The 113,830-nt window shown below is 40.3% G+C and overlaps 3 protein-coding genes and 1 non-coding gene across 7 annotated transcripts; 2 read left to right on the forward strand and 2 right to left on the reverse strand.

Moving 5' to 3' along the window:
* Positions 1–23,034: 23,034 nt before the first annotated feature.
* Positions 23,035–55,909, reverse strand: LOC125111753 (torsin-1A-interacting protein 2-like). The gene is made up of 5 exons (XM_047753820.1): positions 55,831–55,909; positions 31,670–31,847; positions 28,963–29,490; positions 26,112–26,213; positions 23,035–25,125 (listed from the first exon to the last, which is right to left on the reverse strand). The coding sequence occupies exons 2-5, from the start codon at positions 31,701–31,703 to the stop codon at positions 24,365–24,367; spliced, it is 1,425 nt and encodes a 474-aa protein (XP_047609776.1). The 5' UTR covers positions 31,704–31,847; positions 55,831–55,909; the 3' UTR covers positions 23,035–24,364.
* On the reverse strand, positions 42,652–59,686 carry LOC125111754 (torsin-1A-interacting protein 2). Of its 3 annotated transcripts, none has more exons than XM_047753823.1 (2): positions 59,561–59,686; positions 42,652–45,461 (listed from the first exon to the last, which is right to left on the reverse strand). In XM_047753823.1, the coding sequence occupies exon 2, from the start codon at positions 44,788–44,790 to the stop codon at positions 44,395–44,397; it is 396 nt and encodes a 131-aa protein (XP_047609779.1). In that variant the 5' UTR covers positions 44,791–45,461; positions 59,561–59,686; the 3' UTR covers positions 42,652–44,394. The 3 variants fall into 3 exon arrangements, with proteins under 3 accessions (XP_047609779.1, XP_047609778.1, XP_047609777.1); XM_047753822.1 differs by lacking the exon at positions 59,561–59,686 and adding an exon at positions 55,827–55,963; XM_047753821.1 differs by lacking the exon at positions 59,561–59,686 and adding an exon at positions 55,831–55,953.
* TOR1AIP1 (torsin 1A interacting protein 1) lies at positions 58,939–110,239 on the forward strand. 2 transcript variants are annotated; one of them, XM_047753818.1, is made up of 11 exons: positions 58,942–59,732; positions 61,730–61,807; positions 67,360–67,419; positions 86,302–86,343; positions 87,406–87,492; positions 91,470–91,526; positions 93,850–93,891; positions 94,415–94,483; positions 102,423–102,467; positions 103,108–103,164; positions 107,813–110,239. In XM_047753818.1, the coding sequence occupies exons 1-11, from the start codon at positions 59,243–59,245 to the stop codon at positions 108,598–108,600; spliced, it is 1,815 nt and encodes a 604-aa protein (XP_047609774.1). In that variant the 5' UTR covers positions 58,942–59,242; the 3' UTR covers positions 108,601–110,239. The 2 variants fall into 2 exon arrangements, with proteins under 2 accessions (XP_047609775.1, XP_047609774.1); XM_047753819.1 differs by lacking the exon at positions 102,423–102,467 and having other exon boundaries at positions 58,939–59,732; positions 107,813–109,143.
* LOC125112233 (U6 spliceosomal RNA) lies at positions 68,167–68,268 on the forward strand. Its single transcript, XR_007131041.1, has one exon. It is a non-coding gene; the product is annotated as a U6 spliceosomal RNA (small nuclear RNA).
* Positions 110,240–113,830: the final 3,591 nt, after the last annotated feature.

Genomic DNA, 113,830 nt, shown 5'->3' on the forward strand with positions numbered 1-113,830 from the left:
TTTGACCCTCCCGCTGAGGGACCTCAGAGGGTCACCCTTCTCTTCCACCAGGAGGCAGCTCTAGGTGGGGTGATGAGCTCTGTCCCAGAGCCCAGAGGGACCATCTCAGGACCGCAACTTTAACACGCCCCCTCCCGCTGCCAGCTCTTCCTGGGCTAAGCCCACCCTCTTGACGTGGACCTGGCTGCTCTCACCGCTTGGATGCCCAGCCCCAGTGCCTTGCTGCCCTGGCATTCCACAGCCACACAACCACAGCAGGGGCTGCCCCTCCTCCCTGAATGATTATGGTACCTCCTGCCTTGGGAAAAATCAAGACCCAGTCAACTCTGACCCGCTCCTTGGCTCTCATCTTTTGGGGTCCCCGAGTGAAAAGCATTTCATGCAACCCCATCTTCTATAGCTTTCCCAGCCTAAATCAACCTACAAGTCAAAAATCTGGATTTGGGGCATTGGAGCAATGGTGACCACGGCTCTTTCCCGCCCCCCCCTGCGAGCCCCACTTTGCTCAGGGCACAGGCTCAAGGTTGCCTGCCCACCTTCCTGTAACTGCAAGAGCCTTGCCCGTGGACAAGGAAGCTCACCCCCACTCAACAGCACTGTACTTATGAGCCGCTATGCTCTGGGACACTTTTTGGACACTTTTCAAATTGCACCCTAAACAGGAAGAGGAGGGGCCGGGAACCCCAGGCTCTCTCTGCCTTTTCTCTCCACCTCCACTTCAGTGCTCCTGCTACAAATTTCTTGTCCTGCATCTTTGATAACTTGGAGTCACAACCAAGCGAATGTCAAAATAAAGAAGGAATTTGACATAGAAATCCCCCAGGGGCCTCTGTTCTTCACCTGGGGAAGGGGCAGCTGGGCATAGACTTAAGAGGGAATGCCCCTTCTCATCACCCAAAATGTGCATTTTCAAACCCAGCTCTACCTGCCTCCTCTCCCTTTCTGCTTCCCTCCGCCGTGTAGCTCCCCACCCCACCACCCCTTGCCTCAGTGAGAGCTCACTTCCAGGAAGGATGTGTTATGTTTTGGGAAAGGCGATTTGTGCAGCCACTGCTGCCCTCGGAGCTGGAAGGAGCCCAGCCGTGACAGGGAGCCTCCCTGGGGAGCAGCCTGCGCCCACCTCACCCTCACTGTCAGGTCCCGTGGTGTCCCCACCTGTAGTTGATAGTTCAGGTCCTCAGCTCAGACCCCGGCAGAGATGGGAGAGGTGGGGAATGAGGACCAGAGAACCAGGATGTAGGTTCTGGGTGAAAGGGAGGAGTTAGGAAGGAGGAGGGTGAAGGCAGGTGTGTGGTGCCCATGAGAGTATGTGAGAGAAAGTGATGCTCCCTCCCCACCTCAGGACAAGGCGAGCCCTGACCACGGCTGACTGGACAGCAGGCCAGCTGGCCTGAGCATCAACATCCAGGCTTCCCGAGCTCAGGGTGCTCTGTCCCAAGCAGGAGACAGCCGGCTGCAGCTCTGTCACTAGTTGTCCCCTGCGAACAAAAGCCCCGAGGCAAATTCTGTCATTGCTGGCAAGGACTCCAGTCTTAAGCCACCTCCTCCATCCCCCACAGAGCAGCCACACCCTCCCCAGCCTTAAGTCAGCCTCTTCAGTCTGTGGGGCCTCAGGCCACGTGGTGGGGGTCACAGCCCTGCCCTGCAGAGTCCCTTCCTGAGATAGCCCTGAGCACGCCCAGCCATTTTCTACGCTCAAGTTTAGAAGCGCCGGAGTTTCCCTGTGGCTCAGTGGGTTAAGGATCTGGCATTGTCACTGCTGTGGCTCTGGTTACAGCTGTGGCACAGGTTCCATCCCTGGCCTGGGAATTTCCACCTGCCACAGGTGTGGCCAGAAAAAATATTTTCAAGTGCTGCTCAGAGAATACTGATTACACCATCAATATCTGAGGCCAAGCTTCTTGACCAAAGCAGCAGCAAGAAGAGTCAGAACCAAGAGTTCCCCCACCTCCGGCTCTACCTGCTCAGGATGGAAAAGGCCCAATCATGGGCCCGACCTGGGCACGTCCTGGACGACAGTAACCTCTCTCTCCCTCCTCAGCCTGGTCCAGGCTGCTCCTCTCCCCTCCCTGGTGGCCATTCTGTCCACCTTAGTCCTTCATCCCTGAAGCCCATCCCTCCTCCACCGCCTGGCATCTCCCTCCGTGGAGAAGCGAGCAGCCCCTAAAGGGTGCTGGCTGCCCCTCAGGCCTCCAGGCGCCTCTACGATGATCCTCGGGGGCCTAGACCTTCGTGCCCAACAGCTGGTGCGGTGCTAGGCACCGCAGTAGTTGGGAACGAGCTGCTGGGCACAAAGCTGTCACCTCCTCGCTCCCTGTGACATCCCAGCAGACACAGTAATCTTTTTTTTTTAAATTATTCTACAGCATAGTGGATTTACAATGTTATGTTAGTTTTAGGTATACAGCACAGTAAATCCGTTCTTTTGTTTTGTTTTGTTTTGTCTTTTTGCCTTTTCTAGGGCCGCTCCCGAGGCATATGGAGGTTCCCAGGCTAGGGGTCCAATCAGAGCTGTAGCCGCCGGCCTACACCAGAGCCACAGCAACTCGGGATCCGAGCCGCGTCTGTGACCTACACCACAGCTCGCGGCAATGCCGGATCCTTAACCCACTGAGCAAGGCCAGGGATCGAACCTGCAACCTCATGGTTCCTAGTTGGATTCGTTAACCACTGAGCCACGACGGGAACTCCGTGAATGAGTTCTATTCATACATTCATTCATTCTTTCTCAGGCTCTTTTCCTGTATAGGTTATTACAGAATATTGAGTAGATTTCCCTGTGCTTGACAGGAGGTCCTTGTTCGTTCTCTATTTTATATCACCATATCACTTGTATGTGGAATCTAATAAAAAATGCTAACAAAGAACTCATTTATACAACAGAAACAGACTCAGAGATTTCCAAATCAGACTTCTGGTTACCACAGGGGAGAGGTGGAGGGGGCAGGATAAATTAGGAGTTGGGAATAACGGCGTTTTTGTCCTGGCGGTCAGAGGGAGTTTTGTATCAGATTTCAGTTTGAACTACTGGGTGTGGTTAGGCAACTTTTTGGACTGCTCTCTGTCTTTCTTGTTTTTTGTTTTTTTTAATACAATATTGTATAGTTCTATAGTACTCCCCAGGATTTTTTTTTTAAATCTTACAACCTCGTTTTATTTTATTGTTTTAAGTTGATAAAGATGTAAGTTCACATACGTTCTAAAACTCTGCCTTCTTACCTGCCCCCTGCTCCCACACACCCTGTTTTGATGTCACAGTGGGTGCTTTTAATACTGTACCTCTCTAGGTCACTTGCTAGGCTTCTCCAGTCCGGAAGGAAATGGCTCTGGTCTCAAGTTTTGCACTAATCACCTCGTGTCCTTACTTGGATGGTCACTTAGTCCCTCGGTTTCCCCTCCTGTGAAATGAGGGCTTTGGACTATACGTCATTTGAGCATTTCATGTTCCCCTTTAAAGAAGCTTCTCGGCAAAGAAACTCCAAGCCAAAGTGTAAGGAACCTATGTGTTATCGAAGTCCAGTCAAATGACGCCAGAAAGTTTCAGTAAAGATAAAACAACCTGATTGTCAAAAGTCTGACTCCTTTGTCACGTTCTGGGATCCGTGTGTCGCAGAAAGTTCTAAATGAAGCTGAGTGGCCAGACACCATCATTTCCTTAGTGAGCCACGTGGTTCCCGCTGCAGCCGTGTCCACAGCTTTGAGTCCTGTGATCCAGCGAGTATTCTAAGGGTGAACCAAGGTGCTCCCTCGCTGAGCTAGGTGGGAATGCCAAAAAGGCACCCACTGTGCAAAACAGCCATGACAGAGTAGGGCTAACAGGCAAAACTGTCCGTTCAACTAACATCTGCTGGAGATGCAACCGTAGGTGCTAAACATCGTGCCAGGAGTGAGAGAGAGAGATGAAAACTACCACCCTGCCCTCAAGAGGACTGTACTCTAGGTCAGAAAATTAACACGTATTTCACAGGTAAAATCCTAAACCCCCAGGTATTTACTTGCCCTGGACTAAAATGCAGAGTGGAGACTCAGAGGGCAGAAGATGCAGTCCCTTGTCCTCGACTGGCATGGACAAAGACTTCAAAGACGGGGTGGCAGTGGGGAGAGGGAGGATGCTGCCCAATGAGACTCAGCAGTAACAAACCTGATGAGCATCCATGAGGACCCGGGTTCAATCCCTGGCCTCGCTCAGTGGGTTAAGGATCTGGTGTTGCTGTGCACTGTGGTGTAGTTCACAGCCAAGGCTCAGTCCCCACATGGTTGTGGTAGTGGCGGTGGCTGGCAGCTGTAGCTCCAATTCAATCCCTAGCCTGGGAACCTCCATATGCTGCATGTGCAGCCCTGAAAAAAAAAAAAAAAAAAAAGGATGGGGCGGGGAGGGACGTCCCATCTGCTTGCCTCATTACTTTAGGAAGTTAATACCAACCTCAGCATGTCTTTCCTGCCAGATTTTGTCCTCATGTTTGCAAGAATGGAATCGCTAAGGACAGGGTCTTAGCTCAGGCTGACAATTACCATAGATAGGAAGCTTAAACAACAAACATTTGTTTCTCACAGTTCTGGGGGCTGGGAAGTATAAGGTCAAGGTGCTCTCAGCTTCGGTGTCTGGCTCTTTTCCATTCCCGGATGGCCGTCTTCTCACTGTGTCTTCACACGGAAGAAGGGATGGAGTTCCCGTCGTGGCGCAGCAGAAACGAATCCAACCAGGAACCACATGGAAGAAGGGACTCGAGAGCCCCCCCACCCCACCCCCGGGGCCTCTTTTATAAGGGTACTATCATACATATGAGGACTCCACCCCAGGACCTCTCACACCTAAAGACCTACCTCCTAATGCTACCCCGCTGTGGAGTAGGAGTCCAGTTATATACATTTCAGAGGGACACACGCATTCAATCCATAACAGACGGGTCCCAGGTCGCTGGGGCAGGAAACCATTGACCAAGGCAATTTGTAGCTGATGAGGGCCGACTGAAGTTCCACCAGAGATAGGCGCAGCTAGCAGATGAGCTAGGTGACAGGCTAGAGCCTAGAAGGTGGAGATACACAGTGACGTGAATTACAGAGACAAGAAAAGAAAGACGGCTCTAAGACGTGACCTCAGCTGTGGAGATCCAAGAGTCCTAGAGCTAGGGGACAGTCAGAGGTCACAGAGTCACCCTCACCTCGATGCACTGTCGCTGCAAATCATCAATCACCAGCCTATAATAAAAACAAAGGAGAGTTTAATGCAAGTTGGAGACGGACTCTGAGGAATTGCTCCAGAGAAGCATGGTTTTCAGCAGTTTTATATCTTATCAGAGCAAAGAACATCAAACACGACAGGGGTACATGCCCTCAGGATTTCCAAAAAAGACAGATTAGCACATCCACAGTGAGTCAGTCTGGCCTCAGCGCCTGGGGAGGGAGCCTTATCATCAAAGAGGTCCTGGCACTGACGTCCCAGGAAGGGAGGCATTTATCTCTATCTTCAAAACGGACATTCTTTACTTCTGGACACGGCGCCCTTGTCTTGTATGGTTAGAGCTGACGTCCAGAGGATGTGTGATGGGCCACAGACAGGCTGTCCCAGTCAGCATGAAGTTCAAGCCAGATCCTGTGAGACGGAGTTCCCGTCATGGCGCAGTGGTTAACGAATCCGACTAGGAACCATGAGGTTGCGGGTTCAGTCCCTGCCCTTGCTCAGTGGGTTAACGATCCGGCGTTGCCGTGAGCTGTGGTGTAGGTTGCAGATGCGGCTCGGATCCTGCTTTGCTGTGGCTCTGGCATGGGCCGGTGGCTACAGCTCTGATTCAACCCCTAGCCTGGGAACCTCCATATGCCGCGGGAGCGGCCCAAGAAATAGCAACAACAACAACAACAACAAAAAAGACAAAAGACAGATCCTGTGAGAGCCAGACTGACTGCCCCGTCCCTCCTATGTGAAAGTTTCCTCCATCAGCCATCAGCAACCATCTGACCGGGGGAATAAAAATGTCCAGTTTTGAGGGCTCACCAGACAGTTTGGGGGTCTAAGAGGATTATTCCAGAGCGAAGCCAGCCCTGGCAGATCCTGAGCCGATGGAGCTTGGCAACTACAACTGAGTCAGTCACACGCAAAGGTTCAAGGGCATGAGCTTGAACTTGCCTCCTGGTTCTCAGAAACTTTGAGCCCCTGCTGCTTCTCTGTCAAAGGGAAGCAAAGGACGGAGTCACAGAAACTATCTGGGGCAGGGGGAGACACTTAAAAATAAAAAAGGGGGTCATAACCCCCAGGTGAGTGTCAGTTTCTTAGACACAGCAGCCCTAAGACGTCAACAAGGACACCCAGGCGTGGCTACAGGAAGGGCCAGAAGCAAAGGGAGGCTGCAAAGCCTGCTCCGGCTTTGGATTCTACAAGAGAGTCTGTTTACAGCTTCTGGGCCAAATATAACAGACCTTGGTCATGCTTGCATTGGTGTCTGTACCCTACGGGGCTGACACAGCCACAGCCCTGTCACGTCCTCGACTCCCCGTAGCCATAACGCCAGGTCACCGCCAGGCTTCAGCAGTTCTGGGGAGGGAGGGGAGGGCAGGATGTGGCAGACCTTGGCAGGGCAGTCCAGATGGGGATAATCAGGTCAGGCCGCCCCGCTCAAGACTCTGCCTTCGCCCACAGGAGAGCCACAGGGTCGCCTGGTGAATGGAACCCATGCTCACTCCGCTTTCCAATATTTTAAGAATATTACATTGGAGCACATTTTCAATGACGATGCATAGTTGGGCTTTTCCCCCACAGGGGCATTTCTGCTCCTCGCATCTGCATCTGCTCTAAACATCAGATGCAACATATGATCCCAAGACCACTGGAAATTAAAAAAGAGGACAGAGTGAGACATGGTTAGTGAAAGACCATTTCCTAATTTTTTTCAAACCCATAGAACAGAGTGGTTTACTTTTGCTTTTTAATATAGTGTATTTTTTCTGTACGACTGAAAGTTTCTGTCAGCTGATGCTCCCAGGTGGGGTTGGTGCGTGGAGAGTTAATTTAAACACTAAACAACATAAATCTAGACATTCTCGTTCTTCCTCTGCTAAGACTCATCTATGGACCCAAACAAGACATCCCACTAGTCTTTTTTTTTTTTTTTTTTTAATGGCCGCACCCACAACATATGGAAGTTCCTAGGCCAGGGACTGAATCTGAGCCACAGCGGCAAACTACACTGCAGCTGCCGTAAGGCCAGGTCCTTTAACCCATGGCGCCAGGCGGGGGATGGAACCTGCACCTCCCCAGCAACCCAAGCCACTGCAGTCAGATTCTTAACCCACTGTGCCACAGTGGGAGCTCCCATCCCACTAGTCTTAAGTGTTTTCTGTCCCATAAACTTATGCTCAATGCCGCCCACCAGGATGTGGGAACCCAGGATGGAGGGAGGGGCAGATGATGGGGACTGATCATACCCACGCATGGGCTGCCCCCAGTTTGCTCTCCCCCTCTAGTCATATCTCTTCAAGACTTTTCTGCAGGGCAGCTGCCGCCTTGCCCCTGGGCCTGATAGGGTCACTCCCTCAGATTTATCAGAGGAACATTTGCATTTTCCTTCTGTATTTTGTATCTGGGTCCTGGGCATGAAAGCCTGTCGGGGAACAACCAGCCCCCAAACAGAGCTGGGAAGATCATCTACTGCAACAAGCCATCTATAGGCTCTGCTGGGCTCAGTCACTTCTTTCTTTTTCTTTTTTTTTGTCTTTTTGCCTTTTTTTCTAGGGCTGCACCCTTGGCATATGGAGGTTCCCAGGCTAGGGGTCAAATTGGAGCTGTAGCTGCTGGCATTGCCATGAGCTGTGGTGTAGGTTGCAGACGAGGCTCGGATCTTGCGTTGCTGTGGTTGTGGTGTAGACTGGCAGCTACAGCTCTGATTCGACCCCTAGCCTGGGAACCTCCATATGCCACGGGAGTGGCCCAAGAAATGGCAAAAAGACAAAAAAAAAAAAAAAAGATTACACCCTTCCTAGTAATGGAAGGAGCTCGCCCACGATTGCAGAGAGGAGAGAGGAATGGGGAGAAAAGAGAGAGAGAGAGAGAATCACTCCGACATTTGAGCATGAAAAAAAATTGATGCTTTTGTAACACAAGAGTTAGGACTTCACTGCATGCGGGCTCTTCAACTTGAGAGGCACATTTTCCAGCCTCTTCTGGCCACAGTGTAATCATAAAAACAAGGCTGCCCAAACACAGCAGTTTGTTTTAAGCTATGCAGACTACATGTCATGAAGATGCCAATTTGCCTCCAGATCATTAAAATTTTAACACCGTCCCTATGAAAAATACTAATATCTTTTAGATAAGGTGATTTTAAAATTCATTTGAGGAGTTCCCTGGTGGCCTGGCAGTTAAGAACTCGGTGTTGTCACTGCTGTGACCTGGGAACTTTTGTAGGCCTGGGGCACAGCCAAAAAAATAAAAATAAATACAAATAAATTTAACATAAAAAAGTAATATTGGTAGGACATTTCTGAAATAAGTAAGCCGCCCCCAGTATTAAAGCTCCAGTAATTACAACTGTGTGGTCCTTCTGCCTAATGACCAGCTCAATGGATGAGAATAGAAAATTCAGAAACAGGCACAAACACACAGGGGAACAGAGTATGTGACAGGGTGGCATTTCAAATCAGTGAGGAAAAGATAGATTCGTAGTAAATGATGCTTGAACAGCTACAAGAAATCAGTGAAGCAGGTCACTCAGACTTTTTGTTAAATCTGAACATTCACTTTCAAGTATGTAAACCAAGTCCATAATTTAACAGAGTGAAAATCACCTTATGTGATAGGTTTGAAAATCTATCATTTAATTCAGTATATAGTCATTGCAAGAGTAAAATATGATCATAATTTATGATTATGAAAGTTCTTACTTTTATATTAAAAAATATGAACTTGAAAACAGTTAATAGGGAAATAAATTGACAGCCAATATGAATATCAAGAAAGATATATTTAGGAGAGTAACATTATATTCTAAGATAAACACCACTTATTAGAATGTAAATAGGGGGAGTTCCTATCGTGGCTCAGCGGTTAATAAACCAGACTAGCATCCATGAGGACGTGGGTTCGATCCCTGGTCTTGCTCAGTGGTTTAAGGATCCAGTGTCGCCGTGAGCTGCGGTGTAGGTCGCACATGAGGCTCGGATCCCGTGTTGCTGTGGCTGTGGTGTAGACTGGCAGCAATAGCTCCAATTCGACCGCTAGCCTGGGAACCTCCATGTGCTTTGTGTGCGGCCCTAAAAAAAAAAAAAAAAAAAAAAAAAAAAAAAAAAAAAAAAAAAAAAAGGACAAAAATATTTAAATAGGGTGTTCCCTTGCGGTGCCACAGATTTAGTATTCAGCATTGTCACTGCTGCAAATCAGATCACTGCCCTGGCACAAGTTCAGTCCCTGGCCTGGGAACTTCCACATGCTGAGGGTGCAGCCAAAAAAAAAAAAAAAAAAAGTAAATAATAGCAGGGAGATGAAGGTCCAAAGGTACAAATATTCAGCTATGAGTTCTGGAAACCTAAGGTACGGCATGGTGACTGCACAGCTACTTGTGTAATTGTATCCTGGAAATCTGCTCAGAAAGTCAATCTTGTGTTCTTACCACAGACAAAAGATGACTATGTAAGGTGATGAATGTGTTAATTAGCTTGACTGTGGTGATCATTGCACAATATATGTCTAGAAAATCACCATGTTATATACCTGAAATATATATAATTTTATTTTTATTATTATGATTGTGATTATTTGTCTTTTTGCCTTTTCCAGGGCCGCTCCCACGGCACATGAAGATTCCCAGGCTAGGGGTCATATCGGAGCTGTAGCCACTGGCCTACACCACAGCCACAGCAATAAGGGATCCGAGCCTTGCCTGCAACCTACACCACAGCTCACGGCGATGCCGGATCCTTAACCCACTGAGCAAGGCCAGGGATCAAACCTGCAACCTCATGGTTCCTAGTCGGATTCATTAACTACTGCACCACTATGGGAACTCCATGAAATACATATAATTTTATTTGCCAATTATACCTCAGTAAACCTGCGGAAAGTATAAATAATTCAAAGCAACTAAGAGAGTATCATAATTCTAATCTTCCTATGATTATGTGAGGTGCTATTCGTTAACAAAAGAGTCTGAACAACTGCATATAGTGTTTCGGTTTGTAACAGAGACAAGCTAATCCCTAAAGGGATGTTACATATAAACTTCAATTATACGTAATGGTCCATCTCTGGGCACCTTGCCTCCCAGGTAATAAGCATTAAGCTAAACTACCTTTGCAGAGCTCGCGGGCATCTTCCAGAGCAGACGCACCTGTCAATGACTTCGGAACGACATTAACACCTCCTTCCCCAAAGGCTCATGGGAACCAGGAAATGCTTAACTTTACGGCCGCCCCTTTTAGTACAAAAGAAGTCCGCCTGCTCGCTCAGGTTTTACGATGGTTGTTTGCAATACGGAGTTTACCGTTTTCCCAGTCTGCTGGCTTTCTCAATAAGGAGGCTGGTCCGTGTCCCAACAACTCGTCTGTCTCGCTGGCCTGTTCTGCAGCGAGCAGGACAAACTTGGACTCGGTAACAGGTATTTATTTCCATTTATATCGTGAACAGAAGTCTTATTAGGAATTTTTCACAGCTTATGAGGATGCACTAAAAATAGGTTGTTGGAGTCTCTTAGGGCACTGTGGGTTAAGGATCTGGTGTTGTCACTGCAGCAGCTCGGGTCGCTGCACTAGCATGGGTTCAATCCCTGGGTTGGGATACTTGCACATGCCTTGGGCACAGCCAAAAAAAAAAATAATAGGATGTCAACTTTGCCACCTCAAGATATCATGGGGAAGAAATACTTCCCAAATGATGTATAATGACACCCATGGATCAGATATAATAAAGAGGTTCCCATTGTGGCTCAGCAGGTTGAAGACCCAGCATAGTCTCTGTGCGGGGGCGGGTTTGATCCTTGGCCTCCTTCAGTGGGTTAAGGATCTGGTGTTTCTGTGGCTATGGTGCAGGCCAGCCTTAGCTGCAGCTTTGATTCAACCCCCTAGCCTGGAAATTTCCATACACCACAGGTGTGGTCATAAAATGAAAAAAAAAAAAAAAAAAAAACAACCCATAGTGTATGAACAAAAGAAGTACAATATAAATACTACTCTTATTAAATACTATTCATTATATTAAACATGATTATTTAAATAATCATTATTAATCATTTAGTATTAATATTTATAACAGTGAATGAGAATAATGAATATTATTATTTAATATAGTATTATTAATCCAAAGGGACGTTTGGTCATGTGAAAAGAACCATGAATGGTTTTTGACAGCATGGTAGATTAATGATGAATTCATCTTTGCTTCTTCTTTTCCTGCTTTCTGAGAAATTTCTGAGAACTCTTCATCTCACTCAGGAAGCAATATGGTGAAAATCTGATTGAAGAAATATACACTTATCTATGCTGGTTTTTTTGTAATTGGAATAACTATTTGGTAATCCTGCCCCAGACTTTCATCACTAAATAAAACCCATTGAACTGATGGCTGTTATAAAAGGACTTCCTTCTTTGTTTAAATTTGCTAGTTCAGGCCTTAAGTTTAAAGACAACTCTATGGGAGGAAAGACTGTTACCTCGAGTTCACATGTAGTGATTATTGGGGGTGATATTTTTTAATTTAACAAGGGGGAGGAGTTCCCTTTGTGACTCAGGTTAATGAACGTGACTCGTATCTATGAGGGCATGGGTTTGATCCCTGGCATTGTGCAGTGGGTTAAGGATCCGGCGTCGCCATGAGCTGTGGTGTAGGTCACAGATGTGGCTCGGATCCCACGCTGCTGTGGCTGTGGTGTAGCCCGGCAGCTACAGCTGCAATTTGACCCCTAGCCTGGGAACTTCCATATGCCAAGGAACTTCCATATGTGGCCCTAAAAAGACAAAAGACAAAAAAAAAATGTGGGGGGGGAGGGATTGTTTTTCTTCCTGTACATAGCAAGAATAATGTCAAAAATGGCACCAGGTTGCCAAGGAGGAGGGGGAGGGAGTGGGTTGGATTTGGAGCTTGGGATTAATAGATAAAAACTATCGTATTTGGAATGGATTAGCAATGAGATCCTGCTGTGTAACCTGGGAACCATGTCTAGTCACTTAGGATGGAGCATGATAATGTGTGAAAATAGAGTGTGTATACATGTATGTGTAACTGGGTCACCATGCTGTACAGTAGAAAAAAAATTGTATTGGGAAATAACTATTAAAAAATAATAATAACAAAAATGAAAAAAAGAAAAAAATGGCACCAGCTCTTCTGTTGCAGCTGCGGCTCCTGTTTATTCTAATTGCTGCTTAGATTTTCAAATCAAATACAGTTGCTCAAGTTTTGTTTTGTTAGTTTTTCTTTAGTTTCGAGTAAGCTTACTACATTCTTCTAAAGCCATTCACTCTAGATTTTACCTGGGGCATAGCCTACACATGGCTTCCCTTCTCTGTGAAACTCATAAATATGAATTAAAAATTAACGCAATGTTATGCAATTATCATTGACAATGGACCAACCCGGTGATGTAGTAACCAGAAGCATGTGGTGCTTGTTCACACTATTCAGTAATGTCTCTAGTGAGTAATTATAGTTCCACATCATGTAATGAAATGATTGTTTAGGGAGTTCCCACTGTGGCTCAGCAGTAGCAAACCCAACTAGTATCTATGAGATGTGGGTTTGAGCCCTGGCCTCGCTCAGTGGGTTAAGGGTCCAGAGTTGCTGTGAGCTGTGATATAGGTCGCAGATGTGGCTTGGATTCTGCATTGCTGTGGCTGTGGTGTAGATCAGTGGCTACAGCTCTGATTCAGCCCCTAGCCTGGGAACCTCCATATGCCTCAGATGCAGCCCTAAAAAAACCAAAAAAAAAAAAAAAAAAAAAAAAAATCCCTGGCTATAAGCAGAAAGATAATAGGGCACAACCAAATTAACCTTTTTTCAGCCCAACTACATGGAATTTAAGAAATTATGAAACTGGGAGTTCCAGCTGTGCCACAGAGGGTTAAGGATCCCGCACTGGCAGCTTAGGTTCAATCCTTGGCCCACTGTGGTGGGTTAAAGCCTCAGATCTGATCCCTGGCCTGGGAACTTCATATTCCATGGGTGCAGCCAAAAATAGGAAGAAAAAAAAAAAGAGAGAGAGAGGGAGAAATTATGAAACTGACTTGTAGCACACTTACAGGAGGCATTCAAACAAGATTTTTTTTTTTAAGCTGCTCGAAACAAAAGAAGTATTGAGAATTTGCAGTTAACAGTACGGATCATATGGGTCCTGCCTGTCAGCCATCTAGGTTATATAACCAAACGGGTGAGCCCCATGGGGGAGTACTTAGTTCTAAGCACCCAGCAGCATCTGCCTGACTGGATGCAGGGCCCAGATGGCCTGGGGTTTTAGCCCCACTCAACACTTTGTTCTGATCCTCAAAGATACGTCTCTTGTTTTTGAACCTGGCTCTTTGTTTTTAAATTTCCCTTGAATTATATTGTTATTATTTCATGTTTGGGGTTGCAGAAGGATGCTAATGCAAAGTGAGAGCTTAAAATGGCATCTCAGGTAATATGATAATGAGGTGTTTACCAAGTTGATGGTTCGTCTAAAGTATTGATTTGTACGTGAAATTAGGGATCTTTGGAAATGTCAGGCTACGGTCAAAAAAGATGATTTGTGTCTCATTTTTAGTGTTTGTGTGTATGGGGACCTCCTGTGGGCCCTAAATTCATGTGTCATGTGGGTGGATTCCTCGGTAAAGACTGCCATGCACATATGCAACAGGATCTGCCTAAAATAGCTAAGATCCTTCCCTCATTTAGCTTGATGAAGCTACTTGGTTAAAGAAAAAAATATCCAGGTGTTCCCATTGCGGCTCAGCACAAACAAATCTGACTAGCATCCATGAGGACGCAGGTTCCATCCCTGGCCCCGCTCAGTGGGTTAAGGATCCAGTGTTGCGGTGAGCTGTGGTGTAGGTTGCAGATGCAGTTCGGATCTGGCGTTACCGTGGCTGTGGTGTAGGCCAGCGGCTACAGCTCCGATTTGACCCCTAGCCTGGGAACCTCCATATGCTGTGGATGCGGCCCTAAAAAGACAAAAAAAAGAAAAAATATCCAATGGCAAGTGTTAAAGATGGTAAGGGGGACGTGGTTCAGGCCCCTTGTCATAGATCCAGGGACCACTGCAGTGGGATATTCCAGTAGGGGAGAGAGATTGGATTCAACTCCAAATACATCTTGGGCAAGTAGGAGTTGAGAGCCAAGGGTCAGGGCGGGGGTAAGTGGATGGAAAGCAACTAAGAGGAAGCAGAGATAGTGGGGGTTCTGCCTAAGTTGACCTATCAGAATTCTTGCCAGGGTGATGAGACATGACCTAGGGGATGCTAAGGATGGGGAAGCAGCTTGCATATTCGGGGTAGGGGGTTCCAGTTAAACTGACTTAGCAGGATTCTTGCTAAAAATGTATTTTCCAAGAAAGTACACAGATAGGCCTCGGAAAATATTTAGGAGGCTGACTAAAGTTGGGTCAAGCAAAGACGCATTGTCAGCGTCTGTATCAAACATTCCATGACCCGGATTGCAATTTCAGGCTTGACATCACTTTTATTGTGTACTACTTAAAAGTACAATTCCTACAGTAACTCAATAATTCACAGCCCCTCTCTTCCTCATTGCAACAGTTTTTATGGTATTGAGGCCTCAGTCTGTTCCACTGTGTTTGGGCAATACACTTAATAGCCTCTAGTGGTGAGTTTATGTATTTTTAAAAAACTGTGTCGGGGCAAACTCACCGTGGATGTATTTCACCTTCAAGCTCATTTTATCTTTTGACTTTAGCCCATTCCACTGAAAGCTCTTAAAACATGCTGATTCCCGAGTTCCTGTTTTTCCAAACTGCAAGAATAAATCTTTCAGATTTTCTTGTTTTGGTAGTTAACACTGGTATTACCTTACATAATTACCATTTTATTTATTTATTTATTTATTCGGTCTTTTTGCCATTTTCTTGGGCCACTCCTGCGGCATATGGAGGTTCCCAGGCTAGGGGTCGAATCGGAGCTGTAGCCACGGGCCTACGCCAGAGCCACAGCAACGCGGGATCCGAGCCGCGTCTGCAACCTACACCACAGCTCACAGCAACGCCTGAGCAAGGCCAGGGATTGAACCGGCAACCTCATGGTTCCTAGTCGGATTCGTTAACCACTGAGCCACGACAGGAACTCCCATAATTACCATTTTGTGTGTGTGTGTGTGTGTATAATTATATGTATATATAAAACTTTCAAATTTTTTATTGAAGTATATTTGATTTATAATGTTTCATTAATCTCTGCTATACAGCAAAGTGATTCAGTTACACATGTATATTCTTTTTCATGTTGTTTTCCATTGTGGTTTATCACAGGATATTGAATATAGTTCCCTATGCTGTGCAGTAGGACCTCGTTTATCCATCCTATACATAATAATTTGTATCTGCTAATCCCAAACGCTCACTCCATCCCTCCCCCATCTTCCCTCTCCCCTGGAAACAAGTCTGTTCTCTATGTCTGTGAGTCTGTTTCTATTTGTAGATAAGTTCATTTGTGCCATATTTTAGATTCCACATATAAGTGACATCATATGGTATTTTTCTTTTTCTTTCTGACTTATTTCATTTAGTACAATAATTTCTGATTCTTTCCATGGCATTACTTCATTCTTTTTTATGGCTGAATTGTACATATGTACAATATTCCATTGTACATATGTACCACATCTTCTTTTTTTTTTTTACTGCATCCACGGCCTGCAGAAGTTCCTGAGGCAGGGATTGAACCCAAGCCACAGCAGTGACAATGCTGGGTCCTTTAACTGCTATGCAGTTAACTCCGTTAACTCCTCCATATGCAATCAGGGAACTCCTGTACATATGTACCGTGTTTTCTTTTTTCTTTTTTTCCTGTCTTTTTTTTTTAGGGCCACACCCACAGCATATGGAGGTTCCCAGGCTAGGGGTCCAGTCGGAGCTGTAGCCGCTGGCCTATGCCAGAGCCACAGCAGTGCCAGATCCGATCTGTGTCTGTGACCTACACCACAGCTCACGGCAATGCCAGATCCTTAACCCACTGAGCAAGGCCAGGGATCAAACCCACAACCTTATGTTTCCTAATCAGATTCGTTAACCACTGAGCCACGATGGGAACGCTACCACATTTTCTTTATCCATTCATCTGTCAATGGATATTTAAGCTGTTCCCATGTCTTGGCTATTGTGAACAGTGCTGCTGTTCACATGAACATAGGGGTGTATGTATCTTTTTGAATTTTAGTTTTGTCTCGATATATGCCCAGGGATGGGATTGCTGGGTTATATAGTAGTATTTTTAGTTTTCTGAGGAACTTCCATAGTGGTTGCACCAACTTACATTCCCACCAGTAGTTTGGGAGAGTTCTCTTTCTCCACACCCTCTCCAGCATTTGCTATTTGCAGACTTTTTAATGATGGCCACTCTGACTGGTGTGAGGTGGTACCTCATTGTAGTTTTGATTGACATTTCTCTAACAGTTAGTGATGTCGAGCATCTTTGCATGTGCCTATTGTCCATCTGTATGTCTTCTTTAGAGAAATGTCTTCTGCCCATTTTTCAATTGGGTTGTTTGGTTTTTTGTTAAGTTGTATGAGCTGTTTGTATATTTTGGAAATTAAGCATTGCATCATTTGCAAACATTTAATCCCAGTCCACAGGTTGTCCTTTCGTTTTGTTTATTGTTGCCTTTGCTGTGCAAAAGCTTGTAAGTTTGATTAGGTCCCATTTGTTTATTTCTGGTTTTATTCCCATTGCCTTGGGAGACTGATGTAAGAAAATGTTCATATGATTTGTCAGAGAAGGGGTTACCTATGATCTCTTCTAGTTTTATGGCGTCATGTCTCATGTTTAAGTCTTTAAGCCATTTTCAGTTTATTGTTTGTGCATGGTGTGAGGGTGTGTTCTAACTTCATTGATTTACATGCAGCTGTCCAATTTTCCCAACACCATTTGCTGAAGAGACTGTCTTTTCTCCATTATCTATTCTTGTCTCCTCTGTCAAAGATCTATTGACCGTAGGTATGCGGATTATTTCTGGGCTCTCTATTCTGTATGTCTGTTTTTGTGCCAATACCACAGTTTTGAGTGTGTCATATTGTCTTCATAGTATTGTCTGAAGTCTGGAAGAGTTCTGCCTCCTGCTTGGTGTTTTTTGGGGTTTTTTGTTTGTTTGTTTTTTGTTTTTTTTTTCCCTCGGGATTGCTTTGGTAATTCTGGGTCTCTTATGGTTTCATGTAAATTGTTAGATGATTTGTTCTAGTTCTGTGAAAAATGTCTTGGACAATTTGATAGGGATCTCTTTGAATTTGTAGCTTGCTTGGGATAGCATGGCCATTTTAACAATATTAATTCGTCCAATCCAAGAGCATGGGGTATCTTTCTATTTCTTTGAATTATTTTCAGTTTCCTTTATCAGTGTTTTATAGTTCTCAGCATGTAAGTCTTTTGCCTCCTTAGTGAGGTATATTTCTAAGTATTTTATCTTTTTTTGCTGCAATTTTAAAAGAAATTGGTTGTTTACATTCTCTTTCTGGTATTTCATTTGTTAGTGTAAAGAAATGCACCCCATTTCTGTATGTTAATCTCGTATCCTGCTACCTTGCTGAATTTATCAGCTCTAGTGGTTTTTGTATGGTCTTTAGGGTTTTCTATATGTAGTATCATGTCATCTGCATTTAATGACAATTTTACCTCTTCCTTCCCATTTGAATACCTTTTACTTTTTGTCCGATTGCTGTGGCTAGGACTCCAGTAGTACCATGTTGAATAGAAGTGGACATCCTTCAGATTTTCAAAATTAAATTCAGACTTACTAGGAAACTGCTCAATAAATGTCAATAAATTTGTTTTTAGTTTAGCGTAGATAGTGGGGGCAGAAAGCTGGGAGAAGGGTGGGTGAGGGCCTGAGACGGATATTCAGGTGTTAGTGCAAATTCTGGTTTGACAACATTTTAAGGTGGAAATTCTAAACACATTGTGGCCTCTCGCACTCCTGACACACAACTGAAAGATGTCTCCCTTTAAGATTAATACATTCTCAGAGTTCCCATCATGGCTCAGTGGTTAACGAATCCGACTAGGAACCATGAGGTTGCAGGTTCCATCCCTGGCCTCGCTCAGTGGGTTAGGAATCTGGCATTGCTGTGAGCTGTGGTGCAGGTCACAGACATGGCTTGGATTCTGTGTGGCTGTGGCTGTGGCCGTGGCCAGCGGCTGCAGCTCCAATTAGACCCCTAGCCTGGGAACCTCCATATGCCCCTTCTAGGGTGTGGCCCTAGAAGAGGCAGAAAGACAAAAAGACAAAAAAAAAAAATGAATACATTCTCAATCAGCACACCTAGGTTAGGAGCAATTCCTAGGGCTCTACTTATAAGCCCTCTCTCTCTCCTACTCAAGAAAGCCTCATTAGGTAGAAAAAGCACATGAAGAATGCTCAATGAGACAGATGGCTGCAGTAGATTTCAGGCATCGTCTCTGCGCTGTACATGTCACTAATGGCAGAACACACATCTCTGGTTCTTGAACTTACTGCCGTATGAGGGCGGTTTCCTTTTCCATCATTATTGACCCCATGCCCATTTCTATAAATTTACTATTTTAAGAATTATAATCAAGAATCAGTCAACTGAGAAAAATTAAGATTTATTTTTGGTAAAACCAGACGTCTGATTTGAATAAGGCACATCCTTCAACATCTATAAGAAACAAATGCGAAAGCAATCATGGTTACATAAGAAGGGGAAGGCCAAGAATTTTGACATGAATACCGGCAAAGCCCATTTATTTTTTAAGTAAAAAAAAAAAAGAGCAGATGCATTATTGGAGAGTCGGCGTCCTACTTCTTTCATGACAGGGATGGCAAAAAGACTTATATCTCTTGTAATCTGATCAACCTGTAGCAGCTGCCTAGAGCTCTGGGATGAGAATGCTGAGTTAGTGGGAGCACAGAGAGAGGGAGGCTGTTAATGGCTGTGGGCTGTTGTGGCAAGCATCATAGCTTCTTGCCAGCTCTATCCTACCTACTCAGCCTGCTGCTTCCCAAGTCCAAAATGTTCTTTTTGGTTCTGCTATTAACCAAGGGCAAATTTAGTTTATAAGCCTCAATGAGGAAAAATGGGAGATCATTCCCAGTACAGGAACCAAGCTATGGATTTTCAAAGACATGAAAACAAGCTGAAATAAACACAGCAGGTAGTACTGGAAGGAAAGGCACTGAAAACTAAAGTATTTATATGTTTAGAGATTATTTACAGACCTGGGGTATGCTGGCTGTGCTCTCAGGCTGCAAGGATAAGGTTAGTGTTCTTAACTAGTTGATACATATATATTTAAAAACAAGTTGAAAAGCACTGCCATATACAGAACTGATCAGGCAGTATAGTAGTTGGAAATGAATTTCAGTAGTCCAGTCTCAGTCTGAATGAGGCAAATTTAGGGCCCACATCATCAGCTCCTTCACAACCTAACACCTAAAACTTAACCCAGTAGGAATAAGGCATATTTTAAAGTCATCTGGAAAAACTTCTCTCTAGAATTGGTAACATCTTCTTTGCAAATATATTACTATTCATAATGAGTATTTCCCATGTGACTCGTAAGCCTAAGTATTTTATAATCTCATAAACACTCTCAGAAAATATTTTAAAGTAATCATTCCCTTATGTATCAACATTCCCATTAAATAAGTGATACATAGTGTTCAAGGTACTTTATAATTTTGAAAAAACAAAAACAACAAAAAAGAAAACCACTATGACTTTTCAACAAATACATTTCAAAGTGAAATATAGTAGGCTCGGATTGGTGAACCAAATATTAAAATGAAGATTAATACTTAACTAATTATAATTCGAAAAAGAGATTAAAAACTGCTTTTATAAAATGATACATTGAAGGCTTCACAATGAGGATTGGTTTATTTTTTATAAGGGTTATATTTTATTTTCAAATGATAAAAGAAAAAAGGTATATTCCTATCAGAAAGTACTTCTCTTACAAATAAACTGTGTATGGATATAAACTTGATTGCCATGAAATGATAACTTTAATCATCTAAAGTTATCATTTAAGTAATTTAAATAAAGTTATGATTCATTATATCTTCAATTTGTTTTTGAAGTACTTTACCCCTGACAATGCTGCATAAAAACTGTGGTCAGATATGTGGAAATAGAGCCCTGGTGAGGATCATCTTGTTGAATTGCTACCATTTAACACGCGGAGTTTGTTGGTTATATTTTAACATCACTGCACATTAAACAAAGTGCAAATCAAACAATAAAAAACTGAAAGGGTCGAAACCATCTCAGCGGCGAACACTGTTCAGCTGGGTCATTGGCTGCAAGATGGCAGGTCACAGGCCAGCCGAGCCTTACTCACCAGGAAGCTTGACTGTTTTCAAATGAAGTATATTGAAATTATCTCATAGGTTTAAAAAACAGAAATAGAATAAAAAGCATTGCTGCTTTTAGTTATATGACTCCCTGGAACTTCTCTGCCAACCCTTGGGAACTAACTGGGAAACCTAAAATTTACCCCACCGGGGGAAAAACTCGAGAGACAGTTTATAATTCTACCAGTTGCTTCTAGAATTCTGGTATCACTTAAAAAGTGATATTTACATTAATATATAATGTAACGAGAGTTGTTCTGGAGTTCCCATTGTGGCGCAGCAGAAACAAATCCAAGTAGTATCCATGAGGATGAAAGTTCGATCCCTGGCTTCACTCAGTGGGTTAAGGATCCGGCATGGCTGGGAGCTGCAGCTTAGGTTGCAGACACAGCTCAGATCCCACATCGCTGTAGCTGTGGTGTAGGCTGGAAGCAACAGCTCCGAATTGACCCCTAGCCTAGGTAACATTTGGGTATCCTATGTGGTATCATATGCCCGCAAGTCAGCAGGCCTTCTCAAACAAGCAAACTAATGAAAGATAAACTACCAGATACATGAAGGAAAATTTGGAAACTTGAAAATTGAAAAAAAATTTTAAAAAGAGAATTGAAAAGAAATTAAGAGTACATTAGATAATAGATTTTATTTGTACATTTAAAAATATAAAGTTCTATGCTTTTACAATAATCATTTCATTCATGATAATAAGATCTAGAGCTAATATGCTACTTCCTTTAAAAATGAGTTTTGAAATAGTGGACAGAAAGCTGACAACAGTTTCTGCAGATTGCACGTATACATGGAAGGAGAAGTGTTTTTTAACAACGGCCAAACAGGAAAAAAAAAAGGTGCGATTTTGAAAATGTTTTTCTAAATTATGCTGAATGGAACTGATGAAAAACTATATTCAACTAAATGAGGACATCTTTGTCTCAGCTGTGACCTAAGTCATTGACAGATGAGATGTGTACATTCCACGCTGGTTCTTTATAGATCTGAGGTAGCACAGGTCAGCAGGCCAACATAGCGTCCTACAAGGCACCACTGGTTTTGTGTGATGTAATGCCGGCATCTGAGATCTAGAAATGCCAAAAAAACAAAACAAAACCTAATAGGGTATATAGATTTTTCTTCAGTTGCCACTGATTTTATATTGGATTGACAGTGACGGGATACTCACTGGGCTTTAACTTTTTGTTCAGGAAGGGGGTCTCCTCAAATCTAATGGAAGAGTCACAAAGTCTCAAAAGTGTTTTTCCTGTGACATTTTCAAATAGATTCTTCCCCCATGCCTTTATGGTCTCTGTTTAGGTGTCAATAAGGACCCTATATTTTCTTACTGTTTCCGAAAATCCTTCCATACTTTAATCACTTGACTTAAGGGTGTGTGTCTGTACACACACACACACACACACACTGCTCTCCCAGCAGCAGAGAGGCCTGTCTGTACACACACACACACACACACACACACACACTGCTCTCCCAGCAGCAGAGAGGCCTGTCTGTACACACACACACACACACACACACACACTGCTCTCCCAGCAGCAGAGAGGCCTGTCTGTACACACACACACACACACACACACACACTGCTCTCCCAGCAGCAGAGAGGCCTGTCTGTACACACACACACACACACACACACACACTGCTCTCCCAGCAGCAGAGAGGCCTGTCTGTACACACACACACACACTGCTCTCCCAGCAGCAGAGAGGCCTGTCTGTACACACACACACACACACACACACACTGCTCTCCCAGCAGCAGAGAGGCCTGTCTGTACACACACACACACACTGCTCTCCCAGCAGCAGAGAGGCCTGTCTGTACACACACACACACACACACACACACACACACACACACACACACACAGCTCTCCCAGCAGCAGAGAGGCCAAAACCTAGTCGAAATATTCCAAGTTCATGGTGATGGTTCTGTGTAAGCAGTGTCATGGGGACAGATCCTTTATTAGGTCAAGATCATATTATTAAAGCTCTGCTTTCAGAGTTGAAATGCAAATCAACAATCACTGTCTCCATAAACACTGCTCTCAAGCTTTCTGACAATCACAGAACACAATCTAACAATTAAGATGGGCTGTTTAAATTTCAGATTCTTTCTTTCATTTCTAAGTATAACGTATCTTGCATTTTTCTAATTGTTAACCCAACGGTACTAGCTGGTAAAGAAATGAGCTGCACTATACAATGTTCCATCATTGCATAACAAGTAGACAGTACGGGAAAGTGATGCTGACATACCCATATAAAAATCCACTGTGCAATTGGTGATTTTTTTTTTTTTTTTTTGGTGCAGCGCCGTGGCTTGATGTGGGATCTCAGTTCCCAGACCAGGGACTGAACCCAGGCCACAGTTGTGAAAGCATAAAATCCTAACCCCTAGACCACCAAGGAACTCCCTCAATTGGTTATTAAAATCTGTTCTGCTTAAAAGGCACTGAAACTCCCATCTTACACAATTATAAAATTTCATTCGAGGGAAACAGAAACAAACTTTAAAAAGCATAGAAATATGCTAGTAAATATTATTTATTCATTCCCACTTTTCATCTGTAGGTCTTTATCTTTCAAAAACTGCACGTTTCTAAGATAAACCGGTTTCTAAGATAAACCTGTATTTCATTCTCTTCCTACTCACGAGTTCTAATATATTCATTTTTTTAACCATTTCCTATGTTCTAAGATGTTTTTTCACTTAATGATTTTCGAGCTTCATCGGTGGAACTCTTTTTTTTTTTTTAATTTTATTTTTTGTCTTTTTAGCTATTTCTTGGGCCGCTCCCACGGCATATGGAGGTTCCCAGGCTAGGGGTCGAATTGGAGCTGTAGCCACCGGCCTACGCCAGAGCCACAGCAACACGGGATCCGAGCCGCGTCTGCAACCTACAGCACAGCTCACAGCAATGCCGGATCGTTAACCCACTGAGCAAGGGCAGGGACTGAACCCGCAACCTCATGGTTCCTAGTCGGATTCGTTAACCACTGCGCCACGATGGGAACTCCGGTGGAACTCTTTATTCCAATTAAATCTTAGGGAGGGTCTCAATATAGAAAAGGGGCAAAAGCAGAACTGCTTTGATCCAGTAGGGAGGGGTGTCTGCAAACAGATGGAAAATCACTGCTCTCAATCATTCAAGAAAGCTGAAGCAAAGATACAGCCAACTGGAATTTCTTCATTTGCAGTGACTATTGTTTCCAATTTCTAAGAACGTTTCTCAAGTTCAGCTGCTTTTACCTCGGCGCTCATTTGACGGGAGAAAAACAGAGCTAGTGCCTCACACATAGTACTTCGGTAAATAAGTATGTGGATGCTTATTTCCTTTTTCATACTATTCAAAAGTGCAAAGACGTGTGTGATATAATCCCACACCTAGGTTATTAAAATCAGTTTTAAAAATATTTAACATGTGATAGAAATTTTTTTTTAAAAATTTCACTGCTTTGTAACTAATTGCTTTACTGCGAGCCCAAATACGATCCAAAAGGCTCCTCAGACTCAAGAAAACAAAAATCCCCTGTAGGTACTCGGAGACGATCATCTGCCCGTGCATGGATTCTGTTGCCCTATTTTTGGATTAAGAAAATACTTCTCAGTTTTACATTCCTGATGTGCTCGAAGGGCAAGGGGAAAAGGTCAGATCAACTTTTAGCTTTGTCAAGCGTAGATCAGAAGGATTGTACCAAACGTTAAAAAAAAAAAAAATGCCAATTTCGAAAATCAGCTCGTTTGTGCCTTCCAGGCTGTTTCCTCGCATTCAGCAACCTCCTTCCACATAAACGGAAGCCTTTTCAACTGGCTTTTTAATAACCCCACGCCTCCCACAAGCAGTCTGTGCGTGGCTTAGAGAAAGCAGCCGTGTTCTTCGATGCTCCTCACGGGCTGGACGGGCAGCACCAGGTGGGAAATCCGGCTCCAGAGCCCGCTCAGTTTGTCGGAATCCATGTGGTTGAAGGACCGGGGGGTGTGAGCGTTGGTAAACCTCTCCCAGAGGAGATCGCGCACTTTCTCTTCCGTTTCCCTTGGGCCGACACTTGCTTCCAGCGTTTCCTCCTCCAGCAGGACGGTCAGGACCAGGGCCACGTCTTTAAAGGCGGCGTTCTCGTGGTCGCAGTACTTGTAGAAGATCAGGGTGGAGCCTGCAGGGAGGGACTCAAAGCGATGTACCACGGCAGCCTTCCTGCCCTTCTCGAATGCCGAGCTCAGCTCCAGGTCCACCGAGTGCTTCACCGCATCACTGTCCTGCCAGGTTCTTCCAGCCCCGTCGATCTGAATGGCCGAGACTTTCTGGAAGGCTGTGTAGGCATCTGCGACGTGGTGGCTCAGGCACTTCAGGGTCTCTCTTCCCTCTTGAGCTGCTGTGAATATGAGGGTGGCTGGCTCGGTGGGGTTCGAAGCATTGAGGTGCTTCTGGAGAAACTTCCGTCCTCTCTGCCACACAAAGGAACTCTGGCCCGGAAACTTGGCCTTCAGTTGGCTGAAATGAACCAAGAAGGCCTCCAAAGCTGGATTTGGGGGCACTTGCTGGGCTGGAGAGGAATAGTAGCTATGAACTGAACTTAGTAAAACAAGAGTCAGAACCAAGAAGCCAATAAAGATGGAGCCTGTCAGAGAAAAGAGAAAATGAAATGAAAACAAAAACAAAACTGAATTGAGGTGGATACACTACCAAATTTTACTGGTTGTGGTGAGGTTCTTTTGCCTAAATCTTGTCAACTCTCAGCTACTGAAGGTGACGAGAAATACCTTTTCTTTAATTTCTTACATAGGTGAACACACAGCATCTTTGTTAAAAGGTAAAAGCTAAGCTTATGTAATGAATGATGTGATTTATAAATGAACTAGGCGTACATTCTATCTTCTCAAAAGTATCTACTACCTATAATAGGCCATTTTTTCCTAAAGGAACAACACGTAAAAATGCCACTGGAGAAGTTAACACTCTCTCACAGAAAAGGCAGTTTTAACAGGGAACCATATTCAATATCTTGTAATAACCTATAATGGAAAATAATTTTAAAAAATTGAATCATTTTGCTATACACCTGAAACTAACCCAATATTGTAAATCAACTAAAAAGGAAAAAAGACAGTTACAGTGTCTTTGTTATGAAAAACCCTTCCTCCTGCAGGAATTCCCGTTTGGTTAAGGATGACAAAATATTGGCAACACCCCTAAAGGGGAAAAATGCCCAAAACTCTACTGCTCTATTCTGATAGTACTATCAAACTTTTCTTTCTCTTTTTCTTAGGGCTGCACCCGTGGCAGCCATATGGAAGTTCCCAGGCTAGGGGTCAAATTGGAGCTGCAGCTGCCAGCCTATGCCACAGCCACAGCAATGCAGGATCTGAGGCATGTCTGCGACTTACACTGCAGCTCATGGCAATGCCAGATCCTTAACCCACTGAGCGGGGGCCAGGGATCAAACCCGTATCCTCATGGATCCTCGTTGGGTTTGTTACCGCTGAGTCACAATGGGAACTCCACCACCAAACACTTAAAAAACATATTCAAACAATTCAAATTTGATGGTTTTCTAGGAAGTTCTCTGAGGATATATGAATGTGGACCAACCAGTTTTATTCTCACCGTAGCTCAAAAAATCCTTTTTATTAATCTTTCTTATGGTATCCTGTGCATTCTCTTTGTTTTCTTCCAATTTTTGTGTTTCCTGTTGGTGTCTCTCAGCCTCTGGGGAAAAACAGAAGGTTATTTTTAGACAGTGCACTAATGAGTATATATGCCTTCATACGTCTTACCAAAGCAAAGAATTATTTGATAGAGGGATTTCCATGCTTCACGAAATTTTGTTTTATACAAAGTTAACTTTTCTGTCTTTTCCTTAAGGCTCGTTATTACCTTGATTCCAGTTAGAAGAATAAAATAAAATGCTCTGACATTCATTTAAGGACACTGTTGCTACATCTACAATTCTTCAGTGGGCCTTATGTCAGGGACAAAGAAACAAGCATCCTAATACCGCAGCTGAGCCTATTTGAAATGGAATCCAACAACATGTACAAAATTAAGGGATTTAAGAAAAGTTGGCTGTCACAAGACTTAACATCACCGGGCAATGACCCTCTCATTCCAGTGTTCCTGTCTCCAAAGGCTCTTCAAGACTCCCAAGGACACAAATAACAGATGCTAAGTCGAGAGACAGGAGAGATTACTGTGCAGTCATAGCTTACTCTGCAAAAGAGCTTACAAAAAGCCAGCTTGCAACTTAGCGAATGAGGTATATGAAGCAACAAGATTAAGAAAATTTATAAACTATATAAAATTGTGGCTGTGAGGTGGGACACCGATCTTAAAAATGTATGCATGGAAAGGAGGGCGGTATTTTATAGACTCTAAGCTAAGTGGCTCTAGAGTCTAAATGTGAGAGTCTAAACCCAGTCATGTACCTCATATAACAGTGAAAGCTGAATACTGCCCATAACCCTCCCTGGAGAAGTAACTCAAGTGGGATATTCTATTAACATAAAGGAGCAGAGCCATCTTCACCCATCGGAGAGAGTTCACTTAGTTGTATCACACCAAAGAGTGGGTTTTTAAATATCGCATCACAGAATTTAAGGACTAAAAGACTCTTTAAGGATCACCTACTCTAGCCCCCTACCTTACCTATTGTGACAGGAAGTCCAGGGACGTTCAGGGCTTTGCCTAAGGTCACATAAAGAGAAGTGGCCAAAGTGAGACTAGAATGTGGTTTCTCATCTCCTAGATTAGCTCATTCCACTATATGAAGTTGCTTCCTACACATAAACTCTGTCTTTAAAACAGTATTTTCTTCCTCTACGCAGTGAGCCTAGTGACACAAGGCTCATTGAAGAATTGTGGATGTAGCAACAGCATCCTTAAATGAATAATTCTGATGGCAGATAATGGCCCATACAAATCGCATCTATTCATTCACTCAACAAATATTCATAGGCATCCCTGCTGTGGCTCGGCGGGTTAAGAAGCCTCCTGCAGTGGCTTGGGTCACTGCAAAGGCATGTGTCCGTTCCCCACCTAGCACAGTGGGTTAAAGGATCTGGTGTTGCCACAGCTGTGGCATAGGTTGCAACTGTGGCCTGGATTCAGTCCTTGGCCCAGGAACTTCCATGTGCTGTGGGTGCAGCCATTAACAAAACAAAACAAAATAAAACCAGCAACAAAAATATTCATGAAGTCACTCCTCTGTGCCAAGTGCCACTGGAACACAATGAATGAGAGGCACAGCCCTTGCCTTCACTGAAGTTACAGACTATGCTAATGATTAGCTAATGAAACATAATTGACATTAGCCACTGCTTTGTAGCGAAAGAGGAATTTCTAGCCCTAAGTCAAGTCCCTGGTGAACAGAATGTCTTATTTATATATTCCTTTGCTCTGGCAAATAGGCATTTAAGACTGAGCTCTTGGAGTTCCCGCTGTGGTGCAGTGGTTAACGAATCCCACTAGGAACCATGAGGTTGTGGATTCAATCCCTGGCCGCACTCAGCAGGTTAAGGATCCAGCATTTTGCCATGAGCTCTGGTATAGGTCGCAGATATGGCTTGGATCTGGCGTGGCTGTCACTGTAGTGTAGGCCAGCAGCTGTAGCTCCAATTCGACCACTAGCCTGAGAACCTCCATATGCCCTGGGTTTGGCCCTGAAAAGACAATATACAAAAAAAAAAAAAAAAAGACTGAGCTCTTCAGAGTACTTATAAAATATAAATCCACACAATCTAAATCCATACAATCACGGAAGGTACAAACTGGCAGAGACCAGCTAGATATCATCTTGTCTGACCTCCTCATTCTACAAATAGGAAACTGAAGTAGCAGGAACTCGAGAGACTTGCCTAAGGTCAGCCCAAGTTAGGAGGTGGCAGGGCCACAACGAGAATCCACATCGCTTCAGTTCCAGTTAAAGCCTTAGCACATGCAACCATTATCTTCACAAGGGAAGACAAGATGCTTGTTTTCCTTCATGTACAACTGGGGAAAATCAAGTATAGAGAAATTAACTCGTTGGCTCAAAGTCCTATAAAACTGAAATGTGGCTAAGTTAAGGGTACCGTACCACTGACGTTGGTTTTAAGATATACCTATCTCTTGATTTATGGAGCATCTATTTTCCCCCAAAGTAGAAGACTGTAAAAAGCGAAAGTAAAAATAGGCTCATGAGCCATAAAAAAATCATACTGGAGTAATACAAATAAAGACTGGAAAAATGCAGCTTATGTGTGAGAAGCAACTTACTGTAGTGGAATGAGCCAGTTTAGGAGATGCGAAACCTCGTTCTAATCTCAACTCAGTCCTGTCTCCTTCTGTGGCCTGGGGCAAGGTGCAAAGGCCCTACTCCTAGGAAGGAAAGAGGGGCTCTCTGAAATGAAAGGCCCCTCCTATGCTGGGCTCCCAGGGACAAGCAGTACAAACCAGGACGACAGCTCGGCGGTTCTCTTACCTGGAGCCAAGAGTCGCTTCCTTAGCGTGTCCTGGCTCGGGGTGTCCAGCCTCGCACTGGAATGACCAGGACACTGGGTGTCCTGAAGGTCAACAACAGGAGGCTCCTGTGAAGCTTGGGGTCTGCTGCCTATGTCCTCAGGGAGGGCTGCGGAGCTGCTCACCAAGGGGGCATCTGTTCTTTCGACCATGTCACTTGGAGAACAGTTGGGTTCTGGGGGTTCTGGATCCAAGGAGTCTTCAGCTGGACTTTCTGGAGGGAACTGATGCCCTTGTTCTCCATCCGGCAAACTCGGGCTGTTCTCACTTTCTTCCTTTGGATATTTCCCATAATTTGTTTCAGCGGGACTTTCTGGTTGATCATCTGCATCTGTACTTCCTGGGCCAAGTGATTCTATCTCTTGATGGTCTTGGTTAAGACCAGAGGCAGGGTCTGGGGTCTGAGCTTCTTCAGTGGTCCTTGCTGGGACTGTAGTGTCTTGTGCCTGAGTATTTATTGGTGGATCATTTTCCAAATCCTTTTGAGGGTCTATTGAGATAAAAATTTATGATTTTTTTATTGAAAAAAGTTTCCTTATATTTTTTGTATTTTTACAAGGTCCCTGATTAATAAAAACACTTATACAGATTTTTACGGCTTACAAGGCACTCTTCCTAAACACTGTTTCTCTAGATTTTCACTAAAGGTGATTGATTAAACAAATTTATTATCCTGTTAATAAATCTAACAATATTAATGTGAAACTATTTTGACCAACAAACCAACTGTTGGTAGTATTAAATACATCCTCTTTCCTAGTGAAATAATGGATCTAGGCAAGAGTCATCAATAGCAACTAACATCATTATGCAAAAGGCTGATGAGGAATTTTATAATAGGTGGACCAGAATGACAACTGCTGAACCCACTGATCAGTCTTAACACCACAAAAAGAAGGAAAACCAGGCATCATTAACCTTCTGATTCAATGCAACTTTTAGAAAGTACACTATACCACCTATGAAGCATTCTTGCCAACCTGAAGCTAAATCTAGAGCTCACTACCAGTTTCCAAGAAATATAGGCATGGAGGGCTATATTAAATTATGCCTAAGGAGGAGTTCCTATTGTGGCTCAGAGGTAATGAACCCGACTAGTATCCATGAGGATGTGGGTTTGATATCTGGCCTCCCTCAGTGGGTTAAGGGTCCACTGTTGCTATGAGCCATGGTGTAGGTCGCTGATACAGCTCAGACTCCACGCTGCTGTGTCTGTGGCACAGGCTTGCTTCTGTAGCTCCAATTGGATCCCTAGCCTGGGAACTTCCATATGCTGCAGGTACAGCCTTAAAAAGCAAAAAAGCCTCAGGAATATAATCAGCAAAATCTGGAATGAGGGAAATTCTAATAACAGCAAGAAATAAGAGTAAATGGCAAGATAAGGAAAAAAAGAGGGGCAACTTACTGATTAAGAGCTGAGACACAGCAACAATGCATGGACAACATTATTTAGATCCAGTGTCCAGCAAACTAACCGTTAAAGAAATAATTTATGAGACAATCAGAAAAATTTGAACATCAGATATTTGATGAGACTAAGGAATTACTGTTCATCTTTTAGGTATGACAAAAAGGAATCCTCATCATTTAAGAGATAAGTATTCAAGCATTTATGGCTAAAATTATATGAGGTCTAGAATTTGGTTCAATTCAAAGATATGGGGGTAAGAAGAAGTTAAGGGAGTATAAATCAAACATTAGTCATATGTTGATGGCAGATGAAGCTGTTTGATGGTACATGGGATTCATTTCATCTCTCTCTCTCATTTTATATATATTTGAAATTTTCTATAATAAACCTTTAAAAAAAGAGCAACCTAAAAGATATAGCAATCAAAATCAATATGTGGCCCAAATGTAAAGAATAAAAAAAGTTAAAAAACCCAACTGTGAAGAAAAAAGATTATGAGATAACTGGGGAAATGGGAATATTGGCTGTATATGTGATGACAGTAAAGAATAACTATTAACTTAGTTTTGAGGTAAGATGATGCTATTTTGGTTCTGTTTTTTAAAATCTATCTTTAAGAGATGTAAGCTAAGGTACTGACAAATGAAATGATATAACGTCTGGGATTTGCACTTAAATAGTCCAGGGCAGGCAACGAGACTAGCATTATGTAGGCAAAAGATGAAGGGAGATACTGAGTACACAGGAGTTCACCATACTGTTGAACTTTTACATATTCTAAAATATCCTTAATAAAATATTTCAATATGCTCTTCTCTTCTGAAGAAAAGCTACTTCATATTTTGCCTGTTTTATAGCTCCTATATATACACATGAGCAGGGTAAAGAATTTAAATGTCACCTTTCCCTATAACGGAAAGAGTCTCCCTCTGAATCTATAGCATGTCACAGCTTACTTCATGTTTTAAAATACAACTGTAAAGATGTGTCTGCCATTTATTTCAGATGCACTGTATTGTTCCAGTTCTATAGGTTCCTATCGTTGGAGTCCCTAAAACATTACTCATCTTCATCATCTGAGCCTGGTATTATGGTACAATTCAGGAAGGATGAAAAGAATAAGAATCACAACAAATCAAGCACTTAATGAACTTGTTTTTCACTTTCGCCCTTCAGTTTTAGTCATCAGAGCCTTCCTCTCTCAGCACAGCCCTAGCTTCCTACAGCACAAACCTGGTGCTGTACAAACTCGTCTTACCCTCCGGAAGATCCCTGAGACCTGTGTCGGTCATGTTTGCGCTCTGTCTCTTCAGACTTTGGGATCCTTTTCTCTTAGTGTCTGGCTTTTCTCGAAGGTGTCTTGTTTTCTTCTTGTCCCAAGCCCCACCAGGCTCATGCTTCTCCGGGACCCAAGAAACAAAGCATATATACGGTGACTAAAATAAAATGAAAAAGATGCATGACTTTTTATTCACCCGTGGGAGAAATGCCAATTTCAGCTTGATTTACTAAATCAGTTTCATTTGAGAAGTATTTTATTTCCTCTCTAAAACCTTTCTAGTGAAGAAAAAAAAAATGTTTCCTGGCTTTCATGAGGATCATATTCCAAATCCTAGACTACAAACAGAAAAAAAAAAAAGTTCAGATTATTAACCTTGCATAGATGCCATAACCTCCTAATACATTGCAGTGGGTCTGGAAGGATGTTAAAAATTAAAAAGTAAGACCAAGTGACCAAAATCTTGAAGAGAACCTCTTCGAAACTGAAAGGTAATTCTAAGTGCAAAAACCTAAGTCACTGAGCTCATCACTGCAGAGTTCCTTTATGTCGTCAATTTCTGTCTAATATCAGTTTCTCAGAGTTTGCCTTTCAGAAGCTTTCATGTATCATTAACAAGTAACAGTGAAGAGGGCCTGCCTGCTTAGATGGCTACCTTGGTATTAGAAAGACATACACAGTTGGCCTTTTGTCACCACTTTCTTTTTTTTTTATAATGGTTTTTATTTTTTTCGTTATAGCTGGTTGACAGTGTTCTGTCAATTTTCTACTGTACAGCAAGGTGACCCAGTCATGCATACATATATATATTCTTTTTTCTCATATTATCATGCTCCATCATAAGTGACTAGATAGTTCCCAGTGCTATAGAGCAGGATCTCATTGCTTATCCATTCCAAAGGCCGTAATTTGGATCTATTAACCCCTAAACTCCCGATCCATCCCCCTCTCTCCCCCTCTCTCTTGGCAACCACAAGTCTGTTCTCCATGTCCATGATTTTCTTTTCTGTGGAAAGGTTCATTTGTGCCTGTCACCACTTTCTTAGTGGTTTCCTCACAGTATTCATTTATAAAATACGGAGACAAATATCTCTTTATCCAATGCCCTATCCATTGCCCTTCTATGCAGTGCTCAAAGAAGACAGATAAATTATTACTATGAGCTGTATATAAAAGGAACCAAAATCAAAGGCAATTTATAAGCAATAAAAACTTAATTATATCATTTTATAGTTAAATCTTATTGTTTGCCCAAAACCATACCACCCCAAGTTACTTAATCTTCACCATCTATAAAAATCATTAAGGATTGCTATGATTAACTACAAAAATATATGTGAAAGAGCTTTGTAAAGTGTTACATTTTTTTGATAGCCTAGTTGGGAATCTAACCAATTAGCCTCTTTTGTATCTTTCTCACAACACTCTTTTGTAAAGTTTAATTTTTAATTCCAAATGCATAACACAGATCTTAGGATAGAGTAAGAGCCCTATCCTTTCATTCAAAATAACTGAATAAATGACAGAATGCGTGAATGTATAAGAAAGAGTGGTACCAACTGTAAACTGGAGGTGAAGGAAAGGGTTAAAAACAGGCTTCCTTTCTGCTGATGTGAACACTTAGAAACATGTCTCAGACTTGGAGGGTTCCCTGTCACCTTTTTATCTTCTTCAGCCTCCTGGGACTAGGCTTCCAGCTCTCTTGTTTCATTTCCATCATGTGTTGCAATGCGGGTTACCTCCTATCCTAGTTTGTGACAATATAAAAGGTCCCCAATCCTTTAAAAATAAAAATCCAGTGACACAAGTTTTAGAAAGAAGGAGTTCCAGTTGTGTTGCAGTAGGTTAAGGATCTGGCATTGTCTCTGTGACGTCATGGGTTTGATCCCCAGCCCAGCACAGTGGTTGAGGATCTGGTGTTGCTGTAGCTGTGGTGCAGTTTGCAGCTAGAGCTTGGATTTGATCCCTAGCCCTAGAATGTCTATATGCCACTGGTGCAGCAAAAAAAGGTTTTTAGAAAGCAAAGATGCTAATCACAGCAACTGTATGGTTCCTCATAATAAAAACTAAAAGGTACCTAGTAATAAATCTAATAACACATATGAAAGAACTTGAGGGTGGGGTGAATTTTATGGTATGCAAATTTTACCTCAATAAAACTTTTAAAAAATGAACTTTAAGAGACAAAAAAACTATAAAACTTTACTGAAGGACACAAAACAGACCTAAGTAGAGAAATATACTGTGGGTATAGGCAGTAAAATTCAAAGACATTTAATGCCAATTCTTTCCAACTTAATCTAAAAATTCATTGCAATTTGAAACAAAATCTTGATACATTTTTTTTCAAGGCTACACCCATGGCATACAAAAGTTTCCAGGCCAGGAATCAAACCCATGTCGCAGCCATAACCAAAGCCATAACAGTGACTATGCTGGATCCTTAACCTGCTGAGCCACTGGGGAACTCCACTGAGACAATTTTTTAATTGTTAGATGTTTCTTATAGAATGAATAAGCTGATACTAAAATTCACAAAGAGCAGTAAAGGATTAAGAAGAGCCAAAATAATTCTTTTTTTTTTCTTTTTTTTTTCTTTTTATAGCTGCAACCTGTGGCATATGGAAGTTCCTGGGCTAGGGGTTGAATCAGAGCTCCAGCTGCCAGACTATGCCGTAGCCACAGCAACACCAGATCTGAGCCACATCTATGACCTATGCCACAGCTTGTGGCAACACCGGGTCCTTAACCCACTGAGTGAGGCTGGGGATAGAACCCTCATCCTCATGGATACTAGTTGGGTTCTTAACCTGTTGAGCCACAATGGGAACTCCAAGAAGAGTCAAGATAATTCTGAAGGGAGAAAAAAAAGATTTCTGAAGGAAGGGAGATATCTTTACCAGATATAGCAAGTCATTAAAACCAACAGGGCACTGGTGCAAGAATAGACAAACGCTATGCATAACAGGGAGCCAAGAAATATATGCATACATAAGAAAAGGGAATTGAGTAACAAAAGGGAAAGAATGGATTAATGAATAGTTTTGGCCTTTTCAAATGGGAAAGAAATTTGATTTCTACCTCTACAAAAATCAATTCCAGATTAAAAACCTAAATGTAAAGAGCAAAACTTTGAAATTTTCAGAAGAAAGTATGGAATACCTTTACAACCTCAAGGTTTTCTTAGGCAAGATATAAAATATTCAAACCATAAGGGGGCATTTGACAAAGGTGATGACTCTAAAAATGTTTCTCTTTATACAAACCATCAAAATCAAAATTAAAAGATAAATTCACTGGCAGAAAAACATCAGCAATTCATATGATCATCAAGGGATCAACATCTAGAATAGCCAGAATACATAAAGATGACACCAAATCAGTAAAAGGCAAATAATGCTATTTTTTTTAAAGTGGGCAAGAGATGAACAAAATGCAAAATACATTAACGATGAGATACCATCTCACAACCATCAGATTGGCAAAAAAAATTTTTTTGATTAGGCAATACCAATTGGTGGTAAGAATTTGAAGATAAAGGGACCTCTTACACTTTACTGGCAATGAAGTAAGCTGTTACTACAACTATGGAGAGCAGTATGGCAAAGATCTAGTTAAGATACACATATTCTATAAATCGGTAATTCCGCTTTTATATATGTACCTTAGAGAAACTTTTCTGCCACAGCAACGCCAGATCTGAGCCGAGTCTGCGACCTACACCACAGCTCACAGCAATGCCGGATCCTTAACCCACTGAGCAAGGCCAGGGATCGAACCCACAACCTCATGGTTCCCAGTCGGATTTGTTAACCACTGAGCCACCATGGGAACTCTGGAAGTGGATTTTTTAAATTGTGCCATATTCCTTTTTTTTTGTTTTGTTTTTTTAGGGCCGCACCCATGGCATATAGAGGTTCCCAGGCTAGGGGTCAAATTGGTACTGTAGCTGCTGGTCTGCACCACTGCCACAGCAACACCAGAACCAAGCTGTGTCTGCGACCTACACCACAGCTCACAGCAACGTCAGATCCTTAACCCAATGAGTGATGACAGGGATCAAACCTGCGTCATCATGGATACTAGTCAGACTCACTTCTGCTGACCACAAGGGAAACTCCAAATTGTGCCATATTCCTAAAAGGTAACACTATATATAGCAATCAAATTAATGAGCTATATATCTCAAAATTTTCTAACAATATAGCATTTATATAAAGTTTAAGAAACAGAGTGATTCAAAAATAATCAAACAAATGGAAAAAAATGAAATATTGATATATACCATAACACAGATTAATCTTAAAAAAATGCAATGAGTGAAAAAAGCCACACACAAGATTATATGCCAAATGATTCCATTTATATGAAGTTCTAGAACTGCCTATGGTATACATGACGGAAAACAGATCCGTGGTTCCTACAGGAAGGGGTACTCAGTGGAAAAGGGCATGAGAAAACCTTTAGGGTAATTGAAAGTATTTCATTTCTTTAATTGAAGTAGTGGTTACATTTGTCCTCAGATTTAAAATCTGTACATTTTATTGCATGTAGAATATCCTCAATAAACTTTATTTCAAATAAACAGAACTGAAGGCTTTAAAAAATGTATCACTTGGAAACTGGATTGCAGCCAATAAACAATCTGCAAAGGAATCATCAGATATTTCTATAGTCTTACAAACGCTCAATATACGCCCTTCTTGTCACAAGGCACACACTGTTTCTCTCGGACCCTTTGTAATATATTGCTGTTCATAGCTGAAATGATAGTCCTTCAAGGCTACAAGGAAGAAGTGGTACAAACCACGGAGGTTCTTGACACATTCTCATACGAAGTCCCCAGGTGAAGTATCTGGGAGCCACTATTCCAGAGGCAGGTCAATCTTTTCAACAGTGTCCGATCCATGCCAGGAAATGTGCACATTAGGAAGCTCCAGACTGTGTAAGAGAAGTGAGGAAAGTGGGTGTGTTGGAAACTTTCTGCAGCTATAGGAAAAACCATTCCATAAGCATGTCCAGATATGTATCTCTTTGATGGTTATCTTCTGCAAAAAGGAACTGAGGAAGATCCACATGCTTCATTTGGCACAAAAGGAATTTACTTTAGGCGAATCCCTTACAAGTTCAATTGTGCAATGCTGGTTTTCAGTGCCCATTTGTGGAGGTTATAATAATTCATTTTTTTCCACCTAAGTAAAATTTAGCCTTATCACTGGTAGTGATCTCCTCTTCCCTGTGACCCTGAAATTTGCAGCGAAACTTTGTCTTTAACGATCTGCATGAGGGGCTGAACCAGGTTAAAGCAGTAAGGTTTTATTCTCCATTTATGAAGAATGCACCAGATAATAGGCTGAGGGATGTCTTCTTAATTTTGAGATCCTGAAACCTTCCTGAAGAGGGACACAAATTTGTCTCATTGCTTCTTCAGTTGTGGCTGTTCTGTGCTCTGTCTCTTAAGATGCACCCTTTCTGCTCCATCTCAATGTACCAAATGGTAATGCTTTGACAACCTGGTAGGTGTTCATTGTCTGGTATGCAGAATGACTTTTATACTGCAGTAATACAACCAAGTTTAGCAGACACCAAAATACAAAAGTGTTGTAAGGGTGACTCTACAAATTGATGTATAACACATGTTTATATGTGAATGTTACTGAGCAATACAATTTTGAAAGTGGAGTTCTTGCTGTGCTGCAACAGGATCGGCAGTGTCTTGGGAGGTGGCGGGGGGGGGGTGCAGGTTCAATCCCCAGTCCAGCACAGTGGGTTATGGATCTGGTGTTGCCACAGCTGCAGCTTAGGTCACAAGTGAGGCTCAGATCTGATCTCTGTCCTGGGAACTCCATGCGCCGTGGGGTGGCCAAAAATTTTTTTTGGGGGGAAAGTGTTCAGTTCTTTTTTATTGCTCTGTGCATTGTTTAAATACATATAAAAGATTAAACAGAGGAACAGAAAGGATACATGCTTGCTTCTGTAGAGGAAAAGACAATGAGAACGAGAATCTATCCATATCTGTATCTTTAAAAAAAAAAAAAGAGGTGTATGTGGCAAAATGTTAGTGTATTTTATCTTTTTTTTAAATCAAAGTACAATGATTTGCATGTGTTAATTTCAACAAAGTGGTTCAGTTATACATACATATACACCTTTTTAATACTCTTTTCCATTATGGTTTATCATAGGATATTGAATATTGTTCCCTGTGCTATACAGTAGGACCTTGTTTATCCATTCTAAATGTAATAGTTTGCAACTACTAATGCCAAACTCCCACTCCATCCCTCCTCCATGGCAACCACGAGTCTGTTCTCTAGTCTATGAGTTTGTTTCTCTTTCATAGATAAGTTCATTTGTGTCATATTTTAGATTCCACATATAAGTGATATCATTTGGTAGTTCTCTTTCTCTTTTTGACTTCACTTTATGATAATCTCTGGTTCCATCCATGTAGCTACAAATGGCATTATTTCACTCTTTTTTATGGCTGAATAGTATTCCATTGTATACATGTACCACCTCTTCTTTCTCCATTCCTCTGTAAATGGACATTTAAACTGCTTCCATGTCTTGGCTATTGTAAATAATGCTATGAATATTAGGGTGCACGTATCGTTTTGAATTATGGTTTTCTCTGGATATAGGCCCAGGAGTGGGATTGTTGAGTTATAAGGTAATTCTATTTTTAGTTTTTGAGGCACCTCCATACTGTTTTTCACAGTGGCTGCATCAACTTACATTTCCACCAATGGAGTAGGAGGGTTCTCTTTTCTCCACACCCTCCCTAGCATTTGTTATTTGTATTTTTTTTTTTTTTTTTTCTTTTTAGGACCACACCCAAGGCATATGGAGGTTCTCAGGCTAGGGATCAAATAGGAGCTGTAGCTGCCAGCCCATGCCACAGCCACGTCAGATCTGAGCCACGTCTGCGAGCTATACCACAGCTCATGGCAACCCCAGATCCTTAACCCACTGAGTGAGGCCAGGGATCAAACCTGCGTTCTCATGGATCCTAGTCAGATTCGTTTCCACTGCGCCACGAGAGGAACTCCGCCATCTGTACTTTCTCACAGTGGCTACTCTGACCAGTGTAAGGTGGTACCTCATTGTAGTTCTGACTTGCCTTTCTGTAGTAATTAGCGATGGTGAACATCTTTTCCTGTGCCTACTGGCCATCTGGTGTATCTTCTTTGGAGAAATCTCTATTTAGGTCTTCTGCCCATTTTTCAATCTGGTTGTTTTTCTGTTGTTGAACTGTAGGAGCAGTTTATAGATTTTGAAATTTGAACCCTTGTCAGTTATATCATTTGCAAATTAATTTCTTCCTTTCCATAGAATGTCTTTTCAGTTTATTTACTTTTTTTTTTTTTTTTGCTGTGCAAAAGTTTCTAAGTTTGCTTAGGTCCCATTTTTTTATTTTTGTCATTATTTCTATTACTTTGGGAGAATGACCTAAGAAAACCTTGGTATGATTTATGTCAGAGAATGTTTTTCTTATGTTCTAGTTTTATGGTGGGATATCTTATTAAGTCTTTAAGCCATTTTGGGTTTGTGTATGGTGTGTCGGTGTGTTCTAACTTCATTGATGTACATGCGGCTGTCCAACTTTCCAACAACGCTTCCTGAGGAAACTTTCTCCCATTGTATATTCTTGCCTCCTTTGTTGAAGAGTAATTGACCATAGGTATATGGGTTTATTTCTGAGCCCTCTATTCTGTTCCATTGATCCGTGTGTCTGTTTTTGTGCCAATACAACATTGTTTTGATTACTGTGGCTTTGTAATATTGTCTGAAGTCTGGAAGAGTTATGCCTCCTGCTTGGTTTTTGTTCCTCAGGATAGCTTTGGCAATCTGGGTCTTTTATGGTTCCACATAAATTTTTGGATTGTTTGTTCTCATTCTGTGAAAAATGTCATGGGTAATTTGATGGGGATCTCACTGAATCTGTAGATTGCTATGGGTAGTTTGGCCATTTTAACAATATTAATTCTAATCCAAGAGCATGGGATATCTTTCCTATGTTAATGCATTTTTGGATCTGGGTACATAGATGAATGTTATGTTCTGCAATTTTCTGTATGATTGATGCAGTTAATAAATTTTTAAATAAGTAATAAAATACATTAGCTTCTATGAGGAAAAATAAGAAAAAGAAGGGCCCACAATGAACTTACATTACAGAGGCACACTTCAACCAGAGCCTCCTGTACATTTTGTCACAGTCAGCTGAGAGGAAATAGGACAAAGAAAAGCTACTGCAAGAACAAAACTGGGGTTGGGAGAGCAGTGGGATCTTACCCAACTTCTACTCCATCCTAGAAACCTCAATCTTAGGATGTATGAACTATTAATCTTTCTTCTATTTTACAGATGAGGAAACTGAGATACAGGGGTTAAGAATCTTACACAAGAACACACAACCAGTAAAGGCAAAGTTAGGATTTGAACTCAGGTAGCCTGGTTGTGGGACCCAAGCTTTTAACCATGACACTAAAAACAAAACAAAACAAAAAAACAAAACAAACCCAAAACAAAAAAACAACTTATAGCAAATGTACTACCAAACACCCTGAGTCTAGGTTCGAATTGTGACTCAAGCCCATATGATCTGGGTGAACGTGCATGTATTCTTCAACTTTTCTCAAACTGCTTATTTTAATGCATTGTGGAAAGTCTCAGGTAATATAATAAATTATGTAGCAATTACACCTAACATAATTATGATTATGAATGGGCCTAAAAATGTGATGAGGTTCTGCCTTGGGTCATCCATCCCTCCAGGCCTCTTAATCTTTACATCTGAGACCATTTGACTCACACCAACTACAGATTCAGGCTCGACCTCAGTCCCAAGATTAATCTTGTCCTTCACCAGAAAGGATTTAAGAAGTTTTCAGTAATTCAGCATCAAGTTCTAATCATTGGCTTTAACCTTGTTCTAAATAAGACTGTACCTTATCCCTAGTTCTAACTTCTGCCTCATTCTCTTAGAACTTTGATAGTCCTTATGACTTACTATGTGCCACATGATTGGCATTATGTTATCACATTTAAACCTCAACCATATGAGGTATTGCACAACCTATTCACAGATGAAGAAACTGGGTAGAGAAAGGTTCAAATGCCCAAGGTCATTTAATAGCGTCAGAAGTGGACAACAAACCCAGGTCAGCTGGCTGCAAGGCCATTATTCTTCCTCTGTAACAAGCAGTTTTCAAGTTGTATTCCCAAAGTTCCATAGAGACTCAAGGGCTGCCAGGGAAGACTGAAGAGAAGTGATATGGCTCAACTCACTTTTACCAGACATCTCCATTATGTGGATTGCCACATACCCTTTGGATGTCATGAAATTCTTTCTTGCATGCCTGCTTGCCTGGGCTACCTCCTCCTCCAACTTAGAGATGAATCTTAACTCGGTCACGCACAACCCAAGACAGACTCCTATTTAGTAGACATAGTCTTTCCAGTTGCCCCAGTGTGTCTCCATGAAACTTCCCATTCCTAGGTCTGCATTAAAATACCAGAAAGTAGTTTCAGAAGTCATTTTAGAAATGGCCCCCATTACGTGTAAGTACTATGGGCAACTCTCCCACTGTATGGGCGTAGAGATTGATACGGCTCACATAATCCAAAACACTGGATCATTTGCCATGAGAATTAATTTTAGGAATACACTTATACTTTAAAGTTCATTATTCCTAACTATGAAGTTGAGTATTCTAGAATAATCTGCAATATTTTAAGGCAAGTGAAGTCATACTAAAAAGACCTATGCTGCAAAGCTACAAGGCTTTCTAAATTTTCTCCCTTGCCCAATTTTATGAACTCTACCACATGATGTTCTGAGAGCTGACCATACATCAGATATGTGATGATAACCACGTATGAAGGCAAAGTGCCTTTCTTAAGGTAATGTTAAAATTAGTGTTTCTGACTCCTTTCTCTTGCCCATATATGCACATAGCTTATAATGACACCACAGAGAACTATTTGTGACGAAGGCTACAACAGTCCTGATTATTTAAAAATAAATAATTTTTAATTAATTTAATATTTTAATATAATTAAATTTTTAAATTTTTATTTATTGTCTTTTTGCCATTTCTTGGGCCGCTCCTGCGGCATATGGAGGTCCCCAGGCTAGGGGTCCAATCGGAGCTGTAGCCACCGGCCTACACCAGAGCCACAGCAATGCAGGGATCTGAGCCACGTCTGCAACCTACTCCACAGCTCACGGCAACGCCGGATCCCTAATCCACTGAGCAAGGCCAGGGATCGAACCCGCAACCTCATGGTTCCTAGTTGGATTTGTTAACCACTGAGCCACGACGGGAACTCCAGTCCTAATTATTTTAATGGAGAAAAATGTAACTGAGTTATAACCTGAATATTCGCAGTGACCTTCAGTCTGAAGTGAAACCTCTTTATATGTCACCAGCAAAATACAGTAACTATCACTACCTTGCAGTACTCAGTTCCTATCCTTTTAAGCTAGGTAACTAAATACCATGGATATGCTGCTATGGTATTTCTCAAAGTATTTTTCATAGAGCACTGGATAGGAATCCCCTGGGGCACTGTTTATAAAATGCAGATTCCTCGGCCCCAAGAGCAATCTAAAGAATTGACATTTTTGTAACATCAAGAAATCTGCATGTTTCAGATTCACCCAGGCACTGATTTGAAAATCAACTGTAGAAATCTATTCAATATGTCCTTACTATTTAAGAAAGAGATTGGTTAAAACAAAAACAAAACCCCTTTTCTCTATTTCTCTGATATTTAAAATTGCACATGTTTTTTACTATGTGTCTGAAAAAGTTTAAAGGACAATATTGATCATAACACCATCCTCAAAAGCAGTAACTCAAAGTAAGTCTTCACTTTTTTAGAAAGAGCTTTAGGGTAGTGAAGGAGTTATTAACCAAGGGTTAATGGTAAACTAATTAGTCTGCACTCAATTTAGCAGTCCACAAAGTTTATTTAGCAATAGAACAGGAGAAAACTTCCATCATAACAGACATAAGGCAGATACAAGGTAGGTCTCTGGGGTACATTCTTTATATAGACTGACAAATGACTTGAGGTTTCACAACATGTGGCAGGCATGACTTGCTGCACACCCACAGCCATTCATTCCTCACTTCTTCCTTCCTAAAAGAGTCCTGATTTAATTATGGGAGAAAATGTGTCCTGCTCAGGCAATGCCAACTCCTTTCCCCTTTTCCAGGTTTCCCAGGCTCCCTTGTGAATCAGTCCCTTCTAATGAGATGTAAGGAGAAAAAAAAAAAAAATCTGTGAGGGACATTTTTGTTTGTTTTTATGGGCGCACCTGTGGCACACGGAAGTTCCAGGGCCAGGGTCGAATAGGAACTGCAACTGTGACATGTGCTGCAGCTGACAGCAATGCCAGATCCTTAACCCACTGAACCAGGCCAGGGATCAAACCTGCATCCTCACAGAGACAATGGTCGGGTCTTAACCCATTGAACCACAAAGGGAGCTCTTGAAGGGACTTTTGAGAACGATTTTCTCCCCAAATTCTCTCTTGAAGGGAGAAAACTTGTTTGCTCCCTACTTCCAGCCTTTGATTGGGACAGAAATGTCTGGAGCAGCAACAAGCCACACTGAACTCATTGAGGAAACAACTATGAGGACAAAAAGTCAACATGATAAGGATCCCAGAGGGGAAAGATGGAAAGAACCCGGGACTCTTGAGAACAACACAGAGTTGCGACACAAGCACTGGATTATCTAGCATTTTAAGTGGAATTTTAAAACTGTTCAGTGGCCTCTGAGATGTTTTCAACAATGTTTTCTACAAAAAGTTTCTTAACCCAAACTCTAGTTCCAGGATTCTCACAAGTGGAGGCCAGAAAGAGGCCAATGTCAGGTAAGACCTTCTAAGAAAAATGCTTCCCCTGAACTGTTCATGATATATATGGACTCAAGCCTAATACCCCCTTTTGTCACCTAGCTCCTAGTACAGGTACTTTTCCAGGGGAGGGCATTCTAAGTTCAGTCACCACAAAGACAGGACAGTCTTTGCTTATGTAGAGCCAAGAAACTGTAACAGTGGCATTTCTGCCTGTTTTTATGTAACCTAGATAGGTGTTGTGTGACTAAATGTGATTTTGCTGACAGTGACCAGTTACTGATAATGTCAAAGCCCCACTGAGGATGGGCCAGAGCCAATGATGAATAAATTTTACACACACACATATATATATTTATCACTGATTAATATATAAGAGGTGAAATTTAGAGCAATGTAGTTTCTTATTAAAGTGTCTAGTTGTTTTACTGGAATAATCTAGAATCCAGCTACAAGGATGCTTTCCCACAGAAGTTATCACTAGAAATATCATTATGGTACACAGAGTATGGGGCTTCTCCTCCGGGACTTCTGTGAAATCATAATGTCAATAATTAGGCTGTAGGGACTTTTAGGAGGAAAAAGCTAACTCCAAAACATAGGAAACATGGATTAGTCAGGTTCTACATAACAGTCTGGCTTGGAATACTGATTATGGTCATGCTGAACAAGAGAGGCATAGACCCTGGAAGCAGATCCAATTATTTAAGAAGTTTCCCAAAGTAGTGACAGTCTGGATCAGATCTAGAAAGGAGTCATTTTTCCATCCTCCTTGGGCTACTAGTACAACACCCTCTAGCGTCTCCATGATTTTGACTGTTTTAAGAAGTTACTTGCTTTGGCCAAGCTTTTTGTTCAAGGTTTTATCTGTTCTGGTCAGAATTAACTGTAATGCAGGGTTAAAACCAGCCACTCTAGAGTCATGTATTCTTTTTCTAACCAGTGGAGGACCCAGAAGAAATGGGTGGCAAGCTTTTTCAAAGGTCCACCTGGTCAGATTTTGGGGAGCCCACTCAAGAGGGAAAGACCAAGGAAGAACAAGGCTTCTATTAGCAGGATTATCGGGGTAACACTCAGGGCAATAATCAGCTCTGTTAATGCGGTCTAAGAATACTTGGTAACACTCATTTTCAACCAGTTCCGTTTGGTACAACCAGTGGCCCAGTTCTAAACTAGGGAACCACTGCTGTCCACAGTCAGGGCAATGTGAATTATCTGAGAACATTTGGACCTAGAGAGGTAACACAGAAAGCAATGTAACAGTAAGAGGTAACAACGACAAAGAGAGACACCCGAATGACCAGTCCTCTCACAGGTTTGGCTTAGCAATTTCTCAGTCCACCCAACATTCCTCGGAGAGGGTAATATCTGGCTTGTACCTCCATGCACTTCTTTAAGATTTCGTTGTCTATTTTTCACTCACTTGCAACCCAGTCTCTGAACTGAGGGACTGATGCAGTCTATGATGTTATCAGCCACTGACTAGCAGCACAGATCTCAGACTAGCTCCTTTAAATCCCAGCTTCTCAAGAAAAGACAGGGTTCTAGTCTAAGTGAGTTATTTTTTCTTGTGTGTTATCGGCTGGTGGTATCCTGCAGAGGCACCTGGCTTACTCTGCTTTGCTGGTAAGTTATTACGTCTGCTTGGTGAAACGGAGGAGCTGACGGGTCCAAAGGGTCTTTGGTAGGTGCTGGCTCTCTTGCCGTTGTAACACACGTACCCAAATCTTAAGGCTTTGGCACTTTATAGCGATGTAGAAGGGTCAGGAAAACCTGGTAGAGTCCTCTTGAGCGTGGATCCAATGAAGTCTTTCTTGGGAGAACCTTAACAGGACCCAGTCACAGAGAAGTAGCTGCTGCTGAGTTGGCTGAAGGGTCTGGGGATGCTTCACATACCTGTAAATGATAAAACTTCAGACGACTCATATGGGCTTTGAGTTGCTCACAGTATTATTAGAAGCATGCACCTGGAAATCATTTGGGTCAGTCAGGGGAGATGAGAACTGTCTCATGGGTTTCCCCATGACAATTTCATATGGGTTCAAATCAGTTTATCTGTTGGAAGTTATGCTTAACTGGGCAATAAGGAGGGTTTAGGTTCATTTAAGATTTGTACTAGCTTATTTTTACTTATTTATTTGGCCATGCTCGTGGCATGTGGAAGTTCCCAGGCCAGGGATCCAACCCACACCACAGCAGCAACCTGAGCTGCTGCAGGGACAATGCTGGATTCTTAACCTGCTGTGCCACAAGGAAACTCCAAGCTTAATTTTTGTCTAGGACTATATATATCTTTTTCCTACTCCTTTCGTACTCTGGGAATAATAAAGTCTGTATAATTATGTGTAATTAACATGGTAAAACTTTGAGATTTCTCTTATCTCTCTTCTGTGAAATGGGTGCCATAATGGGTAGGAGAACATGAACAATGGTGCCAGCCTTCCAAAACAGACTTCAGTCCGTGCAGGGGAAAGCTTACAAAATCATTACATGATATTTTTGAAGGCTGAAAAAGAAACCACCAGGGACACGTCTCATTGCCCACATCTATCTTAATAGGCTCATACACATTTTAAGTTGAAAAAGGCAATTAAGGTATAGTCCTGGGCTATTCTTGGAAAACAGAGTAAATCAGCTGGCATTCACAGATGCTATCACCTTTGTACTGCATGACACTGAATGGAACAAATAAACAAGGTGGGATAGAGCAGGATGTATGGGACAGTGAGATGGCCACCGAGGGAGTGCCACAGACCATCAGAGCACAGTATACCCTCTGCCTTTCTCCAGTGTTCTGTGAATTCCAGGGCCTGATCCTGTGCAAGCACTAGGGAATACTAGGGAAGGTGTAAGGGTTAAAACTGCATAAAGATATAGCCTGAAAAGCAGAGGGAGTTAACACCCTTAGTTGTGACCAAGAAAGAATTTTCCTTATAGATTATCAATAGTGGCTGTGATTCTGAGATTTTAAAAAGGCAACTTCATTTTATTTTTTATACATAGCATCTCCCATTTATTCTATGAGTGCAGTATCTTGGTCTTCTGAAGTTTTTTGTTGTTGTTTGGTCTTTTTAGGGCCTCACCTGCAGCATATAGAAGTTTCCAGGCCACGGGTTGACCCAGAGCTGTAGCTGCTGGCCTACGCCACAGCCACAGCTTGATCTGAGCCATGTCTGCAGCCTACACCAACCACAGCTTGCGGCAATGCCAGCTCCTTTAACCCAGTGAGTGAGGCCAGGGATCAAACCCGCATCATAGATACTGGCTGGATTCTTAACCCACTAAGCCACAACGGGAACTCCTAAAAAGGCAACTTGAAAAGACAACTAAAGAGTAGCCTCTGACAGTGCTGCAACATGGGGCCACCCCAGATGAGGTGAGAGAGAAATCACTCTAGATATACTGATGTGTTTTTTTTTTTGAGGTTAGGTGACAAACCATGCATGAGGGCTACCAATTCGGCTCCTCAGGCAGAAGATGGGGTTCCTGACTCAATGGCCACTATGGTGACAACACAGGGTGTAACAGATTTCACTGAGTATCTACTGTTAAAAGCCACTACAGTAAAAGTTTCGGTTGTTGAATTGGGAAATCCTGGGTGTCCAAAACATGGAGCAGATAGATGATGAATAAAACCCACAGGGTCATGGGGTTTAGCAAAAAAGTTAGTGCTAAAATTATATGACTAAGTCTGACACAGAAAAGATAGAGGCTTTTGGATTTTAAGAATGAAAGGGGGAAATTCAATTAAAACCACAAGGTACTATTTCACATCCGCCGATTGGCAAAAATTAGTAAGTTGGACAATGGGAGCTTTTTAAACCCTGGGCAAGACTATCCCTCCGCCAGGACTCCACATTTCCACCGGCAAAGTCAAGAAGTAGCCCTCATGCTCCAAAAGCTCAGAATAAATCCACCCTTTCCCCAACCTTCATTTCTCCAACTTTGAGAATTCAGCAATCATTAGAGCTCCAAGTATTCCTGACTGAAGAGAACGCCAGTGTTCCCTATGTTCCAGATAAGGACTCCCCCCACCCCACCCTCGGTCCTCCAAACCACTCTGGGTAATAGTCGAAAGTACTAAATGCTTAAAATAAGACCACCTATTAGCAGCCTCCTAACCTCATTTCTTAGCCTTATCCCTACTGGTAGAGAGAAGGGGGCCTCTCAAAAATACTGCTGACAAGATTCTCAATGTACCCCCACTTCTCATCCTTCCAGCTTCACTACCTATCTACTGGAAAGCCCGAGGACCAATCAGTCTCACATTATCTATACCTCTGTTTATGCCAGTCACGCAGGAAGCCCAGAGCTTCGGGTTATCCTTCAACCCCTTAGTCTCTAAGCCCCATATGGCTCTGAGGGCAGTAATATCCCCTCTCCCTGCTTCATTACCCACCCCCAACAAAACATGCACCATTTTGATATATTAAATATTTTGGGTTTTGTCTCTACTAAAACCTAAACTCTGAGAGTAGGGCGTTTTGTCTTTTTATTTACTGCTCTACATGCTCAATAAACATTTCTTGAGTGAGTACATGGTGAGAATGGAGACTTACTTGAATCCCTATCCCCTAATGACAGGAGCATAAATTAATATAGCCACTTTTGGAATTAACCTGGCATTATCTAGTAAAGCTGAGGATGTACACTTCCTATATCTCAGTAATTGTATTTGTAGGTAACTACCCTAGAGAAAACTACATGTGCTTATTTAAAAACATGAATAAAATGTGCATTGGGGTATCCCCTTACAGACAGAGATGAAACTCAAGAATACGGAACTAAAAAATAAAAAGCAAGTAATGGAAGAATACACACACACATACTCTCTCTTACACAGTTTCCATTTACATAAAATGTCAGTATACTGTTTACAAATAAATACGCAATAAAGCCAAAAAGAAAAGAATAAGCACAAGGATAATCATGACTTTGGATGGGAGGGGAGAGGATGGGATTAGGAAGGCATACAGGGGTGGGAGAACTTGTCTCTCATTAATTTCCCACTTTCACTCAAAAAAATCCAGGATAGGCTTCAGGTAGTCCTAAATCCCCTGAAGTTACATACAGCCTTTTTTTTTTAAATGTACGTAAGTCCTTTTTTTTTTTTTTTTCTGGGAAGAGACTACAGTTGGCCCTTAAACAACATGGGGGTTAGGAGTCCAAACTCTAAGCAGTTGAAAATCTGCATATAACTTATAGTCAGTCCTTCATAGATGCAGTTCCTCTGTATCCGTCCTTCTGCATCCTTGGATTCAATCAACTACAGACCGTCTAATACTGTAGCATTCATTGTTGAGAAAAAATCCACATGTGTGTGGACCCACACATCTCAAACTGTTATTCTAAGGTCAACTGTACATACTTTTAGACTCCCAAAGGAATGTGAAATGGTTCAGAACCATAATGGTTCCTAATTATTTTACTATCAAAGGCAATGTCTATTCTTACCCGCCCCCACCCCAAATCTCACTTGGAAAATGCCTAAACCACCAGCATTCTTGTAATAATTTCATTTTCTCATTTTATTCATGAGGTAGATCTGCCAAATGAGAACTTCTAAGAAAAGAAAACTCTTTATTAGCCCTGGTTTAGAAATTTTCAATAGTCAATATTTTCAAAATTTCAATATTCAATAGTTACAAATAATATTCAAAACTCCTATAACGTAAAAGTAGAAAGATTTAGGTATTCTGGATTTGTTTTCCTTCCTCAACTCCCTTAGCTTAAGTCAAAAGTAATTGATTTGAGGTAAATGTATGATTACCGGCTTGCAGAAATGCTGAAAATGCCTTAGGAACCACCATTACTCTAATGACCACTGAGAAAACCACCATGTACTAGGCCCAATGCCAAGTACTATAAATACAAAGAAAGAAATCTTGTAGGACTTTGAGATGTGCAGAGAATCCAGATTGGAACCAGTGCTTTAGGTAAAGGTTACGGGCTTTTAGGTGGATATAAAAATTGCCTGTAGAGATCACAGGAAATTCAGGAGAGCCCACAGAAGAAGCTGGGATGTCCTTATTTTCAAGCAAACCTAGCCAACAACAGCAGGCAAAAACCAAAGTTTAAAGGGCTTCTCTATCACATAACTGTTAACACAGCTGTCCTTCAGCATCAGTGGGAGATGGGTTCCAGGTCCACTCATGGATACCAAAATCCAGAGACACTCAAATCCCTTATATAAAATGGCATAGTATTTGCACATAACCTACCCACATCCTGCTGCATACTTTAAATCATCTCAAGATTACTTATAATACCTGATACAATCTAAATGCTATGTAAATAGTTGCGAAGGCACAGCAAGTTCAGGTTTTGCTTTCTGGAACCTTCTGGAATTCTTTTTTAAGAATATTTTCAATCTGTAGTTGGTTGAATCCACAGGTGAGGGACCTGTGGATACAGAGGGCCAACTATACAAAAGAAAAATACAAATCAGATTTTTTTCTTTTTACGGCCACTCCTGTGGCATATGGAAGTTCCCAGGCTAGGGGTCCAATGAGAGCAGCAGCTGCCACCTTACGCCACAGCAACCCTGGATCCAAGTTGCATCTGCGGCCTACAACATAGCTTGAGGCAATGCCGAATCCTTAAGCCACTGAGGGAGACCAGGGACTGAACATGCGTCCTCACAGACACTATGTTGGCTTCTTAACTTGATGAGCCACAATGGGGACTCCCCAAATCAGATTTTGTGTGTGAGTGAGAATTAAAGTAAATTTAAGATTCTTCATGCAGCTTTATTAGAGGAAAATTTAGAAAACAGTACTTTAATATCAAAATAGAAAATGCAGTTCTATTTTAAACCAGTGAAATTTCTATCTACTAAACAACGGCAGCTCAATACATATTAAGTAATTATCATCTCTAAATATTCTGATTCTATTATCATTCTTCGATATTTCCTAAATGGAAGCTAGCTCAAATCTGCCTTGGATAGACAAGAATTCCCTTGTTCTTTTTAGTGGCAGGATAATACAAGTTTCAGACTGAATCGGGATTGGGGTAACTTCTCTGAGAAAATATATTCTTTAAACTTCAACCTCAGCCAAGTTCACATATAATATAGAAAATCAAAAGAACACATAAAAAATATAAATATTCTAAATTTTCTAGAGTTTCCATTTTAAATATTTTCTTCCATGGATTATTTTCTTCTAAGGCCAATCAATAATCAAAACTATTATTTTGGAGTTCCCGTCGTGGCGCAGTGGTTAACGAATCCGACTAGGAACCATGAGGTTGCGGGTTCAGTCCCTGGCCTCGCTCAGTGGGTTAACGATCTGGTGTTGCCGTGAGCTGTGGTGTAGGTTGCAGACACGGCTCGGATCCCGCGTTGCTGTGGCTCTGGCGTAGACCGGTGGCTACAGCTCCGATTAGACCTCTAGCCTGGGAACCTCCATATGCCGCTGGAGCGGCCCAAAGAAATAGCAAAAAGACAAAAAAAAACCCAAAAACAAAAAACACTATTATTTGTATGAGAAAGTTTCTTCACTAAGTTTCATACACAAAGTGAAACCTTATGAGCTTCATATTTCAAAACGAGTTCTGAATTCAGACATTGGGAAATTACGGAGTATGAAAACAAGAATCACTCTTTAAATTCACATAGTCTCAATAATTCCTTGTTAAAAATATATTATGAAAATACATGGTCCTGAAAAACAGTTTTCAGCCTGTTTTGTGAGGAGCTACTTTTTTTTTTTGTCTTTTTGTTGTTGTTGTTGTTATTGTTGTTGCTATTTCTTGGGCCGCTCCCGCGGCATATGGAGGTTCCCAGGCTAGGGGTCGAATCGGAGCTGTAGCCACCGGCCTACGCCTGAGCCACAGCAACGCGGGATCCGAGCCTCGTCTGCAACCTACACCACGGCTCACAGCAACGCCGGATCGTTAACCCACTGAGCAAGGGCAGGGACTGAACCCGCAACCTCATGGTTCCTAGTCGGATTCGTTAACCACTGCGCCACGACGGGAACTCCTGGAGCTACTTTTAATTTGGCAAAGCCTGGAGATCACAGAAAGAAGTTATATGGATGACAACAATCTTCAGCACTGTTTAGCACACATGCTGTTCCCTCTTACAAAGAACAGATAAGCTGAATGGGGGAAAAAAAAAAAAAACGTTCTTTGGTCACCCAAGAACTGACAAACATAGCAGATATGCGTGTGTGCATTGCTGGCATTCCATAAAAGGGAACAACTGGCTTAGAATTTACTGGTGCATTTCGATCTTCTTTGCCCTCATGGACTGAAAGTCCATGGTTCAAATTCTGTCTAGAGTTTCAATTTAAAACACCTGCAGCTAAACCTTTAAGGTTAATATGCACTTTTTAAACAGGGAGATCTAGTGCCAAACTTAGGTATTTCTGCAATGGTTTTGTGTGTGCTGAAAACTAAGTATCTAAGTCTTGCTCATTCCTCTGTACCATATCCATTGTCATAATATGCTGGGATTATTATTTTCACCATCTCCCATTCACTTCCCAGTGTTTTCACTGAATAGTACTTACTCCAAATTTTTGAAAAGGAGGTTGAGAAAGTACTAAAAACTAGAAAAAGCACTGTACTTACTTCCTCAGGGAACTGTTCCTTATATGGGGACTGGATACCTGGATTAGTTCAGATATGTATTTTTTTCTGACTACAGAAGGTCTCTTCCTTCTTACCCTTCCTCTTACTTCCTCCCAATTCCCTTGCCTTGTATCTCAGGTTTAGGTTGACCCATGTAGAGGCAAAAAGCAATGCACAAAGGACCAGAGTCGGCTATGATTTCTGACAAATTCTTGGAGTTGTTCCTTCTCAAACCCTATGTCAGTATGGTGTCATGACCACTTACTTTATGGGTTAAATTCTAGTACTGCCATTATTCACTTTGTTGCTCAAGTTGTTCCAACTTTGGCCGTCATGAGCTCCTTCAAGTTGCTTCCGTGTCCTTTCAACAAGCCAACTTTTTTGAGCATTTCCTTAATTCAAGGCATCACAAGATGTTCCAGGCTTATCTTGTATTCTCCCTGTCCCAGCCCTGGAATCAAGGACTTCTCAAAAAAAAAAAAAAAAAAATTCCTGGTTCCTTTTATCAGAGGATAGTGCTTAAAAACAAGGGCTCAGGTGCCCACTGCTACTGGGGCTTCACTATGAAGCACCACTAATATTTGTTTCCTTACGAAACTCATTACCTGGAAATCATTAGCATCACCTGGGAGCTCATCAGAACCTCAAATTCTTGGGTCCCATCCTAGACTCACCAGACCAGAATCTTTGAGGGTCTGGTGCAGGAATCTTCGTTTTAACAAGTTCACCAGATAATTGTGACACCTGCTATAAGGTTAAAGAAGCACTGTTTCAATGAAGAAAAGCTGGTTTCCTGTCACTATATACCATACTTACTATGTTTATCTCTAATTTTAAAAGGGTACATTTAGTCTTAATAAGTTGTCTCGGGTATAAATCGTATATATTTTTGTTTGTTTTGGGGCTGCACCCGTGGCATATGGAGGTTCTCAGGCTAGGGGTCAAATCGGAGCTGGAGCTGCCCGCCTACACCACAGCCACAGCAACACCAGATCTGAGACTTGTCTGTGACCTACACCACAGCTCAAGGCAATGCTGGATCCTTAACCCACTGAGCGAGGCCAGGAATCGAACCTGCGTCCTCATGGATGCTAATCAGGTTCATTTCTGCTGAGCCACGATGGGAACTCCTAAATCATATTTTTACTGCCACAACTAATAAAACCATAAGTGAATGCTTCACCTGTTAAGGCACTAAACACATCCCTACCCTTGTTTTTCTGAAAAATTTGTTTTACATGTGGTGGTCATGGTAGTTATAAAGCACAAATACTGTTTGTTACTCTTATACAAAGAAGTTGCACATCAGCCTCCAGGATCAACTCCTGCCTATATATGTGACCCAACATCCACACAGTGAATCTATAAATATGAGACCCTTGCAGCACTGTCCTCCCAAAGTCAGACTGCCTAGGCCTGAATGAGAGTTCCAGCACCTGACATGGTGAACTCTCCCCCATTTCCCTGGTTTTCTTAATCACAAAATGGAATAACACTACCTAGATGAAAGCAGCATTATGAGGGTTAAAGAGAAAAATGTGCAGCCCTTAATACTATGGGGACACAAAAGATGTCTCAGGAAGTGTTTATAATTATTTGAACTATTAAGTAAAAGTGCAACTAGACGGTTGTTTTATTTTTTGGAGTGGGGAAAGCAAGAGGAAACTGGGCTAGAGGAAAGTCCCGTTGTTTCTTCACTAGACGGATGAGAACAAAGGCAGAACCAGAAAGCTCTATTTATATAATTAAAGCTCTGAGAAATTTACAAACCAGTGTTTAAATTTGCATTTTTTTCAAAAATTTTATTACATTTAGATTATATATACCCATGGTCAAGGGCTAAAGAGTACATAAAAGTCAAAATAATTTGATTTGTTGAGGTAGTGGAATTACAGGTGAATTTTCTGTCTTTTAGGGCCACACCTGCAGCATATGAAGGTTCCCAGGCTAGGGGTCAAATTGGAGCTGTAGCTGCTGGCCTACACCACTGCCCCAGCAACACCAGATCCAAGCCATGTCTGTGGCCTACACAACAGCTCCCGGTAATGCCGGATCCTTAACTCACAGAGCGAGGCCAGGGATCAAACCTGCGTCCTCATGGATACCCATCAGATTCATCTCCACAGAGCCACGACAGGAACTCCTTTTCTATTTTGATTACCAAAACCATATGCCAATTCCTTTAATATTAGTTAAGAGTTAAGCAGTCCAATTAATAACTGTTTCCACTTACTGAGTCCTTAAACTATCCCATTTAATTTTCTTTCTTGATTCATAAATATTTGATCTGCTGTGCAAAACTTATAATAAATGATAAACACTATACTGAATTCTCTCTTGGGGGACACAGTAGTAGCCATAAAATATAGACTATTAGTGAAATTTTAACACAATTACAATTCTAAATACAAAGTTAAAAGCCTAGAGCAAACTGTGCTTTTCTGAGCAAACTTTCCTTCGAGAAGTTCAAGTGACACTTCAGAGAAATTGGATTTCTGTTGCATACAGTTTACAATTGTTTCCTAGGCAAAAATAAATTACATACCAGACACTACACATTATTAAAATTCCCAATAATCCTCAAAGAATTAGCTAAAGTCTTAAGTTACTTTATGTGTGAATTATAGAGACTCTCGGGCTAGTATTATCTCTGCGTTAGGAAGAAAAACAAGTGAAACAGCTTAAATGAGTCACGTATGGCTATGTGATAAACCAGCAGCAAAACTGGTAATCAAGTTGTGGACTCTGCATTCAGCATAATAAACATTACTGAGGGGAGGCTCTCAAAATTGTCACAGCAAATGTCAGTTTTTCCAACTGTTCTAGTCTACACAAAGGCTTTCAGGAACGTTTTTAGTTTCTCTACCACTAGTTCCTTTTGAAATTAAATTATTTTCCACTGGCCATTTATATACGAACCCTGTGCTTGAAAAACAAAACTGATAAATATGGATAACAACCACAGCCCGATTCTTAAAAAACAGAGATTAGGAAAGGATCCAAAACAAAATGGTTTATGTTGGATCTAGATCCAAAACAAAATGTTTTAAAACCGAAAGACAGGTAAAATTGAAACAAAAATAATACGTTGAATCAGATTAAGATAACTCATTTCTGTATCTGTGTACGAAAACAAGCACTACTGATTTAGTAGAGAGTACACTTTTTTGAAGGAGGGAAAAAGAAGAAAACTTTCTCACTAGGTATGATAATACAGTTGGGAACACCTATACGCTATGTAAGAAATTAGTAATTATAGAGTCTTACTTCAAACTTGGTCTTTTCAGTACCATTAAGGCTAAAAGGCGGGGCGGGGGGGTGGGCACTATCTTACAAGGATCAAGACGACGAATAGATGGGATCCTGTTAAGCACGGAAGAAAAGAGAGTAATCACCACCTGTACTGGTAGTTTGCCCGTTTACATTTGAACCTTACAGGAATTCTGCTTCTCATCGCAAAGTCCGAACCAAGCATTTATTCCCACCTTGCTCTATTTAATGTTTACACAATTGTTTCTCTTTTTCCACTCCAAAACAAAAATATACCTCCAACCTGCTCCGTTTAAGGGTTTTGCGGTAGGGAGGTGGGGGTGGGGAGGGATCGTTTCTGAAAGATATTTAAAAAGAAGATATCAGATCAAATATTAAAACATGGAAAAGTTGTATATACATTTTACTCACTTACAAATTCTAGCGGGGCTTTAAATCGTCGACTGTCAACGTCAGGAGAGCCCTTCGAGGGTCCTTTCTGCTCCCCAACGCCGGGCTGCACCCCTCCGACGCGGCAGAACAGAACGTCGTCCCCGTCCCAGCCCACGTGACGGCGACCTCCGAGGGGAGGGCAGGCGCCCGCGGAATGCTGGGACTGGTAGGCGCCGGCCCCTCCTCCCTGCAGTCGGCACCTCCCTCTCACTCCCCGGCGCCGGCCAGCGCCCGGGCACGAGGCTGCAGGCGCCGTGAGCGCGCACTCGTGCTGCTCTCTGACCCGCAGGCGAGCGTCTCTCTGCCAGACGTCGGATGACTCTTAATTCTCCCTTTAAAAAACCCCGAAAGTTCATAGGCTCAAAGAACCAGTGGAACCAACACAGTGAGGGGCACTACCCAATGATAATGGCAAGCACCGGTCCGACTTGACTTAGAACCTGGCCTCTACCATTAACGAGGTGCTTGTCCTGATCTAAACCTCGGTTTGCTGGTGTCCAATGGGGCAAGGCTACTTACCTCATCAGGTGGCTGTGAGTAAATGAGCTAAAGTGCGCAAGAGTGTCTGCTAAATGACAGCAGTAAATGATGAATAAAAGCCATTATCTGATCTATTAATCTTATAAATGTGAAAATTGAGATGGCAATTTACCCGAGAACAACTAATTGGGCAAAGTCAAGTCTAAAATTCTAGTTCCTGACCTGCACCAATTCAAGACAGCATAGAAGAAATCTACATAAATCTCGATTTACCCTTTGCTAATTTTTTTCCAAACACTTTTGACCAACGCACTATTTCACTTACTATAATTTTTATCTGACTCCCATAGAATATGAAATCCAAGGCAGGGAGGGTTGGTTTTAGGTCTATTCTTTTACTGCTGTATCCCAGCACCTAGAACAGCTTTTGTCTGGTGCATAGCATAACCCCCAATATTAACTGGACTAATGCTTCTTCATGTAACTGATTTTTGGTGTCTTCACCTTGCAACCATCCTCTTTTGGCAGAAGACACAGGATTTGGGAACATCTTGGATGCTTTTTAATTGTTTGACTGCAATTTCTAATTCAACAACCAAGAGGAAGAATACTACATTCTAGTCACTTTGTTGAGTTTTAATTTCTTAATTTCAGTATATCTCAAGCTAGATGTTTTCATTTGTATTAAGTCTTGAAAATATTCTTCTGTTGATGTGAGATGGGGAGTAAATGCAGCTAACTCCTATGTCTTTAATTTACTTCCTCTAAATATTTTAATCTTTTCCTTATTAAAAATAACAATGTTACCTCTTTCTACCAAGTACAATCCCCAAAGTTATTTCCCTATTGACCAGAAATGTAGATACTATGCTTATTGACCAGAAATGTAGATACTATGCACAATGACCTGATAAATTCTTTCTCAGTAAATAACAGGATTTCTGGTTACCCTAAACTAAAAATTCATGTTCAAAAATTATCATTTAAAATAGCTCCTTTACTTAGAAATCCAGTGTCAAGAACATTAGATTTCTAGACTTAGGCCTAAGAGCAAGGTATTTCACTTAATGCCAGTCACTTAACCTGAATTTTACTATTTTGCATGTCTTCCCTAATACATGGCAAATTCTCTTAGGGTAAAGAAAACGCTCATTAATTTAATTCATATACTTATGAATACGTATTCATATATCCTAGTAGACACTTAAATTAATGAGTACATTGTTCTAATCATTTCTTCTCTTGTTCTCTTTTGATTCACTAAATTCCTCCACATACCTCAAACTCCTAAAGTAACATCCAGAGCTCATGCTTCCTTTTGGTATTGATGGCCAAGCAATTCCCTTATATTAGCTATGAATCTACTGTCTATGCAATGTCACCTCTTTTGGGCCACCCCTGTAGTCTGGAAAACATCAACAGCAGAACATCTGGTTTGACAAGAGTTTAGCTTTACCTCAGTTAGTGATGAAAGTTGGTATTTGTAAGATTACTAGATGTGGGAGGCACGAAGGGCAGAGCTAGAATTATGTATCCTTATTACCTAGACAAAAGAGGGAAAATCCTAAGCAAATATACTGTTAACGTCCAAGTTTCTAGTCACCTGTCCTGGCAACTGTTTTAAAGAGGCTCTTAATATATGCATTACTGATTAGTAATACTATAAAGTTTTATACACTTTAATGACTTTATTACAGAACCTTTATCATATTACTGATTAGTAATACTATAAAGTTTTATACACTTTAATGACTTTATTACAGAACCTTTATCATATGAATGAGTAATTTAATAGGCACCTTATAAACTATTGCCTAAAAAATAAAAGGCGGGTATTAACCAAGTGTGAACATTTCCCAGCATTTTGTTAGAAAAGATCTAAGTCCCACATATTTTCCAAATAATATCTAATGCAGGTTGACGAGGAAGAAGATGCTTTTCACAAAAGATTTTTAAAAAGTGTCATTTCCCATGCTGCTACTCCTTCAGTTTCTTTGGCTGTATTGTATAAACAAGACTAAACTAGGTGCAGTTCCTAACAGGCAGAAACCTAAGCGATTCTGCCTGTAACACAGCACTAACATGGTTTCTGAACAGTGCTGCTGGAATAGAGCTTTTATATGAAGCCAGGAATAAGACTATGTTCGCTGTGTGTGCATTTTACACACGGGAATCCACCCGAGTCAACCTGTAGATCCGATTTTGTACACTCAACAAGTGACTTAAAAACCTAAAACCGGTTAACTGCCTTCACGAGGAGCTTGAAACTAATATTTTCTCCAAGCAGAGAGGACACCTGCAAAAGTACCTTTCTTAACACCCCTGCTAGGGACACTTGGAAAGGTATGGCTAAGGCAGCAGTCGATCAAAAAGGCAGCGGGGAAAGTGCGCAACAGCTTGGGCTCAAGGACCGAAACTCCCCCTCGAGAGCCGTCTCGCCCCGCCTTCCCCAGGGACTCGGTATGGGGGCCGGGCCGGCCCGGGCGTCTCCTGCGTGCGGGCAACAAACAGTCGCCACGAGCAGCTGGGCAGAGGACTGGCTACTTGCCCCGCCAGTTGTCCCTTCTCCGTCGTCCCCCACCCCTCCTCCTCCCCGAAGGCTGAGAACAGCGACGTCCTCCTCCCTCTTCTCCTCCTCTTTGGTGCCTTCAGCCAGGAGGCGGGAGTGACCCGCGGCAGCTGACCCAGCACCGGCACTGCCTGTCCCACAGCCCTCAGAACACACCATGGGCCCAGAGGCAGGTTTGCAGCACAGCAGCGACGACGCCAGCGGCAGCCCGGGCGACTCTCAACTGCCTCCCTGACCGCCGACACCACCGCCCACTACCCCGAAAAGCCATCGCCCGCAAAGGGAGAAGAATCTACAGGCTCCCCCGAAATCATCTTAGCGATCGACTCAAGCTACGTCAACAACTATGGCGAGCGAGGAGCGGCGGGCGGAGCCGGTGAGGGAAGGATGGGGGATGTACGTCACGCCCAGGGCTCCGCTGCGGGAAGGAAGGTCCCGGCTCGCCCCTCAAAATGGCGGCGGCAGTGATGCGCCTGCGTACGGAACTCCTACGCCGCCGCGCCACAGCCGGCGGGAAGTGAGGTTCTCAGAAGAGCCGCCCGAAGTGTACGGCGACTTCGAGCCCCGGGCGGCCAAAGAAAAGGTCCCGGTGGGAAGGCAGATTCCGCTAGAAGAGTTCCGGCCCGATTCAGCGAAAGAGGAAGTGAGAGAAAGCGCTTATTACCTTCGGTCTCGGCGGCAGAGGCAGCCGCGGCCCCCGGAATCCGAGGAGATGAAAACGCGAAGGGGTACCCGCCTCCAGCAGCAGCAGCAGCAGCCTCACTCACAGCCACCTCCGCTCCAGTCGTCTCCGGTCACGACCAGGAGAGGATTACGGGACTCCCATTCATCTGAAGGTGAGGCCGACGGAGGTAACAGTCGCAGCCGAGAGCCAGGGAGGGAGTGCCGCGGGCGGGGCCGCGCGCGGAGGGTGTGCGCGCTGCGTGTGCCTACTTGCCTGCCTGCCTGCCTGGCGCTCATCCGCTCCTGGGCGCCTCTGCCCGGGTGGACGTGCGCCCCCACGCCGGGTCCGCCCCGACCGCAGGCGGGAAAGAGGCAGGGGCGGGGATGCTGGAAGGAAAGGAAGTCGTGCAGAGCGACTTCAGCAGAGCTCAGGAGCCGCGTGCATCCCGGGGCATCAGTTTAGGGGTGTCAAGGCTTGCCACTTGTCTGCAGGCCTGCACGTTAGGAAGGCGAGTTAGGCGGTAGGCGGGACACTGAATCACTCGAGGGTCGGTTTCTTGCCGGTTCTCTCTGTCCTGCGGATGTTTCTACCAAACCACTTCCATTTCCTCCTTTAAATCTCTGAGGCCAGAAGTCTCCAGCTGAGAATTTTGGATCTCATCTAATTTTCCAGTCTTTTTCCATCATTACCCAGGTAGGGAGAGAGGGAGGAGAATTTTGTGAGTGGCCGTTTTGAGGGCTGGTGTAGTTGATGAATTGCCTTGAGACCTCACCCAAATACTTAACACCGAAATGGGGTAAGGCATTTATCCCGAACTTCAAGCTCCCAGTGTCTGATAAACTTGAGCTGATCACTCTTTCCTGAGTGTGAGAGTCTCGCCAAAAATTAGGCACAGGCACATTGGGGATCCTCAGTCTAACCTCAGTGGTTAAGGAGTAGCCCAACAAAGCAAGACATCGTCTAAAGGGGCCACAAGAATACTGACAAAGTGATTGTAGAGATGTAGGAAAGTCACAGGTGAATCAACTCTCTGAATCCATCCTCTCCCACCGTGCCGTCTCTCTCACGTATAAGAGGGAGTTTCAGATGAACTTTACTGTTGACCCCAAGTAGGGCACCTGTGACATAAAATCAGGGGAGTTGAATCATAATGGGATTACATAGTGATAGACCCACTGATGGCTATGCGGAGGAAGTGGATTTTCAGTGTAGAGCAGAGTAATGGGCTGCAGGTTTACCTGTTGACGGGAGGAAGTGTTGACACACTGGAAGATGTTTTGATTTTGGAAACTGCTAAAGATATGTAAGTTACTACTGGAAGTAGTAATTCAGGACACTTTAGCCCACATATTAGTTTTTTCTCTCTTGTAACATTATAAACTTCCTGAAGACAAAGATCTTACATATCTTTTTTTTTTTTTGTCTTTTTGCTATTTCTTGGGCCGCTCCTGCAGCATATGGAGGTTCCCAGGCGAGGGGTCTAATTGGAGCTGTAGCCACCGGCCTACACCAGAGCCACAGCAATGTCAGATCCGAGCCGCGTCTGCGACCTAACACCACAGCTCACGGCAACGCCGGATCCTTAACCCACAGAGCGAGGCCAGGGATCGAACATGCAACCTCATGGTTCCTAGTCAGATTCATTAACCACTGAGCCACAACGGGAACTCCACATCTTACATATTTGAAGGACCATGTTATATTTCAATGCTTAAATTTGTTCTATGTCTCCAGTATCTGGAAAAATGCTTTAGTAGGCAGTAAATATGTTAAATTGTATTGACTCTCCCACCCAGGCTGGTGCAGTTGTATAAGCCAATTTTTTAAAACACGTAAAGGATTGACTTCTCTTTTAGTAAATCTATAAGGACCTAAAATGTTTTACAAACATTTTTCACTCTTCTCCTTCCTTCCACATCATTTATGACACTATAGCCCATCTTTGAAATTTTCTAAAGTAATGTGTTTTTGTTGTAAAGCATCATTGGTGAATAGTTTATTTTTATATTGTCTTTTTTATTGACTAAAGTCCTACGTTTTGGTAAACCTAACTGCATATTTCTAAAGGAATGGATTACTTGCATTTCTGTTTATATATTGTTGTTAATATGCATAATCTTTACTCAGTAGGTATATTCTAATTGTACAATTGTTGTATCTATTCTTCAGAGGATGAACCACCTTCACAAACTGTTTTAAGCCAAACGGTCTCAAAGAAAACTATCATGAGAACCCAAGAGACTCCAGGTAAGAAGAGTGAGGTTTTTTTTCCTTACATGCCAAGTTTTTTAATGTATATATTGCAGCCTGATCCATCAAGGGTCCCAAATCTTACCTTATTCAGAGTTTCAGTGAATCTTTTCTTTCTTTCTTTTTTTTTGGCTTTTTAGGGCCAAACCCACGGCATATGGAAGTTCCCAGGCTAGGAGTTGAATTGGAGCTACAGCTGCTGGCCTATGCCAAAGCCACAGCAACGCAAGATCCGAGCCGCATCTGGGACCTATACCACAGCTCACAACAACACCAGATCCTTAACCCAGTGAGCAAGACCAGGGATTGAAACCTCATGGTTACTAGTCGCATTTGTTTCCACTGAGCCACTACAGGAAATCCCTCAGTGAATCTTCTTTAGAGGTTATTGAATTAAGCAATAAGAACCTGTATCAAGTAAAGACAGGGCACATACTTTATTACTTACTAAGTACCAGCCACTTTGTATGTGTTAATTCATTCACATGCAAGGTAGATATACCAGTTTTTTTTCTGGGACTCAGAATAGCGTACTTTTCCTTAAGATTACTTGCTATGTGAATGAGCCAAATTCAGACCCAAGTTTGTCTTCAAAACCGTATCATTTTCCCCCAGTACCTCACTGTCACTCTCCCATGTAATAATTAGCTACTCGGTAAAACTTGTTAAGTTTTGCTTTAAGATGGATTAAATGATCTGCACAGTAAACTCTTGACACAATATGGTCAGTCTTCTTAGTTGACTACATTTCGTCAAATCTAAGGTCTCATCGGTTGTGAGATACATCATCGTTGTTTTATGTACCACCTAGAAGAAAGCAATGCTGCCAGTCGAACTCCAACATGCCATAGATTGTATGACCTCTCACAATTTCTGAGCTATTAAAGGGTAAAAACATTTGCATCTTAATATCAGTGTAACATGGAGGTAGGGTACATTTGCTAGTCTGATTAAAGTTTTAAAATCTGTTTAAACTATTTTGAAGAGCATGGGAAAGGATTAAGTCCACAAGAGTAGATGATTATAACTATTGAAACTGATCCTCTCTGGCTTTTTGGGGGGGATGGGGAGTGCTAGCACATGTGGAAGTTCCTCAGCCTAGGGATTGAGCCCATGCCAGAGCAGTGACAATGCCAGATCCTTAACCTGGATCCTTAACCTGCTGAGCCACCAAGGAACTCCCTCTGGTTGTTCCTGTTTGTTTGTTTTTTTTTTTAACCCAAGTGCTGACTTATTTCCTTATCCATTGCTTCTAATAAGATTATGCTTTATGATTTAAACTATTATATTCTCAATTTAGATTTAAGTTTATCTGGTTCAAGTTCAGTTCCAAATAAATGCACGCTTTATGCTTAATTCTTTGAACAGCCTATATGTTAATTCTTTGAACAGCCTGTATGTTAAGATTATAAACTATCTTAGATAAATGCTTTGAGCGATAGGTGCTATAATCATTTTCCAAACCATTTGGAAAAGCCATATTCTTGAAACTGTATTTACAGTAGCTTTATTGCATGCTCCTTAGACCTGAAGAAACAGAAATTCCTCATATTTAAAATTGACAGTAGGAGCTCCCTCTTTGGTGGAATGGGTTAAGAATCCAACTGAGGTGGCTTGGGTCGCTGCAGAGATGCAGGCTTGATCTCCAGCCTGGTGCAGTGGGTTAAAGGATCCAGCATTGCTGCAGTTGCAGTGTAGGTTGCAGCTGCAGCTTGGATTTGAGCCCTGGCCCAGGAATTTCCATATGCCGAGGGTATGGCCATAAAAAGTTTTAAAAAATAAAATCAATGGTAAATTTCTAAAAATTACAGAGTTAGGTAAATTGATGTAATTAAGACTTAAGCACCAGCCTGTGAACCATCATCAAACTCATAAACATTAGAATGTCTCGGTCTTTTGGAGTTCACCTTAGTGCTACATGTAAGGATTGCTAATGAGATATGTGGCTGCATAACATTGCGGGAGGACCACTGCACGGACCTTGGTTGATTGAGCTACCCACCTTGTATCTCAGGCTTTTATCTGTGTGACTTGCCCTTCCTGACTCAGAAGGCCACTGCAGAAATGGTTTAGTACTTGCAGAATCACCTTGTTCATTGTAGTACATACAAATATAAGGTATTGCGTTTTTTTCCTCGTCATACTTTATAGATGACTGTCACATTCATAAAATTATACTTTAAACATTTCTCTTAAGCTTATGCTATAGTTGGTACTGGAAAAGATAAAACATTTCCCAATATAGATGATAGATTGATGGAACCCATTCATGGAATTACTTGAAATATGGAGTTCCCGTCCTGGGCGCAGTGGAAATGAATCCAGCTAGGAACCATGAGGTTGCCGGTTTGACCCCTGGCCTCGCTCAGTAGGTTAAGGATCTGGCGTCACTGTGAGCTGTGGTCGCAGATGCGGCTTGGATTTCGCGTTGCTGCGGCTGTGGCCGGCAGCTGTAGCTCTGATTAGACCTCTAGCCTGGGAACCTCCACATTCCCAGGGTGTGGCCCTAAAAAGGCAAGAAATTACTTGGAATATATTGATAGCATACTGTGCCTTGTTGGGAGATTTGAGATACTCAGGGTTTTCTAACTCTAAAAGGGGTTTTTAAAAATCCTACAGCATCTGACACTTGGCATGTTCCTGGCTCATTCTTCTTAATAAAAGGATAAAGAGTTTAGGAAATCATTAAATAAGTGCTTATAAATCTGTCTAGCAGAGGAATTATTTAAACAAGAGGCACTTTGATGGAAAACTGCTTTAAGTACACGTTTAAGGATAGCCCCTTCCTCTACCTTGTAGAATTGAGGTTTTTAATTTAACTTCGGTATTCAAAATAGTGCCATAAATGTTTATAGGGCCATGAGTGTGATCTGAAAGAACTTCATCCAAAAATGTCCTAAAAATAAAGACCTAAACCAAGGGGCCACTTTTTTTTTTTTTAACTAAAAACCTAGTAAACACCGCTGCATCATTTGTCATCCTGTTTGGGAGGTCATGAAAAATGTTGATTGCATTAGTGTAGAACCGGGATATAGTTTGAACTCTTCTCAGTGTTTGAAGTTTCGGAATTGTATTGTTTTCACATTAAAATGGCCATTAAGGTGTCCAGTAGGTTTGATCCACCTATGCATGTGTAACTTTTTCTATGGCCAGATTCATTCCTTTCATGAGACTAATTTGTAATCTAAAGTTACATTAGGAAAATTCCGTTTACTTTTCTTGTAAAGTTAAATATTCTTAACAGTTATGGTTTCTAGCTAAGTAATTATAGTTAAATATTTTTAATGCCTTCTATCTTGTAGTGAACATTTGATTTTTTTGGCTGTTGTTGTTAGAGCATTCATTCATTCTGCAGATATTTACCAAGCACCTGCTTTATACCAGTCCCTTGTTAGATGCTGGGGGAGTGGGTAGTGGCGAGCAAGAGCAGCAGAAAGGGGAAGAAGATTGCTTCTAAAGAAGTGTACTTAGGAGTTCCCGTCGTGGCTCAGTGGTTAACGAATCCGACTGGGAACCATGAGGTTGTGGGTTGGGTCCCTGGCCTTGCTCAGTGGGTTGAGGATCCGGCGTTGCCGTGAGCTGTGGTGTAGGTTGCAGACGCGGCTGGATCCCGCGTTGCTGTGGCTCTGGGGTAGGCCAGTGGCTACAGCTCGGATTTGACCCTAGCCTGGGAACCTCCCTCCATAGGCCGCAGGAGCAGCCCTAGAAAAAAGACAAAGACATTATTCTCTGATGCCTCTCTCTTACTACTCTGTCTCCTTCAAGTGTCTTCCATAGGGCTGTGTATATGGTAGAGCTTACAGGAAAAGCTTAAAGAAAAGATGGGGACCGAAATAGTAATTGATGTCTGTAGGTAAAGTCGAGTTTTAAGTTTTAATTAAACCTGAAAAGAATGGGAATACAGAGAAGAAAGGGAGAAATGTAGTTGCAATAATAAGAGTAATGGACATGTACAAGATGTCTTTTTAAGGCTATGAATGTTAAGTTCTAAATACCTGACATGTGGAATGCAAACAGCTGATATATTTCATAGAAGCCTAGAGCTGGAAGATTGGGGAAGTGAAGTCCTCTACCTAAAGTTTCTATCACTGTAGGTGTCCCTCTGTTAACAGCTGTTTGTGCATTGCTGATAATCTGCAGTGGTGTGGAAATCACTCTCTCACTGTTGTGTTTTGGAGACAACGCTAATGCTAATACTTTGATTGTTTCTGTTTTTACTACTGAAAGGAAAGCTACTTTGCTGTGACTTTCTCTTGATCTTAGTTCTGCCTTTCTGAGCTACGTAAAATCAATTTAACAGCTATTCTACATCTCTGTCTTTATGATGTATGAAAACAAGCTCAGTATGTATTTTTAGAACAAATGAATGGCTGTCCCTTCAAGATTTTTCTTCTCCATAATGTAAAGGGGAAATTCGATAAAGTCAGTTTTGTGAAAACAGAGATAGGCAGCCAGTGTAATGGAAGGAGTCCGTGATAGCTGGTTCGGAATATGTTTTTTGGACTTCTCATACAGAACCAAACATAATGGGATTTTTTTGTGTTTTGTTTATTTGTTCGTTTGCTTTTTAGGGCTGCACCTGTGGCATATGGAAGTTCCCAGGCTAGGGGTTGAATTGGAGCTGCAGCTGCCAGCCTACACCACAGCCACAACAACGTCAGTTCCAAGCCGTGCCTGCGACCTACACCACAGCTCACGGCAACGATGGATCCTTAACCCATTCAGCGAGGCCAGGGATCAAACCCACAACCTTATGGTTACTAGTTGGATTCATTTCTGCTGCACCACAATGGGAACTCCAGAACATACTATTTTTAATTAGAGTTTGCATTTCCTGAATACAGACAAGGTTAAATAATTGGAGGGAGTGTGTTAATTCTCAGGAAGTTAACCCTCAAATTAGAACATGACATAAATAATCCACAATGAGGGTGGATTAAATGGAATAAATAATTGAGTTGGTTCTATGGTACAAATTTCGGTTCTTTTTGGGGGCCATGTCCATGGCTTGTTAAAGTTCCCAGGCCAGGGATCTAACCCTCGAAGAGTTTTACTTGATACTCCTTTCTTTTTATACGAAAATGGTCTGGTGACTGCAAATTTTTCCATCAAGGCCATAATTTTTTTTTTTTTTTTAATTTTCTAGGACCGCACTCAGGGCATATGGAGGTTCCCAGGCTAGGGGTCTAATCGGAGCAGTAGCCACCGGCCTATGCCAGAGCCACAGTAATGCGAGATCTGAGCCACATCTGCGACCTACACCACAGCTCATGGCAACGCCGGATCCTTAACCCACTGAGCAAGGCCAGGGATCAAACCTGAAACCTCATGGTTCCTAGTTGGATTCGTTAACCACTGAGCCACAACGGGAGCTCCACCATAAATTTTTTATGGCTGGAAACTTGTCGCTAGTTCACTATTGTATTTTCATACTTAGCATAATGGAAAACTCAAAAAAAAATTTGCTGAATAAATAGATGATTATGTAATAAATCTAGTATGTTTGACATTTTGTATTTTTTCTTTAATGTTTTTTCTTCCTATATTAGTGGTCAGTGAAGATCCTGTAATCAGCCTGCGTAGACCCCCTCTAAGAAGCTCAAGATCTGGTAAGAGATTGTTTTGTCTATTGATTCAACTTTTTAATATTTTAAATAGGATACTGCATGTATTTATATGGTTCAAATTTCAAAAGTTTCTATAAAATCCAAAAGTCTCCTTGCCCCCTCTGTCTTTTATCCACCCAGTCACCTCATCAGAGGCAACCATTGTTGCCAGTTTCTTAAGTATTTTTCCAGAGATATTTTATGGAGATATAGGGAAATTCATGTGTAAATGATCTTTTCCTCTCTTTTTTTAACCCAAATTTTGGCTCAATAAATACTCTTTTCTGTTTCTCCTTACTCTTTTTTTTTTTTTTAATGTTTACTTAAAATATTTTGAGACATCTTTCCCTATAAGTATATAAAGGATATCCTCATTCTTTTTAAGAGGTTGTTTCTTACGTGTTGCTGTGATTCTTTTTGTTAGTGTAATGGTTTTAAACTAGGGTTAGGGAATTTTTATTCCTCCCAGTATAATGCTAATAAAAAGACTGAGGCTTTGTGGCTCAGGGCTATTAACTTTCCTTGCCTCAGTTATATTTCTTTGTAACTAAAACCTTGAAAGTATTGTCCTTAAAAGGATTTCATGACTGTGAAAGAAAACTAGTAATGGCATTCAAAGAGGTCCCCTTCTCCTTCTAGAGTTTATTGGCCGCTAAGGGTGCTTTAATGTGGGAACTAAAAGCGAAGCATATTTCTCTTCATATAAGGTTTCTACTCCTCTCCATTCCCTTTAAAAAAGAATTCGGGAGCTTGCTTTGGCAGCACCTACACTGGAATTGGAAGGGTACCGAGACGATTAACATGCCCCTGAGCAAGGATGACATGCAAACTCCTGAAGCATTCCATATTAAAAAATAAAAAAAAAAAAAAGACCCAACTGCAAAAGCTAAAAAAAAAAAAGAATTAGATTGATTTTTTTTTTTGACAGATGGCTGTCCTTTTAAGTGTAATGATAAAAATCTTAAGGTTTTGATGCTGAACTGTAGTAAAGAAACATATGATACATTTCCTTTTAAGCTCTAATAATTTTCTTGCTGTCTCTTGCAGATTTGGCATACAAAACAAATGGAAGTACTAAAATGAGTGAATTAGGTTTGTTTATCTCTAATTCTGACAGATTCTCTGTGAGGGTTCTAATTATCAGCAGAATACAGGGGTACATTCATTTGGTCCCTGGCTCGAGAGTGTCACTTTGTTCATTATCTCAGCTTGAGGAACAGTGTCCTTAGGACTGTGACCTTTCTTAGTAATTAAGCCTTGGTTTTTATTCTCTCTGAAATGGTCTTTTGTTATCTTATTGTTTAAATTTGTGTAGGAAACTATAATAACAGATACATTTTAGCTTTTCTTAGCAGTTGTTAAGTCCACAGTATTGAGAGAAAGAAGGTATCATTTACCATTAAGGTCTTTTTGTTGATTTAGGAAGTGGAGATTTTTTCACAGTAAGTTCAGTGTCCTTTGCCATCTTTATCGAAGTGGTTTCAAGTTTTTTCAGTGTTTTCCTTGGTGTAGTACATGAACTACCAAGATATGTGTGTATTGATTGTGGTTGGATTTAGGCTTAAGTTACAGTTCTTTTCTAAATTTGGAGATGAGTCAAAAGGAGGGAAGCTTCATTTTTCTTTATAAATAGTTGCATCTTGTTTTACATTTGTCCTTAACTTAAGCTCTGGCTCCTTTTTCTTAGAGACTTCAGGATTTACAGTGTCTGGGTACTGAAAACGATCCACGCAGTATACAACTTAGCACGTTTACTTCTCCCCACCAGAGTTTCTCAAATGCTCTATTTAAAAACTTTTTAAAAAATCTTTTAAAGTTGTACCGTCTTAATTAGAACTTGGAACTGAAATAGTCTAGCACTTTTATTTTTTTCTCTAGGCTAGATTTAGAAATCATTTCTGTAAGTACTTTATAATAAAAACTGACTTTAAAAAATAGTGCTTGCCAGTTTAAAGGAAATAAATTCCTGTGAGATCAATATAGAAAATGACACCATCTGCTGTTTTTATTTTTTTTTAAATAGTAATGCTAGTAGTACATCTTGGAGTGTATACAATGGCTATTCATGGAACTTGAACACTAGTAATGTCTGCAGACTATTTTTTATTCTCTTTTTCTTGCTGCCTTACTATCTGTTTTCCAAAACATGATTGGCATTGAATAATTCATCTTAAAAGTTACCTTTCTTAATACATAGCGGGGGTCCACAAACCATAGTCTCTAAGTGAAATCTGACGTGCAGTCCTCTTTGCGTACAGCCTATGAGCAAAGAAAAGATTTTTACATTTTGTGAAATAAACACACACATGCTGACATATGATAGAGACCTTATGTCTCAAAAAGCCTAAAATAGTCAATGTTCGGCTCTGAAGGGGAGAAAGTTTATCAGTCCCTGATTATATCAGTGGCAGAAATGAAGGCAACACATTAACAAAATTGCCGTTTGTTTGTTCTAAGAGTAAATTCAGACAGTTAAAATACTTGCCTGGCCGTAGATTTGTTGTAACATTCCACACTGGATTTTGTTGACAGCGCAAAAAAACGGGAGACACAATGACTTCTGTATTCTATCTAGTATTCTCTTTGAGAAAGTATGCTAATCTCACTTCTGAATCTTCATATCTTTGTCCCCAGACACAACATGATAAACGAAGTTTACACTTCCTCACATTCCACAGGTCTCTCGGACTAGGAAAGTCTGTAGTAGAAATGTGCTTGCGGCTTTGCCCGTGCCAGGCAAAAGAAAGTGAGCAGAAGGTGATACAGTTAGTGGACGGTCTCCATCAGAGGAGGTGGTTGTAAGTAACCTATTTTTACAACAAACATGAAGACCTAGGGCTTTTGAAAGTACCTTTTCCAAATTGGTTGAAATTGTTAGAAAAGTGACATCTCCTTAATAGCATATTGAATTATTGCCATTGTTGAAAAGCCACAGCTTTGGGGAGTTCCCATCGTGGCTCAGTGGAAATGAATCTGACTAGTATCCATGAGGACACAGGTCCAATCCCTGGCCTTGCTCAGTGGGTTAAGGATCCAGCGTTGCTGTGAGCTGTGGTGTAGGTCGCAGATGCGGTTCCGATCTGGCATTGCTGTGGCTATGGTGTAGGCCAGTAGCTATAGTTTGGATTTGACCCTAGCTTGGGAACCTCCATATGCCTAGGTTGCAGCCCTAAAAAGGCAAAAAGACAAAAAAATAATAATAATAAGCCACAGCTTTTACCATTTCTTATAATAACTTTTTAAATTAAGAGTATTATTGCTCCAAATAGGATTTTAATTTCTTAAAATGTCTGCATCAGTGTAGAGAAGAGTAGTATCTTTTAAAAATAATATTTTTAGGAATTGCCTTGTGACACAACAGGTTACGGACCCAGCATTGTCAACTGCAGCAGCTTGGGTTCAGTCCCTAGCCCCAGAACTTCCACATGCCACTGGCGTAGCCACAAAGAAAAAAAGGCAATTTTTTTTTTTTAACGCTTTAACTTTCCACATGTAGCAATCAGGAAGTTTAAAGTAAAGGAAGCTGAATAATAAAAGAGGGAAATGAAATTAAAACTTATGTAGTCATAGATACTACTGGTTTATTTTCAGATTATATTTAAATATTTATCTGAACATTCCTTGTAGCTTGGGTTAAAAAGAAAATGAAGTGTTAAACAGTAGCATGTGTTGGAGTTCCCGTCGTGGTGCAGTGGTTAACGAATCTGCCTAGGCACCAAGAGGTTGTGGGTTGGATCCCTGGCCTTGCTTAGTGGGTTAAGGATCCGGCGTTGCCGTGAGCTGTGGTGAAGGCTGCAGACGCAGCTCAGATCCCGAGTTGCTGTGACTCTGGTGTAGGCTGGTGGCTACAGCTCCGATTCGACCCCTAGCCTGGGAACCTCCATATGCCGCGGAAGTGGCCCTGGAAAAGGCAAAAAGACAAAAAAAAAAAAAGGTGGTGTGTGTGTGTGTTTGTAGTAATAGTTGCCTAAAGAAGTGCCCCACTCTGTGGAAGAGGTCAGGAACATTTTTATGGAGATAGCATTTGAACTGAATTTTGAAAGATGAAGAGCAGGCAGAATGGGGAAGGAAAGCTGCAAATACTACAGTTTGTCTTATAATAGAATATCACTATTGTACTTTTAGAGTCCATGCAATATGAGAAACTCTTCACGTTAGAGATAGCATTCTCACATTAGCTGTGGTTCTTTGAGATACCTTATGTTAAATTTTAAAATGACCAAATGCTTAATTGGTAGATGTAAATTTCTAGAGTTTCATTTTCTAAAGTGAGAAATGTGTTTATAGCCAAGATAAAAGCCTGTTACAATGATGATTACTTATCAGATAAGTAGGATGTATTATTATTTAAGCTGCCTAGTTCATAAAATACTACTGGATTATGAGACACGAAATACTGTTTTTCTGTTCTTAGTGGTATTATTAAGATAGCCTTGCTTGACATGTTATTGTTTTTGTCTTGGGTACTGCTGATAAATACTTATTGTTAGGAGCAAAGAATTCTAAATAAAGCATCTGTAGACACTAGATTAAAAGTTACAAAATGGGTGCAGTCCTAAAAAGCAAAAAAAAAAAAAGTGTTCAAAAATAGATTAAATCTGTGATTTATTAAATACTTCAAATATAACGTATTAGAGGTATTAAAAGGAAATAGGGAACTCCACTTATAAGCTGGTTAAAAGATAATTCTTGAGAGTTCCCGTCATGGCTTAGTTGTGACAAACCCAGCAAGTATCCATGAGGACGCAGGTTTGATCCCTGGCTTTTCTCAGTGGGTTAAAGATCTGTCGTTGCTGTGAGCTGTGGTGTAGATCGCAGATGAGGCTTGGATCCCTCGTTGCTGTGACTGTGGTGTAGGCCAGCAGCAACAGCTCTGATTCAACCCCTAACCTGGGAACTTCCCGTATGCCTCGGGTGTGGCCCTAAAAAAAAAAAAATTCTTAAATCTTCCCCCATGCTAATTAGAACATAAACAGAAAACAAAAGGAGATTGCATTTTAGGCAACCTGCTATATAAAGTATTGATTATTAGTTAATTGGCTCTAGACATAGTGACCTGGAACTTCACAAGTAAATAAATTATATGAGGATGAAAAAGGGAGGGATTACTGTACTATTTATTTTTTCTGATAGCTCAGTGAATGGTGTAAATCTTAAACATACTTTTCTTTCCATTAATACAGATTCAAAAATCAGTTCAGCCTTAAATTTTGTTACACCAGATAATTTTTCAGCTACAGAAAATATAATGTCCTAATATAAATGTAACTGTAGCAAAGCTACTGTATTATATGACTTACACTTAGGTGTTGTTGGAACCTGCCATTTTAGGAAGAATTCACTTCTCAGCCTTCGTCATTTTTTCATTTATCCAAAATATTATTTAGGGTGACTTTTTGGTTCCACATGTGAGGTGCTTGGAAGTCACTACTTCAACTTAAGAACAAGTCAAAAACTGACAGCTAACTAACTCTTTCTTCTTATATCTGTAAGAGAGGAAAGGACCCAGGTCAGACTGCTGCCCCCAGGATTGGAGAAACAGGCAAACATAGGACATCATGGCTTACTGGCATATGGACTCAGAAGCATAAGCCTCTGCAAGAGGTAGTACTGGAAAATCTGAGCTGCAGTTGATGAATTGCTAGAGGCTCAGCATGAACATAACTAAGAGTTAAAAATTCCAGGAGGACCCAGTGAAAGGGGGGCTCATACTATATTGTGAGGTTTACCTCCAGAAGCTCAACCAGACTCCCCTAATAAACATCAGCAAAAGATCCCATCTTGCTTCTGCAAGGGAGAAGGGGAAGGAAACATTTTGAAAGATGCCAGGGCACGTGTTCTTAACAAGGCAAGTCCTCCGGGAAATCTGGTTAACTAGAGCCTAACCTACTGTGTTATTATCAAAGCTCAACTGACCTGAGGGGAGGTAATTACTCAGCTCCAGACCACTCTGGACATGCTGTCCCACTTAAAGGGGGAAGAGGGACAAAAAGAAAGGAATTGTTGTGAAGTTCATGGTCCAGAGGTATAAAGCTTACTAAAAAAACAGAAATCTAGAACTATAGAATACTTCCCCTCTCCCAATACCACCACCACATTACTAAAGGCTTATTTCCAGCTGGTTTTTTTTAGCCAGTATCTTGTGTCCAGCTATCAAAAAAATTAGTGAGAAATGCCAAAATGAAATAAACATAGTTTGAAAAGATACAGTAAACATCAACTAGATGTGGCAGGGATGTAGAATTAACAGACCAGGAATTTAAAGTAATTATGATTAATATGCTAAGGGCTCTAATGAATAAAGTAGACAGTATGCAAGAACAGATGAACAATGTAAGCAGAGAGAAATCCTAAGAATCAAAAAGAAAGGCTAGAGATAAAAAAAAAAAAAAAATTATAGCTAAAATGAGGAATGCCTTTGATAGGCTTATTGAACTGGACCCAGCTGAGGAAAGAATCACCAGAGGCTGTATCAATGGATTCCTCAAAGAAATGATAATTATGTAAATGATAATTAGATCATGCTATGCTAATTATATTACAATATATAAATGTATCAAATCAACACACTGTACACCTTACACAATGTTAAATATCAGTTATATCTCAATTAAAAAAGTAGAATCATTGAAGTTCTCTTTTGGCTCAGTGGGATAAGGATTTGGCATTGTCACAGCCACAGCTTAGGTCGCTGCTGTGGTGCAGGTTTGATCTCTGGCATGGGAACTTCCACATGCTTTGGATGCAGCCAAAAAGGAAAAAAAAAAAAGAATCATTGAAAACCTGAAAGCAAAGAAAATGGCTGAATAATACAGACTATCCTCTACTGTACAACAGTTAACAAAAGGTATAAGGTACATATATTATGAATAACAGAAGGAGAAGGAACAGAAGAAACATTGGAAACCGTAATGACTGAGAATTTCCCAAATTAATGAAAAATACTAAACTTCAGATCCAGGATGCTCATAAACACCAATCAGGATAAATGCAAAAAAAAAAAAATCATTTTTAAAACACAGTAAGTCATAGATACAGAAAAAATCCCAAAAGAAGCCAAAGGAAGAAAATATGTGACCTGTATAGAAATAAAAGAATTACATCTAACATCTCAGAAACCAGGCACCCAAGGAGAGATTGGAGTGAAAGATTTAAAGTATTCAAAGAAAAATACACCACCAATCCTAGCAGAGTTTGTCTTGCAAAATTATCCTTCAAAGGTGAAGCCTCTGCCCAGGCTAAGGAAAAAAAAAAAAAAAAACCTGAGGGGGGGGGAAAAAAAAGATAGGATATAAATTGCTAATGTCAGAAATTAGAGAAGGAACACTGTATAAGATCCCATGGAAATTAAAAGGATGACACAACGGTGTTATGAACAACTCTGCTCCCACAGATTCGACAACATAACCTAGATGAAATGAACGGATTCCTTGAAAGCGTAATCTGCCAAAACTTACTCAAGAAGACATGTGACCCTAGTCAATATATACCTCTTAACATAAATTGAATCAATATGAGTAACCTTCTAAAGCAGAAAGCACCAAGCCCAAATGAATTTACTAGCAAATTCTATCAAACATTTAAGGAAGAAATTAAACCAGTTCTCTACCATCTCTAGAATAGAAGCAAAGAAAGTACCTTCTGACTCATTCTTTGAGGTCAGCATTATGCTAATATCAAAACCAGACAAAGGCATTATGAGAAAAACTATAGACCATTGTCAGAAACACAGCAGAGTGAAACATCTACCTTTGTCTTTCTCCTACACTCCACAACCAGTGAAATACCCACAACTCAACAAAGGTGTCTCTACCCAAACAATAGGATTCTAGAGAATTACACACATCTATACATCTAAGGATGGGTGGATTCTAGGAACAGTGGAGACGGGGCCTGCAATTCAGGTCCTTTGATGGGGACAGCAGAGCCCACAGCCTGGGAGACTCCAGTAACAAGAAAGGCTGCTCACATGACTCTAGCCAACTGACTGCACTGGCACCCACAGCCACAGGTAACTGGGCAGTAGCAGTGGTGGGGCCTGGGACGCCATCCCAGCAGCCACTGAGGTGCCCACAACCACAGCCCCAGCCATCTGCCATGTACAGTGATGGAGCCTGCAAACCTTGCAACAGACAAAGTACAGGTCCCTGTGTGTCTCAGGGGATCCCATATGCAAGGAAGGGAAAGAACCCATCATCCTGGTGATAACCGTGGCTCTGGCAGAAATGAAGAGTAATGACCGTGGTGGCACAAAAAGCAACAACAAAGGCACAGAGTCACACCTCTTAGAAGGTGGGGACTGGAAAGTGCCACTCAAACATAACCGGTGGCAGCTCAAGTAAGAAAAATGAAAAACTTGTGTGATTGTGCCACCTACTGGAAAACAAAGGAGTCTAACTCTTAACTTATCATTTAATGTGAAATGCACAGAGGAGCAATAATTCATCATTTGAACAAGAAGAACCATAGTAATACTGTTTCACAAAAAGATGACCATTTTCCAGAAACAAAACTGAAAGTCACGAAATATTGTAACCTGAAATATTCAAAATAACTGTCGTGAAGATACTCAATAAAACTCAGTTTAATGCACTCAGAAATAAAATTAGCCACAGAAGGATTACTTTACCAAAGATAGTGAACCACAGCCCCAGCCATCTGGGGTTGAAGAGAGAAATTCTGGAGTTGAACACAATAAATGAGATGAATTCATTTACATAAGAAGTATTAGAAATAGAGCAAACCATGTGGAAGAGAATTAGCTCAAAGATAGAAATCTAGAAACAATACAAGAAGAGGAAAGAGATATTTTAAAAATGAAGAAATCCTGTGAAGGCTGTCCAGCTCGATTAGAAAGGACAACATTAGGCTAATGGGTATCCCAGGGGAAGGAAGCAGAGAGGGTACTTAAATAACAGCTGAGAAAGTTCCTGTTGTGGCTCAGCAATAACAAGCCCAGATAGTATCCACAAGGATGTGGGTTCGATTCTTGGCCTCGCTCAGTGGGTTAAAGGATCTGATGTTGCTGTGAGCTCTGGTGTAGGTTGCAGATGTGGCTTGGATCCCACATCGTAGGCTAGTAGCTGTAGCTCCAATTTGACCCCTAGGGAACTTACATATGCCTCAGGTGTGGCCCTAAAAAGCAAAAGAAAAACAAACAAACAAACAAAAAACAGAAAAACAAAACAAAACAAAAAGAAATAATTGCTAAGAATTTCCCAAACCTGGGGAAGGAGGTGGATATACAAACCCATGAAACTAAGAGAACACCTAAATTCCTTCTATGCAAAAAAACCCTCTAAGACATAATGTTAAAATTGTCAAAATTCAGTGTCATTATTCTAAAGGGATCCAAGGGAAGAAAGGACAGTGACCTACAAGGGAACCACATTAGGCTATCAGTAGATTTCTCAGCAGAAACCCTACTGGTCAGGAGGAAGTACAATGACATTCTTAAAATACTATAAGATAAAAGCTATCACACAAGAATGCTCTACACCGAAAAATTGTCATTCAGATGAAGGAGAAGTCCTTTCCAGACAAAAGCTGAAAGAGTTTGTCAACACTAGACCTGGCGTATAAGAAAGGTTGAAAGGAGTTCTTCAGTCAGAAAAAAAAATGACAAATATACACAAAACTTTGAGCAAGGTGGTAAATAGGGCCATAAAAGTGCAGCTGTCTATCAAAACAGGGTTTTAAACCCTCTTATTACATAAAGAGGAAAGGGGGAGGGGAAACAGACTAATAAATATGGCCGCCTCACTTTGATCACTCAGCATTAAAGGGGATAATTTAAGACAACCAAAAACATAAGAGAGGAAGAGGAAAAGGACAGAACTTGCATAGGTAAATGAAGATAGGATACTATCAGTAGAAAAGAAGACTTTTAATTGATACGTTTTGTAGAAACCTCAGGGTAAACACAGAATGTGAACATAGAGCACAGACACAAAACATAACAAAAGAGGAAACCGTCTTGGAAAACCATCAAAGCACAGTGGCAGATAGAAGCATAAAGAGAAAGAAACAGTGAAGATAGAGATCAACCAGGAAAAAAACGGTAAAATGGTAATACTAAGTCTTTATCTATCAATAATCACCCTAAATGGAAACAGATTGCATTCACCAATCAGAAGACACAGAGCGGCTGGATGGCTTGAAAAACAACTGTAGGAGGCACACCTCAACTGTAAAGACAAAGATAGGCTAAAAGTAAAGGGATATCTCTTGGGATGGACTGTGATAGAAGGTTATGTAAGAAAAGGAATGTATATATGTGTATGACTGGATTACTTTGCTGAATAGCAGAAATTGGCACAACATTGTAAATCAACTGTACTTTAATAAAAAATAAATATAAAAAAAGTAAAGGAAAAAAAAAAAGTAAAGGGATGGAAGATAATATGCCAAGCAAACAAACAGCCAGAAGGCAGCTGGGGTGGCAGTGCTCATATCAGAAAAAAATAGACTTTAAGCCAAAAAAGATAATAGATAAAAATGGACAGTATATAATAATAAAGGAGGCAACTTATCAATAAGACATACAGTAATTAATATAATTGCATCCAACATAGGAGCACCAAAAATATATGAAAGCGATTGTTAACAGATCTAAAGGGAGAAGTTGACAGCAACATAATAATAGGGGACTTTAATACCCCACTTACATCAATGGATAGATCATCCAGACAGGAAGTCAAGAAGGAAACGTCTCAAATGAACCCAAATTTGTATCAAACATTCCATTCAATCCAGCAAAATACACATTCTCCAGTGAACATGGAACTTTCCCAAGGATAGACTGTGTACTGGGACTGTATAAAATAAGTCTTAGTAAATTAAAGAAGATTGAAATTATATTATTCATCTCCTCTGAACACAGTGGAATGAAACTAGAAATGAACTACACGAAGAAAACTAGAAAAATCGTAAATATGTGGAAACTGGACAACTATTGGGTCAATGAAGAAGTTAAAGGAGAAATTTTAAAATTCCCTGAAAATAAAATCTGTGGGATGCAGCAAAGGCATTACTAAGAGGAAAGTTAATATCAATAAGGCCTACCTCAAGAAACAAGAAAAATCTTAAGCAATCTAACCATACACCTAAACTAATTAGAAAAACAAATGAAGCCCAAACTTAGAAACTGCATGGTACTGGCAGGAAAAGATACATAGATCAGCAGTACAGAATTGAGAGCCCAGAAATGAACATACACATATATGGACAATTAATTTATGACAAAAGGAGCAAAGAATATACAATGGAGAAAGGATAGTCTCTTCAATGAATGGTATTGGGAAAACTGGACAGCCAAATGCAGAAAAATGAAACTAGACCACTATCTTAAACCACACACAAAAATTAACTCAAAATGGACTAAAGAATATAAGATGAAATCATAAACTTCTAGAAACATATTGTGCACTCTGACATTAGTCTTATCAATATTTTCCTAGATACATCTCTCATGTGAGAGATAGAAATGCAAAATTTAACAAGTGGGATTTCATCAGACTAAAAAGCTTCTGCACAGCCAAGGAAATCATCAGTAAAACTAAAAGACAACCTACTGAATGGGAGAAGGTGTTTGCAAATGATATAGCAAATATGGGGTTAATATCCAAAATGTAATATCCAAATGATCTCATACAACTACAGCAAAAAAAAAAAAAAAAGAAAAAAAATTGAAAAAAATGGGCAGAGGTGATAGACATTTTTCCTAAGAAGAAACACAGATAGCTAACAGGCACATGAAAAGATGTTCAATGTCACTAATTGTTATATAAATGCAAATCAAAACCACAGTGAGACATCACCTCACACCTGTCAGAATTCTTTCATTTTATTTCATTTTTTTTTTTTTGGCTTTTCAGTGTTGTACCCATAGCATATGGAGGTTCCCAGGCTAGGGGTCTAATTGGAACTGTACCTGCTGGCCTACACCACAGCCAGAGCAACTCAGGATTCAAGCCTTGTCTTCCACCTATACCACAGCTCACTGCAACGCTGGATCCTTAACCCACTGAGTGAGGCCAGGGATTGTACCTGTCACCTCATGATTCCTAGTCAGATTTGTTTCTGCTGCACTATGACAGGAGCTCCCAGAATACTTTAAAAGGCAAGAAATAACAAGTGTTGACAAGGATGAGGAGAAAAGGGACCCCTCATACATTGTTGGTGGGAATGTAAATTGGTACAGTCACTATAGAAGACTGTATGGAGATTTCTCAAAAAAATTAAGAATTCCCACTCTTGGGCATCTATCCAGAGAAAATCACGACTTGAAAAAATACATGTACTCCAGTGTTCATTGCAGCACTATATACAATAGCCAAGACATGGAAACAACCTAAATGTCCATTGACAGAGAAGTGGATAAAGAAGATGTGGTGTATATACACAATGGGATATTGCTCAGCCATTAAAAGGAAAGAAACAGTGGCATTTGTACCAATATGAATGGACCTAGAAATTATCATACTAAGTGAAGTTAGACAGTGAGACACCAACGTCATATGCCATCACTTACATGTGGAACTTAGAAAAAGGACACTGAACTTTGCAGAACAGATACTGACTCACAGACTTTGAAAAAATTACAGTTTCCGAAGGAGACAGGTTGGGGGTGGGGAGATGGGATGGAGGTTTGGGATGGAAATGCTATAAAATTGGGTTGGAATGATCATTGTACAACTATAAATGTAATAAAACTCATTGGGAAAAAAGAAAAAATAGATGAGCAAAAACATTAAAAAAAAAAAAGAATAGAACTATTGTATGATCCAGCTATCGTACTTCTGGGTATTTATCTAGAGAATATAAAAATACTAACCTGAAGTGATATCTACACCATCACCCCCATAATCAATAATAGCATTGTTTACAATAAACAAGTACCAAAACCTGGACAGCTGAATATAAATCAGTGAAACTAGAACACACCCTCACACCATGCATAGAAATAAACTCAAAATGGCTTAAAGACTTAAATATAAGACAAGACACCATCAGACTCCTGGAAGAGAACATAGGCAAAACATTGTCTGACATAACCTTACAGATGTTTTTTCTTAGGTCAATCTCCCAAAGCAACACAAATAAAAGCAAAAATAAACCAATGGGGCCTAGTCAAACTGACAAGCCAAAAAGAGAACAAAAAGACAGCTTACTGAGTGGGAGAAAATAGTTTCAAATGATACCACTGACAAGGGCTTAATCTCAAACAACTTATACAACTCAACAGCAAAAGAGCCAACAACCCAATGGAAAAATGGGCAGAAGACCTGAATAGACATTTCTCCAAAGATATAAGGGTGGCCAACAAGCACATGAAAAAATGTTCAACATCACTGATTATTAGAGAAATGCAAATCAAAACTACCATGAGATACCACCTCACACCAGTCAGAATGGCCATCATTAGTAAGTCCACAAATAATAAATGCTGGAGGGGGTGTGGAGAAAAGGGTACTCTCCTGCACTGTTGGTGGGAATGTAAGCTGGTATAACCACTATGGAGACAGTATGGAGGTACTTTAGAAAACTATACATAGAACTGGCATATGACCCAGCAATCCCACTCCTGGACATATATCCAGACAAAACTTTCCTTGAAAAAGACACATGCACCCGCATGTTCATTGCAGCACTATTCACAATAGCCAAGACATGGAAACAACCCAAATGTCCATCAACAGATGATTGGATTAGGAAGATGTGGTATATATACACAATGGAATACTACTCAGCCATAAAAAAGAACAAAATAAAGCCATTTGCAGCAACATGGGTGGAACTAGAGACTCTCAGACTGAGTAAAGTAAGTCAGGAAGAGAAAGACAAATACCATATGATATTACTTATATCTGGAACCTAATATATAGCACAAATAATCCTTTCCACAGAAAAGAAACTCATGGACTTGGAGAACAGACTTGTTGTTGCCAAGGGGGAGGGGGTAGGACAGATTGGGAACTTGGGGTTAATCAATGCAGACTATTGCCTTTGGAATGGATTAGCAGTGAGATCCTGTTGTGTAGCACTGGGAACTATGTCTAGTCACTTATGATGGAGCCGGATAATGTGAGAAAAAAGAATGTATATATGTATGTGTAATTGGGTCACCATGCTGTATAGTAGAAAATTGACAGATTGCTGTAAACCAGCTCTAATGGAAAAAAATAAAAATCATTATATTAAAAACAAAAAAACAATAAACAAGTACCCATCGACAGATGAATGGATAAAGAAGATGTGGTATGTGTAGGTAGTGGAATACTACTCAGCCATTTAAAAAGATGAAATTCTGCCATTTCTAGCAATGTGGATGGACCTTCAGGGCATTGTGCTAAGTCATTAGATAAGTCAGAGGAAGACATATGATTTCATTCATATGTGGGGTATAAAAAACTAATAAAAAATAAATGAACAAACAAAAACAAACATACAGATACGGAGAACAGAGTAGTGGTCATCAGAGGGAAAGGGGCAGTAGGGAAGGTGAAATGGGTAAGGGGGATCGACTGTATGGTGACACATTGAAAATAAGCTTTTGGTAGTAAGCACATTGTAGGGTATGTAAAAGAAATGTAATGGTGTACACATGAAACTTATAGATCAGTGTTACTTAAATTTTTAAAGAAGTTTTTAAAACTACAGACCAGTATGTCTCATGAACATAAGGTGCAGAAATCTTCAACAAAATGTTGTAAATCAAATTTTTTAAAGTACAAAAAGAATTAATAACCAGGTGTGCAAGACTGGTTTAACATTTGGAAATCAGTGCAATCCATCACATCAACAGACTAAAGAAAAATCATATGCTTGTATCTGTAGATGGAGAAGAAAGCATTTGACAGAGTCCAAAACCCACTTATGATTAAAAATTCTCAGTTAACTAGGAGTAGAGAGGGACTTTCTTAATTTGATAAAGACTGTCTACGAAAACTGTAGCTAACTTTCAGTTTAGTGGTTAGAAACTGGAAGCTTTTGTATTAGCATCACTCACCACTTTCTATCATTGTGCCAGAAGTTAAGACAGAAGGAATTAAAAGGTATACTGATGGAGGAGGAAGAAATAAAACTATCTTTAATTGAAGATGACATGATTGTCAATGTAGAAAATCCAAGAGAATGGACAAAAACAACAAAAACAAACTGGAACTGGAACTAATAAGCAATTATGCAAGGTTTCAGGATGCAAAGTTAATGTATGAAAGTCAGTCACTTTCTGGGAGTTCCCGTTGTGGCGCAGCGGAAATTAATCCAACCAGTATCCATGAGGATGTGGGTTTAATCCCTGGCCTTGCTTGGTGGGTTAAGGATCCAGTGTTCCATGAGCTGTGGTGTAGTTCGCAGATGCAACTTAAATTCTATGCGGCTGTGGCTGTGATGTAGGCTGGCAGCTGTAGCTCCAAGTCAACCTCTAGCCTGGAAAATTCCATATGCTGCAGGTGTGGCCCTTTAAAAAAAAAATTCACTTTCTTAAATACCAGTAATGAACAAAAGATTTGAAATTACGAACACATTATAATTACTATTAGCATACCCCCAAATGGAATAGATGCAAATTTAACAAAATACGTACAAGTTCTATATGAAAAAAATTGCAAGACTTTGATGAATGAAATCAAAGGACTACTAAATAAATAGATGTCTTGTGTTTATGGGTGGGAGGACCCAATGTGGTCAAGATGTCATTTCTTCCCAACTTAATCTATTGATTCAATGCAATCCCAATCAGAATCCCAGAAAGTTAATTCATGGATATTAACAAATTGGTCCTGAAGTTTATATGAAGAAACAAAAGGCCCAGAATAGGGCCAATATTGAACACAATATTAAACACAATATTGAAGAACTAAGTAGGAGGACTCAACTTCAAGCTAAACTAAACCAAAACTTACAGTAATTGATACAATACAGTGGAACAAAGTGAATCTTTTCAACAATTGGACCTGCAACAACTCAACATCCACATGCAAAGCAAAAAAAAAAATCGAAACCCAGATCTTAACACCTTTCACAAAAATTAACTCAAAATAGGTCACAGACCTAAATGTAAAGATAGAACTATAAAACTCCTAGAAGATAACATAGGAGAAACCTATGTGACTTTGGGTGTGGTGATACCTTTTTAGATATAAATCAGAGGCATATGTGTGAAAGAAATAATTCATAAGCGGGACTTCATTAGAATTAAAAACTTCTAGTCAGCAAAAGACAGACAAGGAAATGAGAAGGCAAGCTACAGATTAGGAGCAAATATTTGCAAATGACGCACCTAAGAAAGAACCATTATCCAAAAAATATGCAGGAGTTCCCTGGTGGCCTAGCGGTTAAGGATTTGGCATTGTCACTGCTGTGTGGCTTGGGTTTGATCCCTGGCCCAGGAACTTCTGCACACCAGCATGCCATGCATGCAGCCAGATACACACACACACACACACACACGCACACGCACACGCACACACGTACACACGTATGTGAACTCTTAAAAATTAACAATAAGAAAACAGAAAACTTGATTTAAAAACAGATCAGGAGTTCCTTTTGTAGCTCAGTGGGTTAAAAATCCAGCTAGTACTATGAAGATGCAGGTTTGAACCCTGGCCTCACTTAGTGGGTTAAGGATCCAGTGTTGCTGCAAGCTGCAGTGTAGGTCAGAGATGCAGCTTGAATCTGGCCTTGGTGTGGCTGTGGTGTAGGCTGGCAGCTGCAGCTCCGATTTGACTCCTATCCTGGAAACTTCCATGTGCTGCAGGTGTGGCCTTAAAAAGAAGAAAAAAAATTACTAAAACTTTGAAGCAACCAAGATATCTTTTATTGGTGAGTGGATAAATAAACATGCAGACAATGGAATGTTATTAAGTGTTAAGAGATATCAAACCGTAAAGAGGCATGGAGGAACCTTAAATGCATCTTATTAAGTGAAAGAAACCAATCTGAAAAGGCTGTATGATACATACTGCATGATTCCAACTATATGACATCCTGGAAAAGGCAATAAAAAGATTGCCTTGAGACAGTAAAAGGATTAGTGGTTGTCAAGGTTTGAGAGGGAGGAGTTAACGGGGGGGGGGGGGGGGGGGGGGGGGGGACGATGGATTGATAGGTGGAGCACCGAGGATTTCTAGGACAGTGAAAATACTGTGTATGATACCACGATGGTGGATACATGTCAGTAAACATTTGTCTGAGCCCATAGAAGGTACACCATCAACTGTAATGTAAATTACAGTCTTTGGTTGATTGTGACGTGCTGGTGTAGGTTCATCAGTTGTAAGAGATGTACCACTCTGATGGGAATGTCAGTAATGGGGAAGGCTGTGTATGTGTGGGTGCGGAGAACATATTGAAAATCTCTCTTCCCATCTCCTTAACTTTGTGTATCTTAAACAGCTCTAAAATTTTTTTAATTCAAAATAATTTTTAAAAAGTTATTAATTGCTCACTATGTCTTATTATAACAAAACTGATGCAGGGGTAGAAGGGTAGTAGACTGGAAATCAGAAGCATCTCTATTCAAGTGCTTTTTTGTTATTTGTTGGTCCTGACATCCGTAGACAAGTCACTTAATATCTTTGAGCCTTACCTATGCTAGTATTTCCTTTTGACACCATAGGAATTGGAGATCAGACATGAAGTTTTTTGAACACTATTTAGCAACATGCAGATATTAAGAACTTACTATTATTAAGTAATGACTAAGACATTACCGTTGACTCAAGAAAATATCTTGTGTTTGCGTACTATGTGAATGGTTGTATAAAGGAATATAGCAAAACTACCGTACAAAAAAGAAATACTATAAAAGGTATGTAGTTAAAAAAATAAAACTTCAAAAAAGGAACAATACCTTTTTGTGTGAATGGAAATTTAATAAATTTTAAGGGAATAGCACTAAGACAAGTTTGACTTTCCATTTTTCACTTGGGGAAAAAAAGATAAAATGAAAGGACAGTCCTTCTAAGGAAAGAGTAGCATAGTATTATTAGCAATTTTCTCAGTTAATTTTTTTTATAGCAGAAATGCTGGCAAATACTGATTTGCACTTGACACTCTTGGGTAAGAGTAGTTTGACTGGTAATATACCAACTAATTAAATTGATTTACATAAAAATTTCCAAATTCACCATATTATGTGTGGGTAGTTGCCTTCTGCAATAGAATTTTTTCTTTTGAAAGGCAAATAGGGGTTAAAATCAATAAAAGAAAATCCAAAGGCAAACACAAATTTTCAGCTCTGTGGAAAGGTCTGGTTCATGCTACTTCTTAGATGATTATTCAGCAATATTTTAGCCCAATTGTGCAATGCCTTTATGTTAAAAAAAAATTCAGAATAGCTTGTGTAAAAACACTGCATTTAAAGTTTTTTTGACACCTTTTTCTCATTTATCTTTGTCCAAATTCTCTGGCTCTGAGAAATAATGGTGTATGTGGACCTGCTGGGAACGGGAGAGTTTCTTTATCTTTCTTACATCCATTTTGGGTACACGGATGATTAAAGAGCTGGTTTTTCATTTCTGTTGGTGTGGCTGGCTTTTCAAAGGGGTGTGGGGAATCTAGCACATAAGAGAATGAGAATGCTGTAAACCTATAGGGACAGGGATTTTTATTGACATAGTTTCATGTTTTCTACAAACACAGGTTACAATAGTACCATAGACCTCTGGGTGAAGGAAAAGTAAACTCCGATTCCAGTTTTTAGCATACTTATTCCTAAAATAATGTAAAGGGAAATAATAGATTCTGTTTTTATCATCTAACAGGAAAAAAAGTTTGGCGTGATATTATGTTCACTTTCCTAAATTAGATGTTTTTATTTATTCCTAAGCTTTAGCTCTTGCTGCTATATTTATCATGTATGCTTTTCTCTTCCAGAAGCCACCAGTGTCCAACAGAAGGTCAATTTCTCTGAAGAAGGTATTTTCTTTTAAATTATCATGCAATCTAGTCTAAATCTTTTTTTGTTAATATTAGAAGCAATTTTGATAGGTATTTAAGAGAGAGAGCAGAAAAGTGTCTTCAGGGGAAAAAAAAAAACAAACCTCATGCTTGTCTAAACTGTTAAATGGACAAGTAAAATAGGATGGAATGAGTGATGAAAGCCTTTATGTGCATTTTAAACATCTTTTGTCTGTTTGAGTTAATTTAACCAAAGCTAGTATTTTCCATTTCTGGCATGTGCTGGCCATTATTTGTGGTATTAAAATAATTAGTTTTCCAAATTCTCCTAATCAGTCTGTGGTTGAAGAGTACAGTAAAATTTGGTCCATTTTTAAGCTTACCATCATGTGAGATTAGTCACTTGCATACTGAAATTTTGTGGATGAGTGTATATGTACACACACCCCCTTCATAAACACACCCCCTTCATAAACACACGCACATACCTGCATATACTAATCTAGGCTGAATTTATATACTAACTCTGTACTTTTCTTCCTTATAAGGTAAAACTTTTCTTCTGTTTAATGCTCATTTGTTTACTTTTCAACTCTATATTAAAGTCTCAGAATATAATCATTGATATCACTCCAAATATGTCTTTGGAATATAATTATGTACCTGAAAGAACATAAAATAAAAGGGCTCAATTTTATTTAGAACTCATGACTCAGGGTAGTAAACATAAAATAAATGGAAATTCAATATTCGATGGCTTATTTATTTTTGTCTTCTTAGGGCCGCACCCACAGAACCTGGCAGTTCTCAGGCTAGGAGTCGAATTGGAGCTGTAGCAGCCAGTCTACACCACAGCCACAGCAGTGCCAGATCCTTGACCCACTGCGTGAGGCCAGGGATCAAACCCGAGTCCTCAGGGATACTAGTGGGGTTTGTTTCCACTGAACCACAGGAACTCCCTATATTCATTGGCTTAAAAGGCTCCATTTTAATGTTGAATTACTTGTTTTTGGTTTTTAATCCAGATTTTTAGAGCTTTAGAATTAAGACTATACTAAAATATTTTTTGTTTCTTTTTAGGGGAAACTGAAGAAAATGATCAAGACAGCTCTGACAGTGATGTTACTACTGTTAAGTTCAGATCCAGAGATTCTGTTGCATCTGGAGGTAACATTACTTTATGTACATATGACTCTTCTCTTAGGAACTGTATTTTTAGTTCAAGTATAAAAGTATTCTGTGAATTTGCTTTTTTGAAAAATACTTTACAGTATTTATTAAACCCACTTTTTTAAAAGTTGCATACTTTTTTTTAAATGATTTTTATTTTTTCCATTATAGCTGGTTTACAGTGTTCTGTCAATTTTCTCCTCTACAAAAAAGTGACCTAGTCACACACATATATATATACATTCTTTTTCTCACATTATCCTCCATCATGCTCCATCGTAAGTGGCTAGATATAGTTCCCAGTGCTATACAGCAGGATCTCATTGCTTATCCATTCCAAAGGCAATAGTTTGCAACTATTGACCCCAGATTCCCAGTCTATCCCCCTCCCTCCCCCTTGGCAACCACGAGTCTGTTCTCCAAGTACATCTTTTCTGTGGAAAGGTTCATTTGTGCCATATATTGGATTCCAGATATATGTGATATCATATGGTATTTGTCTTTCTCTTTCTGACTTATTTCATTTAGTATGAGAGTCTCTAGTTCCATCCAAGTTGCTGCAAATGGCATTATTTTGTTCTTTTCAATGGCTGAGTAATATTCTATTGTGTGTATATACCCCATCTTCTTAATCCATTCATCTGTCAATGGACATGTAGGTTGTTTCCATATCTTGGCTATTGTTAATAGAAAAGTTACATACTTTTTAATATTTATTAAAATTACTAATTCCATGTATATATCTGATTGGTAATGTAATATCTAAATAAACAAAGCCAAAGTTCCCATCATGGCGCAGTAGAAATGAATCCGACTAGGAGCTATGAGGTTGCAGGTTTGATCCCTGGCCTCACTCAGCAGGTCAAGGATCCGGCGTTGCTGTGAGCTGTGGTATAGGTCGCAGGCGTGGCTTGGATCTGGCATTGCTGTGGCTGTGGTATAGGCCAGTGGCTACAGCTCCAATTAGACTCCTAGCCTGGGAACTTCCATGTGCTGCAGGTGTGGCCCTAAAAAGGCAAAAAAAAATGTAAAAATAAATAAACAAAGCACATTTTACTTTGTTTTGTTATTTATGGAACATGAGATATTTTTGTGCTCAAAAGAAGAGTTTCTTGTGGAGTTCCCGTCGTGGTGCAGTGGTTAACGAATCCGACTAGGAACCATGAGGTTGTGGGTTCGGTCCCTGCCCTTGCTCAGTGGGTTAACGATCCGGCGTTGCCATGAGCTGTGGTGTAGGTTGCAGACGCGGCTCGGATCCCGCGTTGCTGTGGCTCTGGTGTGGGCCGGTGGCTACAGCTCCGATTCGACCCCTAGCCTGGGAACCTCCATATGCCGTGGGAGCGGCCCAAGAAATAGCAACAACAATAACAACAACAACAAAAGACAAAAAAAAAAGAAGAAGAAGAAGAGTTACTTGTGGTTTTAAAAAAGTTTTATAGAGAAACTGTTCACACTGGCATTGACTCACTACACTATCAGGAGTGTTAACTTTTAGGAAGTTTCAGTGTACTTAGATTACCTCTTTTATCTCTGAATTGTTCAAATTCACACCAAGTTAGCAGTGACAGTTTTTGATTGTTGATGCTAATTTATGTTTATGTTTATTCAAGGAAAGAGTTGACTTGAAGGAAAAAAAAAATCAACTTGAGGCTTATGAGGGTGCTGGTTAAACTTTTAAGCTGCATAAACAATAAGTAATTTTATATTTTAGTCCTGTTAAATATAAATAGAAGATTAAGTCTCTGCTTATCCCTCACTACCTTTTGAGAATTTTTGTGATTCCTGTATTTTACTTAATTATTCCACTTCAAAAATAAGCTCCAAAGCTGGTTTATGGGCATTTGGTATTCTGTTTCCCACTCTTCCTTATTTTCCATTCTTTCCTGATACAGAAATCCCAAAGGAGAAATGCAGCACCCTAGGGTAGTGGTTCAGAACGTGGGCTCTGGAGCCAGAATCCCTGGGTTTCACTCCTCTACTACTAGCTTTGTGCCCCTCAGGCAGTTGCTTTACTTTTGTGTTCCTCAGTTTCCTCATCTGGGTTATGAGGTTAATTTACTTAGAAAGTCTGGAACATAGTAAACACTGAAATTAAGTGCTATTGTTAGTTTTCATATACGCATAAATAAAGCTCTAAAAATTAAATACTAATTAAGCCATTCATATAGCCATTGCTACCGGTGCTACCTTTGAAACATCATAAACCCCAGGCTCCGTGATCCCTTTAGAATTGCAATAAATTCCTACTGAAGCACCCATAACCCTATGCAGAAGAAAACTCTAGCTCAAGAACAAAGAGGTGAAGCATATTAAGAAGAACTCGGAGTTCCTGTCGTGGCAGAGTGGTTAACGAATCTGACTAGGAACCATGAGGTTGCGGGTTCGGGCCCTGCCCTTGCTCAGTGGGTTAAGGATCCGGCGTTGCCGTGAGCTGTGGTGTAGGTTGAAGATGCAGCTTGGATCCCACATTGCTGTGGCTCTGGTGTAGGCTGAAGGCAACAGCTCCAATTAGACCCCTAGCCTGGAAACCTCCGTATGCCATGGGAAGTGGCCTAGAAAAGGCAAAAAGACCAAAAAAAAAAAAAAAGAATACTCATCTTTCTAGATTAGCTTCTGGACCAGTTATCATTGAAGAGGTACAAGAAGACCCATTGGAGTATAGGAAGAAAATATTAGAATTTTATGTATATATTTGTTTTATTTCATCCATTCTTGTTTTATATATAACGCATTAGTTAATATTTTAGTAATGCTTGTATTATGTGTTACAAAGAAATATGTTTTGGAGATTGATGCCTACAGTTTTTTTAGTTATAAAAGTACACTAACAAAAATACTTAGTCACCACCTGGACATGTCAAATGCTTTTGCCTCCAACATAGCAATATGATCACTTTTAAACATATTTTATTATAAACTCCACTTTTTTTTTTTTGTCTTTTTAGCTATTTCTTGGGCCGCTCCCGCGGCATATGGAGGTTCCCAGGCTAAGGGTTGAATCGGAGCTGTAGCCACCAGCCTATGCCAGAGCCACAGTAACGCAGGATCTGAGCCGCGTCTGCAACCTACACCACAGCTCACGGCAATGCCGGATCGTTAACCCACTGAGCAAGGGCAGGGCCCGAACCCGCAACCTCATGGTTCCTAGTCGGATTCGTTAACCACTGCGCCACGACGGGAACTCCCCTATAAATTCCACTTTTAAATGAAAAACATTTTTAAGAAGGGAAGATGGAGTACCCTGGTGGCTCAGAAGGTAAAGGATCTGTCGTTGTCACTGTAGCTGCTCAGGTTGCTGTTATGATGCACGTTCAGTCCTTGGCCCGGAAACTTCCACATGCCCCAGGTGCAGCCAAAAAAAAGAGAAGGGAAGACTAAATTGCATAATGTATTGACCACTCCCAAGAAAAATTAAAGGCAAAATGGATGGTAATGATTTTAAGAATATCCATCCTAACTCAAAGGTTTCTTGTCTCATTTACCTCATGCATGTTCTATATCTTGTTTTTTTTAAAAAAAAAAAAAAAAGATAGATAATTTTTAAATATAATGTGACCCTTTGGAAACTTTTTAAAAATAAATTATACATCCAAATGTTGAATTCCCTGGAGTTTATCTGAATTTTTGAGGGGAGGGTGCTTCACCCACAATACATGCAAGTTTCCAGGCTAGCAGTCAAATTGGAGCTGTAGCCATCGGCCTGTGCCACAGCCACAGCAATGTAGGATCCGAGCTGAATCTGTGACCTACCCTACAACTCACAGCAACACCAGATCCTTAACCCACTGACCAGGGCCAGGGATCAAACCCATGTCCTCATGGATACTAGTCTGGTTCATTACTGCTGAGCCATGCCGGAAACTCCTATTTGAATAATTTTGCCCTTTTGATTACTCATTGTTCTCTGGTGAAATGTGCATTTAAAAAGTTAAACATTCTTTATAAAGTGTATAATATTTCTTTTTTATTTTTAGACCAAACCACCAGATCATCAAGTCAATACCCAGAATCACTTTGGCAGTCATCGCAAAGTAAGTTAAACCATAATTTACACCCTTGAAGTCTGCCTGTCACTGTGGTCAAATGCTATTCTTATTTTTGAAGATCCTCTTTTGCAGTTTAATATAAAATGTTAAAATTGAGGTATAATTAATGCTAAAAAAAACTCACTTTGTGTATTGAATTTGCTTCTTGAGTTAATCATCTCTGAGCCCAACCTTGAATTTGAATTTTAAAAAAACCCCCAAAACTATAGCTTTCTATGATTTGTTAAATGTCCTTATAATATAAATTTGTTGATTGTTTTAGTTTAATTAACTAATATAGTAATTTGAACCTCCTTATATGGTGTAATTTCAACTGTGTTCCGGAAGTTTGGAAGGATGAATAAATAAGTAATACATCAGGTATAGTAAAAATATTAATGGTAAGTTAGTTGTTGCATATATAAAAGTCTTTCAGCCTTGCTTACAACTTCACAAATTTTCGTAATACAATGTTGAAAAAATATAACACATAAAAAAGATTGGAAGTAAGAAAATGCTAACAATGATTTGTTCAGGATGGTAGAATCATTGTTGAAATTTTTCCTTTAGTTTTTTCTATATTTTGCAGATTATGTACAATGGATATATATTTCTTAGATTAAGCAGAAATTACAGTTTTTTTCTTTTTTCCATTTTTAAGTCAAGTCCTAGAATTTGAATTAATTATTAAATAAACCAAAAATATCCTTGAATGTAAAATCTTCAAGGATTTTTTTTTTTCCTTCCACATCACCATTTTAAAAATATGAAACTATTTTTAATGAAAAAGTGTTTGGAAGTCTCTTTTATAATTACTGTGTATTATACTTTATATTTTTAGTGGATTCTTGGTTTAGAATTTAAACTGAGACAAAACAAAAGCAGCTGAAACAGAAATAAATCATTTATAGAAAATTATCCTCTGAATCATCTTGGATATTTGCCCTTTTGTTATTCTAAATCTTTGATGTTTGGAAGCTCTGAAATGTGTCTCCCGTTATTAATTATGCTGTAAGTATGCAATGGAATCCTTCTCAGTTATGGAAGATGGTTTGTTTTTATAGAGTTAGGTGATCAATATATATTCCTTTGAATCTAAGATGCCATTGTTTTTATGTATCACTGAGAAAGAAAAACCATCCATTTAAACTGTTACCTACCATAGATTATAAGATGCAGCCCTAAATCAGAGGTGTTTTTGAAAAATTACTTTTTAGAATCAATGACAGATAATATTAAAAAAAAGCATATGTCTAGGAGTTCCCATTGTGGTTCATTGGGTTAAGAACCCAACATAGTGTCTGTGAGGATGCGGGTTTGATCCCTGGCCTCACTCAGTGGGTTAAGGATCTGGTGTTGCTACAAGCTGTGGCATAGGTGACAGATGAGGCTCAGATCCTGCATTGCAGTGACTATGGAGTAGGCTGGCGACTCCAGTTTGACCCCTAGCCCAAGAACTTCCATATACCACAGGTGTGGCCATAACAAGAAAAGGGAAAAAAAAAAAAGCATGCGTCTGCTTTTTTAAAAAGTTACTTTGTTAGTGTAGACTGCAAACTGACCTGAAATATATATATATCTGTCTTACTCATCATGATTTTCCCTACAACGTTTTGCATATAGTAGGCACTTAAAAGACATTAATGAATTTTTTGGTTGCATTTCTGCAGTGGTACATCTCTGTTGCATTTGTGGTTAGAAAAAACTTAAGTTGAACATACTTTTATGTTATATTTGTATCAGTAGGTAGAAGTAGCTTGTTTCTTCAGGACACATTTGGAAATTTACAGTGTTATAATTGTTTGAAATACGATTTTCTAATTATCCCAGTGTATCATTTTACAGTTGTCCTTTAAATACCATCCCAAAATATGAAGTAGCATCTTTACTTCATAGCTGCTTTGCCGTGTGTACAAATTTGCTTATATAGTATATACCATTACATGTGAACTGCCTGGGTTTATATCTCTGTCCTTCTACCTTTAGATGTAATCTTGGGCAAATTACCAATTTCAGTTTCCTTATTTGTAAAATAGGCTTAATAGTATCCACCGTATAAAGTGTGAAAATTAATAAAATTATACCTGGTACCTGGTAAACATTCAATACATTTAGCCCCTATTTGATGGCTTATTATCCAATTCCTGAGTATTTTGAAATTTTGAAAAGGGAAAATACATATGTATTGTATATGTTTGGAACTGATGGAAGAAGGATTTTTTTTTGTTTTTGTTTTGGGTATCTGTAAGTAAACAAGCAAAATATCTGTGTGACATCTTCATTTTTTTAAATTTCCAAATATGCCATGACATTGTCTTTGTTTTTTCAGGTGGAGACTTTACAACTCTTGATAAGCAGCCATTAGTGCTAAGTAAGTGGTTGGATGTCTCTTCTCTTATCAGTCAGCCAATTTTAAGCCAGTCTTATTCAGCCAATAAAAATTTGAATAGGCTTTTCAGTCATTTTACCCCCTTTGCCTTAAATTGGCGTTATATGTTGTAATTACTCTGTGATGTGGAAATGTATTCAGGACTACTCTACCAGAAATAATTCATTTACAAAAGCAAATAGTTAACTTTTTCTTCTGAATTGGCACCACGGTGTTAATGAAGTTCAGGGTTGATGAATGCAGTCATTCTCACAGACCTTATCAGAGCCTTGCACATGGTTTTTGTCTCCGTGTTTATTTGCTGCCTCTTTTGCTATGAGAGGCAGTTCCTCCTCACTGATCTGATCCTTTGACATTATCTTTTACTTTGGAACCTATTGCTTTTGCTGTTTTCCTCTCCAACTTTGTTGTGCCTTTTTGATAAATTTGCCTTGTAACACTAGGGTGTAGTGTACATTTTCAAAGTATGTGAAATGATATCTTGATGTATATCTGTTTGTCTCAGGCTCAGGATATCAAAAAAATCCGCAGCAGTGGGTTGAACAAACAACAAGAATAAGGACTAGGATGCAGAGTAAGTTGATAAATCTCTGTCTGTTATTGAAGGAATTTTATTTGCTGTTTTCTTGATTATTTAACATATAAAACTGGTTCTTCAGGTAAGCATTTGGATTGTTTGTGATTTAATTAATAACAGATACCTATGATTACTAGTTGATTTAGTTCCATCTACTTGAACTGGCAGGAGACAGACTGGGAGTAAAGTATAGCAGTGTGAGAAAACCAGGAGTCTGCACCTGACCAGTAGTCAGTTCTGTCTGGCAGCAGCACAGGCTGTACGTAAAAATGAAATTCTACTCTGTTAGTACCTCTTTTTTATTTTTAACAGATTATTTGCTTTTATGTAAATAACTGCATAGAGCAGCTTTGAATACCCATTATTTTAAGTAATAAAGGGTGAAATCCTTAAATTCTATTTTCAAGTTTGGGTTTAAAATGGATTAAATGTCACAGGATTTAAGAAATAAGTAAGCGTGATACAACCACCATGCTTTGAATAGAGTGTCTATCGTAATTTCTATAGCATTGTGTCTACCTTAAACCTTGACTGTATTTAAAAGAAAAATCCATGCCATGCCTTAAGTGACCTTTAACCTCTACCTCTTCCTTACTTATGTAACCACAGTAGGTCTTGAGGTCATTAGATATTCCCATACTTTTACTTAGAGAATATAAAAATCCCCATCAGGAGTTCCCGTCATGGCTTAGTGGTTAATGAATCTGACTAGGAACCATGAGGTTGCAGGTTCGGTCCCTGGCCTCGCTCAGTGGCTTAAGGATCCAGCATTGCGTGAGCTGTGGTGTAGGTCGCAGACATGGCTCGGATCTGGTGTTGCTGTGGCTCTGATGTAGGCTGGTGGCTACAGCTCCAATTGGACTCCTAGCCTGGGACCCTCTACCTGCCACGGGTGCGGCCCTAGAAAAGACAAAGACAAAAAAAAATAAAAATAAAAATCCCCATCATATAGCTTCTTTTTTTATTTTGCTTTTTTGTGTGTGAGGGGGGGGTTTGTTGTTGTTATTGTTTTTTTGGCCATTCCTGTGGCACGTAGAAGTTCCCAGGCCAGGGATCAAACCTGTGATACAGGAGTGACAATGCCAAGTCCTTAACTACTAGATCAGCAGGAAACTTCCGCCATCATACAGCTCTTGCTTATGAAATGACTAACTCTAGTTGGTTAAGGTAAATATTCTGGCTTTGTTTTTCCAGCAGTAAAGTAGTGACGGTCATAATTCATTTTTTCTTAGCAGTGAAGTTTTGCCCTGCATATAAGTAGCTTTTTGTCCTCACCCTACTGTTGGCTGTCATCTCCTATTGCTGTGTATTCTTGTTCTTAGAAAACCATTTCCTGGAGTTCCCGTTGTGGCGCAACAGAAAGTGAATCCAACTAGTACCCATGAGGACGCAAGTTCAATCCTTGGCCTCAGTCAGTGAGTCAGGGATCCGGTGTTGCTGTGAGCTTCAGTGTATGTCGCAGACGCAGCTTGGATACTGCGTTGCTATAGCTATGACGAAGGCCAGCAGGTGCAGCTCCACTTCGACCCCTAGCCTAGGGACTTCCATATGCCGTGGGTGCAGTCCAAAAAAGAAAATAAAAAAAGCATTTCCTCTTAAAATTTGTTCTTCTTGATCTGTTATAGTTAGCTAAATATTAATTATTCAGCTTATTAGGATTATGTTTATAACCAGTATCAACAATTAAAACTTATTTTGAAGATCTGAGGGATACTCTTGGAATCAAAACTGTATGAGTTTAAGTATTTATTGCTATGAAAAGCTCCAGAGTCTTATGTTACTTCTTACCTCTTAACTGTATATTCTGGGTAATTAATATTAATTAGATAATTACTTCCAGAAAAGTGAAATGTAGTACATATTGTTGTCAAAAATGTTTGTACTTTTTTTTTTTTGTCTTTTTGCCATTTCTTGGGCCGCTCCCACAGCATATGGAGGTTCCCAGGCTAGGGGTCGAATCAAAGCTGTAGCCACCAGCCTATACCAGAGCCACAGCAACGCGGGATCCGAGCTCTGTCTGCGACTTACACCACAGCTCACGGCATCACCGGATCCTTAACCCACTGAGAAAGGCCAGGGATCGAACCTGCAACCTCATGGTTTTTAGTCAGATTCGTTAACCACTGAGCCACTACGGTAACTCCAAAAAATGTTTGTACTTTTATTTTCTCTAATAAGACACTGTACAAATACAAGGCAGAAGGGAAAAAATTGTATTAAAGATCAAGTTAATGTAGAAATAGATTTTTATGGTTGCTAAATCGATAGCACATTTGTAGTATTTTATCTGTTTGCATTCCTTTGCCTTAAGCGTGTATACTTAAGGCTTAAATAGTTGTATGCTGATTGATAGCCATCTACCATATATATAGGACTTTGAGAGTTAAACAGAAATTATATAGCAGAAGTTTGCACATTAAGATGCAGATAAAATGTTTTAGATTTTTGACCTCCCAAGGACTTTAAGATAAGAACAGTGAGAAAAAAGAATTTTCAAAGTAGAAGACTGCAGTGGTTTCCAAACAGCCTTTTAGATTCCTTTTCAATCTAAGATCATTTGAAAAAGCTTTTCCTTAGCATTCCAAGATTCATATCTCATTGTCTTAACTATACACTTCTGCCTACATCAGTGAGAAAAAAAAGTCATTTTCAGATTTAGGTATTCAAGAACCTCGGACTTTAGATCATTATGATCAGCCTACGTTAGCACCAGTTCCCTGGGTAGACAGGTCCCAGTTTAGGTTTCTCCCTGTATCCAAACCTTTTGGGAAAGATAGAACCGCCCTCTTTATTTTTCTTGTTTCCCAGGAGATAAAGCAGTGAGAATAAGGAAGACTGTCTATGGAGAGTCAGACCTCTGAGTCTGTGCTTCATTAAAACACATGCTTTGGAACCTGTCTCCAAAAGTGGTGTAGAGAAAAGAGGAGAGTTTCGGGTTAGAGTATTGGGTTCCAGCCCCAGCTCTTCTACTTACTGATTGAGTGATCTTGATAAAGCCACTTAACCTTTGTGGACCTCAGTTTTCTTAACTTTAAAGTCGGGACAATAGTGCTTATAACTAGGTGATTCTAATGAGCTTGTTTTTGTTTTGTTTTGTTTTGTTTTTGTCTTTTTGTCTTTTCTAGGGCCGCACCTGCAGCATATGGAGATTCCCAGGTTAGGGATCTAATCCGAGCTGTAGCTTCCAACCTACACCAGAGCCACAGCAACGTGGGATCCAAGCCACGTCTGTGACCTACACCACAGTTCATGGCAGTGCTGGATCCTTAACCCACTGAGTGAGGCCAAGGATCAAACCCGCAACCTCATGGTTCCTAGTTGGATTCGTTAACCATTGAGCCACGATGGGAACTCCTAATGAGCTTGTTATATATGTGAACACAATTTTTAAGTCTAAATACACCACATAATTAATGCTTATTTATTGTTAACAGTATATTGTGTAACATTCAGTAGTAATAACTATGAAAGATGTATGTCTTCTTCTCTTGGCTTTTATAGTGTGATCGTTACCATACTTATGTACTAGAAAAGCTCTATGGCCTATCTTTTTAAAAAGATCTGTTTTTTAGGCATTTGTATTAGTGTCTCTAATTATATATATATACATATATATATTTTTTTTTTTTTTTGCTTTTTAGAGCCACACCCATGGCATATGAAGGTTCCCAGGCTAGCAGTCTAATCAAAGCTACAGCTGCCCGCCTACACCAGAGCCACAGCAACACCAGATCTGAGCCGCATCTGCGACCTACACCACAGCTCTCAGCAACACTGGATCCTTCACCCACTGAGCGAGGCCAGGGATCGAACCGCAACCTCATGGTTCCTAGTCAGGTTCGTTTCTGCTGCGCCATGATGGGAACTCCCTCTCTAATAATATTTTTAATAAGATAGAGTTTAATTTTAAACACTGTGCTACCCCAGCAGTATATACCTTGTTAACTTTGTGTTCTGTGAATTATATAAATATTGCATGTTATATAATAAATGTTATTTAGCTATTCTACATCATTAAAATCATCATAGAAGAGCACTTAACATTTTTATATATTGTCTCATTTGATCTTTACAACCATGGATTAAGTTTTTCAAGATAAATGTTATCTTGATGGAATTTTTTTTGTTGTTTTTGGTCTCTTTAGGGCTGCACCCACAGCATATGGAAGTTCCCAAGCTGGGGGTCGAATCAGAGCTATAGCTGCTGGCCTACACCACAGCCACAGTAACGCCAGATCCAAGCCATGTCTGCAACCCTACACCATGGCTCACAGCAACGCCAGATCCTTAACCCACTGAGCGAGGCCAGGGATTGAACCTGTGTCCTCATGGAGACTAGTCAGATTCATTTCCGCTGAGCCACAAAGGGAATTCCAGATTTTTTTTCCTAAAGAAATTATATTTTGGGAGTTCCTGTGATGGCACAGCGATAACAAGCACGAGTAGTATGCATGAGGATGCGTGTTCGATCCCTGGCCTTGCTCACTGGGTTAAGGGTCCGGCATTGCCGTGAGCTGTGGTATAGGTCGCAGACGTGGCTCAGATCCCATGTTGCTGTGGCTGTGGTCCAGGCTGTCAGCTAGAGCTCCAATTTGACCCCTAGCCTGGGAACTTCCATATGCCACTAGTGCAGCCCTAAAAAGACCAAAAAAAAATTATTGTTTCACATGCCCTTAAACTGTAGTTTCCTTTACTTGCTACCCTTATATGTTTTTTAAACTATTTTATGCACATACATTTAATGTATACAATTTATGTATTTAATGTATACAACTTGATAATTTTGGGGATAAGAATGAACCTCTGAAACAGTTACCACAATCTACGTCATAAACATAGCCATCACCTCTAAAAGTTTTCTCCCATCATTTATTTCTTATTATTTGTGTGTGTGTGGTAAGAACACTTAAGATCTACCCTCTTAACATAAGATCTACCCTTTTAATTTTATATATTTAAATTTTTAATATATAGTACAAGGTAATTGCTCTACAGTAGATTTTTAGGATTTATTCATCTTGTTTAACTGAAATTTTGTATCCTTTGACTACTATCTGTTGATTCCCCCCTGCCACAGCCCCTGGCAACCACCATTCTACTGTCAGCTTCTATGAATTTGACTATTTTAGATTCCTTATGTAAATGTTATCATAAAGTATTTGTCCACCTTTATCTGGCTTATTTCATTAGAATAATGTCCTCTGTGTTGTCAAAAGTGGCAGGACTTCCTTCTTTTTGAAGGCCAAAGAATAATTCCCGTGTGTGTGTGTGTGTGTGTGTATCACATTTTCATTATTCTTTAATTTGTCAATGGACATTTAGATTGCTTCCATTTCTTGGCTGTTATGAATATTCTTCAGTGAACATGGGTGTTCACATATCTCTCCAAAATCCTAATTTCACTTCCTTTGGATATATTTGTTCAAAGGTGGGATTGCTAGATCATATGGTGGTCCATTTTTTACTTTCTAAGGAGCATTCTTACTCTTTCCACAGGGGCTGCACCAATTTATCTTCTCGCCAGCACTGTATAGGGGTCCTCATCTTCTCAACACACCTTGCTCTTTTGGTTTCTCGATAATAGTCAACTTTGATAATGTGAGGTGGTATCTCATTGTGATTTTGATCACATGTCATTGTGCTTTTTAAGTTTGATATAACCCAGTGGGTTGTTGTTTACTTTTGGTGTCATATCCAAGAAATCATTGCCAAGGCCAACTTCAGGAAGCTTTTTCCTTATGTTTCTTCTGAGAATGTTGTATTTCAGATCTTAGTTTAAGTCTTTAATCCATTTTGAGTTGATTTTTGTGTATGGTATAAGATAAGGGTCTAGTTTCATTCTTTTGTACGTGGTTGTCCAGTTTTCTCAACACCATTTATTGAAGAGTGTCATTTCCCCATTGTGTATTCTTGGCACTCTTGTTGAGGGTCAGTTGAGCATATCTTCATGGGTTTATTTTTGATTCTCTGTCCTCTTCTATTGGACTGTACGTCTGTTCTTATGGCTGTAACATAATGTTTTGATGACACTAGCTTTGTCATAGATTTTGAAATCAGGAAGTGTGATGCCTTCATCTTTGTTGTTTTTTCTTTTTCTCCCTTTCTTTATTTTTCTTTTTACGGCTGTACCTGTGGCATATGGAAGTTCCTAGACTAGGGTCCAGTCAGAGCTGCAGCTGCCAGCCTACGCCATAGCCACAGCAACACGAGATCTGAGAGAGCTGCATCTACACTATATGCCACAGCTTATGGCAATGCCAGATCCTTAACCCACCGAGCGAGGCCAGGGATTAAACCTCCATCCTCATGGATGCTAGTCAGGTTCTTTACCTACTGAGCCACAATAGGAGCTCCCAGCTTTGTTCTTCTTACCCAAAGTTGTTTTGGCTCTTTGTGATCTTTTGTGGTTCCATAGGAAATTTTAGAATTGTTTTATGTTTCTGTAAAAAATGCCATAGGAATTTTGATAGAAATTGTACCAAATCTGTAGATTGCTTTTGGTAGTAGGGACATTTCAATAATATTAATTCTCCAATCCATGACCATGGGATGTGTTTCCATTTGTCTGTGTCTGCTTTAATGTCTTTCATCAGTGTTTTAGAGGTTTTGGTATATAATTCTTTCACCTCCTTGGATAATCATATTCTTAAATATTTTATTCTTTTCGATGCTATTGAAAATGGGAGTTTTTCTTAGTTTTTTGTGTTAATTTTGTTTCCTTAATTTTATGTTCTGTGAGTTATGTAAATGTTACATGTTTCATAATATTATTTAACAAGTCTTCATGATTAATATCACCATAGTGTAGCATCTCACAGCATTTTCATATTTTATTTGATCTTTGCAATCATGTAGTGAGGTATTCAAGATAAACATTATCTGATAGAATTTTTTTTTCTTAAGTAAGGCAGTTTTAACTCTGACAACCTAACTTAGAAGCTTCTAAAATGATGCAATTTCCTGGACTAAACTAGCAATTGCAAAATAATATGCCTTTAGAGTTAAGGTTGATGTAATTTTATTTCACTTTAAGTTTTTTTTTTTTTTTTGTCATGTGATTCAAGAATAAGGCTATTTCTGTATCTTAGCAGTGCTAATTTTATTCCTCCACTTAGTCCAGTGTTTGTCAAATGAAAACTGTGGAAGGGTTCTAGAAAAATTACTTATACACATAAAAGTTATAGAACTCTAGGCAGGTGATAGATGGCAGTATTGGTAAATGTAGGTCATACAAATAAATAACTCAGCCTCTTCACCTTCTGAACCCTGACTTTCCATTTTCCCTCTCTTAAATGTTAAATATGTGGCCATGCCAAGAAAGATGAAAGATAAAAAGGAAGAGTTGGATAGTATTTAATTTACTTTCTAAAGTAATGATGGAAATAGAGATTCGATAGAGTTATAAGAAAGTTATTTTTCAAATCTGTTGTTGAACTGCAAAGCTAAAACAGAAGTACTTGTCTGTTGGAGTTCCCACCGTGGCTCAGCGGTAACAAACCCGACTAGTATCTATGAGGACGTGGATTCAATCCCTGAGCTTGCTCAGTGGGTTAAGGATCCAGTGTTGCCGTGAGCTGTAGTGTAGGTCGCAGAGACGGCTGAGATTCCCCATTGCTGTGGTTGTGGTGTAGGCCAGTGGGTACAGCTCTGATTCAACCCCTAGCCTGTGAATTCACATATGCCATGGATGTGGCCGTAAAACGACAAAAAAAAAAAAAAAAAGAATTAGTTGTCTGATGACAGAAATGGTGAAAAGTTCTTTAATGTAATTTTTAAAATATTCCTGATATTTGAAATGTTCAGAAGCACCAGAAGTGGTGTTTGAATCAGTCTGAGGTAGAAATAGTGAGCATTAATGAGTTTTACCTCAAAATGCCTTAACCGGAAAGCTCAGTAATCCGTAATCCATATTTTGTCCTTCTTTCCCTCTTTACAGCATCATCACCAGGCAAGCGTTCAATATATGGCAGTTTTTCAGATGGTATAATTTATTTCCTTTTATTATAGTTATGCTTATTTTCTTTGTCTTCTTTTTTTTTTTTTTGTCTTTTTGCTATTTCTTTGGGTCGCTCCCTCGGCATATGGAGGTTCCCAGGCTAGGGGTCTAATCGGAGCCGTAGCCACCGGCCTATGCCAGAGCCACAGCAACGTGGGATCCGAGCCGCGTCTGCAACCTACACCACAGCTCACGGCAACGCCGGATCGTTAACCCACTGAGCAAGGGCAGGGACCGAACCCGCAACCTCATGGTTCCTAGTCGGATTCGTTAACCACTGCGCCACGACGGGAACTCCTCTTTGTCTTCTTAACTTAGTCCCAGATGTTTCACCACTCGCATTAAATCATTTGGGTCAAATTTTTCAAGGCTTTCTCACAAAACTAATGCATAAAGTGTATGTTTTGTACTAGACCATTACATGCCATAAATAATTATGAAAGAAATAGATCTTGTGTCTCAAGCAGCTGTCAATCTAATGGGCGCTCAGATCTTCTGCTTTTTCTTCTGTTTCCGGCTGATCTCTGCCTTATTTTCTCTTGGTGGAGTTTGCATTTTCTTTTTCTATTGGAAATACTGAAATTATGAAACATAAATTGACAGTCTTTATCACTCCTATCGTTAGATGACAGTGTTCAGAAATCAGAGTTTGGAAACCAGTCGCCGTCAACCTCCAGCCAACGTAAGTTTGTCTCTTCAAGCTTTTAGTAAGTGAGTCTCTAAAATTGCTGATCATAATGATTTTTAATTTTTTTTGACACTAAATAATGCTGTTTGAAGAATTGTATTTTGAACACTTCAAAGGAAAAAGTATGTATTTTTACTAGCAGTGAAAGTCTTTAAGGACAAACTATATGAAACAACGTCTAGTTTCCCCCTCCCCTTTATTATCCATAAAACCAAAACTAAAAGTTAATAAATAAAGCAACTAATACTATTAACTAAGTGAACCTTATTGAGTCAAAAGAAAGATGCACATGGCATGACGTAATGAAATTGTCATTGTTTTTAGAGTTACCAACCTATGTTTGAAGTAGATTGGACCCCTTACCTTCTCTTTGGTCTTGGGGCAAGTGTCTTTAATTCTCTAAACCTGTCTATTATCCTGAATGAGTACTAAGAAAATAATAGTGATTCTCAGATTCTTTGGTCTTTTTTACTTTTCTTGTCTTTTGTCTTTTTAGGGCCACACCCACAGCATATGGAGGTTCCAAGCAAGGTTTCCAATTGAAGCTGTAGCAGCAGGCCTACAGCACAGCCACAGCAACGCGGGATCCAAGCTGTGACTTCGACCTATGCCACAGCTCACGGCAATGCCAGCTCCTTGGGTAACCCACTGAGCAAGGCCAGGGATCGAACCTGCTTCCTCATGGATACAGTCGGGTTCATTAACCACTGAGCCATGACCTGACGGGATCTCCAGATTCTTTGGCCTTAATGCCACTTTTCTACTAGCAAAATTAATAAGTACCCCAGACACCTTTTTCTTTTAAAAGATGGGTTATACTGTCCATATTTACCTAAAAATTAAAATTGAAAAGTGTTTTAATGTTTATTATTTTGATTTAAAATAATATAGTAAGAAGAGTGATAGGTTGCTTTGTGTTTAATCTCTTTAGTACCTGGCCTAATAAATTGGAGGTGGCGCTTCATATCTGCTTCTGTATTTAGCCTGTTACAATGTATTGTTTTGGTTGAAGTATCTGCAAAAAACGCAGCTTTGTAGAGATACGTAAAATTTTTATAGTCTTCGGACAGTTGTGGATCTCTTTTGATACTCTATAAAACTCAAGTGGTATTTTCTAAATGTTATGAAATGTGAAATCTGAAACCATAGTAATGAAGTTTCTGCTTTCTATTGTATTAAAACCCATTGGTCTTTCTAGTACTTTGAATGTGAACCATACACTGGTCATTTGGAAAATGTTGGTTCACTAAGTTGTGTAGATCTTCCAAATGCTGACACATTTGTCATACAAAATAGAAAGATCACATTGGATACAAATGAACTTATTTACAAAAGGGAAAGAGACTCACAGACTTCTAAAACAAATTTATGGTAACCAAAGTGGAAAGGTAAGGGGAGGGATAAATTAGGAGTTTGAGATTAACATATACACACTGTATAAATAACAGATAATCAACAAGGACCTACTTAAAACACAGGGAGCTCTACTCAGTATTCTGTAATAAGCTATATGGGAAAAGAATCTGAAAAAAAAGATATGTGTATATGTATAACTGATTCACTTTGCTGTACACCTGAAACTGTTAACACAGCGTTTAAATCAACTGTACTCCAATATAAAATAAAAATTAAATTAGGGGAAAAAAGATCACATTTGTTAAGATCACCACCAGTCTCAAGACAAGAAGTCCTTTTTTTTTTTTTTGCCTTTTCTAGGGACACTTCCCATGGCATATGGAGGTTCCCAGGCTAGGGGTCTAATCAGAGCTGTAGCCGCCGTCCTATGCCAGAGGCACAGCAACGCGGGATCCGAGCCACGTCTGCAACCTACACCACAGCTCACGGCAACGCCGGATCCTTAACCCACTGAGCAAGGCCAGGGATCGAACCGGAGACCTCATGGTTCCTAGTCGGGTTCATTAACCACTGCACCATGACAGGAACTCCTCAAGACAAAAAGTCTTAAGTATTGGGAACGTTAGACTCATGAAAGCAGATATTCCCACAATCCTTGTTTTCACTTGAAACGTTGAATTTTTATAACTGGGAACAAATATTGTCAGTTGTTTTCTTAAAGGCAACAGGCTCACCTTGTTTATTTTCAAGAAAATGTCTGCTAGATAGAAAAGTCTAATTAACCATAGATTGTCTGTTATCCTTTCAAGTAAAAATTCTGTGCAAAAAGCCCTAGTTCAGCTCACAACTCAGTTGCACCAAGTTCTTTTCCTTGAGACAGCCCTGGTAGTGTGCAGTGTAACAGAAGTGCTTTACATACGCATCTCATTTTTTCGTATAGAATGTGAAGATTTATACTCATGGGTTGAATTTTTGTAAGATAAATTTTTTTTTTCTCTTTTGTCTTTTTAGGGCCACACCTTGTGGTATGGAGGTTCCCAGGCTAGGGGTCTAATTGGAGCTGTAGCTGCCTGCCACAGCCACAGCCATAGCAACGCCAGATCTAAGCCAAGTCTTCGACCTACACCACAGCTCATGGTAACACCAGATCCTTAAGCCACTGAGCGAGGCCAGGGATCGAACCCACAACCTCATAGTTCCTAGTCAAATTCATTTCTGCTGCACCACGACAGGAACTCCTAGTAAGATAAATACTTTTAACTGCTTCATGAAGGACATTCTTAAGTGAAACTGATAACCTTGAATACCTGGCCATGAAGCATACAAAGCCTATCCTGGTACAGTTTGGTGCCACTGCCCTGTGATTCATCTAAAGCATCAGTTAGTTTTCTTTTGCACCATCAGTGCAGATGTCAACATGGTGGGGGAAAGCAAGTAACATCTTAGTGTTAGGAGAATAGCTTTAACCTCAAGGACCCCTTTGAAGAGATTCTGAGTGATCCCACCAAACACACTTTGAGAACTCTTGCTCTAAAAGGTCCGTGTTACAATTATTACTCTGAAGCAGTCAATCAATAAATAGAAAGAGGTAAAAGTATTGAGGCTTTCATGTTAAATGATTAAATGAGATGATATATGAGAAAATGCTTTATAAACTGAAAAGCACTAAGTAAATATAAATTGGTATCATTTCCGAAAAGAATTAGGAATGAATTGCAAAGTGAATTTACCAATGTTAACTTTCATGCCGCAGAAGACAGACAGCATCAGTGCAATTAATTAAAGGGACAGCTAGCTATTAAAACATATGGAGGGTTTCACTTACTTTTTTTCCTCCTTTTCATTGACTCTGTTTTAATTAAAGTAGAGTTGATTTACAGTGTTGTGCCAATTTCAGCTGTGCAACAATGTGACTCAGTAATATATATATATATATATTTTTTTTTTTTGTATTACTTTTCATCGTGGTCTGTCCCAGGAGATTGGATATAGTTCCCTGTGTTATACAGTAGGACCTCATTGCTTATCCATTCTAAATGTAATAATTTACATCTACTGACCCCAAACTCCCAGTCCATCCCACTCCCTCCCCCCACCCCCTTGGCAACCACAAGTTGGTTTGCTGTGTCTATGAGTCTGTTTCTGTTTTGTAGATAGGTTCATTTGTGCCGTATTTTAGATTAAGTGATATCATATGGTACTTGTCTTTCTCTTTCTGACTTATTTCAGTATGATAATCTCTAGTTGAATACATGTTGTTGCAGATGGCATTATTTCATTCTTTTTCGAGGCTGAGTAGTATTCCATCATTTATAGGCACTGCATCTTAATCCACTCATCTGTCAGTGGGCATTTGGGTTGTTTCCAAGTCTTGGCTATTGTGAATAGTGCTACAATGAACATTAGGATGCACGTAGGAAGATTTCACTTATTTACCCTTTTATTTATCCCTTTATATACTTCAAAAAATGACACTGGATAATAAGCCCTGTTTGTTTCCAAATTTGAAACTATTTTGTGAAGTGTCTTAATATTTATTGTTCACCTCCCAGTATTAGCAGTAGTTATAGAATTTTGCTTTATAAATTGTGTTCTTTCTGACTTGCATGTGCCATTTCATATATTTATTTATTTTGCTTTTATTTTTTTCTTTTTAGGGCCATACCACAGCATATGGAAGTTCATAGGCTAGGGGTCAAATCAGAGCTGCAGCTGCTGACTTAAGGCCACAGCCACAGCACTGCCAGATCTGAGCCACATCTGTGACATACACCACAGCTAATGGCAATGCTGGATCCTTAACCCTCTGAGCAAGGCCAGGGATTGAACCCTCATTCTCGTGGACACAGGTCCACTGGTTCACTGCTGCTGAGCCACAACGGAAAGTTTCCCATTTCGTATATTTAAATTCTGCTTTTTCCTCTAAGACTTGTCATTTTGACATTGAGGATACATATGCATACTCATACACATAACTTAATACACATATGATAAATAATTTCTTTAAGAAAGTATATTAGGAGTTCTCTTGTAGCACAATGAGTTAAGGAGCCAGCTTTGTCACTTCAGTGGCTTAGGTTGCTGCTGTGGCATGGGTTCAATCCCTGATCTGGGAACTTCCATGTGCCATTGGTGTAGCCAGAAGAAAAAAAAAAAAGGAAGTAAATTATCAGCTCCCTTCTTTAAATCAAATATTTGTAAAGATTAATGCTGGCTTTAAAAGTCACTTGCCCTTGAATCTAAGAAAATAATATTTGTATCTGTCATTTCTTTTTTTCCTGAACAGAAGTGACTGGACAAGCCAAAACTACATCTTTTTTCAAGATAAAGTGGTGGTGGCTCCCTGTTGTGATAGTTGCTCTTGCCATTGGGAATTTTTGGTTCAGTCGTACTTCTGAGGCAGAAACCACTGCTGTTCAAGAGTTCCAGAACCAGATGAAACAACTGATGAATAAGTACCAAGGTCAAGATGAGAAGCTGTGGAGAAGGAGCCAAACATTCCTGGAAAAACATCTTAATAGCTCTCAACCTCGGCCTCAGCCTGCTATCTTGCTGCTCACTGCTGCCCGAGATGCTGAAGAAGCACTGAAGTGTTTGAGTGAACAAATTGCTGATGCCTATTCTTCTTTCCGCAGTGTCCCTGCCATCCGGATCGATGGGGCGGGCAAAGCTACTCAAGACAGTGATATTGTCAAACAAGAGGTGGATGAGGAATTGAGCAATGGATTCACAAATGGCCAGAATGCAGCTGTGGTACACCGCTTTGAGTCACTGCCTGCGGGCTCGACTTTGATCTTCTATAAGTATTGTGACCATGAAAATGCAGCCTTCAAAGATGTAGCCTTAGTCCTGACTGTCTTGTTGGAGGAAGAGACACTCGGAACCAGTCTAGGCCTCAAGGAAATTGAAGAAAAAGTGAGGGATTTCCTCCAAGTTAAGTTCACCAACTCAGACACACCTGACTCCTACAAACATATGGACCCAGACAAATTGAATGGACTCTGGAGCCGTATTTCTCACTTGGTCCTGCCTGTCCAACCTGAAAATGACCTGAAAAGGGGCATCTGCTTATGAGGGGTGACAGAAGAGAAAATCATGTCTCAAGTCTTCCGAATCTTTCAGACTTTCTAACCAGAGACAGGATTCGGAGCTCTTTATGGAAGAACTACTTTGTTTTGTTTTTTTTAAAGGAGTTTAAGTTCTTATGTAAACGTGGAACTTCTAAATCATTTATTCAGCCTAATTATCTGTCACTTGAGAATAGTTTCCCTGTTTCCACTAAGATCTGTGTTAATGATATCTGAGGACTATAAATTATATGCAGTCCCATAGAGGATCTACTTAGATTCTGGATGGAACCCTTTTTGTGGTGGTATGACCAGTGCGGGGGTTGGGGGGGGATTAGGTGCCTTCCTATGAATCCTCCTGATTTTTTAACTTAGATGTTTTTCAGAGCTGATTGAGTTTTTAGTAAGACAGCTCCCTAAACACAACTGTGGGTTTTTCCATTTTGTTCTCTTTTACATCTTTCAGATTTGAATTCCTTAGTCAGCTTCTGCTTATAGGAACAAAAGAAGTGAAAGGTCATCTGTGTGTGTTTGGAGTTTTTGTTTTGTTTTTTTTCTTTATTTTGGGACGGCAGGGAGAGGCGATAAGGGAAAAGGAAGAAGTTGTGGAATGGGGAAGGGAAGAGGGGAAAAGTCTTCAAGATGAAATGTTAAAATAAGCCACTGAGACTCAGGATTGGCCAAACATACATATGTGAAATCCATTCTCAGTGAATTCTATTGGGATTTGTTTTCCACATTTTCTTTTTGTTCCCCTTTAAGAAATTTTTAGTCCTCCCAAAGATTTGAAGCATGTATGTGACAAGGTTTAGTGTATTTGTTCACTCAGCTCTTAAAGAATGGGTAAATTCAGAGAAGCTTATTTTGGTCATATCCTGAGAGTATTTTTTAAGAAATATAATTATTGGTAAACCATTTGTTACCTAGCTTTCCTGGGCTGTTGAAGGATTTGAATTTCTGTGTGTCTACTTGCTGCAGTCTAAGTCCTTTAGTGATACTCTTATAACAGATATAAAGATTTACTATGCATGTGATAAATTCTATTAAGAGTGCCTCAACCGGAAAAGGAAGTGGAGTTTACCTTATGTGAAGAATGTTAAAACGTACTACTGTTCATTACTGTACTACTACAGTATTTCGGTTTTAACTTTGCATCTCTAACATCTTTCTTATTTGTCAACTGCTTTGATTTTCTTAGAATCCTAAAATTCTGGATCCGCCTTATTTTTTTATTGTCTACAAACCATTAAATGAAAATACTGTTTTTAGAATACAGCCTGTCGGTGGCTTCATCATTTACCGTTTGAGTAAATGAGTGGTGGTACAGTATGGTCTCATTTCTTCCCTCCAGGACTGCCAGTATCCATAAATTTATACCCCTCACTGTAATTTGTTCCTGACTATCAGAAGTCAGATGTTCTAATTTATAGAGGATTCTAAAATAAGAGTTTTTGAAAAGGCTTATTTTATACATATATGTATTATATGGAGAAACAGATGTTTTTATTAAATGTCTCTTTGACCAAAATAATTTTAAAGTCACTAATATTACTTGTATCAGGAAAAAATAATTGTAGCAGCTGATCTGTAAATGACTTTGAAAGCTATTTTAGTAATTTAAATAAATTTACTTTATTGGTTTGTAAGAAGTGTGTTGTAAAACTTAATGATTCACATACCTTTCTTGAAAAAATTGTTGCTAGGGTTTTCTTTACACTTAAATGATTTTAGTGACTTCTGCTAGGAGAAACAAAAGCCAAACAAAGATTAGAGCCATTCACAAATATGTTGGTAAGAGATAACATCATTGTGATTTGCTATTTCATCCAGGGATTTTAATTATCACTGAAATGAGATTAATTTAGGTATTCCTAACTCGGCAAAATGATTGATTCTTACCTCCCTAAAGAACTTTTTTTAGACAGAACATTGTAAATCAACTATAATGAAAAAAATAATAATCTTTTTTTTTAAAAGAAACTTTTTAGGTATTATTTTTCCTGATCATCTAACCTCATGAAATTTTAATACCACATATATACTGTGTATTTTTATGGGCTGTATATTTTTATGCTTTATACACATGAGTGGTAAGATTTTTTTTGCCCTCCAAGAACCATTTTTGCCCCATTGAAATACATGCTCAATAACGTCTATATTTTATTTTTGCTTCTTCAAAAATTTTTTACTTTAACCTTTTATTTTAGAGAATTTTAAACCAAAAAAAGTGGCAAAATGTGCTTCATTCTACTAAACTGTGCACTACAAAATGATTAAAATGGTAAATTTTATAGGATGTGTACTTTCCCACAATGAAAAAAAAAGTAGATTTTATAACATGAATACCAGTTATCAACTCAATTTTGTTTCATCTCCCTCCCTGGGTTCCCACTTTCCCCATTATTTTTTTAATTTAAATATAGTTGATTTACAATGTTGTGTTAATTTCTGCTGTATAGGTATATACATATATACTTAATGCATATCATATATATAATGGCTGAATATATATGATTCATACATATATATATACATATATACACACACACACATTCTTTTTCATGTTAATACCATTGTGATTTATCTCAGGATATTGAGTATAGTTCTCTGTGTTACACAGTAGGACCTTGTAGTTTATCCATTGTATATGCAATAGTTTGCATCAACTAATTCCAGACTCTGAGTCCATCCCTTCCCCATCCCCCTTCCCCTTGGCAACCACAAGTCTGTTCTCTGGATGTGAGTCTGTTTCTGTTTCCTAGATAGGTTCATTTGTATCGCATTTTGGAGTGTACAGGTGATACTACATGATATTTGTCTTTTTGACTTCAGTTGGTATGATAATCTTTAACATCCATGTTGCTACAAATGGCATTATTTCATTTTTAATGGCTAGGCAGTATTCCATTGTATGTGTACCACATCTTTATCCATTCTTCTGTTGGTGGATGTTTAGGTTGCTTCCAAGTCTTGGTTATTGTGAGTAGTGCTATCATATGTGTGTTTGTGTATGTGTATAAAATCATGGTGTGCGTGTATCTTTTCAAATTATAGATTTGTCTGGTGTCTGGATATATGCCCAGGAGTAGGATTGCTGGATTATTGGTAATTCTATTTTTAGTTTTTTAAGGAACCTCTATACTGTTTTCCAGAGTGACTGCACCAACTTACATGCCTACCTACAGTGTAGGGGGGTTCCCCTTTCTCCACATCCTCTCCAGCATTTATTATTTGTAGACTTGTTGTTGTTGTTAGATTTTTTTTTTTTTTCTTTATAGGGCCACACCTTTAGCATATGAAAGTTTCCAGACTAGGGATTGAATTGGAGCTGCATTTGCCAGCCTACCCCACAGCCATAGCAGTGCCGGATCCAAGCCACATCTGTGACCTATGCTGCAGCTTGTGGCAGCGCTGGATCCTTAACCCACTGAACGAGGCCAGGGATTGAACCCACATCCTCATGGTTATGAGTCGGATTCTTAGCCCACTGAGCCACAATGGGGGATTTTATAGATTTTTTAATGATAGACATTCTGATGAGTGTGGGGTGGTACTAAAGTGTAGTTTAGATAGGCATTTCTCTAATAATTAGCCATGTTGAACAGCTTTCCACGTTGGCCATCTTTCTCTTGGCCATCTGTGTGTCTACTTTGGAGAAATGTCTATTTAGGTCTTTGCCCACTTTTCTTTTTTTGTCTTTTTTTTTTGTCTTTTGTCTGTTGTTGTTGTTGTTGTTGCTATTTCTTGGGCCGCTCCCGCGGCATGTGGAGATTCCCAGGCTAAGGGTTGAATCGGAGCTGTAGCCACCGGCCTATGCCAGAGCCACAGCAATGTGGGATCCAAGCCTCGTCTGCAACCTACACCACAGCTCACGGCAACGCCGGATCCTTAACCCACTGAGCAAGGGCAGGGACCGAACCCGCAACCTCATGGTTCCTAGTAGGATTCGTTAACCACTGCGCCATGACGGGAACTCCCCATTTTTCTTTTTTTTTAATGCTCTTTTTTCCTCTTTTAAAGTTTTATTGAAGTATGGTTGAGTTACAATGTTGTGTTAATTTCTGCTATACTATAAAATGATTCAATTATACATGTACATATATCCATTCTTTCAGATTCTTTTCCCACATCGATTATCACAGAACACTGGATAGAGTTCTGTGTTCTACACAGCAGGTCCCCATTGCCCAGTCATTCCACATACATCAGTGTTCTTGTTCATTTTTCGATTGGGTTGTTTATTTGCTGTTGAGTGTATGAGCAGTTTATATATTCTGGAAATTAAGCCCTTTTTGGTCGCATCATTTGCAAATATTTTCTCCCATTCCATAGGTTGTCTTTTTATTTAGGGTTTCCTTTGCTATGCAAAGCCTGTAAGTTGGATTAGGTTCCATTTGTTTATTTTTGCTTTTATTTCTATTGCCTTGGGAAACTGACCTAAGAAAACATTGGTAGGGAGTTCCTGTCTTGGCTCAGTGGTGAACGAATCCAACTAGGAACCATGAGGTTGTGGTTCGATCCCTGGCCTTGCTCAGTGGGTTAAGGATCTGGTGTTACCGTGAGCTATGGTGTAGGTTGCAGACGCTGCTCGGATCCCACGTTGCTGTGACTGTGGTGTAGGCGGGCGGCTACTGCTCCGATTCAACCCCTAGCCTGGGAATCTCCGTATGCCACGGGAGCGGCCCTAGAAAAGGCAAAAAGACAGACAGACACACGCACACACACACACATACACAAAACTGTTGGTATGATTTATGTCAGAGATTGTTTTGCCTATGATCTCTTCTAGGAGTTTTGTAGTGTCATGGCTTAGGTTTACATCTTTAAGCCATTTTGAGTTTATTTTTGTGTGTGGTGTGAGGTGTGTCCTACTTCATTGATTTTTTTTTTTGTGTGTGGTCTTTTTGCCATTTCTAGGGCCGCTCCCGTGGCACATGGAGGTTCCCAGGCTAGGGGTCGAATCGGAGCCGTAGCCGCCTGCCTACACCACAGCCACAGCAACGTAGGATCTGAGCAGCGACTGCAACCTACGCCACAGCTCACGGCAACACCAAATCTTTAACCCACTGAGCAAGGCCTTGGATCAAAGCTGCAACCTCATGGTTCCCAGTTGGATTTGTTAACCACTGAGCCACGACAGGAACTCCCTGACTTCATTGATTTACATGTAGCTGTCCAACTTTTATAGCACCACTTGCTGAAGAGACTTTCCTATTCTTGCCTCCTTTGTTGAAGAT

This window comes from Phacochoerus africanus, chromosome 11 (assembly GCF_016906955.1).
Source record: "Phacochoerus africanus isolate WHEZ1 chromosome 11, ROS_Pafr_v1, whole genome shotgun sequence".
NCBI classification, from domain to species: Eukaryota; Metazoa; Chordata; class Mammalia; order Artiodactyla; family Suidae; genus Phacochoerus; species Phacochoerus africanus.

Coding starts and splice junctions, on each gene's coding strand:
- LOC125111753 (XM_047753820.1), bottom strand. CDS start 31,703: ATGACCGACACAGGTCTCAGGGATCTTCCGGAGG. Junction 29,491..31,669: donor TCTCAGGGATCTTCCGGAGG/GTAAGACGAGTT, acceptor TTATCTCAATAG/ACCCTCAAAAGGATTTGGAA. Junction 26,214..28,962: donor GAAGCGACTCTTGGCTCCAG/GTAAGAGAACCG, acceptor GTTTTTCCCCAG/AGGCTGAGAGACACCAACAG.
- LOC125111754 (XM_047753823.1), bottom strand. CDS start 44,790: ATGTTCTCAGATAATTCACATTGCCCTGACTGTGGACAGCAGTGGTTC.
- TOR1AIP1 (XM_047753818.1), top strand. CDS start 59,243: ATGGCGAGCGAGGAGCGGCGGGCGGAGCCGGTGAGGGAAGGATGGGGG. Junction 61,808..67,359: donor GAGAACCCAAGAGACTCCAG/GTAAGAAGAGTG, acceptor TTCCTATATTAG/TGGTCAGTGAAGATCCTGTA. Junction 93,892..94,414: donor TAAGCAGCCATTAGTGCTAA/GTAAGTGGTTGG, acceptor TGTTTGTCTCAG/GCTCAGGATATCAAAAAAAT.